The 144,179-nt window shown below is 44.3% G+C and overlaps 2 protein-coding genes and 1 pseudogene across 6 annotated transcripts in view; 2 read left to right on the plus strand and 1 right to left on the minus strand.

Annotated features, from left to right (window-relative positions):
* Window positions 1-3,105: 3,105 nt before the first annotated feature.
* On the minus strand, window positions 3,106-60,338 carry HENMT1 (HEN methyltransferase 1). 2 transcript variants are annotated; one of them, XM_082266462.1, is made up of 6 exons: window positions 60,237-60,338; window positions 35,458-35,570; window positions 35,130-35,264; window positions 34,172-34,354; window positions 14,025-14,202; window positions 3,106-3,693 (listed from the first exon to the last, which is right to left on the minus strand). In XM_082266462.1, the coding sequence occupies exons 1-6, from the start codon at window positions 60,321-60,323 to the stop codon at window positions 3,265-3,267; spliced, it is 1,125 nt and encodes a 374-aa protein (XP_082122588.1). In that variant the 5' UTR covers window positions 60,324-60,338; the 3' UTR covers window positions 3,106-3,264. The 2 variants fall into 2 exon arrangements, with proteins under 2 accessions (XP_082122588.1, XP_082122589.1); XM_082266463.1 differs by lacking the exon at window positions 34,172-34,354.
* On the plus strand, window positions 39,334-55,828 carry LOC309561647 (annotated as a pseudogene). Its single transcript has 3 exons — window positions 39,334-39,381; window positions 47,694-48,277; window positions 55,805-55,828. The product of its transcript is annotated as an uncharacterized misc_RNA (transcript).
* Window positions 60,339-88,662: 28,324 nt separating the features above from the next.
* Window positions 88,663-144,179, plus strand: part of PRPF38B (pre-mRNA processing factor 38B) — a 56,081-nt gene continuing 564 nt past the window's right edge. Inside the window, exons 1-6 of one of the 3 annotated variants that reach the window (XM_082266669.1) lie at window positions 88,663-88,959; window positions 98,273-98,341; window positions 103,107-103,258; window positions 114,384-114,444; window positions 132,961-133,184; window positions 143,906-144,179. The exon at window positions 143,906-144,179 is cut by the window's right edge and continues 564 nt beyond it. In XM_082266669.1, the coding sequence (XP_082122795.1) occupies window positions 88,720-88,959; window positions 98,273-98,341; window positions 103,107-103,258; window positions 114,384-114,444; window positions 132,961-133,184; window positions 143,906-144,179 (1,020 nt within the window). In that variant the 5' untranslated portion in view covers window positions 88,663-88,719. Of the gene's footprint in view, window positions 88,960-98,272; window positions 98,352-103,106; window positions 103,259-114,383; window positions 114,459-132,960; window positions 133,185-143,905 lie in introns of those variants that run through there. The other 2 variants (XM_082266670.1, XM_082266671.1) reach the window with 2 other exon arrangements.

Consider the following 144,179-nt stretch of genomic DNA (forward strand, 5'->3'; position numbering starts at 1 on the left):
GGTAAGTCCTTGATAGTTACATAGTTAGTCTGGTTGAAAATAAAAAAAAACTCCATCTAGTTCAACCAATAAAAGGAAAAAAAATTATACAATCCTATACGCACATTTGAACCAGAGGAAGGCAAAAAGAAACCCCAGCAAAGCATGATTTAATTTGCTCCAGCAAGGGAAAAATTCCTTCCTCATCCCCCAAGAGGCAATTGGATATTCCCTGGATCAACTTTACCTATAAATTTTGGTATCCAGTTATGTTATGTACATTTAAGAAAGAATCCAGGTCTTATTTAAAGCAATCTAAAGAAGAACCAGCTCTTGAGGGAGTCTATTTAGCAGGTTAAAAAGTAAGCCCGTCCTTTTAAAAGTAAGTTAGCAATGGCAGCTCCCATATTTCTAAAGAAAATGTATAAGACCCCTTTCACATGCATGTTGTCAGTTCAGTGTAGTTAACATAAATAAATATACTTGCAAAAAAAACTAACAGGATATAAATGAATGGCATCCATTTGTCTGTAAAAACAGAAAAGAAGGTAAATATTTTCTATTTTTTTTTTTTTATATGGACCTAAACAGACTCCAATGTAAGCAGATGTAAACAGGCATGTGTTCATTTACATTCACATGCTCAGAGATGTATTGTCCTTTATTCTGGATCCATCTGAAAAACACACAGACAAATGGGAACAAAGTGACATCTATGTCTATTGATTCAGTTTTCCCTGCATTTGGACAGTGGACCTTTCCAAATCCATGCTTAGTCAATGGAAAACCGATCTCTGAGCAGTCGCAGTTAGGTATGGAAAACGACGCAGTCCTGTTCCAATTTTTTCCAGACCTGGATGGACGAATGCACATCCGTTTACACCAACCTGCCTATACACTTACAATGAGCTTCTGATTAGATCTGCCTGAAAAACTGATATTTAAAAGGACCCCTAGGCCTTGTGCATCTTCCCGCACCCAGGGACCCGTAGGTGGCATTTATACCTGGCCATATAAATGAATAGCTGTACTCTACTTGTGTAAATGTCAATGATTCTGTGCACTGCAGGAGAAAATACTCATGGTTTTTGTCTGTCTTGTTGTAGAAAAAACACACCCAGACTAGTGCATGCACTATTTTCAGGCAGATCTTTACCAATGTTGAAGTACAAATGGCCCTATTCATGTACATTTCTGTATACAAACTATTACATGCACTATTTTTGAGGAGAACTATACCAATGCTGAGGTGCAAATGGTCCCATTCCTGTGCACAGGGCTCATACAGAAAAAAGTTCAGTATTATAGCATACCAGGTCCTGACCTTACCTTCACTAAATCTCTGTAGCATAAGATGAAGGTGGTTTATATACAAGAATGGGTTAAAGTAGCTGCTTACTGCTGCTCAGGTATTTTCAGCAGCTATAGAAAGTGTTTGGTGAAGGTTAAAGTTATTTTTAATTGTGAAAGGTCATTAAAAATCAGCAGGTCAGATTCAAATGTGCAAAAATAAGAAAGAGTAACACAAGCACCACCATAGTGTAATATTAAAAAGATTCACATTTTTTAATTAAAAAAAAAAAAAAAAAATGCTCTTACAAACATCAATACCATGGGATGTAGGTCAGAAGCACTGAGAACCACCGCAAAGTCCCTGTGGCTGGAAAGCACTGCTCTAGCCACAGGCGGCAGGCAGCTCGTATGGTTAAGTATGGTTAAGTGCAAAGTAAAATCCTTCAGCATTCATAGTGGGGAACAATGACAGTACACCTGGCTTCACCCACTTCTGTGTAACATGCCACAAGGTATAGGGATGCATTCCAAAAACTGTGCCTCCTCTTCCTTCTCCTTTTTAACCTAAGCACCATCACATTTTGTTGTTTGCTTATTTTTAGATTTAAATGTCATTGGGGTTTATTTACTAAAAGCAAATTCACTCTGTCCTACAAGTGCACTTTAAAGTGCAGTCGCTGTAGATCTGAGGGGGACATGCAAAGAAAATAAAAACCAGCATTTTTGATTGCACATGATTGGATGATAGAAATCAGTAGAGCTTCTCCTCATTTCAGATCTTCCCCTAAGATTAATGCACTTGGAGGTGCACAGTGTATTTGCCTTTAGTAAATCAACCCTATTGTCAATTATCAAGAAGTCATTAAATTTTTTGAAACTTTTGAAAATGAATTCAATTATTTTTACCTAAACAGGTTTACCAGAAAAGGTTTTATTTTAGAATAACAAAGCAATAAAAAAAAAAAAATCTAGTTCTATTTCTAGAACATGTACCTTATTGTTCACTGTTAAACAACAAAAGTTACAGTTAGTGGTACAATCATCACAACATAAAAACTAACTAACTAACTAACACAAGTAAAAACTGACATTGTAGGTACTATCTCTTCTTCTTTTTGCCTTAAAAGGTAATTCTACCTTTACATCAAAAAATGAAAGATGAATTTTGAGCACCCTCCTCATTGAACTTATCTCCTGTGCCAATATTCTTCTGCTGCCTCCTTCTGGTGTACTATTCCATACACTGTTATGTTGGCAATGGCTAGCATGACAAATCACAGTTTCTTCTTAGCGGGGTGGATGGGTGCTGGGAATTTATCATTAACATTTTGAGGGAATGGTGGAATTACCCTTTAGAGGAAAGCTGTCTCCAAAACAAAACAACCTTCCACTGTAGACTAAGCACCAACAAAAGTCTTATCATAGTAGTTATCAATGGCTGATAACCCTTTCCCTGCTACTGCCAGGTTTATAATCTTTATACTTGCAAGTATGGGGAAACAGAAGACACTCCCTTGCCCTCCCAAAATCCAACGCCTCGTGCCTGGTGCAATTTAACAGTGAATACCTAGTAGTAAATCAACCCTATTGAAACAATACTACTACACAACAGCCCAGCCTCCTTTTCTTCTGCATGTTGGTTTTTTATTTGCACTTCCAAGTCACAGAGAGACTAAAACTTGAGGGTGCAAAATCTAGTGCAGCTATGCATAGAAACCAATCAGCTTCCAGGTTTTATTGTCAAAGCTTAATTGAACAAGCTGAAGTTAGAAGCTGATTGGCTGTCATTCACAGCTTCACCAGTGTTAGTAAATCGACCCCCCTACACAAACACTACAATCAATTGAGGGACTACTTCTGTTTTATAGATAATGTGGTAAAATGTTACAAAACGATTAGAAGATAGAACTGAAAATCCCAATGTCCCATGCAATCTGAAAGACAGATCTAATGCCTGTATTGTAAAACAAATGTATTAGGCAAACCAAATAATTATACTTCCTGCTCATCATCCAGATAAACAGGATACGTAATTGTTTTACCATCTGCACTGAGAGGGACCTCCCCTTCAACAAATTTTTTTAGAACATCTAAACTTCCACACAATTTCTTGACCTTTGAGATAACGAAGAGTGCTTCCAGGGGAACATGAATGGTGTTCCCTTGGATAAATGGCTGTGCAACGTCATTCTCCTCACTTTGTGTTTCATTTTCTAACCCGAAAGACCATTTTGAATACTTGTAGGCTTCTTTGCTGTGGTCAGTCCCACCAGTCGCTATATCTTGTTTGTTTTCTTCTTTGTTCTTGTGATCACACAGTAAGCTGTTTTTCATGCGATTGGCATGTAACAGAGCCACTTTTAGTACAGCATTTTGAAGATATTTCTCCTCTTGGAGACTAGGATATACCACATGAAATACCTTATAATGCAGAATAAAATACATTTCCTTTGTTAGTTCTCTTTAGTCATAATGTAATCCACAGTATCTCAGAACACATATACTGTAGATGTCCTCCATTAAAGACTATTTATGTTTATAACACTTTACCAATACTGCAATAATTACAAAAGAAACAGTGAACTGAGTCTAGTTATGTACTGTACACATTCAAAATGAGTTCCACCAAAAACTTCCCTGGACATATTCACAAGTCTAAAAATAGTGAAATTGATTATTTCAGATGTGAAAACCAAAAGAAAATAGGAGTCTCAGCACCTGACAGTGACGGATGAAAATTCAACCATTTTTAAAAATAAAATTGGTTGGCTGTAATCACATGCAAGTTAGGTATTTGAAATATAGCAGAGTTGGACATGCTTGCATATATTATAGTTCTACAATGTGAAGAGGCTTGGATTTGTCACATCATTATAAATACTAGAGATGCACCGAAATTTCGGTGGCTGAAACATATCAGCCGAAAATGGTGTTTTCTGGATTTTGCCGACAGAGAAAAAGGTGCCGATAATGGCACCGAAAACGCAGGTGATTTTGCCTTGTTTTTTCCGCAATTTTGCCATGATTTTTCTGTGCTTATGGTGTGTTTTTCACACGTAATGTGATTCAAAACCTGCATCAAAAATGGAACACGGGTGCGTCATTGGTGCATTTTTGTTGCATTTTCAATGCATTTCAAGGGGAGGTGGGTTTTTTTAACTGACCAAAAATGCAGCAAGCGAGATTTTAAAACTAAAGGGATGCACTTTTCTTGCGTTAAAGGTGCCGATAATGGCAGGCAATAAATTTATATTCATAAATTTATATTTTTTAAAAAGTCAAATATAATACAATTATGTAAAAAATATATAATTTTCGGTTTTGGTTTTCAGCCAAGTGCATCCTGCATTTTCGGTTTCAGTACACCTAATGAAGAAGGAAAAAAGGTAGAAGAAAGAGACACCTACAGTATATGCCCTGAATGAGTGCTCTGCCTGGCAGATCTCATTTCCCTCAAAAACTGTGGAAGATAGTTAAAAAAAAAAGTTAAAGCACACATTTAATATGTCAGTAATGTCTTCATTACCCATAATTTAAAGTAATAACAAACACACACTGTTTAATTTACACTCTGTTTGTGGATGATGGCACTGTAATTATTTAAAAAAAAATCTAAGTACCTTTTTCCTAATCAATATACAGCTGTCACATGACTCGGATCTTTCCCAGCCTGTCTGCAGGGAAACATAAGCAGGAGGAGCTTCTAGTCCTCTGCTGCTGGTCACATGGTCAAAATAAATAAAATCAGCCTTTGGAAAACAGAGTAAAAATAAATAATATCAATAACCTTTTTTACATTTTCATACAAATGTATATTTGAAATCAAATCGTAATTTTTTTTGTAATAACTTGCTGTGGGCAGATTTCTGACAGTCACAGGCTGTGTCACACACCTCCAGCCTGTTTCTTAGAATAATAGGGAGAAGAAGCCTCCATCAATCTACATGTAATATCCCACCCCATTGTGTTTAGCTGGTTAGTGGGCATGAAGCAGGAGGAAGGGAGTGGGCTGTCACTTTCCACTGTATATGCGCCCAAGGGCTGCTCAGATGTGATAGCGAGGAAATGCTCAGCATAGAAACTCACTGTGAACACTGCTCTGCAAAATCCCTGGCTGAATTGGGGACTTGGACAGAAGGGGGAGATAGAGAACAGCAGTATCCAGGTTTTTTTCAGAATACAGAAAATACATTTCATAGTGACTGAGTGAGTATGAACAACATGTAATACAGCATTTATTGATAGTTTTTTATGATGTGGGTTCGATGACACTTTAAGCCTTTTCTTAGTTTATGGAAAATAACTTTGTATCAACGCTTAATGTATACATAAACCCAAAAAGCAGAAAAGGAATCTATCAGAGCTTAGATGTGGTGATTGCATTAGTTTTCTTTATGGCTTTTTCCCCTTATTTTCATTTGGTAATCCTGCCAACAACAAATTTCCTGTCCTAGGGTGACAACACTCACTCACTGTACTGTATCTATGGAAGAGCAGTTATGTCACCATAGGCTGCTTTCCTGTTTTGTACTACCAACCTCTCCCTCTTTCTTATTTTCCGTACACAGGGAGGAGGTGTTTTGTAGTTCACAGAAGATAGCTAGGAAGACTAATAATATTTTTTGAGATTTTAGTTCAGCCCAAAAGAAGCTACAAGAACACATTATTTCTTTAAAGACCATAACGTACTTACTATACTTGAGAAAAATGTGCTCATCTTAAAGTGGTAGTAAAGTGTTCTTTTTGACTTGTACCTACAGGTTTGCCTATAATAAGGTTTATCTGTAGGCACAGTGAATTTCTCCTAAACCTGCACTGTTTAGGAGATATTCACACTGCATGCACTGGCGCATGCACCCTAAAGGGATAGCATACTTGTGCCGTTATTTCAAAGCTCTGTGCCGTGGCCGTGACTCCCCCGCACATGTGCAGGATTGACATTATCACGGCTCGGCCAATTAGACGGCAGGAGCACTCGAACCCAGAAGGAAGACCGGGTGAAGATGGAAGCCCTGTCAGCCGTGACAGCAGGCCGCTGGAGTGCTTCGCCTAATGTAAGTCTCTCATAATGTGCTAGTATGCTATGCAGGAGCTTTTTTAAAAACAAAAAAATGCTTTAAAAAAGAAAACTAGTGCAGCCACAACATTTAATGACTGGTAAGCTGCAAAATAACGGAATTTTTGTAAAATCTTACCTGTAAAATTCCTTTCTCTGAGTCCTCCGACAGTCGCCGCCTCTTCATATTCGTCACATATGGGGTATTAGACTTTGCTCCGAAGGAGTAGCTAGGCAACAGAATATGTTAACATTAAAGCTTTTAACATATCCCACCCTCAAGGGGTGGTCCCCTCAGTCAATACCCTCCTATTTCCTGCAACCATATCTCAGTTTCAGTGGAATAGCAGTAGAGTATACAACCAAACCCCAAGAGAGGGGCGGGGGCGGCGACTGTCGGAGGACTCAGAGAAAGGAATTTTACAGGTAAGATTTTACAAAAATTCCGTTTTCTCTTACGTCCTCCGACAGTCGCCGCCTCTTCATATTCGTCACATATGGGGACGTCCCAAAGCAGTGCAAACATGAGGGGTGGGAAACACATCCGCGCCGAAAGGCAACGCAGTCTCCGCATCAAAGAAAGGAACCTTACCAAAGGAAGGAAACCAGCTGGGCTACAGGAAAAAATAATTGCTCAACAGGAGCAACAACCCAGGAAAAGACAAAGAACCAGGGGATAAAAAACTTATCCCAACAGCCAGAGGTCCCCAACAAGGGACCCTAGGGAATCGCTGCACTAAGAACCTTGTGGCCAAAGGAAGCATCCGCCGATGCCTGAACATCTACTTTGTAGAATTTAGTGAAAGTGTGCACGGTCGACCAGGTCGCCGCCTTACACACCTGGGCTACAGAAGCCCCATGACAACAGGCCCAAGACGTACTCAGAGATCTAGTAGAGTGCGCCTTCACAGGCACAGGGGGAACCTTCCCCTGCAAAGCATAGGCCTGTTCAATGGTCTGCCTGATCCATTTGGCGATGGTAGAGGCCGACGCCGCCATGCCCTTCCGAGGACCCTCTGGAAGAACAAACAAGGAATCCGCCTTTCGAAAAGACTCAGTCGATTTAAGGTAAACCCTTATCGCCCGAACAACATCCAAAGAATGTAGTCTCACCTCTTTCGGATGTTTTTTTTTCCAAATATTTTATTTATTGAGAAAGGCAGTACAGTGGGAAAAACAAACAGAAATACAACCGTGATCGAAAAATACCCCAGTCAAATAGGGGAAGCATATTCCATACAAAATAAACAGTCAAGAATGGTAGTACATTAATGCAAGAGAGAACTGGAAAAACAAGTCTCCACATCCAAAAGAGGGGGCGAAACACCCCCCCCTCGGGACTCGTCCGAACTACAGTAGCTCAAGACACCCGGAGAGGGATACAAGATATCAGCAGGGTATCAACAACTCTTCCCAAACTGTCACTACCCAACCTTTTATAGAACGTTGAAAATACAAGATAAGGAAGTGCAGAGCAGGAGTTCCAAGGGAGGGGAAAGAGTGAAGGAAACAGAGGGCCGAAGGCGGAGAAAAAAAAAAAAAAAAAAAAAAAAAAAAAAAGAAAAAGGGGGGGGGAGAGGGGAGGTGGGGGATAGGTGGGGCGCCCGACACCGACTGCGTCACCCGCCAATCAAGCGCCAGCTCAATCCTCAGCTCTAAGTGCCCAGTAGGGACTTCCCCTTGTCAGTGAAGATGAAAGCGTTCCAGAATCCCCACGTCTTCTCATATCGTTCCCTTCTATTTTGTGCCGTGAGTGTGAGATCCTCCATCCGGTTGATCTCCACTAATTTACGCGTGCAATCCTGTATAGTGGGGGTTTTAGTCGACTTCCAAAGCATCGGAATGCAGGCTTTAGCAGCACAGAGCACGTGTGGGATAATTGACTGTTTACTCTTGGAGATCGGCATGGTGGACAAGTGTAAAAGATAAAACTCCGGGGTGTCGGGGAGGGTTCGCTCTGTGAGTTCTCCCAGAAGCGCCCGCACCTCCTTCCAGAAGGGTGCAATCCGAGGACATGACCAGAAGATATGCAGCATGGTCCCTACACTTTCCCCACAGCGCCAGCAAAGCTCCGACGTGTCCGGGAAGAATTTGTGTAGGAGAGAGGGGACTCTGTACCAACGGGTAAGGATTTTATAATTCAATTCCTGTAATTTCGTACAGGTCGGGGTTTTCAAAGCCAGGGTACAGATCTTTAGTCGTTGAGCCGAGGACAACTGCAGCTGGAGGTCCCGTTCCCACTTCCCCAGACTGGGTATCGCATAGTCATCTGCCGGGGTAATCAACAAACTGTAGGATTTAGAAAGAGGGCTAGGCAGCCCACCCTCCCCTACGCACAGGACTTCGAACGGCGTAAGGTCCCTCGCAAAAAGCGAAGGGTCCGACAAAGAGTGCAAAAAATGATGGAGTTGGACTGCCCGCCAGAACCCCAGGCGAAAGGGGCCCTCCTGTGCCATCAAGTCTTCCATCGAAGGCCAGCAGTCCCCCCGTAGAAAGTGAGAAGCCCGGGTTACACCCCGCGCCTCCAATCCGCGAAGAACCGGATCTAGGATTCCGGGCTCAAATGCCGGATTCCCGATGATGGGATAAAGCGGGGAAGATGGCGCTTTCGGATGTTTAGGCTTCGCGCACAGCGAAGGCAAGACAATATCCTCATTAAGATGGAATTCCGAAACTCGCTTCGGAAGAAAAGAAGGATTAGGTCGCAAGACCACCTTATCCAAATGAACAACCAGATACGGAGACTTGCAGGACAAAGCCGCCAGCTCCGACACTCTGCGAGCTTAAGTGATCGCAACCAAAAAGGCGACCTTTTTGGACAACATAGACAACGAGATCTCCCTGATCTGTTCAAAAGGAGCACGTTGTAACACAGATAAAACGAGATTCAAGTCCCAAGGGGGCAAAGGATCCCTCCTAGGAGGAACCAGATGCCGCACTCCCTGAACAAAAGTGCCAACCAAGGAGTTGGAAGCCACGGGACGTTGAAACAGAATGGCCAGCGCAGACACCTGACCCTTTATCGTAGCCAGCGCCAAACGCTGATCGACACCTGTTTGAAGGAAGGACAGCACTCGGGAAACCGAGTACGTGCGGGGTGAAAACCCCCTGGACTCACACCAGGCAAAATAGGCCAAGTACGGTAGTAAACCTTCCCCGAGGAAGACTTCCTCGCGTTGATCAAGGTATGAACGACCTCTGGAGAGAGACCCTTCTCCTTCAGGACCTCGGTCTCAACAGCCAGGCCGTCAAAGCCAGCGACTGTAAAGCAGGATGGTATATCGGCCCTTGAGACAGGAGATCGTCTCGAAGAGGTAGACGCCACGGGGCGTCGACCGCCAGATTCACGAGGTCTGCGTACCAGGACCGGCGAGGCCAGTCCGGCGCCACAAGAATCACCATGCTGCGTTCCGATTGTAACCTGCGAAGGAACCTGGACAGCAACTGAATCGGTGGAAAAGCGTACATCAGCTTGTACTGATGCCACGGGGCCACCAACGCGTCCGACGCGTCTGCCCGAGGGTCGCGCGTCCTTGCCACGAACCTCCTCACCTTGTTGTTGAGACGAGATGCGAACAGGTCCACATCTGGAAGACCCCACTTCGCGCACAACATCTGGAAGACAGCCGGGTGGAGAGACCATTCCCCCTGATCCAGGGTCTGGCGACTCAGATAGTCCTCCTGCCAGTTCTCCACCCCCGGAATGTGCACCGCCGTTATCGCCGGGACATGAGTCTCGGCCCAAGTCAGAATGTCGGCCACTTCTCGAGCCGCTCGGGCACTCCTGGTGCCCCCTTGGTGGTTGATGTAGGCCACCGCCGTGGCATTGTCCGTCTGCACCCGAACCGGGCAGCCCTGCAGCCGGTCCGTCCAGCGATGAAGATTTATCGCACGTAATTCCAGAATGTTGATCGGAAGGGAGGACTCCCCCTCCGACCAAGTTCCCTGGGCGGACAGAACGCCCAGAACACCACCCCAGCCCGACAGGCTGGCATCCGTGGTGATCACCGTCCACGAGATAGGATGAAACGACTTGCCCCCGGACACCATCGGGGACTGGAGCCACCACAGAAGGTCTCTTCTGGTGCGATGGCTCAACAAGATTTGAAGATCCAGAGATTGAGGTCGCCCGTCCCACACGGACAGGATCTCCGCTTGGAGACCCCGCGTGTGAAACTGGGCGAAGGGAATCGCCTCGAAGGCCGAGACCATCAATCCCAGACATCTCATGCCCGTCCGCAGAGACGAGAGCGGAACGTCCCGGAGGGACCTGACTTCCTCCTGGAGAGTTCTGAGTTTGTCTTCCGGCAGGAAGACCTTCGCCTGCACCGAGTCCAGGATCATTCCCAGGTAGGGAAGACGAACCGAAGGACTCAGTGTCGACTTTGGAAAATTTATCGTCCAACCAAACTCCTGTAGAGTTTGCATCGTGACAGACAGGTCCTCCTCCATACCCTGGCTGGTCGCAGACCGAACCAGAATGTCGTCCAGATACCCCAGGACAGAAATGCCCTGGGCTCTCAATAATGCCAGAATCGGTGCAAGCACCTTGGTGAAAACCCGCGGAGCCGAGGCGAGACCAAAAGGCAACGCCACGAACTGGTAGTGATCCTCCGCAATGGCGAATCGAAGGTACCGCTGGTGCCCCTCGAAAATGGGGATGTGAAGATACGCATCTTTCAAATCGATGGAGGCCATGAATTCCCCCGGAACCAGGGCAGCCCCCACCGACTGCAGGGATTCCATGCGGAACTTGCGAACCCGCACAGAGCGGTTCAGAGCCTTCAAGTCCAGAATTGGACGAACCTTGCCCTCCTTCCTGGGCACGGTGAACAGATTGGAATAAAACCCCCGAAATCTGTCCCGATGAGGCACCGGAACCACCACTCCCTGATCCCTCAGGTCCCGCACCGCCAGGTGCAGGTCCCGTAAACGCTCCGGAGACAGCTGAAGATTTGAGGGAAAAAATCTGCTCTCCGGCCAAGAGAGAAACTCGATCTTGTAACCAGATCGAACGATCTCCTGAACCCATCTGTCCCGCACGTGGGCCAACCAGGGTTGAAGAAAACCGAGCAAGCGTCCCCCCACCCCAAAACTGGGTGAGGGCGCCCCTTCAGGCCGCACTGTTATGGGCTGCGGATCCGGACTGACCGGACTTCTGTTTCCCAGACCAGGGCTTCTTTTGAGAGCCTTGACCTTTGAACGGTTTGCCCTTGTAGTGCGACCGAAAGGCACGAAAGGACCCCTGAGGGGGCCGAAAATTAGCATGCTTCTTCCCAGAAGCCCCTTTAGCCTTGGGGAAATGGGGCAAGAGAGTGCTCTTACCTCCGGTGATCCCCTTAATCAACACATCCAAGGACTCCCCAAAAAGGTGAGACCCATCATAAGGCAGATTGGCTAAGGTCTTACGTGAAGATTGGTCCACCGACCAACATTTCAACCAAACCAGGTGGCGAGACAACACCGCCACGCTGTGCACACGCGCAGCCAACGGGACTAAGTCCAAGTCCGCATCACACAGATACATGACACCCTGGTGGATTTGATCCACCATATCCAGGGTCGCCGGCGAGGCCGAATCGGCCACTAGGACGCGCCTAAGCATCTGCGTCCAACTTGCGACAGCCTGGGCCGCCATGAGAGAGGCAAACAGAGCCTTAAGCATAGAACCCGTAATAGAGTAAGTATGACGGGCAAGAGACTCCAATCTCCTATCCGTGGCATCACGGAACACCGGGGAATCCTCTGCAGGAATCGCAGTAGATTTGTTTAAAACCGCAATTGCGTGATCCACCGGGGGTGGCACACACCACCGTTCATCAGTGGAGGGTGAGAAAGGATAACGCAGCTTGAACCTACTTGGCACAGCAAAAGGTTTGCGCAGATTGCGCCATTGTTCCTTAACAGCGCGCTGAAAATCATCATTGCAGGGAAAAACCTGCGGCGTCCTGCGTTTTCTCTGCGTCCCATAAGCCGCCAAGGCAGCGGGGGGACACACTTCATCCTGCAAACGCAGCGTTTGTTTTATGGAAGCAATCAATTCATCCATGATTGCAAGCTCTTCAGGCGAGCCAGGGGGAGAATTATCCACCCCTTCAACTTCAGCCTCCACCTCGGACCCCACTAGATCCAGGGAGGAGCGGGACCCCGATAAGGAGACCCCCGCCATAACAGCCCCATCACCCTCACCCTCAGACTCAGAGGAAAGAGAAACTCTGGGTCTCTTGGTAGAATGAGCAGCCACCAGCATCTGCACCTGAGCAGCAAGGCCAGCCACAACAGTGGCCAAATCCCCCCCTGGGGGGGAAACAGCGGTCCCCTGGCTATCCACCAAGGCGGTAGGAAATTTGCCCTCCTGAGAATCCATTGCCCCAATATCAAAATGCCGGATAATAAAGGGTTAACTGCCCCTTTAACAAGCGCGGCGAGCGCAGCCCACCGCACCACACACAAGCACAATGAGACCCCCACAGGGACAATAAAACTGACGCAGGCAATGGATAAGAAGGATATAACCTGAGGAGACCCTCGCCGCTGCTGCTGCCTCGATCGGTGTACCCAGGAGAAGAGGAAGTGATGGGACCAGGGCGCTCTATTAAAGCCTATGGGAGGCTACAAGAAAATGGCCGCCATGCATGTAGAACATGCGGCCGGAGCGAGTGTAGGCAAAATGGCGCCGAAACCGCCGCTCCACAGTACAGTAATGCACACATATAGCCATATATAAAAAAAACATGGCAGATCGCCGCAGCGATCGCTGTATAGTGCCCAAACATGCCACAAAACATGCCCCACAGCACACAGCTTCTCACACTGACAAAGCTGACACACATAGTGTCACACAGCCCCCCCCCCCCCCCCTTGCAGCCTACAGCATGCAGCCGAGAGATAGGGAGACAAACAGTGAGAACAGAGGCAGGTTACACAGTCCCAGACTGACACCCCCCCAGACAGACAGGTCCCCACATAGATACACTTACCTCACAATGGCGTGGGGGACCCGCACAGGCGAACAAGCCGCTGCACATGAGGCAGGGAGAGTCGCATACAAGACGCACAAAACGGGGGTTAAGAAACCGCACAGCGTCCAGTGAGGTAGCCACCTCACCAATCATCCCTGCACCGAACAGGGATGGGTCGTTCACTGTGCCAGGAGCGTTACCTGGCTGAACGCTCGATGGCAGGCTGGGAAGCCACTGACCCACGACCTGCGACCAGGGGGGATCAGCCCGAGACCCAGCCCGCATGATCCTCTTCATCAGAAGAACTAACTAATGCTGACAAAAAGAACAGCTAAGTAAAGGTAGAGAGAAAACTCAAACAAAAAATCAAAAAAGAAGAAAGAGTCTGGGGCACAAAGCCCCAGCACAGAGAGAGCCAGCCACTCCTGACAAGCTAGACATTGAAACTGAGATATGGTTGCAGGAAGTAGGAGGGTATTGACTGAGGGGACCACCCCTTGAGGGTGGGATATGTTAAAAGCTTTAATGTTAACATATTCTGTTGCCTAGCTACTCCTTCGGAGCAAAGTCTAATACCCCATATGTGACGAATATGAAGAGGCGGCGACTGTCGGAGGACGTAAGAGAAATTAAATTTTTGTTTGTGGGTTCAGATAATCTTAAATTTTTTATAAACATATATCCAGGTCAAGAGACACCAGAACAGTCTTTGTGCATGAAGTATAAATACTTACTGTTTTGTAAATGCTCTTGTATTGCTTTTTAATATTCATCGATTCTTCACTTTCAGTGTAGTTCTTAGTAAATACAGCAATCTGAGAGCAAAAGCCTACATTTTCATGTTCTGGTGGTGGTTTTCCAACCCCACTGAATTCTACTGTATAATTATAGTTTTTGGCAACTTTGAGAGCCCTGGATTTAAAATAGGAAATGGTAGTGACTGATGACTATAGTTCACTTAAAAGGTCAATTAAATGATAATATAAAAACACTACCTTCCAGAATGAGCTTATACATTTTAAGATAACTAAGTCATTTTTTTTTTTTAAATGTTGAGATAACATACAGTACAAACAAATGGAAGACAAGAACATGCTACAGATCAAAATGTCATAGCGTTGATCTAAATCTACAATTCGTTTATGCCTTCATACTTTATGCATTACCCCAACACAATAGTGTGCAAGGGCCCTAAAAGAACCAGATCACAGTGTTAAAAATTAAACACTTTGCTACCTTTTTCCTATACAGCCTAATCATTAGCAGACTCCTACAGAGCTGTCATTTCATTACATTAAAAATAGTGAAGAGAAGTTAGCTGTAACTCCATTGGAATGGTAGTGTGAGCTGCCAGGCCAGAGATTGCACTGCCTCTGTAAGCCACAGCAGAAACCAGGGGGTAGGGAGGTATTGTGAACTGATGGAGCCAGAAATTAGAATTACAACCAATAAAAGAATCCTCAAGGTTGTTCTCACAAATCTCATCTATACATACAGTGAGGAAAATAATTATTGGATCCCCTGCAGATTTTGTAAGTTTTCCCAATTACAAATAAATGAAGGGTCTATGATTTTTATCATAGGTGTATTTTAAATGATATAAACAAAATATCAGCCAAAAATCCAGAAAACACACATAAAACAAATGCTATAAATTAAGTTGTAGTTCAGTGAGTAAAATAAGTATTTGATCCCCAAGCAAAACATAATTTAGTACTTGATGGAGAAACCCTTGTTGGCGAACACAGAGGCAAGATGTTTCTTGTAGTTGGTTGGTTGGTTTGCACACATTGCAGGAGGGATTTTGGTCCACTCTTCTTTACAGATATTCTCTAAATTCTTTATGTCTCTTGGCAACTCGAAGTTTCAGCTCCCTCCATACATTTTCTATAGGATTAAGGTCTGGAGACTGACTAGGCCACTCTATGACCTTAACCCCTTCATGCCTAAACCTTTCTGACATTTGTTGCCTACAAGTTAAAATCTGTTTTTTGCAAGAAAAATTACTTAGAACCCCCAAACATTATATACATTTTTTAGCAGAAACCCTAGAGAATAAAATGGCGATTGTTGCAATATTTTATGTCACACATTATTTGTGCAGCGGTCTTTCAAATGCAATTTTTTGGGAAAAAATACATTTTCATAAATTAAAAAAACAAGAAAAGTTAGCCCAATTTTTTGTGTAATGTGAAACATGATGTTACACCGAGTAAATAGATAGCTAACATTTCATGCTTTAAAATTGCACACACTGGTGGAATGGCAAAAAATTATGGTACTTAAAAATCTCCATAGGCGATGCTTAAATTTTTTTTTACAGGATTCCAGTTTAGAGTGACAGAGGAGATCTAGTAATGTAAGGTGAAAGATGATGCTAGAATTATTGCTCTCGCTATAATGATCACGGCGATACCTCACATGTGTGGTTTGAACACGGTTTACATTTGCGGTCGCGACTTAGGTATGTGTTTACTTCTGCGTTTTTTCTTATACTGTCCTTTTGAAAAATAATTTTCTGATAACTTTTATTGCTGTCAGAAGGAATGTAAACATCCCTTGTGACAGTAATAGGCAGTGACAGGCACTCTTTATGGAGGGATCTGGGATCTTTAGGACCCCAAATCCCTCATTTGCACTTAAAAGCATTCAAGACGCCAATGTTGGCTGTTTTGAATGCTGTTGTTTTTTTTAAATTTGGCGCCTTTAAGTCTTTTGTAAACCGGAACTGATGTCATGACATCGCTTCCGGGTTACTAGATCCGAGACCCGATCAAAGCCGATTCTGGCTTCTTTTAGGTCTCCGGCCAGCCGGCGGACATTCCGGCTGGTCGCTCGGCCTCCCAGTGGAATGGGAGAGCCTAGACGAGCCGCGGAAGGAGGCGGGAGGGGATGTCCCCTCTAGCTGCTTGGAAAAACAGACGAGTGGCTTCTTAGCCGCATCGGTTGTTATCCCAAGAAATCCAACCGCAGGTTCTAAAAAACGGTACTGGGTTGCAGGCATCACCCCAGTACAACCACTTCTAGCTGAGGCCGCATATTTGCGTGTGGTCAGTGAGAAGGAGTTATAGTGCTTCTTCTTGAGCCACTCCTTTGTTGCTTCGGCGGTATGTTTTGGGTCACTGTCATGTTGAAAGACCCATCTACGACCCATCTTCAGTGTTCGGCTGAGGGAAGAAGGTTCTCATCCAAGATTTTACAATAAATGGCCCCTTTCATTAGCCCCTCAATGCAGCAAAGTCGGCCTGTACCTTTAGCATAGAAGTAACCCCAAAGCATCATGTTTCCACCTCCATGCTTGACTGTAGGGATGATGTTCTTATGGTCATAGTCAGAATTTTTCTTCCTCCAAACACGACGAGTCCAGTTAATGCCAAAGAGCTCAATTTTGGTCTCATCTCATTTAGAGAATATATGTAAAGAAGAATGGATCAAAATCCCTCCTGAGAGGTGTGCAAACCTGGTCACCAACTACAAGTAACGTCTTACCCCTGTGCTTGCCAACAAGAGTTTCTCCACTAAGTACTAAGTCGTGTTTTGCTTGGGGATCAAATACTTATTTTACTCACTAAACTGCAACTCAATTTATATAATTTTTATCATGTTTTTTTTCTGGATTTTTAGTTGATATTCTGTCTCTATCATTTACAATACACCTATCATAAAAAATATAGACCCTTCATTACTTTGTAAGTGGGCAATCTGCCAAAATCTGCAGGGGATCAAATAATTTTTCCCCCCAATGTATCCATAAATATCAATACAGAAATAGGGGGAGTTGCCAATTCAACAGAACTCACCTCCAGAATACCTCCATAAAAAATCCTAACTTTGACTGCTGAACCCATGACACACCAAGACAGATATAAATCACCTAATAAAACATCAAAGCTTTAATAAATAAACCACAATAAAAAAATCCACACAAGGTTAAAATATTAGCCAAGAATATACAAAATACATATACATGGCCAATACTGGTATAACTGTGTGCCCTTTAAATGGATCAAATATAGCTAAGGCTTACAGATTTAGCACAAGTTAAAAGTTCACAATATATGAAACGTAAAGTCCATAAAAAATAAATGACATACAGTACATAAACATTGATTTTCTTATCAGTAAGTGGACTCTCCAACCAAAAATAACACATCACCAAATGCCATAAAGAATGACGAGAAACAGATATATCACTCTAGAATGCATGCAGTGATATTAGAAAATATTCCCAGATATAGGTGATGTATGAATCTAACTGCACCAAAGTCCACTAAAGATAAGCCATTAAGAGTAAGCCATCAATAGTAATTTGATGTAATATGAAGCAAAGGCAGAGGTGAGAGCATAAAAATACTTAGCATTTCATCGCATTCAAAGTAGGTACACAAGTGGCTGCCAGTGTGCTTAAATGTCAGGAAGGCATGACTGGTTTGGCTGGTAAAAAAACAGCTGTATCAGAGACTGCACTTACCTGCCACACATGGCTTAATTAAATATGGACCTAAAGGGGAAGAGGGAGACACCGTCCTGCCCACACGGGGGCAGGAACTGCGGACAAGGCGTTATACCACAGAACGAAAATTACACTAATGATCCATCACGCATGCTGGAAGTAGCGTCACTGTGCACCATGTTGTTTATATATGTAGTAATAATTTTGGGCATTATTATACAAGGGACACATCAAAATGTATAATTATTATTATCTATCCATAGCATAGGCAAAATAGGCGAATGTCCAACAAACTACTGCATCTTTGTTTGTCCGAAAAATATACAAAAACACAAAGATACTATATATATGTACTACAAAACGATGCAAAAAATATTGCAACAATATATATACAAAAATATACAGAAACAGAAAAAAAAATCTATTCTATCTCCAACAATGGCTATGATTTACGCCAGATGGATTGGTAGCATTCAACTCTCAAATCCACCTGGCCTCCCTCTGTAGAATTATTTGATCAAGGTCCCCCCCCCCCCCCCCCCAAGGATGAGGGTCCACCTGTTCTAGGACCCAACATTGAGACCCCGTTCAGACAGGGGCGACGCGACTTGCTGGGGCGACTCGGCGCGACATGCACGGACTTCATATCATTGAAGTCAATGCAAGTCGCCTCCAGGTCGCCCCAAAGTAGTACAGGACCCTTTTTCTAAGTCGGAGCGACTTGTGTCGCTCCTATTAGAATGGGTCCTGTACTATTCAATGGCGAGCGACCCACCGCGACTTGTCAGGCGACCAAGTCGCCTGACAAGTCGCGCTAGTGTGAATGGGGTCTTAGGGCAAGACATGTCTGTTATTTTCAAAACAAAAATGACGTGTCACAGGAGACATAAGATTGTATGCAAATATATCATATATGTGTTCCTGCAGGCCCTTCCAAACTGTCCTAACTGTTTTGCCTATGTAAACAATTCCACAGGTGCAGACCAGCACATAGACCACCCCAGAGGAACCACAGTCTACATGCAGTCTGCACCTGAGGAGTCTTTCAGTCTAAAGCCTGAGGGTGGATCCCATCAACATGAAACTACACAGATCACATGCGTTTCTTCTGTACATGCCAGGAGGAAAACCATCTGAAGTATTTTTAAATCTCCAAGTCACATTACTCTGAGTCAATAAATCCCATAATGAATGAGCTTTTCTGAAACAATATTGAGGATACCTTGGAGTAAACTTTTTTTTACAGATTCTTCATTTGCTAACAAGTGCCAATGTTTGGCACAAATCTCTCTAATTCTCCTAGATAAGTTATTGTATTGTAAGCTAATTCTAGAAGGAATTTCAGTAGATTCCTCCATACCTTTCGTCCTATAGGGGAGATCGATATAACCAGGTCTTTTTTGTATCCATGTTAAGCAATGGGTTTTCTTAACAAAATTTTCACTGTCCCATCCAGTTTCAGCTGAATTGTCAAATCCAAAAATGTGATCATATGTGCATCAGATGAGGAGGTGAACTTAAGATTGTAATTACTGTCACCCAAACTAGTTACAAATGCCAGTGTTTCCTCATGTGTGCCTGTCCATAGAATGGGGACGTCGTTGATGCACCTGTACCACGCTAATATCTTGGACAGGTTCACCAACGATGCCACCCACTGTAAAAAAGCTAATTTTCCCCATCACCAAGGAACACATTGGCAAAGGCCAGAGAACACTTGGTGTCCATCAAAGGTACATTTGTTATGCGTAAAAAGAAATTCAAATAGTTGTAAAAAAAAAAAAAGACACTGTGTGGTCTCCTATGTGTAGCCCTAGCCATTAGTGTCTTACGAACACTGTATTACTTTCTGATGTGGGATTGAAGAGTATAAACCCTCAATATCTAAGGCTAAAACTAACGTATGCTTAGATAAGTGTGTTGTATCTCTTACATAACATAACAGCAAAGATTTAACACAAATGGTTGCAAAGGTCTTATCTGTATATTCACTCACTCTTTTCATAAGTGATCCATACCCTAAAATTATGGACCTCCCAGGGAGGTCATGTTTACGCTTGTGAATCTTTGGTAAAGCATAGAATATAGGCACCTGCGAATTATGTACCTTTAGAAAATGTACTGTATCTTTGTCAATTATCTATTCGTTACAAGCCTTATTTATAATCTCAAATAAAATTTGTTGTCTTCCTAAATTTCTAAATTTGGGATTCGCCTATATAATTCCTGGTTGTCCAAAAATTTAGAACACATTGAAATGTATTGTCTTTTATCTAAAATCACAATATTTCCTCCTTTGTCTGCGGGTTTGATTCCAATATTGGGATTCGTTTTCAAGTCCAATGACAACCTCTCCTCCTTACTTAGATTATCTGATGGAATATACAGTAAATATATAATATAATGTACCACCTTGGAATTTTTATACAGCACAATTATTATGGAAGATTATTATTAGCCATCATCTTTAAATTCTATGGACTGTTTTCTGTTATCAGAGCGATGGTGGTTGTAATGTGTTAATTATTGGTTGGAAAGTCCACTTACTGATAAGAAAATCATTATTTATCTATGACCTTTATTTTCTATGGTCTTTATGTTTCAGATTTTGTTGATTTTTAATGAAATCTTTAAGCCTTAGATATATTTGATCCATTTGAGGGGCGCACAGTTATACCAGTATTAAATGTGCACGTGCAATTTGTATACCCTTGGCCACGATTTTAACCTTCTTTTGGTTATTTTATTGTTGTTAAAAAAATGTGAATTTTAAAATTGAAATGTTTTATTATATGATTTATATCCATCTTGGTTTGTCACATAATAAATAATTTTCAACATATGATAGGGGTTCAGCAGTCACAGCTGGGACTTTTTTTATGGAGGTACTGCATTTCCCATTGCAACACAAATTCACCTGCTGCAGGGAACACTCTGAATGTACTTCCTGCTGTGTATTGCTGTTGTAGATGGAGCAGATCTGCTTTTAAATTCTAACACTACGGAGTACGTGTAGTACAAACACAATTGGCACCATTTTGGTTTATCCCAAAAAAATATACACTACCTACAGAGCGGACATGGCATTTTGTGAAAGTATTCTAATCTGCAACAATATTTTCAGACACCAGCAATCAGCTCCCAGCACAGGAAGTCTATCATCACTAATAACTTGGGGGTTGCTTTACTAAATCGACTGTGTACTTTTGCAAGTGCCATTGCTCCAGAGCTTAGCAAGTGAGGGAGAGCTCTGCTGACTTACATCATCCAATCATGTCCAAGCATAATGCTGTTTTTTTATTTATTTTCTTTGCATGTGATTGGACATTCTTTGTAAAGTGAAACTTTAGCTTTGTATTGTAGAGTGCTGCGGTGTGGGTCCATTGGAACCAAATGTGCATTTACACTGGGTTGCCTGATTGTACACAGGCTTCTTAAAATTATTACAACTGGGATTGTCCAAAGATAGCCCCCAACAAGGGATGGGCAGCACAGCAAACAATGCCAACAGGCTTACTTTACAACAGGATGAGAAGGGCTCAAAAGACACAGAAAGCAGCTTATAGCATCTTACACCTGAAACAAGCATCGGAGAAGGGTTGAAAATACATCTGGTAGAACTTAACAATTGTGTAAACAGAAAACCAGGTGGCTGCCTTGCAAATCTGAGAAGCAGATGCCCGATTCTAAAAAGCCCATGAAGCACTGACAGATTTGAGCTCCAGAATGTTGAAGTCAAGCTTCCTCAAGGTTCAAGTCCCCTACACTGACAGGCTACTCAGGACTTCTCTCCAGCCCAACAGACTGGTATCCCTCATAACTTCCTATGACTGTGAAGAAAAGGCTTTCCTAACTTCAGCACCGGGTTGGAAATCCACCACATCAGAGAGAGTCTGGCCTTGGGGTTCTAATGCACAGGGAGGTTCAAGAGTTGAGTCTGTATGTCTGACATGGCCAAAATGGAAAGTTGCAATAACGTGAAACATGGTGTAAGGCGTTGCCTTGAAGGAAGTCATCATTATAGTCAAGTTCTTCATGCCAGCATGAATAAAGGGCGTCCTCTGAACCCGGAGGGCCCTGGCAAGAGACCGGAGAACAGAATTTAGCCCTGTAGCAGAAATGATCTGGAAAAACTCTTGTCCAGTGCCAGACCCAGGTTTTCAAATTGTGAAATGGGCCCAGTGATAACTTCTGGAGGCTGGGGATCCAACTGAAGTTCTACAGAGCCTGTAAAATCTGTTGGATTATGGCTGACTAGGACAGGGATGATTAGTCCTTTAAATAAGATCAGGCAGGTACCCAACAACATGAATCCAGTGGGAAAAGAGCAGAGCCAAGACTGAGGCAAGCACCTTAGTGAAAATCCTAGAGGGGCCATGGACAGGCCAAACTGAAGTGCGTGAAATTGGCAATGCTGATCATCCACTGCAAAAAAGCTGATAGCGCTGATGATGAGGAAACATGGCAATGTGCAGATAGGCATCCTGGATTTCATCCAGTGTCACTATCTTCCAATAACATAGACTTAACACTATAAGACTTAGAGGTACAAAAGGATCCCTTCCTAACCTCAGGAGTAGAAGACCTACTTGTAGAGGCATGTGCCTTTTTATTCTTCTAGAGGAGTGTGTTCTCATTATTGTGTTCTGCCAGTGGCGGGAGGGGGCATGGGGAAACCACAATGGTTAATGCTGATGGCTGATTTAGTTGAATGTAAAAAATCAGAGTGGTTTCTTCCCAAGTCGATCAATGGATCACTAATACTTGTATCCCCTCTGGTTTAAACAGTTATTAACTATGTTGAGGTTTTTTTTTTTTTTTTTTTTACACAATCAATCAAATCCCCCTCTGCTGACTGGCTGGTGTCAGAGGGGAATCTCAGCCCCTCCTGGTGCTCTGCTTAGATTGGGGAAAGAGAGCAACTACGGTGTAAGGAAAGGTATTTAGCCTTATTTAAAAAAACACACACACACTGTACTTAATAACTGTATCAACCAGAGGAGAAACCAGCAAAGTCACAATGTGACTTTACAAAGACTTTATTCTTTTTCTTTCAGAGCCCCAGAAACCAATTATCACCTCAGTGGTTCATACCTGTGTGTTGAGATACGTTAAAAAGTATGTAGCTTGCGATATGTTGGAGCTGCTCATAACAAACTGCATCAAATCACATATCATGTATTTTCATACATTAACCACTTGCCGACTGCGCACAGTATATTTACTGCGGCAGTCAGCCCCGGCCAGGCAGAGTGACGTAGATCTACGTCGCTAGCCTGTCACCGGGTTTTGAGCCAATAGCGGGCGAGCGCGCACCTACTGAGGTGCGCGCCTGCCTAGGCTCGTTCACAGAGGAGTACGGGCATGTGACCGGCGGACCCGATGTCCGCCGATCACACTACGATCGTCGGTAGAGCGGGAGAAAGGCGGGCGGCTTATGTAAACAAGCCGCCTGTCATTCTCCCCTGTGTAAAAATGGAGATCAGACGGTTCTACTATGTAGAACCGTTGATCTCTGTTTTTACAATAGGAGACCTGTCCCACTACAGTTAGAATCATGCCCCTAGGACACACTTAACCCCTCCCTCTCCAATACAGTTAACCCCTTCCCTGCCAGTGTCATTTTTACAGTAACCGTGCATATGTATAGCACTGATTACTGCAGTAATGTCACTGGTACCCCCAAAAGTGTCAAAAATGTCAGTCAAGGGTCCGATCTGTCCGCCGCAATGTCGCAGTACCGAAAAAAAAAATTGCAGATCGCCGCCATTACTCGTTAAAAAAAAAAAACACCAAAAATGACAAAAATCTTTCCCTTTGTTAGTAAATACGATAACTTTTGCGCAAACCAATCAAAATACGCTTTTTGCGATTTTTTTTACCAAACATATGTAGCATAAAATAAATTGGCTGAAAATGTTAAAAAGTTTGATTTTTACATTTTTTGGGGGGGGGGGGGGAATTTCATATAAAAAAAAGTGAAAAATATTGTTTTTTTTGCAAAATTTAAGCTCTTTTTTTGTTTATAGCGCATGATCAAAAAATCGCACAGGTAATCAAATACCACCAAAAGAAAGCTCTGTTTGTGGGAAAAAAAGGACATGAAATTAGTTTAGGTACAGCGTCGCATGACCGCGCAATTGTCCGTTAAATTCACGCAGTAAAAAAAAAAAATCGCAAAAAACCCTCTGGTCAGGAAGGGGGTAAAATCTTCCGGGGCTTAAGTGGTTAATGTTATGCATGGTAAAACACATCACTGCAACATTCAGATGTGAATCCATTCTAAATTTGACAAATGTATCTTGTCTTACACAACAAATGCACTACAAATACTATTCGTGGCCTGTTTTAAATGTTTACAGAATATCCAAAGTATTCTGTTCAAGGCTTTATATAAAGTGCACAATTTATGTATAATTTTAAAATAATAATTATCTGAAATATTTGGAAACAATAGCATACAGTAGCTTGTAGTACCCACAGTAAAAAACAAAAAGAAAAGTGCAGACAAATTTATTGTAAAATAAGAACAATAGCTGTAGCAACTCACAAGATGCCACGGTATTCAGGCTTTTTTTTGCATCAAATAATATATGAGGCTCCTCTAGGTGGTGCCATCTATCCACACTACAGGCAGTATACGCTGGAACACCGTCCGTCACATAGAAGGAAGAGAGCCGGCTATTTCTTAGCGGCGTCCGGGGAGGCAACTGCAATGTGGAGATGAAGGAGAGAAAAATGCGGCCACGTCACCAGGGATCTGGAAAGCTTGGTATGAACGGCATGCACGACGCGTTTCTGAGCATGAGCAGGGTCCCGATCGGACATGCGCGCTCTTTCATCAGGTGCTGATGTGATCAGTTATGATATCATTCATTTGATCGCTTGAAAGTTTGGTTGAGAGCTAACATAAACACACTAGTAACTGTAAGTCCTCTTGCACACTGCTGCCTGAAAACGCTCAGTTTTTAGGCATAAGGCTGGGTTCACACTATTGCGAATTGGATGCAGGTTTCCCACCATCTAATTTGCATGTCAGGAGCCTGTGACCGGCTCTAAATGGAGCTGGTTCACACAGCTTCGGGACAGCTGCAGAGCGGTTTGCAGGAAATTCTTGTGCGTCTTCTGGTCCATTTTAGGTCCAAATTCAGCCAAAAATTTGGACCGAATTCAGACCTGACGCAATGAACGAGATGCGCCGGACCTCCTGCTGTGAGCCGCAAAGCAATCTAGTGTGAACCCAGCCTTAAAATGTTTTTACTGATCTAAAAGGCAGCCCATTGTTTTAATTGTGCCAAGTGCTGTGTATTGATCAGTTAAAAAAAAAAAAAATTATGTGCAAATATGGGCAAATGCCTGCACGTAAATAGGTTCAACATAAGTGCTTGATATTACATGCAAAAATGCTGATCTTCAAACATCATTACTGTGTGGAAGAGACCTTAGCGGATCTTTACTGCATCTGGGTGTAGCCCCCTACAGGTAGGTGCTACGTAAAATAGATAGTGGGCCTTGTCTGCCTAACAGCAGGGCTGTGATTTGTTAGGTAGGGTGTCTGGACTTCCAGATGTGCCTGCTGAGGGAAGAAGTATGCCCATTGGCTCCTGTAAGAGGCTTCTCATAGGGCAGTGTGGGAAGCCCAATCAGGGGAAACATCCCAGCTTGTAACTACCCCAGAAGGCAGATTAGGCTGCAAAGGATTCTGGGAGTGGGTATAAGTTTGGGGGGAAGTGCCTGACAGGTTGTCTTTGGTGGGAGCAGAGTCCCAGGAAGGAGAGTGCGGCTGACTCTCCTCCTGTCTGAGGAAGGTGGATGTCTGTAATGTTCTGGTACCTTTGGGTACCCTAATTACTCTTTCATAAGTGTATGCGCCCCACCATTCTCTTTTGGTAAGGTGCGCATACACCTTTAAGACTGATGCTGTCATCACTGAGCGCCGGACTGGATGGCTAATTAGATCGCCGGCTCTCACTCACATGTGTTCGTTCAAACTGCTTTGTGCCTTGATGCTAACCTGTCTTGAAGCTCTCATGCTTGCAAGCATACCTCGCTGTCGGAACCACGCTGCGCTGATCCCTGTATCTCGCTACCGGATCATCCGCTCTTGCCGAACCTCTCCTCTGCTACATTGCTATTAGTGATAAGTACCCCACAGGGGAAACCTCTATAACCTTCATACTAAAGCTTACACTATCTAGCTCTGCATACTAAGGACTATTACTACATCTGCATTATCTAAGATTGCTAGCTCTTGAGCCTACTACCACCTGTTCTTGCACTGGGTTGATCTCTCCTGTATGTCCACCTGCTACTCTGTCATCTGCTACCATACATGATTGCTAAACCTATCTGCATCCCATCTGCTACTATCTTACTTTCAAGAACATTTCCTTTCAAGTGTCTGTCATCTACCATCTCTACCCAACCTATCTCTTCAGCCTTTCATCACTGTGTTACTATATACATAAGTCACTCTAGGAAACATCTTATTGAGTGTGTGTATTTACTTGCTGAATTGAGATCATCCACACATGATGAGTCATTGGGAGTTGGGATTGGTGTCTCAGCGTTTCTCTACATGACTACTGAAGTGGAATATTTCTGCAGCTGAAAATCCACATCATACATAAAACGCAGGAGCGTTACAGATTGAACGAACCACAAATGGATTCAGCAGAAATAACCACTCAGATGACACAATTAAAACAGCAAGTAACTGCGTTAATACACGCACTTGCTGAATTAAAAGAAGACAATCAGGCTCTGTCGCAGCAGGTAATTAGACTGACACAACTTACCACTGCTCAGTCCCCTGAACCCAAAATAAATCCTCCTTTGGTATTTACAGGCGATCGCAAAAAATTTCGCGAATTTAAAAACGCATGTGAGTTACTTTTCTTGTTAAAACCCCGTACCTACCTTACTGATCACATTAAGGTTTGTACTATTATTTCTTACCTAACAGGTGATCCTCGGGCCTGGGCAGACTCTCTTTTTGAGAAAAGCGATCAGCTTCTCAACTCCTATGCCTTGTTCCTAGCAGAACTCACTAGCCTATATGATGATCCCAATAGGCAGAGTACTGCCGATCTTCAATTAAGATCCTTGAAACAAGGTGGGAGACCTGTAGAAGACTTTGTCGCAGAATTCAAGAGATGGACCCTTGATTCAGAATGGAATGATGCATCTCTGAAAACCCAATTTAGGCTTGGCCTATCAGAGGACGTTAAAGACGAGCTCGCCCAAGCGGATCTGCCAAAAACCCTGGATGCATTGATACAACTCAGTATCACCATAGATAGAAGACTACGAGAAAGAAAGGCTGAGAAAATGGGAATGCCATTATCCAGTTTTTCTCGGATTTCGGCCGTTGACCCCGTTCCTATGGAGGTAGGAACCATACGCCCACCTCTATCAACTATGGAAAGAGCCAGAAGACGATCTGGTAATCTCTGCTTGTACTGTGCATCCCCGGATCACAAGATAAACGTCTGTCCCCTAGTCTACAAAAAGAAGGGTGAGTGTTCACATGTTCTCCTAGGGGGATTGACAACTTCAATCACTAACCCTTACCTTTCTGTTTGCTTAACATTACAATGGGACCAGAACAGGATTACTACTAAGGCCATGATTGACACAGGATCTTGTGGAAATTATATTGACATACGTTTTGCTGCTTTAAATAAAGTTCCTATTATTTCTAAACTTAAACCTGTCTCAGTGAGTCTTATTAACGGTGTTCCTTTATCCTCTGGTCCGATCACTGATCAGACACAGGCACTCCTAGTCACTACTAACGGGTCTCATATGGAGACCACTACCTTCGATCTAATACCTTCACCCCACTTTCCCATTGTTTTGGGACTTCCCTGGTTGCACACACATCAACCAACCATAGATTGGAAGGAACGGACCCTGACCTTCCTCTCTTGCTATTGCGAGGGTACGTGTAACCTCCCGTCTTTCGGGAAGATCCTGTCTGTGGTGACAGATGAGATTGCACCACTATGTTATCAGGATCTCTCTGAGGTTTTTCTTGAGAAAAATGCTCAAGCACTACCTCCCCATCGAGACTATGATTGTAGCATTGATCTACTCCCAAATAGCAAATTGCCGTTCGGTCATGTTTATCCTCTTTCACAGGATGAACTTTCCCATCTCAAAGACTATTTGGATGAGAATTTGGAAAAAGGTTTTATTAGACCTTCCACTTCTTCCACAGCAGCAGGACTCTTTTTTGTCCGCAATAAGGACTCAAGTCTCAGGCCTATCATCGACTATAGGCAATTGAATGCTATTACAATAAAAGATCGCTATCCTCTACCGCTTATCCCTGAGCTCATTGAGCAGGTGCGTGGAGCTACCTATTTTTCAAAATTGGACCTGAAAGGAGCATACAATCTCATTCGAATCCGTGATGGACACGAGTGGAAGACTGCATTCAGAACCAGATACGGATTGTTCGAATATCTTGTAATGCCATTCGGGCTATGCAACGCCCCTGCAGTTTTTCAACGATTTATAAACGATATTTTCAGAGACTTACTAGATGTCTGTGTTGTGGTATATCTGGACGATATACTTATATATTCACGATCCCTGTCTGAACACATAAGACATGTAAGACTAGTATTATCGAGATTGTTTGCACACAACCTTTATGTGAAACTGAAAAAATGCTTGTTTCATAAAGAAGAGGTACTGTTTCTAGGCTACATCATATCCAAAACAGGAATCGAGATGGACATGAGTAAGATATCCTGCATTCAGGATTGGCCTACACCAACCACACGCAAGGCGCTACAGCGATTCCTTGGATCTTCGAATTTCTACGGGAAGTTCATTAGAAACTTCTCTGCCATTGTGAGACCCCTCACACAGCTCACTAGCATTAAAAAACCATTCAAATGGTCAGATGAAGCAAATAAAGCTTTTCACCTGTTAAAGACAAGGTTTACTTCTGCTCCCATACTACGCCATCCAGACCCATCCCTCCAATACATTCTGGAAGTAGATGCGTCAAACATGGCAGTAGGAGCAATACTCTCCCAACGACCAACTCACACTTCACCACTTCATCCAGTCGCCTTTTTTTCTAAATCCCTAAGCAGTCCAGAGATAAATTACCCCGTGGGTGAAAAGGAACTGCTTGCTATAAAATTGGCTCTGGAGAATTGGCGACATCTACTCGAAGGCACCCAATTACCAATACTTATATACACGGACCATAAAAATCTCCAATATCTTCAGACTAACAAAACTCTCTCTCACCGACAGGTACGATGGTCACTATTCTTTCTAAGGTTTAACTTCCTAGTGACCTACACACCTGCAGATAAGAACAAAAAGGCGGATGCACTATCACGACTAACTGAAGAAAACTACTTTGAAATCCCTTCCGTTCCTATAATACCTCACAAACGCATTATTGGAGTTGTCCGTTCCTTGAAGGAAGAGGTTTTGCATGGTATAAGTTTGGATTCACCCCCACCACAACTAAATACTGATGCAGAAGGCTTCCTCTACTACAACGACAAACTTTACATACCACCTACCATACGCACCAAGATCTTGGAATTATCGCATGATGTGCCTATGGCAGGACATATGGGTATGACAAAGACTCTTAATCTGATTACCAGGCAATTCTGGTGGCCTGACATGAAAACATCTATACAAAAATTCGTCTCTTCATGCAATGTCTGTGCCAGGTCCAAAATTGACACTACGAGACCATCCGGTCTACTATGCAGTCTACCAATACCCCAAACTCCATGGGAAGTTGTGTCCTTGGACTTTATAGTGGAATTGCCTCCTTCCAAAGGATTTAATACCATCTTAGTGTCAGTGGACCATCTGACAAAAATGGCACATTTCATTGCTATTCGCAGACTACCTTCGTCCAAACAAACGGCAGAACTCCTGATGAAACATGTCTTTAAGTTACATGGTATCCCAAAAACTCTTCTGTCTGACCGTGGATCACAATTTATTTCCAAGTTCTGGCAAGAACTATGTCACATACTATGGATCGAGCGGAAGCTCACTTCTCCTTACCATCCGCAGACCAACGGACAGACTGAAAGAGTCAACCAATGCATCGAGCAATATTTACGTGGTTACACTTCTTACCAACAGGATGATTGGGTGGATCTTCTCCCTCTGGCAGAATTTGCCTACAACAACGCAACCCACAGTACGACCAAGCAGAGTCCGTTCTACTTGAACTATGGGTTTCATCCCTCTATTCTTCCACCATGCATCCTTCCTTCAAATAACCCAGTAGCTTCAGACTATCTTACCCAAATAAAGGACTCTCTGGCTTTGCTTAATACTACCATTGCACACGCTCATAGTCAACAAAAGAAGTACTATGATCTTCGCAGAAGACCTTCTCCTCAGTACGCTATCGGGGACCTCGTTTGGCTCTCAACAAAAAATTTAAGACTGAAAATCCCTAGCAAAAAGCTTGGACCTCTGTTCTTGGGACCTTTCCCAATCAAGAAACTTATTGGAAAAGCTGCAGTACAGCTTACATTGCCAATAGACCTCAAAATACATCCCATTTTCCATGTGTCGCTACTGAAGCCCCATGTTCCTGACCAAGGAATAAGGCCTACTATCCCACCTCCTCCTCCTGTACAAGTTGAAGGTGGAGAAGAATATGAGATAAAAGAGATTCTGGATTCTCGTATCCACAGAGGAAGACTTCAGTACTTGGTTCGATGGAAGAACTACGGGCCCCAAGACGACACCTGGCTAAACACCTCTGACATACATGCCTCTAGATTAATCCGCAATTTTCATGCAAAGTACCCAGACAAACCAGCTCCAGAGGCCTTCAGGAGCCGGCCTTAAGGGGGGGTACTGTAATGTTCTGGTACCTTTGGGTACCCTAATTACTCTTTCATAAGTGTATGCGCCCCACCATTCTCTTTTGGTAAGGTGCGCATACACCTTTAAGACTGATGCTGTCATCACTGAGCGCCGGACTGGATGGCTATTTAGATCGCCGGCTCTCACTCACATGTGTTCGTTCAAACTGCTTTGTGCCTTGATGCTAACCTGTCTTGAAGCTCTCATGCTTGCAAGCATACCTCGCTGTCGGTACCACGCTGCGCTGATCCTTGTATCCCGCTACCGGATCATCCGCTCTTGCCGAACCTCTCCTCTGCTACATTGCTATTAGTGATAAGTACCCCACAGGGGAAACCACTATAACCTTCATACTAAAGCTTACACTATCTAGCTCTGCATACTAAGGACTATTACTACATCTGCATTATCTAAGATTGCTAGCTCTTGAGCCTACTACCACCTGTTCTTGCACTGGGTTGATCTCTCCTGTATGTCCACCTGCTACTCTGTCATCTGCTACCATACATGATTGCTAAACCTATCTGCATCCCATCTGCTACTATCTTACTTTCAAGAACATTTCCTTTCAAGTGTCTGTCATCTACCATCTCTACCCAACCTATCTCTTCAGCCTTTCATCACTGTGTTACTATATACATAAGTCACTCTAGGAAACATCTTATTGAGTGTGTGTATTTACTTGCTGAATTGAGATCATCCACACATGATGAGTCATTGGGAGTTGGGATTGGTGTCTCAGCGTTTCTCTACATGACTACTGAAGTGGAATATTTCTGCAGCTGAAAATCCACATCATACATAAAACGCAGGAGCGTTACAATGTCTCGTCTCGGAGTGTCGTCTGAGTGTCCAGAGAGTGCTGAGTTGAGCTGAGGGGATCCAGTGTGCCGAGAGCCTACGGAGAGAGAGAGAGAGAGAGAGAGAGAGAGAGAGAGAGGGGTCCAGTCCCAGGAAAGCCTACACAGGTTGTGAGTACTGAGGATTGCCCCTGGGGGTTCGCCTGAAGTGTTAGAGGGGACCCCTCCGGAAGAGGTTCTGGGATCCAGTGTCAGCTAGCTGTAAAGGGGGTGCCCAGGTAGAGGACCCTGAAGTTGTAAAGGGGGTACCGGCAGTCTGGGCCCTGAATTGTACAGAGAGTGTCAGCGAAGCGACAGTTACAAAGAGTTCTGCAATATACTACCTCAAGCTGTACCAAGCAGGGGGGGGACAGTATCTAGTGACTTCCACAGCACAGCAGTGTCAGGAGTTCTACAGCTCAGTCTTGGATCTACAGGACTACAAGTCGGGGATTCAACACTTCTTCAGCTACACAGAGAGTTCTCAGAGTCAGGAGCGTTGGCTGGCGTCAAGGAAGCACCAATGGGCATTTTTCAGTAACAAAGTCCTATGTGTAATTAGTTGGAGCCGCAAGGAGTGTCCCACTCATTCCCTTCTCCCATCCCCTTCAAATAAAAAAAAAACCCACAAACAAAGATGCCGGAGTTGTCGCTGCTTCAGTTGTCACACCCAGGGCCGCAGCTCACATGGGCTGGAGAGAGTACCGGTTCTAATGGCAGAACCACATCAGGCCACAGGCCTGAAAACCTTGCTACATAAGCATCACAAACAAAAAACAGTATTTCATTTCTTTTTAATATTCATAGCAAACTCCCCCATCCATCCACGTCTATATGCTTTATTTTGTTGAGAAATCACTTTGAAAAACTCCCCCCTAGCATTTCTGGCCATGGCCATCTTGAGAAAGGGCAAATGTTTAATATAACATTTACTTTCTGGAATCCATCTGCTCTTAGCTCAAGCATGCATGCAGGACAGAGTGCTTAGCTGCGAAAACCCCTCCTCCCCTCGTTCCTCCTGAAGACTCCTGGGCTGTATGACATCATTTGTTAACACATGTAAAAATTATATACTTTTCTATCTATGTACTAATGCTAGCAGAATGAGGTTTAAAAGTAATCAATGTTGATTGGGAGAGTGAAGTTCCATTTTTAGCTGGCTATAGCTGGTTAGTTTTTATTTGTTTAGCCAGGGGGTTAAAAGTGGAGGAAGAAGCAAGGAGCAAGGTGGATGGTCCCTGCTGAATTTTGATCAGTGTATGGCCAGCTTAAAGTGGAACTTTAGGCAGAAAATTAAGTCCTGATAGATCACTCTAGGCTGGGCCCTTTTGCAGGTATGGCTATGTAGATCATTAAAAAAAATGCCTATATTATTTAAAATCTAGTAGTGCACTGTCTCACTCCGCTCTGCACATACTCAGTTGCTCTCTATTCTCTGAACCATGCCTAAAATTTTAGCCACTAGAGGCAGATCAGCTGATAGATTTAGGATTTACTGTTGCTGAGGAGGGAAGAAAGCAACAAGAATGACACAGACTGTGCTGAAGGATCACAGATTAGGAAGAGTGAAAAGAAAAGCAGGAGAGGTGACAGGACAAACTCTGTTGCCAGGGAGACACAAAGGAGTTAAACTTACAAAGATACTGTTTTATCATACCTCCCTGATTCCCTTTCCTTTCTCCCTGCCAGCCAGTGAACTTCAGAACTGTAAAGCTTCTGTCAGCCTTCCTCAACAACTGAACCAAGACTTACAATAAAGGCTGGAAATGTACATATTTTAAATAAAGAAAGTGACAAACTTTTTAAGACCAAGGACAGGGAGAGCGTTTCTAATAAGGAAGTGACTGCTCTGGGCTTCAACAAAATGGCATCCTTCAGCAAGAAGAAACAGGAGTGACGCTGGAGGCAATTTACAGCACACACTAGTTTTAGTAGTATAAATATTAACGTGGAATACATGTTCTTTTGTTAAAGAACATTGTTATCAACCTGTTAAGGAAGATCTTTAACCATAACAGTTATAATTCAAATCATGTATTGAAGGTAACTGTTTTGGAAAACGGTTAAAGTGATTGGAAAGTCTCGTTTAAAAAAAAAAAAAAAAAAAACAACACACGTTATACTTACCTACTCTGTGCAGTTGGTTTTGCACAGGGTAGCCCAGATCCTCCTCTTCTCGGGTCCCTCATTGCTGCTCCTGGGCCCTCCCTCCTATCGAGTGCCCCCACAGCAAGGAGCTTGTTATGGGGGCACCTGAGCCGAGCTGCAGCTCCGTGTGTCCATTCAGACATGGAGCTGCCGTTCGGCCCTGCCCCCCTCTCCTGATTGGCTAACTGACTTTGATTGACAGGTGTGGGAGCCAATGGCGCAGCAGCTGTGTCCCAGCCAATCAGAAGGGAGAGTCCCGGACGGCCGAGGGACTCATGGACATCGCTGGAAAGAGAGGGGGCTCAGGTAAGTATTAGGGGGTGCTGGGGAGGCTGTCACACCCAGAAGGTTTCTTATCCTAATGCAAAGAATGCATTAAGATAAAAAATCTTATGACTTCACAACTCCTTTAAATCAGTGGGTTTAGTTCCGCTTTAAAATCAAGATAGCAGAGTACCTCTATAAACATCAACCAAAATGAAAGTGTCTCTGCCATACTAGCTAAATCAGAAGTTCATTGGGGAACAAATTAGGACAGACTAAAAGCATACAATGAAATTCTTACCAACTCTGAAATTCTTCTCGGCTCCACTCAAACTTGTGATCTGGGTGCCTGAACTTTTGAGTTTTGGGAAGCAGGATATTAAAATCTGCATTAGGAGTGGTTATCACTGCTGTTTTAGGGGCCATAAAGCCAAACAGGACATCCTCTAGTTTATCTAAGTCTTCAACTTCCAAATGTTCAATCCTTAAAATGAAAAAAAATGCATGTTTTCCAAAGTTTACATCTAAAAAATGTACTTAGAATATTCTCAATGTTTCATCAGTAATCTGTTAAATACGCAGTCTGTAATGTAAATTCTATCTCCACAAAGGTGTAGTGTGATATTTCTGAAACCATGAACATATGGTTTCATTTTTAGGCCCCTATACACAAAGGGCATTTGCCCAGCAATCCTAAGTGTGTTTTTTCTCCTGGCAGCAGCGTTTTGGCATAAAAAACAATTGATGCATGAAAATGCGCCTACATGTGTATGGATACGTTTAGGAGCATCAGGCGCTTGGCCGTTAATTATTGGTCATGATAATAATTTATTCTGGCCATTGAAATTATTCATGCTCAAGAGCTTGATAGGCCTAGTGTTAACGCACGTTTAGATGCGTTTATACACGCCAAACCTTTTTTTTCTACCGAAACACTGCTGCTCGGGGACGTGCTGGCGGTAGGGGTTTTTTTCTGCCTCTAAATGGCTGTGTGTATGGACACATAGGCTAACACAAAGAGGCATTTACAGGCAAAAAAAAAAAAACAAACAAAACAGAAAGCCAAACACCCCTAAAAGCAGCATTTTTAACAGTCAGTGTGTATGAAGCCTAAAAGAGGAAAAAGTGATAGTAATTCTAAAGTTCCTGACTTGAGATATGCTTTTTTTAAGCCAAGTCTAAAAGGTTTACTAGTTACAAATTGGAAGGAAAATCAGAACTATCATTTGCCTGCTCCAACTCATGTGAAAAAAACTTACAGCTCGACGCATGATATCAGGTCAAACATAAGAAGAGCAGGGTCCTTTTCGCACACAGAGCCCTCGTATAGTACTACAGTTAAGGGCCTTTCCATTGGTTCCAGGTAATGGGTAGGGAGGGGAGTAAGAGTATGCCTAAAAATAATACAGAAATATTTATTCATTAAGAGCTGTTAACTTATAACATACTGTGATCAGTTTTGTAATATACTATAAGAACCAGACTCTGGTGCCAAATTAAGCCAATGCATCATCTTCCTGAATAATAATAATGTAAATAATTTGAAAGTAGTTAACTGAAGTCTTTCAAAGTTGATCAAAAAATTACATTTTTCTTCTTAATGTCTTTTCATCGATGTCCACACCAACTAGAATCTCGATGCAGTCCCAAAATTTCAGTCTGTGTAGAAGAGAACATTCACTACACCCTAAGTCAGCAACCTGCAGAACAAAAATGAATGCTATTAATTGCTATTACAACTACAGCTTGTATATCTAAAGTTGATCTTCACCCTCAAATACATTATTACCCCTCTCCACCCCTCCCTTGGTCCTCTGCATGAATAGCGTTCTTTTTTTCTTTTACTAAATTGTCTGCCCTGACCTCTTTGTACTTCATTTGCCTAGGTGAATGATGTGCACTGTCCTCCATTTGCCTTCTGGGATATGTGATATGCATATCCCAGGAGGCAAAGTCTTTCATTCAGTAAAAAGGAGGGGGCGGACCAAGCGGTGCGTCATCGCGAGGTGTGCCAGCTGAACCTAGACCAGCCAGCAGCCTCAAGATGACGTCACACTAAAACATAATATAGTGGAACTGAGCACTGCCAGACCAGACGAGAGTCTGAGCTGGACAACTCTGGGTGGGTGAGTATCTAAAATGTGCAGAACTCATCACCAGGTACTAAGGAGGGGTTTAAAAAAAAAAAAAAACATATGGTGGAGGGAGGGTGAAAATCCACTTTAATAATAAGCCAGGGTTACTTCCCAATACTTTACTGTGTTATGGATAACTGATGGATAGGAGAAAAAGTAAAAAGAAATGATTGACAGATGGGGAAAGTGTGTAACATGTGCAGCAAACTCATTTAAGGTGATGATTGTGAAAAAATAATGGTGTGAAAGGTGCAATAGCTTTAATGATAATATGATCCTAACAATGTATACTTGGACAGTATTTTTGCACAGTCTGGCTAATAACAGCAACATGTGGTAATATATACTATGTCCCTAATCAATAATTTCCAAAGAAACCTGATAATTAATTCACTCCTTCAAATATTTCTAAGTAGCCAATATAATCTCACCTAGCACCCTTTTAACCACTTAAGCCCCAGAGGAATTGGCTGCTAAACGACCAGGGGGTATTTTGCGATTCGGCACTGCGTGACTTTAACGGACAATTGCGCGGTCGTGCGACGCTGTACCTAAACGAATTTGGCGTCCTTTTTTTCCCACAAACAGAGCTTTCTTTTGGTGGTATTTGATCACCTGTGCGATTTTTTGATCATGCGCTATAAACAAAAAAAGAGCGTAAATTTTGCAAAAATAGCAATATTTTTCACATTTTTTTATATGAAATTCCCCTCAAAAAAAATGTAAAAATCAAAATTTTTTAACATTTTCGGCCAATTTGTTTTATGCTACCTATGTTTGGTAAAAAAAAAAAATCGCAAAAAGCGTATTTTGATTGGTTTGCGCAAAAGTTATCGCGTTTACTAACAAAGGGAAAGATTTTGTCATTTTTGTTGTTTTTTTTTTTAACGCGTAATGGCGGCGATCTGCGATTTTTTTTGCGGTACTGCGACATTGCGGCGGACAGATCGGACCCTTGACTGACATTTTTGACACTTTTGGGGTTACCAGTGACATTTCTACAGTAATCAGTGCTATACATATGCACTGTTACTGTAAAAATACACTGGCAGTGAAGGGGTTAACTTTTTTGAAAGGGAGGGGCTATGTGTGTCTCTATGGGCGTGCTTTCTACTGTGATTGGCTGTGGCTTCAGATGTATGAACGGTGATCAACGGTTCTACATAGTAGAACCGTATGATCATCTTTCATACACAGGGGAGAATGACAGGCAGCTTGTTTACACAAGCCGCCTGACTCTCTCCCTCTCCCCCGCCGATCGCAGAGTGACCGGCGGACACCGGGTCCGCCGGTCACACGCGCAGGGGGGGTCCGTGACCACGCGGGAGCGGGAGCGCACCTCCGGGGGCGCGTGCTCGCTCCCTAGACCCTCACAAGCAAGCGACGTAGATCAGTTTGCCTGTGAGGAGCTGACCGCCGACGTAGATAGTCGTGCGGCGGTCGGCAAGTGGTTAAGCAGTAGATAGAACCTAGGACTTTCTAGTGACTATGTGTGTTATGCACATTTCTAACTGGACTGCAAATGAACATGGTTATAAACACTAAAGGTTTTTTTACCTTAATGCATTCTATGCACTAAGGTAAAAAAGCCTTGCACTGCCTGTTACCCCCTCTCCCTAACACTTACCTGAGACCTTTGCCAATCCAGCGCTGTGCTCAACTACAGGTCTTCTCTCCCCTCTTCCTGGTCTGAAGGTCTTTTCTGAAAGCGACGGGACCATTGGCTCCTGCTGCTTTAAATCAAAATTTGTGAGCAGCAGGGAGCGAGGCCGAGCTGAGCGGTTTGAGCCTATTGACACACACAACCTGGCTCGAGAGTAAAGACCTTTACACACGTACCGATTGTCGGCCGTAAATATTCGGCCGACGACCAATCGGCAGATTGTAGGCTTGTTAGTATGATGCTTCCGACAGCGCATTTTCGGCTGAACAGAATCTGTCGTGCAGGCATTAAAATTTTTGTTGGCCAACACCAGAACGGCCGATTGTTCGCCAGTCAGTACAGATTTCGGCCGATAGACAGCAGATTAGCAAGACTGGGCATCCTCAGAAAAGAAAAAAAACAAGGAAAGTTAACCATCACATGACATCACTTCTGCAGTCGGCTGTTGTTGGCCGACAAAATTCGTGTGCAGTCTTTTGCAGTTTTCAACAGACACGACAGCCCTGGACAAAAGATGGCCGATCGTTCGGCCGACGATCAGTACGTGTGTACGGGGCTTAAGCCTGCATGTCTGCCCCCATAGCAAGCGTCTTGCTATGGGGGTAGACACAGAAGAGCAGCCAGTGAAGGACCCAGAAGGGGAGATTCAGGGCTGCTCTGTGCAATATCATTGCATAGAGCAGGTAAGCATGAATGTGTTTAATATTTTAATAAAAAAGACTACAAACACTTTAAGCAGTAAATTACTGTTTATAATGTACATATATAATGTAATACCATTTGTCATAAATCAGTTACAAATAAAACTATTATTAAAACTAAGTATAATGACAATATTCGTGATTAAACACTTATGATTTATGTTAAAAACAAATGTTAATTTGTTTTTTGGAGGAACACCCTTTATACACAAAAGTAAACTAATGTTTTTAAAATCAACTGAAAATAAATGAAAGTGTCCAGATTTTTATAGTAAAGGGTGGTACTGATCACTAAGCCACTGAACCAGCTGGCTTGAAAGCACGCTCGCAAGCTGCATAGTGCTGCAGTGCTCTGTATCTCATTACTCCTGGTAAGTATGCAGCAAGTAAACCTATCAGGAAAGCGAAGGGGCGGTGCTGAGCCACGCCTGTGTGTGTGAATAGACAAGCAGAGCATTTGTTCAGGAGTGCGCTTGCTTGGGTGCCCCTATTGCAAGCTGCTTTCTCTGGGGGCACTCAGCAAAAGGGAGGGACCAGGAGTGGCGGCAGGGGACCACACAAGAGGAGGATCCCCTACAGCACCCTGTGCTTCTTTGGAACCTCAATTTGGTTTTCTATGCCCTGCAGAAACCACCCTTTAAACCCATCAGGGAACTCTCTTTGGATGATCTCTCCTGCAAAGTAGCCTTCTTTGTGGCCAGCATATCTGTCAGAGGAGTTAATGGCTCTCTTGTAAGGAGTGATTGCCTCATTCCTCAGTGAAGACATAGTTCTTCTTTCTTTGTGCCCTGCTTCAAAGGAGTTTGCTTTTTACTGTTTGGATCTGGTCAGAGTCATCAGTTTTGAGTCTACCTCAAAGCTACAGCTATGATCAGGAAAATGGACTCCCTATTTGTACTACCCTCCTTCAAAATCCACAAACTCTAGGTAGATAAGACAATTCATCTCAATAGTTTACACCCTAATGGATAAGACACCTCCTGCACTTATAGATGCTCACTCCACCAGACTGGTAGGAGTTTTCTAGGCATTAAGACATCAAGTCTCTGTTGCCCAGCACCCAGTCTTTTGTTCATACCTTTTCAAAGTTCTACCAGGTGGACGTCCAATTCTGTGGATGCAGCTCTTGGCCTAAAAGGTCCTTGCAGCAGCACACCGAGTTGGGTTTGCTGACCCTTGCTATTGTTGGGCCTGTTGGCACAGTTCTACTTTCCATTTTGTTTGCCACTCTTCTTATTCATTGCTTGGGGGGAGTCACAGGGTATATGAATATCAAGCCTGTGTTCTATACTGTATGATTAAGATATACGAAATTTTGACTTACTTGTAGATTCCATATCTTAGAGTACAGTACAGGACACAAGACACCATCCTTTCTGCACCTGTGTTAATTCTGCCATGCTTACAACTAAACTAGATGTAAGGTTATGGGGGAAGGGGGGAGTGTCCTCAAAAGCTTTGCCAGTGTCCAATCACCTAAAAGTTCCAATCTATAACCCAGGGTTTGTGAATATCAAGCCTGTGTCCTGTACTATACTCCAAGATATGAAATTTACAGAAATTTCTTTACCACTTGCTGACCACCCTGTAGCAGTTTTACTGCTACAGGGCAAAAGCTCTGCACAGGATCACGTATATATACGTGATTCTGCATTTCCGGCAGCAGGCTACTTTTGTTGTGCTTCTTCACAGCAGAAGCCGATCTGCGGGTGCCAAGCACTCAATGTCCTCTGGCACCCGCCAATCGTCGGTAAACAACATAGAACAGGGACAGCGAATATAAAGATAAACCTGCGCTAAAAGATCATGTGAACACCAATAATAGGTATGCTGCTGGTCATCACAATGTAAAGATAAGAATACATTTTATAAACTACAGCGCAACACCCAAAAATGGCAACAATTTGGAAAAAATGTGATTGAAACACTAAATTAATCAAAATACCCCAAAGCGCTATAGTGCTAGGGCTCATAAAGTGAAAGAGAAGAAATCTAAATATGGTTAATACGTTCCTTTATTGATAATTGCAATAAAAATACACTTACATATGAGTATAAATCATATTGCCTATTTGAATTTCCTGGGAAAGCTGGTGTATCGCACTGGTTGCACCGCCATATTTGGATTCCTTCTCTTCCCCTTTATGAGCCCCAGCCCTTGGTGAATACCTTCAGGAACCACACCTTGTCCCACTTACTAGTCCAGCCCGATAGACCCATATGCTATATGGCTAAGGGGTCCACATTATCTGGTAAGTGGGTTTTGCCTCAAGGGAGTGGATCACTGGACACTGCAGGAGCACCTTTGGAATTTTTCCACATTTGTAGCACTTTGGAGGAACACTAAGGAACTTTTAACTGGACACGTGCTTATCAATTTTTGGATTGAAGTTACACTGATAGCACTTTATTTTTTGTAGCAATGTTGAGTCTTTACTGACCACTTGCTGTATGAACTTCTAGCACTTTGTTTTGGAAAAACACTAAGAAACTTTCACTGGCCACACGTTTAATGTAATTATGGATTGAAGTTGCACGATTAGCACTTTACTTTTCGAAAACATCGGTGTGTCTTAACACATGCCACATGCTTTATGAACTTTTTGCACGCAAGCATTATATATTGGAGGAGTTTCACTGGTCACTTGCTTGTCATAATTATTTTAATTTACACTGAATGTTTTAACACTAGAAGAATTTATATGGAGGGTTTGTATATATTTTATATATTTACACTAATTTTCATGCACTATAGCACTTTGGGGTATTTTGATTAATTTAGTGTGTTTCAATCACATTTTTACCAAATTGTCAAAATAGAACGGGGATCTGCCAATGTAAACGAGGCGGATCGCCGTTCTGACAGGGGGGAAGGGATGGATTCTGTGTTCCTGCCAAGCAGGCACTAGAATCCATCTCTTCCCCTAGTAAAAGCAGCATGTCCAGTATACATAAACACTGGCTAGGCACACAGTTAATCCTTTGATCACACTAGATGTTTAACCCCTTCCCAGCCAGTGTCATTAGTACGGTGACAGTTCGTATTTTTAACACTGACACTTTTGACACTTTGCAGGAACCAGTGACACTAATACAGTTAGTGTCTGATTGTCTGCTGCAATATTGCAGTCCTGGTATAAGTCACTGATCGCTGCCATTACTAGTATAAATATAAATAAATAAATCCATAAATATATACTATAGTTTGTAGATGCTATAACGTTCCCATAAACAAATCAATTCACGCTTGTTGGGATTTTTTTTTACCAAAAACAAGTAGCAAAATGCATATTGGCCTAAAATTAGATTTTTTTTTTTTTTTACTGGATATGTTTCGCAGAAAGTAAAAAAATTGGATTTTTGACTTACCGTAAAATCCATTTCTCTGATGTTCATTGACGGACACAGCTCCTAAACTTCTTAACTATTGGGATATACTGCCCCCTACAGGAGTGGGATACTAGGCAGAAGAAAAGTCCTACAAGTGTTACAAGCAGTGTCACAAGAATTACAACTCCACAGAGGGGTGGGTGCTGTGTCTGTCAATGAACATCAGAGAAATCCCATTTTCTCTTTGGTTCATTGACAGACACAGCTCCTGATCTTTTTAACCATTGGGACGTCCCAAAGCAGGGTTAAACATAAGAGGTGGGAACAGCAAAAAAATAAATTCCCAGGGCTAATTATAGCAAACCAGGTAAACAGGAGATTAATGGGTCGTAATTGCCCTTTTTACGACAATGGGAACGTGACCTCAACGTTTCTTTCAAACCCAAGCAAACAGAAAAAGTTCTGACTTTGGCCCACAAGTCCTTCACAAAATGAACGTAGACTGCCCGGACAGATGCTGGAGATGCGGCTGTGAGGGAGGGACAATGCTTCACATTTTCTGGGCTTGTCCCTTACTGAGGGAATTCTGGAGTGAGGTTGCATCGGTCATCAAACAACTTACCGCGGTCGAGGTGGGATACGATCCTGTGCTGTACGAGGAGACCAATTCAGAAATACAGGAAGTCCCTGACAATCCATCTTCTCAATGCCGCAAAGGCCTACATTCCGGCCATGTGGAGGCAGACGCAGCCCCCCACCCGGAAATTGTGGTTCTCCAAGGTGACTGAAATTCACCGTATGGAGGAATTGACTGCTACATTAAAAAAACCCAGAAGAACTAACATGGGACCGCTGGCGGACCTGGGTGTACTTTACAGGTTCTGACGCCTATTTACAGGACATCGGCTGAGCTGTTGCGGAATTTTTGGCCTTTGCTGGGTAAGTGCCCTGGTGTCCACATCCTGGCCCTCTCCCTCTCCTCTTTCCCCTCTTCTCCTGCAGCTTCCTTCCCTTCCTCCCTCGTGTCCCCCCTCTTTTACAGTCTTAAGAGGCTTTATCTTTGATGTTGGTTATGTTGCAGTATATCAGGACCCCCCCTGTCTGGGCGGTATGTAAGGTGCTCTCGTGCCAGATTCGGTGGCATGCCCTTGTGCCTCCACTGGCATGCATTCGCACTGTCTGCACCTTCCTTCACTATACCTTAAAATTGTTCCTACATAGCACCTAAGTTTATCTGTACATTGTCACTACCTGTCTGACGCTACCGTTTGAATCTCCATGCATACATGCTGCTGTATTTGACTGACTCCTTTTGTTGTTTTGAGTGACTATGTTTTCTTTTTGCCTCTTTTGTACGGTGCTTTGCTTTCAATAAAGAAATAAAAAAAAAAAAAACCCAGGAGCTCAAAACAACTGGAGCTCACCTGAAAAAAACAATGCACCCTCAAAGAGGACCAGGTCCTCTAAACAGCAGCCTGCAAAACCTTGTGGCCAAAGGAAGCATCCGCAGATGCCAACACATCCACTTTGTAGAACTTCGTGAAAGTGTGCACCAACAACCAGGTGCAAACCTCTTGCAAACCTACGTCACTGACTCACTGATGACGGAAGGCCGAGGAGCGCCCAAGTACAGTGAGTCTTGACAGGGAAAGGAGGAATCTGACCCCTGATGGAATAGGCCTGAATCACCGTCTCTCTGATCCATCTGGAAATGTTCGCAGAGGAAGCAGGCAACTCTTTCCAAGGCCCATCCGTAAGCACAAATAGTGAGTCTGATTTCTTAAAAGACTCCTCATCTGCCAGGTACAACCTAATCGCCCAGACCACATCCAAGGCATGCAAAGCAATTTCCTTCGTATGTTTTGGCCTGGGACACAGGGAAGGCAACACAAAGTCTTCATTCAAATCAAAATCAGAGACAACCTTTGGAAGGAACGACGGACAGGGGCGAAGAACCACCTTGTTTCTGTGAACCACCAAGTAAGGTGAACAAAAGTATAACACTGCCAATTCCGACACCTTGTGCGCAGAGGTGATAGCCATAAAAAAGGCCACCTTCTGGGACAGCGTAAGCAGGGGAATCTACTGAAGTATCTCAAAGGGAGGCTTCTGGAAGACTGAGAGCACAAATTGAGGTCCCAAGGCGGTAACGGAGACCGCACTGGAGGAGCTAAGTGCCAAACTCCCTGAAGAAAAAGTACTCACCAGGGAGTGTGTGGCCAAGGGCCGTTGAAAGACCGCTAAGGCCGACACCTGGCCCTTGATAGTACTCAAGGCTAGTTTCTGCTCAACCCCGTTGAAGGAAGGTCAAGATCCGAGCCACCGAAAAAGAACGAGGATGAACCCCAAGAGACTCACACCATGCAATGTAAGTCTTCCACGTACGATGATAGATCTTCCTAGAAGTAGATTTCCTAGCTTTTTTTTTTGAAATTCAATGTTTATTAGGAGAGGAAAAGGCATACAATGGAGTCAAGATCAACAGTACAGGACCATGTACACAGTTCCAGACATAACTCAACTTTGAAATGAATACTAGCAATCACATTATATACAACGTCAGAACAGGAGGGCAGTTGAAGAAGACGTCAGATCAAGGTGCCACAGGAGGCCAGGCCCCCGGAGAGGTCTCTCCCCCCCCCCCACAAAAGACCCAACCCCCCGCAGTCGACCAGGGGGGACCCAAGTATATATGCCCACAGGAAGAGACAGATAAATAAAAGAAAAAGTGTAGCAATTCCTATTCTCCCGCCTCTCCCAGGCCCACAGGGTGAGAGGGAAGAAGTTAGGGACAGTAGAGGGGGGCAAGACATAGAATGGTCACCTTGTCTTGAAAATTAAGGATCCGTGCAATAAGGGAGTGTGGAGGGGCTCCTGAGGGAGAAGGGTGCAGAGGTGTGCGATGTGCTCTTTCAATTACAAAGGTAGACGAATGTGCATCATTGCCAAAAACATTCCGCAGCCATAAATGGAGAAACCGTTCAGGGCGAGAGCCCTCTGAATGCTCGGGGAACCCCCACAATGCGGAGGTTGTTCCTGTGTGAGCGGTTCTCCGGGTGAGCTAATTTAGCTCAAAGGTGTACCAGCTCATCTGTGGCTGTGCGCATCGTAGCAGACAAGGGATGCACTGTATCCTCCAGTGAATGAATGCGCTCCTCAGCCGCCCCAGTTCTATCACGCAGGTTCTGTACATCCAGCTTCAATAAGGAGAAATCAATGTGGATGGTTTCTATTTGGGCAGCGAGAAAGGCCTTGCAATTCTGTATAGCAATCATGTGTGCCAGCATAGGTTCAGCCAGGGGAGGATCAGTGGCACATAGGGAATAGAGCTCTGGGGCGATGGAGAGTCTGCTTGGGTAGAGAAGGTATTAGGGAATGAGTCACTCACCTATGGTGTGGAGTCCTGTGCAGAGGATGGTAAAGGCTGCCGTGTATCTGAAGGCAAGGCCAAGGCGCCATCTTGCAGACGGAATCGATCAAGTTGCTCTGCCGTGGATGGGGGCATGGGAGCCAGTATTTTACCATTTGGTCGGTCCACGGCTGTGGGGGAGAACACTGTACCAATTGGCAGGAGAAAGGACACAGGATGACTGCAGGATTAAAAGTTCAGAGCCAGAGCCACGTATCTATGCAGCCGTTCGCTCCGCCATCAAGCCCCATATGTGACATTTTAAAAGCCTTTGCAGGTTACCACTTTCATGTACAAAGAAGGTTTGGTGTTAGAATTACTGTTACTAATGTGTTCCAGCTTGTACAGATGGCAGGTTATCACTGGGATTGCACAGGGTAGCCCAATTCCCATTTGGTGCGGTTTGACGCCTCATTCATTTGGATAGGCTACAAATTACACTGGAATGCGGAAATATTAGTGCATGCACAAAATGTGCAACAACAAACCACATGATACTGCGGTACCATGCAATTTGGTGCCCTCAAACACACTGCATTTGCGATCTAGATTTGGGGTGCTGATAACAATACATTGGCTCCTGCATGCAGATTGCAAAGGCAGTGCGGGTCACCTGCAGTGTGGAAAACATGTCTTTCCCTAACCATGTTCTGGTGTGAAACGACTCTGGAGGCAGAGAGGCAAAAAAGGGGCAAATAAAGCAAAGATGGGTACATCCCTTAACATCCCAGCGTCTAACTATATTTTGTCCTAATGTATAAGGAAATCAGAACCTAGGGGGGTAGGGGGTAGAGCAGAGAGCTGCAGACTAACAGTCAGCAGCTCTCTGCTCACGGAGCAGTGAGAACTGAAGGCCCGTACACACGTACCGATCGTCAGCCGACAGAACGTCCTACAAATGTTCGCGGCTGGCGTGTTTGTTGTTTGTCTGTTGAAAAGTGCTCAAAACTTGCCCAGGACATTTGTCTGCCGACAGAAAATGACGTCACTACGTTCCACGCACGTTCGCCGCTACAAAAGAGGAAGTGAGTGTTTGGCCGTGACCCTTCTGGGCATCTCGCGCTGATTTCGGTAGCATTTGTTTGGTTGACGACATTTCGCTATTTTCCGAGACATCGTTCGAGAATTTATTATGGCGACCGTGAATTCGTCCGTTGCTGTCGTTAGTGTTGGAGTTTTGGCTCTGAGACGACGTACGAGCAATAGGAAGAAGAAGCAGACCTCCTGGACGAAAAATTGGTTGCTTAACCGTGATCAATTTTCTCATATGTCCTTGCTGAGGGAGCTCCAGGAAAATAATCCTGATGACTTCAGGAATTATTTGAGGATGACGGATCCCATCTTTTACCGTCTTCTTGCCCTGGTGTCCCCCTATATTCTGAAGCAGGATACTTGTATGCGGCTTGCAATTACTCCTGAGCAAAGGTTAATTGCGACGTTGAGGTATCTTGCAACAGGGAGAAGCCTGCAGGATCTGAAGTTCACCACAGGCATCTCCCCCCAAGCACTTGGAGTCATCATCCCTGAGACCTGCTCTGCCATCATCAAGGTCTTGCAGAAGGACTATATCAAGGTATGTTTGATTTTTTACATTACATGTATTAGTTGTTTCACCAGAATTATTAGGTTTTTGGATGTACAGCAATTGACACAGGCCATTATTTTGTAACTACCCTCTGTCCGCATGCACATAGTAGTAAAGATGTAGATTATCTTAACCATTTGTAAAATTACCCACTAACCACCCCAGCATTTTCTCCTATGTGTCCCTAAACGCATTGCCTGTTAACAGTATTTTTAATTTGGGTCATTTTATTACTTTTTCTCAAACAATTATTCCTTGGCCAATGTTTTATTACATAGTTTATGATTTATCTAAAATACATCAGTCCATCCATTCCCACCTATGATTGTGTATGTTTATGTAATGATGTTAAAACCTTCACTGACCACAAGCCCTTATTGATGTATAAATGCCCAGTTTTACTTACCCATCCCCCACCCACATGCTAAAATCTCAAAGTCAGCATATACCAAAGCTCAAGCTCTGAGGTCTTCAAACTACGGCCCTCCAGTTGTTCAGGAACTACAATTTCCATCATGCCTAGTCATGTCTGTGAATGTCAGAGAATTACAAGGCCTCATGGGATGTGTAGTTCTGCAACAGCTGGAGGGCCATAGTTTGTAAATCTCTGCTCTAGCTGGTGAGTATAATGGGCCATACACACTATAAGATTGTCAGAACAATTTATCCTTCCGATTTACCTAAACCAAATAATATGAGGTCCAACAAACACTTTCAAATCCTATGCAATCTGGTAGGCCCTTGCACATAGAAAAGGTAAATCTGCAGGAAAAAGTCTTCAGAGAATCTTATAGTGTGTATGGCCCTTTACAATATAAGAACAATAGGAGGTTGAAAATAAATGTATGTATATGTTACATCCCCTAATCCAAACGTTTGCCTTCCTGTTGTTTATATTTTTAACAAGTTGCATAAGCATTTAACAGACAACTGTGTGTGTAATTAATAATGTGATGTGCTCAAGCACTAATTTTTATTTATTTTTTTTGTTTCCCCACAGTTTCCTTCAAACGCAGAGCAATGGCTGGAGATTTCTGCTCAATTTCTGGAGAAGTGGAATTTTCCCAATTGTGGGGGTGCTATTGATGGGAAGCACGTCCGCATTGTCCCCCCTCCGAATTCCGGCACATTTTATTATAATTATAAAGGTTTTTTTTTAGTATAGTAATGCTAGCCATAGTTAATGCAAACTATGAGTTTATTTATTTGGATATTGGCAAAAATGGCCGCAATTCGGATGGGGGAGTTATTGAGCAGACGGAGTTCGCTCGTCGTCTAAAGAACGGCACTCTGAACCTGCCCTCCAGGGAGCAAACTGTTGAGGGTATGAACTTTGTGTTTATCGCAGATGATGCTTTTGCGCTTGGGGAGCATCTCATGAAGCCCTACCCTGAGAGGAACCTCACCCCCGACCAAAGGATTTACAACTACCGGTTGTCCAGAGCTCGCAGAGTTGTGGAGAATGCCTTCGGGATAATGGCCAACCGGTTCCGGATATTCCTGACGTCCATACACCTGGCACTGTACAAAGTGGATAATGTGGTCTTGTGTTGCTGCATTTTGCACAACTTCCTACGCAGGAATGTACACAATTATGTTTTGCAGCAACTGGATACAGACCCTGCTATGCCAGGTACAAGTCGAGAGGCCCAACCTCCAGACCAAGTGGAGTCCATGACGTAAATGCAATTTGGACGGTCAGGATTGGCATCACACAGGGCCCGTCAGATCCGCCAGGAATATCTGGACTATTTCTTGGGGAGAGGAGCTGTGTCATGGCAGCAATCAATGTCACACACACATTAATGTTGTTAAAGATTTGACACACAAGATAAATGTCAGCGATCTATTATTTTAAAACACATTAAACAAAAATTGCTATGATTCTGTATTGTGGATTCTAATCATTTGGGCACATATGGCCAACATAATTTTTGGTGTAAATCATGTTATATATATGTGTGACTTTGGAAGGGTTAATACATTCATCATTGGGTTTCTTTGCTGTAGTCTCTCACCAGCTGATCCAAAGTGATGATGGCCATGTGTTATTTTTTAGCCAGTGGTGTAAATACAAGGGCCTTCTGCACCCCATAAAATTTCCACAAACCCTCTCACATTGAGAACTAGGTCACACCCAAGGTTCATCTAATGTCATCTTACATTGGTGGTCATTGTCCAGAAGGTGCCCATACTATAGATTTCATAAAATACATTAGGGTATTAAAAACGTACCTACACCTGTTATGTTGTGTTCATTTATGACATCCTTCTCACTGCCCACCAATGTTAGGATATTTCAGTGTTATGTGAAACTTGATCATTGTTCATCTCAAAGTGTTATATATATATAGGTAATGGAAAGTGAACTAGAGCAACGAACAAGCAATACACTATAGATTACACTGATCTCCCTACACTGATTGCTACTGGCAATATCAATGCCATATTGAATCCTAGGACTGCTAGTACCTTGAGTGTTGAGTCACACTTATGCGATGTGGGAAGTCTGCGACTTTGCAGCCTTCCAGCATTGCATAAGGGTGACCCGCCACTTACTTTTTGCACAGGATTGTATTCCACAAGTGTTAAGCACTGTGCGATCCAATCCAGATACATCCGAAATAAAGGGTCATGTGCGACTTGTATGCGTGTTCATTGCGAATGTAGCCATACAAAGTGTATATGTCTCAATTCACACTGCACATCTGATGGCATGTAATATCGTAGCGCACTGCTCCTTTATTACATGCGATCAGATGTTCATGCGAAAATCATCTATACATTTTGTATGGCTCAATTCGCACTGCACTCGCACAAAAGTCGCACATGATGCATTTATTCAGCCACATCAGGATAGGATCGCACAGTCGTTCAAACTTGTGTGATCCGATCCTGTGTGAAATGTCAGATCGCACTGTGATATGCGTTAAAACTGGGGGTATCTTTAACATTTCATTGACACCTCCAGCAACTCGCATATGGCAGTGTCCAAAATGCTTTCATTAACATGTAAATATGGGAATAGGACAGCCATCATACATTTAGTGCTTCTTTACACAGCTTTAGACCTCGACCCCCCCAACGAAAGTCTAATAAAGAATTGAACACACATTGTTGAATGTAAAAATGTTTTAGTATCAAACATTCACAGGGTTAGGGTTAGGGTTAGGGTGTTGTAAAGTGCTTTTCCCAAACTTGGGTACACTCTTTAACATCTGAGTGTCATAAAACTGGCATAAAAGATTATATAAAATTTTGAACATCAGGAACATCCCAATACAAACATTAAAAACTTTTAAAAAAATTTTTTTAGAATTTGCCAAGCATGTCCACAAAATCACGCATTTTGGTTTGCAATGCCGTTGCAGTCTCCTTTATTTGCTCTAGGTCTGAGCAGCATTGAAGAGCCTCACGGGTCAATTTGGCCAAAGTGCAACTATGTAATACATGATCTGGAAAATAAAATACAACGGAGTCAATGTGAATCACCTACATGAGGTTATAATAGAGAAACATTTGGTGTGCAGGTAATCTTAAAATCCTCTCGAGTTAATACCTACCCTGTTCTTATGCTCTTTTGCCCTAGGCTCTTCTTCTTCCTCCTGTCCTCCTCCAATGCTGTTGCTGATGATTCTGACGGTCTCCTGAGCTTACTATATATTCATTAGGGGTGTGAACGCATGATGACGTCATTGTGAGGGCATGGTCGTAATGTATATATATTAAGATGCAGAGACCAGAGACGGGCAGAATGCACGGCAACAGCATCGGAGGAGGACAGGAGGAAGAAGAGGAGCCTAGGGCAAAAGAGCAGACAACATAAGAGCAGAAGATTGGACAGCAGAAGACTGGAGAGGAGAAGATCCAAAGAGCAGAGTGGAGAAGACCGGATGAAGATCTTTAAGAACATTTCATAAACGTCTCCTGTCGTTATTCACATACACTTCCATTTATGTGGTTAATGTGTAGGGGTACTATGTACCCCATACCCATTCACATAGTGATTGGGGTCTGGGATCTGGGGGCCACCCTTTGTTAAAGGTTGCTTCCAAAGTCCTAGGAACCCCCTGGCCGCATGACCCCCCAAAACCACCAGACAGGGTTGTGGGGATGAGGCCCTTGTCCTCCTCTACATGGGAGCAAGGTGCTTTTGGGTGTGCGGTGCAGAGGCCCCCTGGCCCAAAGCAATAAAACCCCCCCATGTTGAGGGCATGTGTCCTGCTGTGGTCCAGGGGGTGTTTGGTCCGCTTGCTCGTTCTCTTTCCTGGCCTGACAAGCTGCATGCTTGGATAAGGGTCTGGTAGGAGTTTTGGGGGTAACCCACGCTGTCTTTTTGTTGTGGGCATACCCTCAAACTCAATACCACACACCAAAGGCCTGGTTGTGAACTTGGGGGGGACACCCACGGTGGGTTATTCAATTTGTCTGTGTAGTTCCCCCTCAAAAATCTTCACAGCGAAAGTGGCCCCGCAAGTCAGAGCATCCTGATCCGACTTACGGTGCCACTTCCATTCAAATAAAGAGGCTCCCATAGGGAACTAGTGTTGACAATTGGAGGCTACAAATAACACTGATAAAAATCATTATGAAAAACCTACGTGGGCACACAACTGGCTCTCTGACACTTGGTCCTGGATCCTCCACAGTTTCGGAAGTGGCTTCCACGCTGCTTGCCAAGTTGCCAGGAGATCGGGGTTCTGACATGGCTGGGGATGCCACATCCTGGCATGACGCAACATCTGCAATGTAAATTTGTAAGGGAATACAAGAATATAAGGTTAAACAATCATTGCAAATACACATATTTCTATGATCCCACTACACAAAAATCTTTGCCTACCAACCTTCTTGTTGCTCTGGTGTCTGGTCACTTGTTGGCTCCACCAGGATTATTTCCAGAATAATGTCTTCATCTACATAATACAAAAAAGTTGCCATATCATAAAAGTCACAAGAGGTACATTTGTTAGGACATGGTGCCCTGCTTGATAGCTCTTTTAGTAACAAATATGAAGACATGTACATGGTTATCTACGAAAAATATGGTACATTAATGTTTGACTGTGCATAGGAACCAATTACCTTTAGTGGAATCTGTGCCACCATCTGGGCCCATGTCCTCATCTTCTTCCACAACTGCCGATGGAGCTGCCAAACCTCTCCTCCTCCTTTCCCATAGTTTGGCACGGAGTTTTCGTTTTTCTCCTATTTAAAGGTTTGATTAATAATCTGTGATTAATAGGAATGTTTGCAGAGAAGATTTGTGCAGGAAAGAACGTTCGTTGCAACACAATACATATATTTTTAACTATGGCTTCCTGACTTTTAATGTCATATACTAAAACATCAACAATAGATCGATCTAATCACGACATGACAACTAAAATGAGTAATCTAACTTTTTACATAGACATTATAATCTAGACATGTTAATACAACATACACAAAATTATAAAAAACATATTGCATGTTTAAAAAAATAAATAAAAAATAAAAAAACTTACTTTTTTTCAAAATCCGATGGATTTGGCCCAGCTGATCCTGCTTACGGTGTTTCAGGTCGGACCACCGTTTCCTAATTTGATCTTTCGATCGCTCCACACCAAATTTTTTTAGCAAACAGGCCACCACCTTATCCATGATGCCATCTTTCCTGGCATTGGGCCGGTCGTAATTTGCCAACTTGCCATCATAGTCCATTTTTTCTAAAATGGAGACCAACTCCACCATTTCTGGCTTTGTCATGGGTGTAGCCCTTGATTTTCTGGTGGTCCAATCACTTCGGCCCCCACTTGATGAACTCTGAGATCTTTCAGACATTCTTCTTGATTAAAAGATTGTTCCACTGCTTCAGGTGTGTGTGTCGCATGTAGGCCTGATCTTCAGCACGTACACACCCCTGCACAAGCCCGCCACTGGAGGAGGAGTTGACGCATGGGCTGTATTTAAAGGACGCCAGATCTTTCGGCCGACGATTCGCTAGCGGACATATCAAGGGTTGGAGCACGATCGAGCGGCGAATCACGACTTTTCCCCACAAACAAAGGTACGACTATTTTAATAGAAAGTGTGTGTTTTGGGCCCTATACAGCTTTTACTATGAATATCTTTATTATGTCCCAAAATACATGCTATTTTAATATGTTTTGTGTTGTGTTGTGTCTTGCAGGCATATACTGTCCTGCAAAATGGTGGACAAATACACCACACAAAACTTTCTCATCAGTTTCATTGATGAGTTCAGGCATCTGCCCTGTTTGTGGAAAGTCAAGTCGGCAGAATATAAAAATAAGAAACTAAAACAACAGGCCATTGAACACCTAGTGGCATTCTACAAGCCCGTCTGTCCTGGGGCAAATGTGGAGTATGTACGGCGAAAAATTAACAGCATTCGCAGTGCCTACAGGCGGGAGGTTAAGAAAATTGAGGATACCACCAAGTCTGGAGCAGGTGCACAGAATGTACATGTACCACGGCTGTGGTACTTTGATAACCTGCGATTCCTGGCAGACACCTTGGAATCAAGGCCATCCATCTCAACACTGCCTTCGACTTCGGCAGAGGGCTCAGTGTCAGTTGATCCAAGCCAGGATGAAGATATCCTGGAGGAGAGTTTTACTCAGGTATGGCATTTCACTATATATTGTCTGCTAAAATTTAATCATGTAACAAAATTATAAGCTAAAGCATAATTGACCCTTTATGTAAACTGGCATAGCAAGGGGTTGGCATGACAGACAACCGCCAGGGGCGCAGGCCAAGGGGGGTGGGTCGCAAAAACATTGGCATTGTTTTAATGATTTTTTGAACAATCCACTCAGCCTGCACACCCCAGAACCCCCAGTTTGCAGGCGGATTCATGCAGGTGTAAAACATTGAGAGCTGCTTCATGCAGGTGTAAAACATTGAGAGCTGCTTCATGCAGGTGTAAAACATTGAGAGCAGCTGAGCCAAAAGACCAGGAGACTGAGACTGCCTCTCACTGCATCCCCAGCACACCTCTGGTCTTACAAACACTGCTGCATCCCCAGCACACCTCTGGTCCTAACAAACACTGCTGTAGCCTCAGCATTCCTCCGGCTCAACCTTTTTTAAAACAAAACTAACAAACTAACAGCTCCTGCAAATGATAAATCCATCCTTGCTTCCATGTCTCTGGTCTCTCACTGTGGGTCAGCAAGGCAGGTGGCTCCCTTATTCATGTTTTCCTGCAACGCTTCACCCTTAATGCCCTACATCAAGCCCTCTGCAAGTTCAGGCCCCTCTCTCTCTGCAACCCCCCTTCTCTCTCTCTCACACCCCCTCTTTCTCTCCCTCTCTCTATCTCTCACCCCTCTCTTTCTTGTTTTTCACACCTGAGACAATGATTGCCCACTAGAGAGCTCTACACTGGGCAAACAAGGGACAAATGAAAAACATTTAATGCCCTTTTATATTTGGGGGGGGGGGGGGTTACATTTTTACATTGATCTTAGGGGGGGGGGGGGTTGTTGCCAAATACAGCTCCTCAACAAGGGCACTGGAGACCCTAGATACGCCACTGTATGTAAAGTCTGCTATTTGTTCACAATAATATAACAAACATGCATTTTTATATACACTATAACATTTTAAACAATTGTTCATTTCATCAACAGGGAAGTGTCACTGAGGAGGAGGCAGGTTGCAGCCAGGAGCCTGGGGAGCCTGCGGAGCCTGTGGAACTCTTTCCACCACCACCTCCTCCTGCCAAACGGAGGCAAAAGAGGAAACACATCGACGACATCACCGATGAATTTATACAGGAGGCCACCATAGCCCTACGTCGCAAACCGGAGGCCAATGAGTCCTTCGGCAACATGACGGGCAAAATTTTAGATAAGGTGGACCTCAGGCAGTGTCAGTATGCCAGAAAAATTATTCTGGATGTGCTGCAAAACGCTGAAAACGGCATCCTTAATGAGCACAGCCATGCATGCCAGGAGCACCCATGCCCTCCACCTCCACCTCCACCTCCACCTCCACAACAGCCACCACCTCCCAAATGCCACATGGCCAGTGGCAATATGGCCAGCAGGATCCAAACATGCCCTCATGGCAACCTGATTACAGTTACCAGCAACTTTAATTTTTGTAACCCCCTATTATTTATTTTACCCCTGTTTGGCAGTTTCTAATTTAATTTAGTCCAAATGGACCTTTTTTATGTTTTTTTTTTTTTATATGGAGAGTATTGATGTTTTCATTTGTTTTTTCTGAGATCCAAAAAATAAAGAAAATTGTAACTAAAAAATGGCCTATCTGAATTTGTTAACATGTTTAATATTGTGCATAACCTGAAAAATATGTTTTATACATTAATTCATAAAAGAATAAAGGGTCATATCAATAGTTAGATCTTTGCTGTTAAAAAAAAAAAAAAAAAATGGTGAAGAGTTCAAATTATTTAATTATAAAATTTGATAGAACAGATAGAATATACAAACATTATCTTCATCATAACAGAACACATGCCTTTTTATTAGAAAAGTATGGCATTATGAGCAGCATCTTCCTTCTTCTCACATTTATCAAGATGAGCATGTGCTCCACATTTCACCTATTTCTTGGACTGCCGCGAGCCGAAAGTTCTTTCTGGATAAAATGTTGAGTTAATAGAGAAAATTCTTCCGGGACCTCATTTGGTTTGATCATGCGTGTTGGGATTTGTAGCTGTGTGTCGGCTGATTTCTGTACTGACTGGCGAACAATCTGCCGTTCTGGTGTCGGCATACAAAAATTTCAATGCTTGCAAGACAGATTCTTGTCCGCAGAATGTGCGCTGACGGCTGTCGGAGGCACCATACTAACAAGCGTACAATCGGCAGATCTTTCGTCCGCCGACGTTTGTATGCCGACGATCGGTACGTGTGTACGGGCCTTGAGAGATCAGCGGTGTTCGATCGCTCGGTTCTCAGTGTAGGAGGTGCCAGGGGACAGATGCAGCATCGGAGCGATGCTGCATCCATCTAGGTATGTATGAATCTAAAAAAAATAATATACATCTCTTTTAAATTTATTGGTTGAACTTCTCTGAAATAATATATAGCTGATATAAACACTTACTAAAAATGCACTCTTTTCATGTAGAGTAGTACATCTAGCATCTTATAAGCATAAAAGAAAGTTAAAGTGGTAGCAAACATCTGACATGAAATTTTAACAAAGCATATTTTTCTATATTGTGTACTTGTCTCAATCCAGAGCACTAAGTGTCATTTCTGTCTGCTGCGTTGTTCCTCTGCTATCAGTCACTTCTTACACATTTTCCTGACACCAAGAGGTTAAAAAAAAGAGACAAGGGAGGGAGCGCCAGCACACAGCCTGTGATTGACAGTCTCTGCTTTGTTCCTGCGTGCTGTGTAGATGAGTGTGTGTCCCTTCCTTCCAATAAGCTCTCAGGTCTTCTAAAGGAGCTCTGCAGAGTGTAACGTCAGCTCCCTGCCCCTTGCTTTCTGAAATCTCAGACAAGCTGTATAAATTCTGGACTTTGAACAGATTTAGAGAAGAGAAGATTGCAGATGAACAGGTAGAACATATGAAGGATTTGTTTCAGCTCTGTGTATCACCTGAGGCTGGTCACTTTACTAGGTGTATGTATAGGGTTTACAACCACTTTCTGTGCCTACATTTTAATTAATTTAGGCTGGTTTCGCACAGAATTTGGAGCGGCTCGCAGGGGGTCCTGTGTGTCCCGTGCACTGTTTCAGGTCAGAATTCTGACTGAATTCGGACCTGAAACTAACCAGAAGACGCACAGGACTTTTCTGCAAGCTGCTCAGCAACTGACACGGAGCTGTGTGAACTGGCTCCATTGAGAGCCGGGCACAGTCTCCAATAATGCGAATTGGATGCGGAGAAACCCACATCCAATTCGCAACAGTGTGAACCCAGCCTTAAAAGAGACACTGGGTAAAAAAAAAAAAAATTCAAAGTTAGCAGCTACAAATACTGTAGCTGCTGACTTTTAATATATAGACACTTACCTGTCCAGGGAGCCCGCAATGTCAGGACCCCATCCGATTTTCGGATCAGCTGTCAGGTGCTGCCGCTGCCATTCGTATTAAGGGAAACCGGCAGTGAAGCCTTTCGGCTTCACAGCCGGTTCCCTACTGTGCATGTGCAAATCGCACTGCACTTTCTAATTGGTCCAGCGGCGGGGAAAGGAGGAGGGGGGCGGAACTTCCCAGAGATGGCGCCGTGGTGCTGTTTTCCAGAAGTGGAAAAGGGTACCTGTCAAAAACAGGTTCCCATTCTCCCCTGAAAGGGGCCAAATGTGTCACCAGAGGGGGGGGGGGGGGGGAGGAAGCAGATCAGCGGAAGTTCCACTTTTGGGTGCAACTCCACTTTAAAAAACAGTTTCAAGGAAAAAGGTCCAATGTATTTGCAAAAATATGTACCTCCCTTTCTGCCACACCTATGTCCCAAAAATAATATTCATTGTTAAGTGTTTTGGCTTTCCAGTTTTTTTGCTGCTGGCCACTGCCGTCTTGTGTAGTGGAACAAGCAGATTCAGAGTCACCACTCCTGTAATGTGCATGTACATTGTGTGGTTTCTATATATGCCCACTCTCAGGGACTTTGTGAGTGCAGGTGTGCTCCCAACAAGCAAGGGCAGTGCTACGAATAAAGATAGCAAGCACATACTTGCCTTCCTATTGTGATAATCTAGCTAACATTAGGTAAGGGTTGCAGTAAAGGGCTGACGTCAGCAAGGAGGGCACTGCAGGCTTGTTCTGACACACATTTCAGTGGAGTGACAAGCCAAGAAATAACTTAAGGATGACTTGTAGGTATTAAAAGTGTACTGTTTAAAGTTTGGTATGGTATATGGTCTTACATTGTTACAGTACATTGTTTTTAGCTATTTCTGAGGACTACAGAAGCATGTTATGGAAAATAGCAGAGTGGTGGAGTCCCCTCTAAATCTATTCTGTTGCTGTTGTCCTGACACAGTAGTGTGAGACAGTGTGGTCATTATAGGACTGGAGGTGTGTTACTAGCAGAAATACCAAGTAAAAATAAAGGAAAACCTTAAAAAAAAAAAAAAAAAAGTAATGCAGCCACCACATCTAAGGACAGATAAGCTGCAATATGCTATTTTTTTTTTTTTTTAATACACTTTAAAATAGTACTAAACCCATTGCTTTTTAATTTAACACATTGAGCCCAACAAAATAAGCATTCCCCTGTAAACTATTTGGTAGAATTCTTACCAAGCACTTGCAGTTTACAATGCTGCTGGCTCCTGCTCTCTGAGTGCCACTTGCCTAAACTTTCGGTCTTAACCTCAAAGCGTTAACAGTGGACAGTGCAGTCTCCAGTCAGTCCGTTAGCTTGGAGAAAGAAGGAAGGAGAAGCAGAAGAGTGCCTTGCCATCCTAGACTATAGACATACAATCAAATTAGAGCACCAAACAAATGTCCTAGAGACCAAGGTCATTTTATTGATAAAGCTGATTCATAGCAGAAAAGAGAAAACAGGAGCCAAACACAACCTTTATCAGAGCTTAAAGTAATTGTAAACGATCAGCTAAAACAACCAGTTCAGTTTAAAATAGAAATGAAAGGCAAAACATTTTTGTATAGGTATTAAAAACATTATAAATACCTTTTTTCCCTTTTTTATAAGTGATCATGTTTCCTCTGTTCTCAGCTCCATAAGAGCTGGGGGGAGGAGGAGGAGAAACAGCAGCACACTGAGCTTCCCAGTGAATTGCTGTGCAGCAGGGGTGTGGCAGGATAAATCTGATCATTAGAGGAGAGTACTCCGAGTTCCCAGCATAGCTAGAGAACTGACCGCGGTGTGCTCTACTGCTTAGTGTAGTCAGTTTTTATTAGGAAAGCAAGGGGACTCTAGCAGGAACACCAAGGATTTCACATAAAGGAAGGAATACAGAGAGAACAGGATACTTTCTCATACAAGTACATAGTACAGCAGATACATATCTGGAATATGAAGTGTTGGGGTAACAAACGCTTTAAAATTTCTGACTGTGCTTAAATGGACCAGGGTGAACAGATACCAAGTAAAACTGCACTGTGATTTACTGCTTGGGAAGTTTCAGGAGGGCAGATTACGCTAGTGTTAGTGAATACAGCATGTACTGTATTCACTAACACTAGAGTAATAAGCCCTACTGAAACTTTCCAAACAGTAAATTACAGCGCAGTTTTATTGGTTACTGTTTACTTGGATCCATTTAGGCCCCTTTTACACTTATGCTACCTAAAAGTCACGCGATTTTGACTCGGTTTGAAGCAATGCCTATGTCTGTGGACCTCAAAACGCATCAAAGTCGGACCAAAGTAGTGCAGGGACTACTTTGAAATCGTTGCAACTTGAAGTCGCACAGATCTGAATGGTACTCATTGGAAATCATGGAGTACGACTTGTCATGCGACTTTGCAGTCCCAAATCACAGGACAAGTCGCACAAGTGTGAAAGGGTCTTTAAGCACAGCCAGAACTCTTAAACCCTCATAAAGGGGGATTGTGTTTGGCCCTCGAAATAGGTTAGCTCTAGTCTGCTATGATTCAGTTTTATTATTAGATTACTTTGGACTCTTGGACATGTTTGGCACGCTCATTGGACTGTATGTGCATGGATTCTCAACTCTGGGTCCTTTCCCTTATTCCTGAGGGTGGTCCCTGTTTTCTGAAATGATGATAAGCCAGAGCCAGGTTTCTCAATGAAAATTTCACTGAAAGGAAAATCAGAATCCAGTGCCTTGGAGGTTTTTGTGTTTATCCTTGATTCCTTGACATGGGGCCATGTGTTTTTTAATTGATGCACATAGTGTAGGAAGACAGTTTTAGTCCATGAATACAGGGTGGGCTCTATAGGACACTGCAACTGATAGGAGCCACCCTGAAACAGGAAACCTAGGGCAATGAGATTTGCAGCAGCCTAAATTAGAACATGGGCAGGGATTAAAAGATAAAGAAGTTTCATACTAAAGTGGGGTACACACTAGTAGAAAATCTGCCGAAAATTCCCTTCCGAGGTAAAATCGTAGGATTTTCGGCTAGTGTGTACACAACTTTCAGCAGCCGATGCCGACATTTTCAACGAATAAAAAAAAAAAAAGACAAACACCAAAATTTTTATCGTCCGTCCCCAGACGACCAATTTTCGTTTAATGTGTATGCAGCGCGTCCGTGAAAAATCGCATACGAAAGACCGCGCATGATCTGAAGTTGCTGTTGACCTGGAAGCCTGGGAACAAATGTCCAAAAAAAAAAAAATTGGACGAGAAATTTCGCACTGTCAACTAAAAATGGTTATGAACGCTGAGCAAGAGAGAGAAAAATCGGAGGATATTTCGTCCGATTTCCATCAAGTGTGTATGGGCCTTTAGTGATTTAGTCAGCTGCTGAAAGTACTTAAAAACTAACATTTTAAGGATCTATAAAACTGTGGCTATGTGTGCTAATGACATTAACTCTTTAAAAGATGCAAACCTGCCTCAGCATGCGTAAATGGATGTACAGTATAACGCAAGAAGAATATACAAGCTTACCTTCTTGGGTTTGTACTTATTCACAAAAGATATTACAAATTCATATCTTTGTTGGCTCAAAGGAGGACTAAATCTCACTGGCTCCATTTGTCTTGAGGCAGCCTCTCACTGTTTACTGAAAAATATTATGTAACTTTTACATATAAATATCCAACATAACAGAGAAAATCATTGTTTTAGAATAAGTTAAAGTGTTGTTAAACCCACAACAGTAAAATCAGTCTGTATATGCAGTAAAACATGCTTGTTATACCCACTGTGGAACCTAAGGGGTTAATCAACCGCATTGTGTAAAAAGGCTGCTTAAATCCTGTATGCATCCGCCCCTTCTTGCATTGTCCCCATAACATGTCTGGATAAGACAGAATTACTGGAGTCAGGCTGCACATGCTCAGTTTGGTGTGTATTGCCGGATAATTTTTTTTTTCTTGTGAGTGCATGTGATCAGCATAAGGCCAATCAGCACTGTCCAGACAGGTCAGGGGTCCTGCATCCTGATAGAACAGCCAGTGCAGTGTGAAAACTCCTCCTACAAGCTTTAATCGGGCACTGATAGAAGTCAAAAGACTGCTATATACTGCTGATGAGAAAAGGTATTTGGCAGTTTTATATTTACTAAAATGATTGCATTTCCATGTTCTGTGGGTATTTAACACCTCCCCCCAGGCTGACAATGCTGCGGTCTGCTGTGCCTCATTTTCTCATTCCTCCAGAGTTGTGTTTAACTAACTCATCACTGGCCTTCACAGCTGTCAATCATTCAAGCACTAACCTGTACCTAATCAATAAGGGGCCAAGCACATTGTTGGATTGATGCTGGCTGAGTGGTATTCCAGTATGACAGCAAGTAGGGAATTGGAACATAAGTAGACTTCCGTGGCACGGGTACATAAGGTATGTTTGCCGTTGCAAAGCCATGTCCCTGATGACTTCCTATGATGATGAATCAAGTAGGGTGGAATATATAAAAAAAGTGCAGCGCTAAATCCAGTGATCAAATGTGTTTCCACATATAAATAAAAAGTTCATATAGTGCTCACATGTGTTTCACCTATAAATAAAAAAAATCATATGTTGATCAGATGTGTTTTCACATGTAATGAACTAAATAAAAAGTTCATATAGTGAGTCCCAAGTGAAAAAAGAAAGCGTGTACATCCAAATTCATAAGTGACGGTGAACCGTGACAGGAATCCCCACACCAAAAGGAACAATGAATGCGCTCACCGGAGGATATGGACCCAAAATACCCTATAGTATATGGGCCATACAAGCTGGTAGTACTGTAAACCCCCAAAAATGGCTGGAACACCGGATGTTAAGGAATGTGGCCAGAACGTCTCATATGGAAGCCACGGATCTCTCACAGTCATACATTGAGGAACAAGACAGAAAAACCGACAGAGTAAAACTGCTCAAAACTTTTATTAATAAAAAGCCAAAGATACACTTACAAGCATCCAATGGACATAGCAGGGAATACAGAAAGTGATGGCAATACTGACATTCCTCAAGTAGGGTGGAGCCTTGGCATGTGACATCAGCACAGATCACGGAAACTTCTGCAAATCTAACATCACGCTGTTTTTAACTTGGATCCATGTAAGTGTAACGTTTATCCCTAATAAATACTTTATATGTGAACTTACTTCACCATGAGAGGGTTCTACTTGTCTTGAGATATACACTTTGGGAGATAACTATTTTACAAATTTTAGTTCCTGCTTGGAGTAGGTTTAAACCGAGCCTGGTAACCGACAGATTGGATCCATTGCGAGTCATACCTGGGGTCTTTTGTTTGCCTGTTTTGACCATCTGTAATAGGGGTCAGTTCCATCTGGTAAGAGGCTGTGCGCGCCACTGTAGGAGGAGGCGGATTTCTCTCTGGCTCACACTTTGATCTCATCTAAGAATCATTGCATGTGGATAAGGAATGGATTTCATATTTACTTTGGTGTAATTTTATTTAGTAGCGCTACACTTCTGTTTTATTTAATACAGGAGGTGTGTACAGAACAGCTCCAGGTAGCCATATTCCATTGCAATTTCGGAAATTTACAATAGCTGCAGATTGAAAAAGAAAGGTAATTTTTAATAACATTCAATTACAATAAGATTGCAATTGTATACTCTATATTGTTTTTTCTATGTTTGCCAGTTTTTTTCCTCCACGAAAGTGGAGTTACCCTTTAAAGTGCTCCAGGACTGTGAGTGGTATTCCTACTGGCTTTTCATTGAAATAAAGTAGCTTTGTTTTTGTTTTTTAAAGTGAAGCGCTATGTTGTATTTTTTTTTATTTTTTTTGTTTTTGAGTGAAGGAGCCATTCTAGCATGCTGATTGAGGGCCATTGTAATAATATATACTGACTAGACATTAAGCCCGTTAAATTAACGGGCGCTGGAACATATAAGGTCAAACATTTGTAAAAACAGACTTGTTCCAGTTAAGCGAGAGCCTCTGTCAGCTCTGCATCCCTGTTGCCCTAGCAACGTCGGGGACATGCGTAGAGCTGACTGAGCAGCTCTCGCTTATCTCATTCTTTTTTTCTAACAACGCGAGAGCCGCATGACGTAGCCAGCTCTGCGTATAGCGTCCCTGTTGCCCTAGCAACATTGGGGACACGTACAGAGCTGACCAATCGTGACATCGCTCGCCCGCCGCCACTTGTAACGGCTGCTGCCGCTTAGCAGTAAGTCCACGCTAGCGCGTGCCCACACACACCCGTCGCTTCAACAGTTTCGCCCGGTAATATAATGTTTTTTTTTATCAATTTCTTATTTTTTTATTATTTACTTTTTATGATTATTATTCTTCCCGCCGAAAAATGCATCTGATGGACTGCACACGTGTAATAATGACGTCAACCCTAGCTGAGCGGAGCAGTCAGCTGGAGTGACGTCATTTACCGCGCATGCGCAGTCCATCGGATGCACTATCCGACGGAAGGCATTATACGACATGACGCCGGCGCTGGGTGGGCGTGTACAGGAGCGGATCCCTGCCCACCTTTCAGCATCCAATTCAGGATTGGCTGGCGTTCCGATCCAGCTGGGGAAGGAGAAGTACTTCACCTCGGTGGCGGAGAAGAGCACGGCTCCGGAGGAAGAGACCTGTCGGATGATGCCTCTGTCATGTCGGATAATGCCTTTGAGGCATCATCCGACAAGCCTCTTCCTCCGGAGCCGCGCTCTTCTCCGCCACCGAGGTGAAGTACTTCTCCTTCCCCAGCTGGATCGGAATGCCAGCCAATCCTAAGGAGGAAGTGAAGTGGGCGGGGATCCGCTCCTGTGTAACACGCCCACCCAGCGCTGGCCGGCCGCCCGAAGTCTCTCTGTGTCCCAGCGGCTGTCCGTGGGGCACATGCGCAGTAGCGCAATCCCACGGACACAGGGATACTGGACGCAGAGACACTTGCATTTTATTAATATAGATGTGCATAAATTATACATGATCCCTGTGGAGACTTTTCTCATTATTTAGTGAGAGATCAGGTGGACTCTTGGAGGCTGTGTTGACTTTAAAGCAAAAAAAACGGATAAACTCCACTATGGAATTGAAAACTTATTTAGCTTAATCTGGGGGTTATGGAAAGAAAAACATATGTTAGCAGTGCCCTGGAATGCCATCAGTAAAGCGCTTACTGGCCAAGGGCCCCTCCCACCGTCCCCCTGCTCAGAAGCAAGATAGGGTAGGCACACACCTGTAAATAGAGAAACTGCTATCTTTGGTCACTCATATTCTCCAGGCCTGGAGCCCACCTCTACTAAAAAGGAATGTCCACATGTTCAGCATTTCAATGAATTTACTGTAGTAGATGCAATTAAACAGTCTCTAAAATTTGCTGACCACCCCATAGCAGTTATGTGTGCCAAATCACGTATATATAAACATGATTAGGCTATTCCGGGTAGGATGTGCAATGTCCTCCAGCACCTACCGATTGTGTAGTACAGAGGCTTGGCTGGCTTTCCAATCCAGCTGGGGAAGGAGAAGTACTTCACCTCGATGGCGGAGAAGAGCGCAGCTCCGGAGGAAGAGGCCTGTCGGATGATACCTCTGTCATGTCGGATAATGCCTTCGAGGCATCATCCGACAGGCCTCTTCCTCCGGAGCTGCGCTCTTCGCCACCGAGGTGAAGTACTTCTCCTTCCCCAGCTGGATCGGAATGCCAGCCAATCCTGAGGAGGAAGTGAAGTGGGCGGGGATCCGCTCCTGTGTAACATGCCCACCCAGCCGCCCGAAGTCTCTCTGCGTCCCAACGCAGTAGCGCAATTCCACGGACACAGGGACAGACGCAGAGATACTTGGATATTATTATTATAGATGATTGTATCTGAGATGGTTGTGGAAGAATAAAAACACAGAAAGACCTATATATGTACAGTATCTCACAAAAGTGAGTACACCCCTCACATTTTTGTAAATATCTTATTATATCTTTTCATGTGACAACAATGGAGAAATGCCACTTTGCTACAATGTAAAGTAGTGAGTGTACAGCTTGTATAACAGTGTCAATTTGCTGTCAACTCAAAATAACTCAACACACAGCCATTAATGTCTAAACCGCTGGCAACAAAAATAAGTACACCCATAAGTGAAAATGTCCAAATTGGGCCCAATTATTTTTCCTCCCCGATGTCATGTGATTTGTTAGTGTTACAAGGTCTCTGGTGTGAATGAGGAGCAGGTGTTATCGCTCTCACTCTCTCATACTGGTCACTGGAAGTTCCAACATGGCACCTCATGGCAAAGAACTCTCTGAGGATCTGAATAAAAGAACTGTTGCTCTACATAACGATGGCCTAGGCTATAAGAAGATTGCCAATACCCAGAAACTGAGCTGTAGCACGGTGGCCAAGATCATACAGCGGTTTACCAGGACAGGTTCCACTCAGAACAGGACTCGCCATGGTCGACCAGAGAAGTTGAGTGCAAATGTTCAGCATCATATCCTGAGGTTGTCTTTAAGAAATAGACATATTAGAGTGTTGCCAGCATTGCTGCAGAGGTTGAAAGGGTAGGGGGGGTTCAGCCTGTCAGCGCTCAGACCATACGCCGCACACTGCATCAAATTGGTCTGCATGCCTGTCATCCCAGAAGGAAGTCTCTGCTAAAAAAAGATGCACACGAAAGCCCACAGTTTGATGAAGACAAGCAGACTAAGGACATGGATTACTGGAACAATGTCCTGTGGTCTGATGAGACCAAGATAAACCTTTTTGGTTCAGATAGTGTCAAGCGTATGTGGCAGTACCAGGTGAGGGGTACAAAGACAAGTGTGTGTTGCTTACAGTTAAGCATGGTGGTGGGAGTGTCATGGTCTGGGGCTGCATGAGTGCTGACGGCACTGGGGAGCTACAGTTCATTGAGGGAACCATGAATACCAACATGTACTGTGACATACTGAAGCAGAGCATGATCCACTCCCTTCGGAGACTAGGCCGCAGGGCAGTATTCCAACATAACGACCCCTAACACGCCTCCAAGATAACCACTGCAAAACTAAAGAAGCTGAGGGTAAAGGTGACGGACTGGCCGAGCAGGTCTCTAGACCTAAACCCTGTTGAGCATCTATAAGCCATCCTCAAATGGAAGGTGGAGGAGTGCAAGGTCTCCAACATCCACCAGCTCCGTGATGTCGTCATGGAGGAGTAGAAGAGGACTCCAGTGGCAACCTGTGAAGCTCTGGTGAACTCCATGCCCGAGAGGGTAAAGGCAGTGCTGAAAAATAATGGTGGCCACACAAAATATTGACTTTGGTCCCCATTTGGACATTTTGACTTAGGGGTGTTCTCACTTTTGTTGCCAGCGGTTTAGACATTAATGGCTGTGTGTTGAGTTATTTTGAGAGGACAGCAAATATACAGTTATACAAGCTGTACACTCACTACTTTACATTGTAGCAAAGTGTTATTTCTTTAGTGTTGTCACATGAAAAAATATTTACAAAAATGTGTGGGATGTACTCACTTTTGTGAGATACTTTATATAGGTCATGGAGCTGAGGTGAGCGCATGTAGTGAATGGTGGTGGGACTCACCTGGAGGATAGAACAAGCAGTGGATGTTGCAGTTTAGCTAAAAGCGCAGAGGTGTTGCTTTGGGACTTTATTTAATGCATATTTGATTACATGGATTGCTAACAAAAACGGACATACACAAAAACAAATTTCACAATTGTAGTATTTGTACTTTTGTTTAATGTTTTATTTGGAGGTGCACATTTTAATATGATGATTTTAAATTTTTCACAGTAAAAGAAAAGAAGTTTGCGCTGCACTAGTTTATAAATATAATGACCTTTAAAATGTTTTGCTAAGGTTACATCTATTAAATATACCACAAATTTGGATTACCTACCTTGTTCTCATCAGACACAGAGCCACTGATCCTGTTGTCATCCATATCAAAGGCTTAAAGTTCCACCTTCTCCTCACTAAGGCAGGTTAAAAATGACTGTCAACAAGGCGACCTTCAAGCACTTCCAATGCCTGATCCATCATTAAGCTACTGGTGTATCAAAAGGCTTGAGCAAATTATTTGACTACATCAGACATGCATTAAACCAATACTCAACCATGTCAAAACTTGAAGTACATACTTTGCCGTGGTCATACAAAACCTTAGCACTGTTCAGTACAGCCCAACTCCGACCAAATAGTTAAATACACTTCTGTCAGGTTTTTTGTAGACTATATCCCATTTGAGAAGGTTTCCCTTCACTTCCATACAGGAATACCTCCAGTGGGGACAAAGAAAATACAAATACACCTTGTGCAGTAAAATGGGAATGGGTTAGAAACTCTGTCTTGTTTCCCATGTTTCTTGCCCTGCTGCAACAGGGTCAGAAATAAGGTGAAATCTTCCCAACATAATCAAACATACAACAATATAAATGTAAAGCAGAAAAGTTCTCACTTTTTTTTTTTGGGAGGGGGGGTACCTAGTTTTGACAGGTACCTGCTACCACTTCCACTTGGATTGCCTAGGCGATCCGAGCAGAATTTCCCATTGCCCCCCTCCTTACCCGCAACCATCTGGGACACGTCACAGGTCCTATAAGGCTGCGGCGGAACCATCCACATAGCACAGGGCGGCTTGTGCATAGACAGTGGGCAGCTGTCTGTGAAGCTGTAAAGAGTCACAGCCAGTTTCCCACAGTTAACATGCTGGCGCCAGGGACCGGTGAAGAAACCAGCCTGGGTGAGGAGGGTGCTGATCTCAAGACATGCGAGTGTCTGTAGCTGCTGACTTTTAATAATCAGTTTATTCATTTTCACACATCGGACTGAAGCTGCTGTTTAAAAGCTGTATTTATTCCTCCAACATGGAAAGTAAAGAGGGGATTGTTCATGGGTGATCCAGGGTTTATTGTGTTTTTTTTATTTTGGATGCACCAATCTAACAGCTTAGTCATATGGACAGCTGCACGATATTAAGGCGGGTCCGGAAACACTATTCCTCCCTTCTGCTTTGGTAAGATGAGAGTCGGTCTGTTAATCCTAGCCTTATTCCCCTTCCACAGGTTGGATACAAATCTAGCTCCAAGGTCTTTTAAGAAGCTAAGTGGGAGCTTAATTGGAAGCACAAGAGATACAAAGGCCATGGTAGTAAGTTAATTTTTAGAATGCTATTACCTTCAAAACCAGGTAAAAGCTTTTTTTGTCCCAATACCAGAGGTCTGATATTACAACCTTAGCAAGGGGACTAAGTTGAGTTCAAAGATTCCCTCTAATTGTGAGGGTATGTTTGTCCCTAAGTATCTGATATGCGTATCAATGGGCACGACTGCTTAACCGCTAGATGTTGAATGGGGAGGAGCAGAATTTTCATTTCTTCTGACTTTGAGATATCGATATTGAAGTTGGACAGGGTGCTGTAGTGTACTAGTTCCTATAAGAAGGCAGGGTTCGAAACTACAGGGAAAGTAAGGAAGAAAATAAAATAGTCTGCAAAAGCAGGTACTTTGTAGGGGCCCACGTGGGTTGAAAAATCTGGGATGTCAACCCTGGCTCTTATAGTATGGAGAAAAGGCTCTAGAGAGAGTATAAAAATTAGAGGAGAGAGGGGGCATCCCTGGCGTGTACAGTTGTTAATAGAGAAGGGGGGTGATACAGACTCTTTTACTTTCACGGCGGCTGTGGGAATGGAGTATAGAGCTTTCAGCCATTGTTTCATGTTGGGTTCCAGTCCTATGTGGGCCAGGGTAGCATTGATAAATTCCCAATTGACCCTATTAAAATCTCTTTCAGCATGTGCGGAAATAAAAATAAAGGGTCTCATTTTGGTTTGGGCTGAGTAGATCGCATCAAGAAATTGGGTATTATCCCTAGCCTCTTGTTCAGTTTCAAAGCTGGACTGCTCTCTATGGATAAGGCTCAAGATATCAGGGACAAGTCTAGTGACCATAATTTTGGTAAGAAATTTGAAATCCACAATTAATAGGGATACGGGTCATTAACTGGAGCAAAGTTGGGAATCCATGGGGATCATGGTAATCAGAGCTTGTAAGGAGTCACAGGGGAGCACATGGCCTTGTTGTAAAGCATTGAATCTACGAACCTTCTCGCCAACGTGTCTTGGAAAGTTTTATAATAAGTCAAGGTTTCGGCGCTTTCCCTGGTTTCATGTTTGTAACTGCATGGTTAAATTCAACGATCAAAATAGATTTTCAAGTTCTCTGTGTTTGGAGAAAAATACTGACTAGGACGCTAGGTACACCATCGCTGGAGTCAAGCACAGAGGTGGAAACATTATGCTTTGGGGCTGTTTTTCTCCTAAAGGTACAAGCCGACTTTGCCAAATTGACGGGGCGACAAGCCAAGAAACCTCACAGTTTTAAAGAAGATATGTAAAGAAGAGTGGACCAAAATTCCTCATGAGATGTGTACAAACCTGGTAATCAACCACAACAAACATCTTAGCTCTGTGCTTGCCAACCAGGGTTTTTCCACCAAGTACTAAGTCATGTTTTGCTTGGGGATCAAATGCTTATTTATTTTTTTGAACTGCAACTCAATTTATAACATATGTATCATGTGTTGTTTTCTAGGTTTTTGGTTCATATTCTGTCTCTATCATTTAACATACACCTATGATAAAAAATTATAGACCATTCATTTCTTTTGTAAGTAAGCAAACCTACAAAATCCGTAGGGAATCAAACAATTGTTTCCCCATTGTAAGTAAGATACAGCCCAGGAGGATGGCAGTAACTGGTACTGAACCTCTCTTATAAGCCCTTAAGAATACAGCTAACACTTCATAAGAAGTTACAGCATGTTTTTTTCCTTTTGGGATAAAGGTTTTACATTAATAATAGTAATAATCATTGTAATCAACCCTGTAACTGCTACATTTACAGAACAGCTTGTTCTGTTGAAAAATAACAGGCTTACTGGCCAGATCCCAAAGTGAAAATAAAGGAAAGAAAGCCTACATTTTGTAAGCTGCAGTATAACAAATGTTTGCATTTGGTTTAATACTGCTTTAAATGTGCTCTTTTTGAACAATGTGATGTGCTGGTAATTAAAAAAAAAAAAACTCATATGCTTTACCCATTACCCTTAGTTAAAGTCAAACAGGGGGTGTTATCTGGATCAACCATCTGAGTAGTGTGCCTCCATCCCGAAAATTTGATACAAACAGAGAAAACATTTTTTGCTCAGGGACTTTGAATGAGGCTACACACTCACACAAGATATTGAGGTATACCATATAATTTGAATGTTTAATTTGACAAACATAGGGGTAGAGAGTACATACACTAAAAACATATTGGACTGATCAGTAATATCAATTACATCAAATACAAGTGTAGTATAAAATATATGATAACAGCATGGACCTGCATTGTATACATATATAAACATGTATGGACATGATAGATTGTAGCAACCTTGTACTGTACTGACGCGTTTCGCAAAAATATGATTTGCTTCCTCAGGAGTAGGTTTCTATCATGAATCTACAAAGTAAAATAATATTATGAATAATATACATATGCATGTATGAGATGTTAGTTTTTTACTTAATATCTCATACATACTGTGGGAGATTAGCTCACAGGGATCACCTTTTCCAGCAAAATAAGGTCAGCATGCAGGTTATTTCTTAAAAATCTGGTGGGTTGCCAGCTTTATTCAGCAGAGGTTTGCCAATATGAAACAAACAACAAAACAGTAAAATAAATCCTTGCCGTCCGGCACTAAACTATACAGGAATTTTCCTCACTATACAGTGTGGGGCTGGTCCCCATCACCCACAAAAAACACATGGCAAAGCAAACCTTTTAAAGTCCAAACCGAGCTCCTCTCTCAGATCCCTTCTGAGTCTCAGGCCAGAGCCTTTCTGTGCTCTTTTCCTGTTGATTTAAAGTTCACCTGAGCATGGACTCGACTCAGGTAACTCACAATCTCTGGACCGGAACCTAGCCTGTCACGGAGGCTGGAAAAACCCGGGCCGGATTCTGGTTCAGTCTCTCACTACAGAACTTATGCGAGGTGAAATATAGCGATTATCTACTACCTCACCTTGCATACCGTCACAATACATACAGTGGGTACGGAAAGTATTCAGACCCCCTTAAATTTTTCACTCTTTGTTATATTGCAGCCATTTGCTAAAATAATTTAAGTTCATTCTTCTTCCTCATGAATGTACACATAGCACCCCATACTGACAGAAAAACACAGAATTGTTGACATTGTTGCAGATTTATTAAAAAAGAAAAACTGAAATATCACATGGTCCTAAGTATTCAGACCCTTTGCTCAGTATTTAAGGGGGTCTGAATACTTTCCGTACCCACTGTATGTATATCCTTCATAATATTATTTTACTTTGTAGATACATGATAGAAACCCACTCCTGAGGAAGTGAATCCTATTTTCGCAAAACGCGTCAGTACAGTACAAGGTTGCTACAATCTATCATGTCCATACATGTTTATATATGTATACAATGCAGGTCTATGCTGTTATCATATATTTTATACTACACTTGTATTTGATGTAACTGATATTACTGATCAGTCCAATATGTTTTTACTGTATGTGCTCACTACCCCTATATTTGTCAAATTAAACATTTGAATTATATGGTATACCTCAATATCTTGTGTGAGTGTGTAGCCTCATTCAAAGTCCCTGGGCAAAATTTTTTTTCTCTGTTTGTATCTTAGTTTAAAGTTTGGAAGACAACAAATGTGCATTCATACTTATTTTGTGGAACCACTTTACCAACGGAGGATTTTGCTGTCTTACGTCCAGGCCACTTTTTGCGATTCGGCACTGTGCGACTAACTGACAATTGCCCGGTCATGCAATGCCGTACCCAAACTAAATTTACGTCCTTTTTTTCCCCACAAACAGAGCTTTCTTTTGGTGGTATTTGATCACATGTGCGATTTTCATTTTTTGCGATATTAATTAAAAAAAGCGACAATTTTGAAAAAATAACAATATTTTTCTGCTTTGACAGTTAAAAAATATCCAATATATTCAATTTTTGTCATATATTTAGGCCAAAATGTATTTAGCTACATGTCTTTGACAAAAAAATTCTCAATGAGCGTATTTTTAACCGCTTTATGACCGGAAGGTTTTTACCCCATTCCTGACCAGGCCATATTTTGCGATTTGGCACTGCGTTACTTTAACGGACAATTGCGCGGTCGTGCAACGCTGTACCCAAATTAAATTTATGTCCTTTTTTTTCCCACAAATTGAGCTTTCTTTTGGTGGTATTTGATCGATCACCTGTGCGATTTTTACTTTTTTACGCTATAAACAAAAAAAATGTTTCACATTTTTTTTATATGAAATTCCCCCCCCCCCCCCCCAAAAATGTAAAAATCAAAATTTTTTATCATTTTAGGCCAATTTGTTTTCTGCTACATATTTTTGGTAAAAAAAAATGCAATAACGTATTTTGATTGGTTTGCGCAAAAGTTATTGCGTTTACAAACTACGGGAAAGATTTCTGTCATTTTTGGTGTTTTTTTTTTTATTTAACGAGTAATGGCGGCGATCTACGATTTTTTTTTGCGGGACTGCGACATTGCGGCGGACAGATCGGACCCTTGACTGACATTTTTTACACTTTTGAGAGTACCAGTGACATTACTACAGTAATCAGTGCTATACATATGCACTGTTACTGTAAAAATGACACTGGCAGGGAAGGGGTTAATTTTTATTGGAGAGGGAGGGGTTAATGTATGCCTGGTGCTTACTCACATGTGTGGGGGGAGATGACTGAGTGACACAGGGACAGATCCCAGGTTCAGCTATGCTGAACCCTGCAATCTGACCCTGCCTATCACTTAGGAGATCCGCCCGCTTTGTTTACACAAGCGGGTGGATTTCCACACTAGATCCCCGACGATCGGGCAAGAGCAGCGGTGATCACCGCTGCTCCTCCCCTGGCCCGACTCCCGCTGTAACTGAATACAGCGGGACCGCGCCGCCGAGGGGGGGGAATGTCTGGTGACGTAGGTCTACGTCGCCAGACGATAACGAGCCACTTTGCCGCAGTACAGTCAACGTGACTGGTCGGCAAGTGGTTAACATGTATTGCGTAAAGGCCTCCCTTTTAATTTGAATGTACGGCCAACAATGTACTATTTTTGTAATACGGCCTTATGCGGTATTGTGGTGAGCTGCATGTCTATTGCATGTTGTAGACAGGCTTCAGCTTGTATAAGAGCAGTGTGAACAGCAAACTTTGACAAGCAAGCTTTTAGCAAGCTTTGTTGAAGCTTTTAACCACTTGTCGCCCGCCGTATAGTAGAGGATTGACGGTGGCAAAGTGGTTGTATTATCCTGACTGGCTGTCATATGACGTCCAGCAGGATAATGCGCTCTGCGCACCCCCGGGGGGCGCGCAGAGCGGCGATCGGTGCTGCGGTGTGTCACTTTGACACAACGCATCTCCGATCTCGGTAAACAGCCTACTGACATAGGCTCTTTACCATGTGACCAGCTGTGTCCAATCACATCTGGTCACATAGTAAATAGGAAGTGCCGTTGATCGGCTTTCCTCAGAGTAGAGGAGAGCCGATCTGCGGCTCTCCTGACAGGGGGGGGTCTGTGCTGGTAATCAGAGCATTGATTACCAGTGCAGACCCTTGGGGGATTCCACTAGAGCCACCAGGGATTGACCACCAGGGATGGACACCCATGGCCACCAGGGATGGCAATCAGGGCTCAGGGACCCTTTCAGTGCCCTCCCCATCAGAGCTGCCAATGATTGCAATCTATCAGTGCCGCCTACCAGTGCCCATTATTGCCGCCTATCAATGCCCACCAATGCTGCATATCAGTGCCCATCAGTGCTGCATATCAGTGCTGCATATTAGTGCCACCCCATCAGTGCGGCCTCATCAGTGCTCATCAGTGCAGGAAAAAAGTATCTATTTACAAAATGCTATAACCTAAACAAAAAAACGTTTTTTGTTTTTTTTTCAAACTTTTTTTATTTGTGTAGCAAAAAAGAAAAAACCTTGCGGTGATCAAATACCACCAAAGGAAAGCTCTATTTGTGGGAAAAATGTTGTTTAGGTACAGTGTTGCATGACGGCGCAATTGTCATTCAAAATGCAACAGCGCTAAAAGCTGAAAATTTGCCTGGGCAGGAGGGGGGTGAAAGTGCCCTGTATTGAAGTGGTTAAAGGATAAGTTAACGTTTTGACAACAAATAAATGCCATTTATTTATTTTTTTAGTTAAAAAAAAAATGTGCATTTGTTACTTTTTGTTTTGGGAGCCTGTAAGGCATTGCACCGGCGATCAATAGATCACTGATGCCATGAAGGTTTCCTGCAGATCTGTCAGTGTATTGGCTTGCTTGTACCTCGTGTGAGGAAGCGGATACATTCTGACCGGAAGGCTCAATGAACTACTACAACGCTCACAGCGACTGGGTAGTTCATTTTAAACTACAAGCCAACAGCTGCAAAGGCTGCCAGACCTTGTTGATTTCGATTCACAAAGGACTGCGAGTTAGTGATGCAGCCTGGTGGGTGGAGCCACGCACGGCCGTGTCTTTTTTGAATTGTGGCAGCAGACACGGGGAGAAGACACCCCCAGTCTGCTGTCACAGCAAGGGATTGGGGGGAGCGCAGGGGCTGGTGCATTCATAACATGTTACACCCCGAATATGGGTGTAACATGTTATGAAAGGTGAACTCATTATTTAACCATTTTCCTACTGGGCACTTTTACCCCCTTCCTTCCCAGGCCAATTTTAAGCTTTCGGTGCTGTCGTACTTTGAATGACAATTGCGCAGTTATAAAACACTGTACCCAAACAAAATTTGTATCATTTTCTTTCACACAAATAGAGCTTTCTTTTGGTGGTATTTAATCACCACTGGGTTATTTTTTGCTAAAAAAACATAAAAAAAAAAACCTTTTTTAGTTTGTTATAAAATTTTGCAAACAGTTAATTTTTCTCCTTCACTGGTGTGTGCTGATGGGCATTGGTGAGACTGCACTGATAGGTGACAATGGTGGACACTGCACTGATAATCAGTGTTCTGATTATCAGTGTACATGTCCCTTTTATACAAGCCAATTATTGGCTCTCTTGTTCTCTCCTCACACTATCAGCGTGAGGAAAGGAATGCTGATAAATGGCTTGTTTACTTAGTGAACAGCTGTGATTGGACACAGCTGATCACGTGGTAAAGAGCCGCTAACTGACTCTGTGATCAGCAGTGATTCCCTCCCAGAACTGGCCGGCCGTGCTGTAGCCATCATTCAGCTATAGTGTTGTTGGCAAGTGGTTAAAGTACCATTCAAATAGAGTTTGTAAACGTTGACCACAGATCCTAAGGGAAGTGGTGTGGACTGCCAATTTAAAGAGGAGTTTCGGTCTGTAAAAAAAACAAAACAAAACAAAAAAAAGTCAGCTGCTAAAAATCCTATAGTTGCTGACTTTTAATAAATGGACACTTACCTGTCCAAGGATCCAGCACAGTCCTCACCCGGGCTAGTTCTTCACTAGCCTCTGGGTTCCCAGTGCAGGCTTCCTAACTGTGGGCAGCCAGCTGTCCACTGCTCTTTGTTAATGGTCTCGCAATCTTCTGGAACCTGTGATGTGTCCCAGAAGACTGCGAGAAGGGAGGGGGAAGGAGAACTTCCGCTTTTTGGATTGCCTAGACCAGTGATGGTGAACCTTGGCACCCCAGATGTTTTGGAACTAAATTTCCCATGATGCTCAACTACACTGCAGAGTGCATCATGGGAAATGTAGTTACAAAGCATCTGGGGTGCCAAGGTTCTCCATCACTGGCCTAGACCTAGGTGGTTGGAGCAGAAGTGGGAGTGGCTACCTGTCAAAACCAGGATGCCTTAAAGCTGAACTTCCCCTTTTGGGTGGAGCTTTGCTTTAAACAAATGGCTAGCAGGCTTTCAACAAGCTTCAAGAAATGCTGAAGACTGCTAGCAGCTTGTTTAAAATGGTACTTTAAAAGTTTCAACAAAGCTTGCTAAAATCTTTGCAAATATTTTGACAAAGCTTGCTGTTCACACTGCTCTTATACAAGGTGAAGCCTTTGTGAAACTGCCCTAACAGGTGTGTTTTCCAAACAAGGCACCAAAAATTGCAGCAAGAAGGACCTAAAGGCAGAGCTCCAGCACCCCCACCCCCATGAAAAAATGAAAAGTCAGCAGCTACAAATACCGTAGCTGCTGACTTTTAATATTAGGAAACGTACCTGTCCTGGAATCCAGCGGTGTCTGCACCCCAGCTGATGTTTCCACCATTGCGCTTTGTGAATGGCCTGGCTGCGGGGGAAGGAGGAGAGGGGCCGAACTTCTGGGTGGAGGTGAATAGAATGGAAATTTTGGTTCCAAAACCAAAAACGTGGGATGCACTTGGCCAAAAACTGAAACTGAAAATTACAGTTTTAAAGAAATATATACATATTTTTATATCGAATTGTGTTATGTTCAACTTTTTAAAGTAATATCATGAATTTAAATTAAAATGAATGCACTGTCGGCCATTATAAGCATCTTTAGTGCAAGAAAAATGTATGTCTTTAAATTCTATGTATGTCTTCACACTGGTCTGTTGCACTTCCATTGTGGTGTTAAAAATCCTGCTTACTGCATTTTTGGTCAGTTAACCACTTTACGACCGGCGCACGACGATCTACGTCGGCACTCAGCCCCGGCCAGGCAAACTGACGTAGGCCTACGTCAGCACAATTTGCCGGCCCTGTGCGCGCTCCCGCGCGTCCCCGCCGCCGATGATGACTCGATTGGGTTCAGAACCGATCAGTCATCAGGTCCAGGCCAATCATTTTTGGTCTGGACCTGTTGATCGGTCCTGCCCAATCAGATCATCCTCTAAGCCTGTGAAATGTAAACACAGGCTTAGAGGAGATGTGCCCTCCCCCCACAACGGTCTTTTCGGATCCAGCGTGAGAGGAGAGCACATCTTACTGTGAGTACTGCACCAAGCACACCCACACACAGTTAGATAGGCACATTTCACCCCCGATCGCCCCCCCAATTAACCCCTACAGCACCTGACACAACACACACTATATACAGCATATAGCATATACCTATATACCTGTATAAGTGTGATTTGTGAACAGGTGTAGCCCTTGCGACCCCCCCTTTTCCACTCAAATTACCCCCCACCCCCCCCTAATAAAGATTTAACCCACTGATCCCCCCTGAACCCCCCCTGATCACCGCCGTTAACCCCTACACCCTCTGTCACATCAGCACTAATACAAACGCAATATACGGTGTTATTGTATTTTTGTATTAGTGTCATTGTGATCAGAATTAGCGCAGGCGACTAAGTTTCTGTCCCAAGAAGGTTTAGGGTCCCCGCCACCCGCCCAATAAAGATTTAAGCCCCTGACCCCCCCCTGATCACCCCTACACCCCCTGCCATAACACACACCGTATACAGTATATAGCATTTTGCTATATACCCGTATAAGTGTGATTTGTGGTCAGGTCTAGCGCTTGCGACCCCCCTTTTTCCACTTGAATTACCCGCCACCCCCCCCTAATAAAGATTTAAGCCCCTGATCCCACCTGATCCCCCCCTGATCACCGCTAGTTAACCCCTACACCCTCTGTCACATCAGCACTAATACAAACGTAATATACTGTGTTTTTGTATTTTTGTATTAGTGTCATTGTGATCAGAATTAGCGCAGGCGACTAAGTTTGTGTCCCAAGCAGGTTTAGGGTCCCCCCCACCCGCCCAATAAAGATTTAATCCCCTGATCCCCTCCTGATCACCCCTACACCCCCTGCCACAACGCACACTGTATACAGTATATAGCATTTTCTATATACCCGTATAAGTGTGACTTGTGACCAGGTTTAGCGCTTGCCACCGTTCCTTTTATCCTTAGGATACCCGCCAGTCCCTTCCAATAAAGATTTAAACCCCTGATCCCCCCCTGATCACATCCCGTTAACCCCTACACCCTCTGTCACATTAGCACTAATACACACATAATATACTGTTTTTACTGTATTTTGTATTGGTGTCATTGTGACTTGAGGTTGCGCTAGCTAGCTAGTTTCTTTCCCAAAGGAGGTTTAGGGTCCCCGCCACCCCCCCCCCCAGATCCCCAGCGCATAGTTTAGAAGTAACCCCTTGATTGCCACACACGCACGCACGCACGCACGCACGCACCTACACTTCCATTTCTAGTATAGTGTTTGAACAGATCAATATCTGATCTGATCAGAACTATACTAGCGCCCCCATAGTTTAGGGTTCCCAAAACGCGGTGTTTGCACGATCAGTACTGATTCCGGCCAGCACCTGCGTTTAACCCTTTCACCCAGGCAAGTGTAGTAATCAATAGATTACTGTCACTTGCAAAAAAACACAAGACACAAAACCGCTGTGTTAGCAGAGTCAGGCCTGATCCCTACTAGCATTAGCAGTTTTTTTTGTAGCGCTTGAAATAGTCTTCGACAACCAGGTGCTTTTATTACCTGTGAGTCGCATCACTGTACGAGTAAATTTAGTTGCCAAAATGACCAAACGTTCGTACAGGGATGAAGAGCTTCTCAGTTATATGCTGACCGAGTCATCTGATAGCGAAGGGGAAGCTACAATGACCGAATTAGTGTCAGTATATGAACCTGATGACGGCAGCGGCTCCCTGACAGATAGCTCCGACGACAGATGGGTCCCTGTTAGACCCAGGCGTACCCGACCCCATTCTGAAGTTGTTGTGATGCAGGAATCGCAGGGTGCTCGTATGGAGCAGAGTGTGGGTACTAGTGCCGCTCATCCTTCTGGCGACCTGGCAAGCGCCAGCGGCCTAGTACAACCTGGACCTAGTACAACCAGCACTGCAGTAAGACCTGGTGACGTGGCGAGTCCCCTAAGTGCAGTTGAAGCTGGTGCGGTGGCTAGCACAAGTAGTGGCCCGCAGCCACCGCGTATTCGAAGACAGGCCCGTAGAGCCCATAGTGCCCTCCCTGATGCGCTGGCATTTCCTAATTGGCAACCCACCGATACTACAGCGCCAGTACTTCCCCCATTCACCGCCCAACCTGGAATCCACGTGGAGACAGCTGGTTTTACGCCCCTGAACTTTTTTGAGCTGTTCTTCACGGAAGATCTTTACAGATCTATTGTGGATCAATCAAATTTGTATGCACAACAGTTCATCGCCGCCAACCCAAATTCACACCTTGCCAGACAATTCGGCTGGAAACCTATAACGGTTTCCGAATTTAAGATCTTTCTGGGCCTTTCCCTCCACATGGGCATAACTAAACAGAGTGAATTGCGGCTATATTGGTCCACTAGCCCAATTCACCATATGCGCATGTACTCTGCCTCTATGTCCAGGACGAGATACGAGCAAATTCTGCGATTTATGCATTTCAGCGACAATGAACTCTGTCGTCCTCGGGGAGACCCTGCATACGATCGGCTCCACAAAATTCGGCCCCTCATAGACCACTTCAATCAGCGGTTTGCAGCCTTGTTTACCCCCGAACAAGTTGTCTGCGTTGACGAGTCCCTGATTAAATTTACTGGCCGCCTTGCTATGAAACAGTACCTCCCCAGCAAGCGTGCCAAGTACGGGGTCAAACTGTATAAATTGTGTGACAGGGCCACAGGCTATACAGTTAGTTTCCGGGTCTATGAGGGAAAAGATAGCTGTGTGGAGCCCCCCAACTGCCCAGACTACATAGGGAGCAGCGGTAAGATCGTTTGGGACTTGGTGTCACCCTTATCCGGAAAGGGGTACCATTTGTACGTGGACAACTTTTATACAAGCGTGCCACTATTTAGTCACCTTCTTGATTTACAAATTGGCGCATGTGGCACCGTGCGACCTAATCGCCGGGGCTTCCCCCAACGGCTTGTAGATTCCCGTCTTAGTCGGGGGGCGAGAGCCTGCTTGAAAACGGACAAATTACTTGCGGCGAAGTGGAAGGATACACGGGATGTTTATGTTCTGTCCTCCCTTCACCCAGACACGACGATCCAAATTCCTACGGCAACTGGCGTTATGGAGAAACCCCTCTGTGTCCACGAATATAACCTTAACATGGGAGGGGTGGACCTTAACGACCAGCTTTTGGCGCCGTATTTAGTTGCCCGTAAAGCCAGACGCTGGTACAAAAAAGTGTCTGTTTACCTATACCAATTGGCTATGCTGAACGCCTTTGTCCTATACAGGGCGTCAGGACGAACTGGATCTTTCCGGGAATTCCAGGAAGAGATCATCCTTGCCTACCTGTACCCAGGAGGCATGCCTGCCCAACTTCCCCTTCCAGATGCAGTGAGCCGGCTGCATGAGAGGCATTTTTCACATGTCCTCCCGAGTACCCCTACCCAAAGATGGCCCCAAAGAAGATGTCGTGTCTGTAGCAAGCGCGGATTTAGGCGTGACACCCGTTATTATTGTCCCAAATGTCCTGACCAACCTGGTCTCTGCATCGGGGAATGTTTCGAGCGCTACCATACACTAGTGGATTATTAGCGTAGGGTACAGCACGACACAGTGTAGGGCACATAAACACAGGGTCTCGAAGGATGTTGGATGTCCATCGACATTTTGAGAGACCCAAGCTGGAAGAGAAGATCGCAGATGATCGCAGTCCCTCCCAAATCAAGAAGTAAAGGAACAGTTAGAAAGAAAAATAAAAGGATCCAAAAACTGTTGTGGTGTCAGTAATTTTATATGTCCTTCTACTCCTTCCTACTATACTTTTTTTCAATGTCCTTTGTTTGTTTTTTCATTCTTTTGTGACCTGTTTCTCTTGCAGGTCCCTCGTCGGCTACCACGCATTGATTTTATATATTCTGACACAAACAGCGTTTGCGCTCAGCATATATGGATACCTTTGCTGATAGCAGCTGTGGTGATTTTCTGATTTCAGCACTGCAGTTAAAATCCTATTTTGGTATACGTGGATAGCGCCGTGTATACCCATCATTAAATTCAGTGGGTGGTTGTTTGGGCGGTTAATGATGAAAATCCAAAAACTGTTGTTGTCAGTCATTTTATATGTCCTTCTACTCCTTCCTACTATACTTTTTTTCAATGTCCTTTGTTTGATTTTTCATTCTTTTGTGACCTGTTTCTCTTGCAGGTCCCTCGTCGGCTACCACGCATTGATTTTATATATTCTGACACAAACAGCGTTTGCGCTCAGCATATATGGATACCTTTGCTGATAGCAGCTGTGGTGATTTTCTGATTTCAGCACTGCAGTTAAAATCCTATTTTGGTATACGTGGATAGCGCCGTGTATACCCATCATTAAATTCAGTGGGTGGTTGTTTGGGCGGTTAATGATGAAAATCCAAAAACTGTTGTTGTCAGTCATTTTATATGTCCTTCTACTCCTTCCTACTATACTTTTTTTCAATGTCCTTTGTTTGTTTTTTCATTCTTTTGTGACCTGTTTCTCTTGCAGGTCCCTCGTCGGCTACCACGCATTGATTTTATATATTCTGACACAAACAGCGTTTGCGCTCAGCATATATGGATACCTTTGCTGATAGCAGCTGTGGTGATTTTCTGATTTCAGCACTGCAGTTAAAATCCTATTTTGGTATACGTGGATAGTGTCGTGTATACCCATCATTAAATTCAGTGGGTGGTTGTTTGGGCGGTTAATGATGAGTAATACTACGCATTATTCCTGTGCTGATTTCTGATAGGTTCTCTTTTTTTCCGTTCAGCCCACAGGCTGCATGAAAAAAAAAAAAACCTATATGCCAAACAAGGACCAGCAATGTACTGGTACGTTGCTGGACTTTGAGTGGTTATACCAGGATGATGCCTGCAGATTTAGGCATCATCTTGGTATCGTTTTTTACAGCCAGCGGTCGGCTTACATGTAAAAGCAATTCTAGCAGGTAATTGGCCGCTAGACTGCTTTTACATGCAGTGGGAGGGGCCTCCCCCCCCCCCACCGCCGCCTTCCGCAGCCTTCCATGGTTTTTCTCTGGCTCTCCTGTCCCACCGGTTAACCCGAGAGTGCAGCCGGTGGTTCAATTATCTAACCATAGAGCTAATTGGAGATGAGAATGGCTCCAATCATCTCTATGGCCTAAGATGCCGGAGGCTACGAGCATTTTATGACTTCTGTTTCGCCAGAAATAAACAGGGCCATTGGGAAATTGGGAAAGTATTTTATCACACCAATTTTGGTGTGGTCAGATGCGTTAAGGTCAGAGGAGAGATCTAGAGTCTAAAAGACCCCAATTTTTTTTAAAAAGAGTACCTGTCACTACAGATTGCTATCATAGGGGATATTTAAATTCACTATGATAACAATAAAAATGATTTAAAAAAAAAAAAAATTAAAGGAAAGGTGTCAAAATAACATAAAAAAGCAAAAGAAAAAAAAAAAAAAAAAAAAAAAAAATTGAGCCCCCCCCCTTACCCCCGGTGCTTGCGCGCAATGGCGCACGCAAGCGGTGGTCTAGTGTCATATGTAAACCACAATTGCAGCATGCATGTGAGGTATCGCCGCGATCGCCAGATCGAGTGCAGTAATTCTTGCAGTAGACCTCCTCTGTAAGTCTAAAGTGGTAACCTGTAGAGACTTTTAAAGGTTTTCAAAAATGTACATACGTTTTTGTCGCTGCGCAGGCATGCGCAATTTTTAAAGCATGTCATGTTAGGTGTCTATGAACTCGGCATAAGATCATCTTTTAAATTTTACCAAAAAAATTGGAATTATATAGTGTATTTGTGCAATAAATTAAAAAAAAATGTATTTTTTTCGCAAAAATTGCGTTTGGAAAATCTGTGCGCAAATACCGTGTGACAAAAAAATTTGCAACATCCACCATTTTATTCTATAGGGCCTCTGCTTTAAAAAAATATATAATGTTTGGGGGTTCAAAGTAATTTTCTAGTAAAAAAAAAATATTTTTTCATGTAAACAAAAAGGCACAGAAAAGGCTTGGTTTTCAAGTGGTTAGAAGAGTGGGTGATGTGTGGATAAGATTGAGTATAAAATGCCGGAACTGTTCAAACACCCCCCTAATGACCCCTTTTTGAAAAGTAGACACCCAAAGCTTTTTTCTGAGAGGCATGGTGAGTCCATGGAGTATTTTATATTTTGCCACAAGTTTCGGGAAAATTATTATTTTTTTTTTTTTTGTTGTTTTTTTACAGAAAGTTGTCACTAAATGATATATTGCTCATGCATGCCATGGGAATATGTGAAATGACACCCCAAAATACATTCTTTTGCTTCTCCTGAGTACAGGGATACCACATGTGTGAGACTTTTTGGGAGCCTAGCTGTGTACGCGCCCCCGAAAACCAATCCACATCTTCAGGTTTTCTAATGGCGTAAATTGCTGATTTTACCCCTGACTACCTGTCACAGTTTCAGAGGCCCTGAAATTTCAAGATGGCACAAAACCCCCCCCAAATGACCCCCATTTTGCAAAGTAGACACTCCAAGCTACTGGCTGAGAAGTATGGTGAGTCCATGGAATAGTTTATATTTTGCCACAAGTTTCGAGGAAAAAAATTTTTTTTATTTTTTTTTATTTTTTTACACAAAGTTGTCAGTAAATGATATATTGCTCACACAGGCCATGGGTATATGTGAAATGACACCCCAAAATACATTCTGCTGCTTCTCCTGAGTACAATGATACCCCATGTGTGAGACTTTTTGCCAGTCTAGCCGCGTACAGGACCCGGAAAACCAATGCGCACCTTTAGGCTTTCTAAGGGCGTAAATTGTTGATCTCACTCCTTACTACCTATCACAGTTTTGAAGTCCATAAAAAGCCAAGATTGCACAAACCCCCCCCAAATGACCCCATTTTGCAAAGTAGACACTCCAATCTATTTGCTGAGAGGCATGGTGAGTATTTTGCAGCTCTAATTTTTTTTGGAAAATGAAGAAAAAACAGGAAAATGCATTTTTTTTCCTCTTTTTTCAATTTCCAAAACTTTGTGACAAAAAGTGAGATCTGCAAAACACTCAACATGCCTCTCTGCAAATAGCTCAGGGTGTCTACTTTCCGAAAAGGGGTCATTTGGGGGGGGGGGTTGTGCTGTCTTGGCATTTCATGGCCTCCAAAACTGTGATAGGTAGTCAGGAGTGAAATCAACAATTTATGCCCTTGGAAAGCCTGAAGGCGATGATTGGTTTTCGGGGTCCTGTACTCGGCTAGACTGCAAAAAAGTCTCACACATGGGGTATCCCTATACTCAGGAGAAGCAGCAGAATGTATTTTGGGGTGTCAGTTCACATATACCCATGGCATGTGTGAGCAATATATCATTTACTGACAACTTTGTGTAAAAAAAAAAAAAAAATATATATATATATATATTTCCCGGAACTTGTGGCAAAATATAAAATATTCCATGGACTCACCATGCCTCTCAGCAAATAGCTTGGGGTGTCTACTTTCCAAAATGGGGTCATTTGGGGGGGTTTTGTGCTATCTTGGAATTTTAGGGCCTCCGAAACTGTGATAGGTAGTCAGGAGTGAAATCAACAATTTACGCCCTTGGAAAGCCTGAAAGTGGGGACTGGTTTTCGGGGACCTGTACTCGGCTAGACTGCAAAAAAGTCTCACACATGGGGTATCCCTGTACTCAGGAGAAGCAGCAGAATGTATTTTGGGGTGTCATTTCACATATACCCATGGCATGTGTGAGCAATATTTCATTTACTGACAACTTTGTGAAAAAAAAAAAAAAAATATATATATATATATATTTCCCGGAACTTCTGGCAAAATATAAAATATTCCATGGACTCACCATGCCTCTCAGCAAATAGCTTGGGGTGTCTACTTTCCAAAATGGGGTCATTTGGGGGGGTTTTGTGCTATCTTGGAATTTTAGGGCCTCCGAAACTGTGATAGGTAGTCAGGAGTGAAATCAACAATTTACGCCCTTGGAAAGCCTGAAAGCGGGGACTGGTTTTCGGGGACCTGTACTCGGCTAGACTGCAAAAAAGTCTCACACATGGGGTATCCCTGTACTCAGGAGAAGCAGCAGAATGTATTTTGGGGTGTCATTTCACATATACCCATGGCATGTGTGAGCAATATTTCATTTACTGACAACTTTGTGAAAAAAAAAAAAAAAAAATATATATATATATGTATTTCCCGGAACTTGTGGCAGAATATAAAATATTCCATGGACTCACCATGCCTCTCAGCAAATAGCTTGGGGTGTCTACTTTCCAAAATGGGGTCATTTGGGGGGGGTTTGTGCTATCTTGGAATTTTAGGGCCTCCGAAACTGTGACAGGTAGTGCAGAGGTGACATGCACAATTTACGCCATTAGAAAACCTGGGAGTGTTGATTGGTTTTCGCGGTCCTGTACACAGCTAGGCTCCCAAAAAGTCTCACACATGGGGCATCCCCATACTCAGGAGAAGTGGCAGAATGTATTTTGGGGTGTAATTCCACATATACCCATGTCATGTGTGAGAATTTTATCTTTTAGTGACAACGTTGTGTAAAAAAAAAAAATAAAAAAAAAAAATAGTAATATTCCCAAAACTTGTGGTAAAATATAAAATATTCCATGGACTCACCATGCCTCTTAGCAAACAGCTTGGGGTGTCTACTTTCCAAAATGGGGTCATTTGGGGGGGGTTTTGTGGTATCTTGACATTTCAGGGCCTCCTAAACCGTTAGAGGTAGTGAGAAAATGCAATGAAAAATGTACGCCCTTTGAAATTCTGATGGTGGGGATTTGTTTTTGTGGTCCCGTACACAGCTAGGCTCCCAAAAAGTCCCACATATGTGGTATCCCTGTACTCAGGAGAAGCAGCAGAATATATGCAGCAGAATATATTTTGGGGTGTAATTACACATATACCCATGGCATGTGTGAGCAATATATCATTTCAATGACAACTTTGTGTAAAAAAAAAAAAAAATTTTTAGTCATTTTTCAAACACCTGTGACAAAAAAATGAAATATTCAATGAGCTCAACATGCCTCTCAGAACATTCCTTAGGATGTCTACTTTCCAAAAAGTGGTAGTTTGGGGGGGTTTTGTACTGCCCTGCCATTTTAGCACTTCATGAAATGAGATAGGCAGTCAAAAATTAAAGCTGCGTAAATTTCTGTATTTACACCATAGTTTGTAGACGCTATAACTTTTGCGCAAACCAATAAAAATACGCTCATTGAATTTTTTTTTGTCAAAGACATGTAGCTAAATATATTTTGGCCAAAAAAAAATACATAAATTGAGTATATTGGATATTTTTTAAAAGACAAAGTTGAAAATGTCATTTTTTTGCAAAATTTTCGCTCTTTTTTTATTAATATCGCAAAAAATAAAAAGCGCAGAGGTGATCAAATACCACCAAAAGAAAGCTCTGTTTGTGGGAAAAAAAGGACGTAAATTTCGTTTGGGTACCACATTGCATGACCGCACAATTGTCAGTTAAAGTCACGCAGTGCCGAGTCGTAAAATACCCCCTGGTCGGAATGGGGGTAAAATCTTCCGGGGCTTAAGTGGTTAAAGTACTGCTTGGATCTTGATTAAGGGGACATACCCCAAAAGCTTGTCCTGAAAAATTGTATGTTAGTGCAAATAAAAAAAGTATCATGGACAGTACTCAATTGTCTCTGTCGCAAGTGCACTAATACGGCTACAATGACCTCAAGCATGGTCAGTTAAAAAAACTGCACCAAAAACACACCTCCCTGTTGAAATGTATTGAAAACGCAGCAAGAATGCATTAATAACGCACCTGTGTTACACTTCTGAGTCACATGAGCTATAAAAAAAACACACCATAAGTCGAGTAAAATCACAGTAAAGTCTTGTGCATAACACCATTTTCAGCTGCCGAAATTTCGGTGCATCTCTACTTCCGGGTGATCTGTCCTTGGCGAGATAAACCGGGAGTGGGTACCTGTCAAAACCAGGTGGCCGTTCCCCCTTCCCCCCAAAAGGTGCCAAATGTGCCACCACGAGAGAGGAGCCAGATAAGCAGCGCTTCCCCTTTTGGGTGGAGCTCTGCTTATGGGCCCATTCACAGAAACTGCATGTTTTCATGCATATGAAGTGCGCTTGAATACGTTTTGTGCTGCATTTGCAGTGCATTTTTCTATACGTTTTTGGGCTTGGCTTGAAGGGGCAGGATACGGTGCGTTTGTAGTGTGTTCCCTGCATTCGCGGTGCAGAAAAATGCAGCATGCTCTACTTTTTTTAACTGTGCTGCAATGAGGTGAACTATGCCCATACCTTGATTTTGGCCGGTCTATGCAGTTGGAGTGCAGTTCAAAATGAACCCAACTGCGTCCGGTGTGAAAGGGCCCTTAACCACTTGCTGACCGCCGCCCGACTATATACGGCGGCGGTCAGCCCCTCCCAGGCAAAGTGACGTACCGGTACGTCACTAGCCTGGGAGCGAATAGGGGTCGAGCACGGCGCTCCCGCCCCCGCTCGTACCCGACGAAGCCGGCGCGTGTGACCGGCGGACCCGATGTCCGCCAGTCACTTGCGATCGTCAGGGAGAAAGGCAGGCGGCTAATGTAAACAAAGCCGCCTGTCACTCTCCCCTGTGTAAAAGCACAGATCATACGGTCCTGCTATGTAGGACCGTTGATCTGTGCTGTTACACACACAGCCACATCCAATGACAGTAAGAATCACACCCCTAGGGACACACTTAACCACCCCCCCCTCTCCAATAAAGTTAACCCCTTCACTCCCAGTGTCATTTTTACAGTGTGCATATCTATAGCACTGATTACTGCAGTAATGTCACTGGTACCCCCAAAAGTGTCAAAAATGTCAGTCAAGGGTCTGATCTGTCTGCCGTAATGTCGCAGTACCGCAAAAAATCGCAGATCGCCGCCATTACTCGTTAAAAAAAAAAAACAACAAAAATGACAAAAATCTTTCCCTTAGTTAGTAAACGCAATAACTTTTGTGCAAACCAATCAAAATACGCTTATTGTGATTTTTTTTACCAAACATAGGTAGCAGAAAACAAATTGGCCTAAAATGTTAAAAAAAATTTTGATTTTTACATTTTTTTGGGGGGAATTTCATATAAAAAAAATGTGAAAAATATTGTTATTTTTGCAAAATTGACACTCTTTTTTTGTTTATAGCGCATGATCAAAAAAAAAAAAAAATCGCACAGGTGATCAAATACCACCAAAAGAAAGCGGTTTGTGGGAAAAAAATGACGTCAAATTAATTTGGGTACCGTGTCGCACGACTGCGCAATTGTCTGTTAAAGTCACGCAGTGCCGAATCGCAAAATACCCCCTGGTCAGGAAGGGGGTAAAATCTTCCGGGCTTAAGTGGTTAAAAAGCACAGAGCGAGGATGCAAAGAACTATTTTCCATGTGCTTTTGTCTTGCTGTAAAGGTGAATTTTAGTAATGAAAAGCACACCAGTGTGAACATGGCCTTAGGGTGCAATATAAATGTGTGACCCCATCTTACATAGGGATTGAAGGGATATTTCTTGTGGGACACACGAACTGAATAGTGTGACAGGGGTTGTAACTCACTCGTTTCATATGAAAAAGGATTTTACCTTTATACATATAATAAAAACCACCATATACCACATGTATAACAGGTTGCAGAAATATCCTCACAGGAATTCCCGAGTAACCATTGAACTTCCAACAAACAATGTTATAAGAGCACGCATGGTATTTACTTACACAGCTCACCGCTTACATACTTTATAAATAAAGATGTGTTCTTCAAAAAACACGTAGAAAAAAACGGAGCATGCCCCAAACATTACGTAAGGAGCTGACCGAGGACATTCATTGGCTTTGAAACACACGATTGCCGATTGGCCTAAAAAAGGCAGACGCTACGATTTACAGGCAGTATCAAACTCGATGATTAGTTGGCTCGGCCGGTCTGTTCTCTCTCTATTCTTCCGCCTTTTTTTTTTTGCCTCTCTCGTCTTACGTCACTTCCTTTACTCCGGTGAGGCGGCAGCCATATTTGCGTAGGTTTGAAATGGCGAATAACAGCGCGGCGGCCCTGGCCGGGACCCCGCAACCCACCCAGACGAGCGGCGGTGCGAGTAAGCCGGCCTCGTCAGGGAAGCCCGGGAATGTGCTGCCGCTGTGGGGCAATGAGAAGACCATGAACCTGAACCCTATGATCCTCACCAACATCTTGTCCTCTCCCTACTTCAAGGTGCAGCTGTATGAACTGAAGACGTACCATGAGGTGGTGGATGAAATCTACTTTAAGGTGAGGGCTTTAGTGGCGGGCGCGGCTCTCTTCTCTGGGTGTGACTGGCGGTTGTGTGCTGGGGCTCACTGCAGACCTCATGGCTGAACATTGGGGGGGCATCATGAATGAGCAGGAAGCCGTCATCACCAGATTACTTTACCTCACACCGGGAATGACGAGCTCATGGGGTGGCTGGGACTGCACACACAGGCCTTTCATACCACTAACCCTAGACTGCCCATACACTGTACAATCCTCCTTTAGATTTACAAAAGCTGTAATATGAGGACAAACCTAAACGATCCATTCATCTTGTATCAAATCTGAAGCCCTGATTGCACTCTATTATTAAGGTTACATAAAGTCAAACTAAACTCATTTATTTCAAGTGTAAGTCCACCCTAACACTAAAATCCCTGCATCTACAGACATCCACGATCTAACACTAACCTATCTAGCCCTGTAAAGAAAAAAATCGGTACTTTTTTTTTTTTTTTTTTTAAGCTAATCCCATCTCCAGAGGCTGAAGCTCTGCAGAGGAGACAGCCGATAATGGAAATCCCATAGTAAGTCACTCCCCATTCATTTCGTTGGCCGTGTCCTCTGCAGAGCTTCCGCTGCTGGAGATCAGGTCGGCTTCAAGAAAGGTATGTATACCGATTTCTTCTTTACGGGGTTAGTGTTAGATTGTGGATGTCGGTAGATGCAGGGTGGACTTACACTAAACGGTTTTAAAAAATATATTTAGGGCCCTTTTCACATGGGAGCACCGCCTGATGGAATCCATTCTGCTCAGCGGGGGATCGACCTGCTGAGCAGGCGGCTGACAGCTCTGTCTACGCTCTGTGTGAAGAGATGGAGCTGTCAGATCCCCACTGTCCTCTATGAGGAGATCGGATGAGAACAGACCGCCTGTCCATTATCATCCGATCCTCCAGACGGATGGAAAATAGGGCTTCAATGCATCCGGATTTCACGGACAGGATCGGATAGCAGCGGGTGTTAGTGGAGATGACACCAGCTGCCCCATAGGGATGCATGGAGCATCCTATCAGGTCCGTCTGAAAAACTGACAGGCGGATTGGATCGCCCTGTGTGAAAGGAGCCTTACTTTCCTGGTATGCTGGGATTAATAACGGTCACATTGCTTGTGTGCTCAACTGAACTGCTAAGCTATCCAATAGCTGGAATCATATCTGATCACACCCCCCTTTCAGGGGAGAGTGGGTACCTGTTTTTGACAGGTACCCTGTCCCCACTTCCTTTGGACCTTGCTGTGGTGAGTTACGTCAGAGGTTCGGCCCCCCCCTACTCCTCCCACTGCTTCCTGGCCAATTACTGAGCGCTTTGCGCATGCACAGTAGGGACTCGGCCGAGAAGCCGCAGGGCTTCACTGCCGGGTACCCTTACCTGCAATGGCGGCAGCACCCGACAGCCAATGGAAACATCGGCTGTGGTGCCACCATCACTGGACTCCAGGACAGTGCCACCATCACTGGACTCCAGGACAGGTAAGTGTCCTAATATTAAAAGTCAGCAGCTACAGTATGTATAGCTGCTGACTTTTAATTTTTGGAGGGGGGGAACTCCGCTTTAAAGAGAAGCCAAGATAGCAGCTTCCTTGGCTGAAAAGGATTGGGAGGTTTAATTTTGCTCTAAGAACTCCGATTGTATAGTCTATGGTCAACCTTTTGGCCCGGTTCCCACTGGTGCGATGCGGGAAACCCTGCGAGTCAGTGCAGGTGCCCGCAACGTACTAGGTTCACACTGAGATCTGCAAATCGCTGGGAGTGTCAATGTACAGTTAACCACTTCCCGCCCGCCCTATAGGCAAAAGATGGCGGGAATGTGGTTGCATTATCCTGACTGGACGTCGTATGACGGTGGCAGGATCATGCGCTCTGCGGCGATGCAGCGTTTCAGTCTGACTCTCCGCATCTCGTAGGCTCTACCATGTGACCAGCCGTGTCCAATCACGGCTGGTCATATAGTACACAGGAAGAGCCGTTAATCGGCTTTCCTTAGTACGTGCCTGACAGGCATGAGAAAAGGAGAGCCGATCTGTGGCTCTCCTGACGGGGGGGGGGGGTGGGTCTGCACTGGTAATCAGATCATTGATTACCAGTGCAGACCCTCGGGGGGGGGGGGTGCCACTAGAACCACCAGGGATGCCCACCCATGACCCCAGGGATGCCCAATATGGCCACCAGTGCCCTCCCCATCAGTGCTGCCCACCAGTGCCACCTATCAGTGCCCACCAATGCCGCCTCATCAGTGCCTGTCAGTGCAGCCTCATCCGTGCAGGAAAAAGCATATTTATTTACAAAATTATATTGCCTAAAGAAAAAAAACTTTTTTTTCCTAACTTTTCGGTCTTTTTTTTATTTAAGCAAAAAAGAAAAAAACCTTGCGGTGGTCAAATACCACCAAAAGAAAGCTCTATTTGTGGGGGGAAAATTACATAAATTTGGTTTAGGTACAGTGTTGCATGACTGTGCAGTTGTCATTCAAAATGCAACAGTGCTAAAAGTTGAAAATTGGCATGGGCAGGAAGGGGGTGAAAGTGCCCTGTATTGAAGTGGTTAATGACACTCCCAGATTTGATCACAGTGCAAACTGTGAACACATGGGTGTGTACACCAAAACCAAAAAAAAAGGGGTCCTGCACCATTTTGGTGCAAATGCGATTTCAGCCTTACATTTTGTATGGTTAAAAACGCATCACACAGACCTCGCATGTGATCTGCAATGTGGTGCGAATCCTATGCAATGTCTGGCATCGTACTAGTGTGAACTGGCACTTAGGCTGAATATACAATTTGCACAATCTCCTTTAGATCTACCATCAGCTATGTAGTGCAAGATCCTGCCCGATTGGACACGATTTGAATGAATTGCTTATATCTCACTGCACCTGTTAAATGGATGTTTAGGAGCAGTTGGGTGTTCTTCTTTTTTTTTTTTTTTTTCAACAGCCCCTGAGCTCTCCTCTATATTATCCTATGTCTACATGTACACCCAGTTGTTTTATAGTAGTTTAGAGGCAGTTGAGGTTACTGGCATTTTTTCTTTTTTTTTGAAAGCAGAAAAATCATGTTCTGGACTGTTTAATGCTTGTAAAGTAGACGTGGTACCCTGTGTTTGAGCGTTTTCCTTTTTATAAGCATTTTGAAAGGGAAAACCATTTCTAATCGTTCTTGAACATATAAAAATGTTGAAAAAAATGACAAATTTCAACACATGCTGTTGCCTGCATGGATGGATGAGTCAGTAGTGATGAACTCCTGGTCCTCTCATGCAATTTTCTCCATCTTCGGAGTCTCAGCAACATCAGGAGCATTTCCTCACACATGGCTTATGATATCCATATGGAAAATAAAAAATTGAGACGGCTATCTACAAGCACACTGGTCTGTCGTCTCTCACAGAATGGCTGAAATAGATAATTATTTGGTTTCCATACATCGTGGGCATTTAGGAGGGTCACCTCCTGAGGTTATCAAAAAAAAAAAAACACTTCTAACCTCAAATGCTCATAACTGCTGCTAAACTCACATAAACGTGGTATGTAAAAGCTGTAAAATGGGATGGTTTTACCCTCAGTTTCCACCATTCAAAAGAGGTTTTCAACTGCCCTGTGTACCATGAGTTCTAAAGGTGATGATTGTACAATCAGATTGTATAGCCAATGGTAAGGGGTGTGTTTTTTTTTTTGTAAGCATATCTACATTCTGAAACAAAAACTGATAGTATTACAGCTTACCGGTCCTTTTGATTTGATGTGGTGGCCGCATTCTTCCTGTATTGTCACCTGTCATTAACACACTTCCTATCCTAGGGTGAAAATCATACTGAGCAGTGTTGCCACTCTAGTACAGACCTGTATAAGACCTCCCCCCCTCCCTTATCATCCAGGAAAGCTTGGAGAGGTGATTGGCTCCACCCTCTACAGGAAGCACAAATCACCATGTAAAAGGCCCCTCCTCTTCAACTCAGTAGTTTTGTTTGCAGACCCTCCAGAAGTACACACTGCAATGTTTTTGTTCTCTGGTTCTGGTAGCTGTGGTTATCGGAGCCCCTTCTAGGTGCTCAGACTGGGTATGCCTGGTTTCTGTTTGCATTATACCTGAAGGTTTCTCTGTTTTGTACCTTTCTTCTCTTTAACAGGGGGAGGTGTTTTTTGTCGTATAGGAAGATAACAGGGAACAATCCTAATTGATACCAGTTCAGGGGTAAATACCTCTTTCACATGGGGCAGATCCGTTTTGATGGACTCTGCTGGTTATCGCTTTGCTGAGCAGATGAATGACAAGTCAGTCTCCACTCACTTTGCTCTCCTCTATAGGGAGATCAAATGAAAATTGACAGCCTATACGTTTTCTACCGATCTGACCTGATGGACAGAAGGTTAATGTATTGCCATACGTCTGTTTTCAGGGGATCTCATCAGGTGTCAGGTGGGTGTCCGCTGACATCCGCCTCGCCATAGAGGAAAAAGGGTGGCCCGAACAGGTCCGCCTTAAAAACGCATGAGTGGGCCCAATCAAGTGAAAGGGACCAAAGAGAGCAAGAAGTCATCAGCTTACAAGATTTCAGGCTAAATGAATTGCTATTTTTTTTTTCCTTAGGAGAAAACCTAAGTAAGGCAGACCATACACAGTGCAAACTTTGCATGATTTCCCTACTAACACAGTGCTGACAGGTGAATCCCTCCTGCTTTAGCCACTAGCGATAATCACCGTATTCTCCCGGCAGAGATGGCCCACCCCCCACCAGGAGAAAACCGTGATTATCGCTAGTGGCTTTAGCAGCCGTTTTCTGTAATCCTAAGCGAATCCAGAGGGCTGGTTATACCCAAGTTGATCGATCAACTTTACATTCAGCCTGCCCAACAGTGGTTTGAATCTTGGCCAGTTCCTGCTGATTTGGCCGAGGTTTGAACCGTGTATGGCTGGCCTAATTTCTGATTGACTGTGGTGGACTAGAAAGAGTCTGCTCCTAATGTTAGGATTGGAAAGTCCGTTTTACTACCTTCACCCCTGGCTCACCCCAGCCTGAGCCAGGATGTGTTGTGTTACCCCATACATATGCAGTATGCTGATGGTGTGTCTTTGCTAGGCAGGGGTTTTTAAAAGAAATCATTGAGGCTCATTTTGTTAAAGTACAGCTATCATGAGAAAATATGGAGGCTGGTGTTACTGACCGCTCCGGAAAATCTTTCCGTATTTCATTGCTGAGGCTTTGTCCCCAATAATTTGATTAAGACATGGGACAAGTATAATGAAAATATTTCTAACTTTGCTATTCATTTTCTTGGCATTGGCTCGTTAAAGTGGAAGCAAATTCTACAAATACTTCCTCTTGCTGGTGGCAGCTTCTTCTCCCCAGCCTTTTCCAGATGCCAGTGCTTTGGGTGTCACGATTGGCCAATCGAAAATGACGCAACTCCAATACCTGTGCATTGGAGTTCATTCATTTTATCCCTGGGGTGTGCAGAGAATGAATAGTGAACTGCTAATGCACAGAGCTGTGTATTTTCAAAGAAGATTGCAACAGGCAAGTCATTTTATTTATTTTTTCAATAAAGAGCATGCCTAATATTTTTTCACTTTATTTCTGCTCCAAAATCAGCAATGTCAGTCAATGTAGTTATTTCATGGCAACTGTACTTTAACAGTAAATTCCCCTCATTTATATCCCCCCCCCCCCCCTCAACACCCTCTACCCCAATTTCTTAATTGCCATTGCCACATCTTTCACTGTTTACTGTTCCTCTGGGTGTAGGGTGGCGGAGGGGAACTTCCAGTGGATTGCCGTAGCAATACGACCAGAAGTGAGAGCAGATCACACCCCTGGTTCAGGAGGGGATGGGTGCATTAGAGGAGTTTAGTATTAAAGTACATTTGTAGAAATTTCCAGCCCATAGCCAAATCTACATTTCTTTTCAAAAGATTACTTGCAATAAACTGCTTATAGGCACTCTCTCAATATGCAGTCGATGTGCTGCCAGAGTGAACATTTAAATGCAGATACTTGTGATCCATTGACTGCTCTTTGCATACTAACCATTAACCACTTCAGCCCCGGAAGGTTTTACCCCCCTTAATGACAAGGGCATTTTATTGCGACAAATGCGCGGTTGTGTGACACTGCCCAAATAAAATTGATGTCCTTTTTATTTCCCCCACAAATAGAGCTTTCTTTTGGTGGTATTTGATCACCTCTGCGTTTTTGTCAGTTTTGAAAAAAATATTTTTTACTTTCTGCTATAAAACACAGCCATTGAAAAAATGTAAAAAATCAATTTCTTCATAAATTTAGGCCAATATGTTTTCGGCTACATATTTTTGGTAAAAAAAAATCCCAATAAGAGTATATTGCTTGGTTTGCGCAAAAGTTATCGCGTCTACAAAATAGGGGATTTTTTATGGTGTTTTTGTTTACTAGTAATGGCAGTGATCAGCTTTTTTTTTTGGTTTTGTTTGTGACATTATTACAGTGATCAGTGCAAAAAATATGCACAGGCAGGGAAAGAGTTAACATCGGCGATCAAAGGGTTAAGTGTGCCCCTAGCTGGTGCTTGCTAACTGTGGGGAGGGATGGTCCGACTGGATGAAGACAGAGATTGGTGTTCCTGCTTAAAGAGGTACAAATTCCACGCTTATGGATAAAAACTAGGCTGCAGCCTACCCCAAAATATAGTCCAGTGGGCTATATCATGCAATTGAAAAATAAAATGAGGTAAAATGGCGCTGCCTGTTTTAAGAGTGTATATGTATATATAAAAGGGGTTTAAATAATATACAATACAGTGCTAATATGCAACCATGTCCCAAAAAAGTACGCTGTAAATAAAACATACACACACGTGTGTGTATATGTATATGTATGTATGTATGTATGTATGTATATGTGTGTATATATATATATATATATATATATATATATATATATATATATATATATATATATATATTTGTGTGTGTGTGTTTTAAAATTCTGGAGTTAAAATATACACATTATTGTGAACACAAAGTGATAAGTGCAATAAAATAGAGATGACAATAAACAATGTACCAGTGCAAGTTATCCAGTGGAAAACACCAAGCATATATATTCAATAAAAAAGTCCAAAAACAGTCCGTAAGTGCTTCACAAAACAATGTTTGAGTATTATTGATAGGTGATGTTCAAAAAGTGTTCCGGGTGATAGATATAGGGTGAGATAAAACGTGCACCCCTCCAATATATCTCGCACTCACCAGAGATGTATACCCCTACAGGGGTAATGAGCCTTAGGGTAATGGCCTCTTTCCTATGGTTCCTACGTAGTGGGCTCGTGGGTAAAGGTATCCCTGGATCTTTTCCTCTCAGCGGGGTAAAGTAATTTAAATATACTAGATCAACATGGTATTCCTCTCAAGTATAAGGAGATATCCCGAGGTAATATGCAAAAAGGAAGACCTCATATAGTGATGTACCGTTTAAACTCTTTATTAGGCAAAAAGTAAGAAAAGTACTCACATAAAATCGTGGCAAACAAGCATGAAAGGCAGTAGGGACCACTACTCCCTCGTTGGCGGCTTCTTCCGGGATGCTATGCGAGCCAGTGACCGGATCTGCGTTCCAGCGGGGTGGAAATGACTTAACCATGCACTATTTTTTTTATATATATATATATATATATATATATATATATATATATATATATATATATATATATATATATATATATATGCGCTTGGTGTTTTCCACTGGATAACTTTCACTGGTACATTGTTTATTGTCATCTCTATTTTATTGCACTTATCACTTTGTGTTCACAATAATGTGTATATTTTAACTCCAGAATTTTAAATCGCATATATACAAATGTTCATCAATAACCCCTTAGTTCCATTTAGTTTACCTCTTATGCTTTAAAGTGTTAATAAACCCACAGCAGTAAAATCAGTGTGAATATGCAGTAAAGCATGCTTGTTATACTCACTGTGGAACCTAGGGGTTTGATCCTGTCTTTTCTGATCCTCCCTTCCTTATGTCACCTGATCATTTTCTCATTTTCTCATGAGTCTATAGAGTGAGGCTGCACATGCTCAGTTTAGTGTGTGTGAATGCATGTGATCAGCACCGGGCCAATCAGCACTGTCGAAACAGAGGGTCAGGGTCTTACAGCCTGATAGGACACTCGGAAAACTCCTCCTACAAGCTTTAACCAGTACTTGGCTGGACACTGATAGAAGTCACAAGTCTGCTATATACTGCTGTTGGGAAAACGTAATTAGCAGTTTATATTTACTAAAATAATTGCATTTCCATGTTCTGTATATGTGGGAGACCGTATTGTGAATGCAGGGTCCTGGGTTTAGTAACATTTTAAGATACTTCTTACCAGTATCCTGTGACTTGGTATTTTACAGTCAGCCGCTTATGTTAAACTAATCTGCTTCATATGAAATTTAATGTATAATTATCATTATGTGCAAGTATAATGTTAAACATGCAAAAAAAAACCTCTTCATGAATTATTAAAACTGAAGAATCTCAAAGGCGCTACAATTTTGACATATAAATAAAGACTACATTTGTGTCTTCTTTGCAACAAAATGACTCATTTATTATTAAACGTGAGGTGTATGACACCCACATCTAAGCAACAGATGGGGAACAACAGATCGGTTTCCATGGCACTCGGAAAATAAGACTGTATTACCATTTAAATGTACTACATTTTTTATTTCCCAAAATGATCGCCTGTAATTTGTATAAAGTGTATGTATGTGTGTATGTATGTATATAATATATATATATATATATATACACACAGGAGTTCTAGTTTCCCCCCCCCCCCCCCCCCCTAGCTCTACTAAGGAAAAAACTGACCTGGGTTCATTGTATGAAGATCGAGATGGAAAGGGTTGAACCTTTTTGTCAGGTTTTTAAGTGCTGTCTGTGTATCTACTGGGAAGTTGAACCCCTCTGTTAGACCCAGAGCTTCCTAAATGTTAAATTTTCCATGAGCGGGGATTTCCATGAGCCCTCAACTTTCCTAAAAGGAGACAAGGATGCAAAGCACCGATAAGGTAGCCAGCATAAGATTTGAAATGCTGAGATTTTCCCCACTCTGTATGAAACTCTGTTCTAAATGCAACACATTAGGACATGCATAGATGGGTTTATATATACTAAACAGACTTTGTATTTTAGATCCTCCTCTCTTCGTTTTTTTTTTCTTCTCCTTTTATATTATACCAAAATATGTTCGTTATTTAGGACAGGCAGTGTGTGCGTTAATTGCAAATGTCGTAACACCATGTGTTTTCCATGTTAGGTAACGCACGTTGAACCCTGGGAGAAGGGTAGTCGAAAAACTGCTGGGCAGACAGGGATGTGCGGAGGGGTAAGTACAAGTACGTGCCTCCTCATTTTGATTTAATTGCCTCCAAGATTAAGTAAATTCCAGAAGTTTTCTGTGGTGTAAAAAAAAAAAAATTGTAACAGTTTGTTCCTTGTGTGGGTTTTTTTTTTTTGGCAGGCACCGATACTTTTGGTCAAGTACTCGCTGGTACTTTTCAGTGCGATTTGCCTCCATACAAAATGAATGGGTGCAAATTGCACTGCCTAGAATCGCATGAGATTTGAATAGGAATGCACTAAGATTCCTGTCTGATTGGCATGCAATTTCCCCCACCACTCCTGTGTGACCCCATTAAAGAAAGTGATGCACCATGTAGTGCAGCAATAACTAGTTTATTAAAATGTTCTAACAGCTCACAAAGTAAATATCTAGTCAAATCCATATTTGCAATGTCCCTGCAAATGATAGCAAACCACGATTGCTGAAGGTGCTCACAGGGCTGAAGGAGAACTTCTGGCACTCCTGTGGCGGAAACAATGTCCGCTTGGGGGCGGACTGCCAGACCTCTGCTCCAACGGCTATGATTTGCTAGCATCGGCGGGACGGGGACACTGCAGATATGGATTTGACTAGATATACGATTTTCAACACACCTAATTGGCATCGGTGCAGTCCTACAAACCTATTATACTCCCCTTCTCCTCACCAAATGCCCACCATATCAAGCCACTTGCTATGGGGCACTCATGTAACTTGCCCCCTGCTCCCTCCTCACTGTCTGTGACCGATGGCAGGGACAGCCATTGGCACCTGCTGCTGTATCTGAGCCTATGAGGAGGGAGAGACGCTGCCCTTGTGCACATTGCTGGATTGAGATTGGGCTCAGGTAGGTAGGGGAGATTGTTCCCAGGTTTTTTGCTTTTATTGCAGAGAATGCATTAGGGTAAAAAGCCTTCAGCCTTTCAAACCACTGTAAAGTGTATAATGTGAAGCAAGCAATATATAGCTCATGCTGAAGTATTTTCCTATAATATTTTGGTTTGCACATGGGATGGCTGCTATACAAAGGTGCGAGAAGGGGGTTTCTGCTTAACCCATTCGATTTAAAAAAAAAAAAAAAAAAAAAAAAATGTAGAATATACTTGCCTTTCCTAGAATCTCCAGGGATCCCTAGTAATCCCAAAGCTCAGACAGATGTTTCTGCACAGTGCTAGAGCAACTTTATGCAAGATTGGGCTATTCGTTTTTTTTTTTTTTTTAGAAGGCCCAGTGTTGTCACCCTCACCCTGTGTTTTTTACTTTTCCGAAGTCTTCAAGCTGGTCACCTATGGCTTTGACATGCAAGGCCATCTTCTGATCACCTTTTGGTGATAGGAGGGTCCTAAGTGATGTATAATACTGGAGTGCTGCTGCTTGCATCATTACACTGGGCAGACATTCAACCCAGAAGGCTGAGGGCATTTTGCAGCAGCTCTAGAGAGGCGAGTATTGCAACCAGAGCTTCTTTTTATTTTAGGAAAATGCTGGGCTGCTTTGGAGATTGCTTAAGACCATATGAATTGGTCTTGTGCTGTGTAGAGCATTTTCTATTGCTTCATTTGGTGGTGTGGTGGTTTTTTTTTTTTTTTTTTTTTTTTTTTTTTTTTTTTTTTTTCCAAAGGTACAGTTCTGGATCTTCCAAAAAAAAAAAGTTGAACTTCTTACTCAACCTTTAAAAAATATTACAAATAAGCTTTAGGTTAAAAGATCCTATACAGTCTCTGGAGCTAGCTAATTAATGTGCCGAATCAAGTACATTCAGATTCCTTTTTTTATACCCCCTAGGACTGTCACCCATGGGCAGTCCTAGGGGGTATACTCCTCTGCTATAGCCACTCATTTTTTTTTTTTTTTGCCTAGTCAGGAGTAAGGACCTTTGGTCCTTGCAAAATGTTTTTATTTTTTATTTATTTATTTATTTTGCCTACTGGATTTTTTCTGTGAGATCTACTACCAACTGACGGACTGGGCGATGGGCTGGATATTCTAGAACCAGTGGTCACCCCCCGTCTGGCCAGCAAGCACGCAGACCTCAGCTCCGCGCTAGGTCGGCAGCGACATATCCCCACTGGACGGCGGCTGGCCTGCAAGCTAAACGTCTCGCGAGGTCACATACGGCCGGGTTTCGGCCTGAGTCACAGCGTTCCTCCTGGCCGACAGCCCCCTGTTTCACTAGAGTGGTTCTGTCTGGAGCGGCGCCCGCCTGGTTCCTGGTATGGTGAGTAGCTGTACCCCCCCTTTGGGACTATCGGACCCCTGGGTTCCCCTCCTTCCCGCAGGCATCCCCCCTTGCCAAGTCCCTCATCCTGCCCTCCCCACGCTGGGGCTGTTAGGGTGGTCTGGCCACTTTCCTGAGATGTGGGGCAGGGCGCTAACTGGCGATGGGGTCGACTGTGTGTGGGGGTTGTACCTGGTGGGGGCTCCTGCCAGGGCCCCCGTCCTGCCTGGTCTCCCTCCTGGGTCCCTGTAAGCCTCGTGGTGCCACCATTTAGTTCTAGCCTGAGTTTCTATACACGACGGCCATGTTTTTGTAGTCCGGCGGCCATTTTGTTTGCCATTGGAAATGGCGTCAGCCATGACAGTTGAGCCCTGTGGGTGGCGATGGGAGCCCCTCCTCATCCCCTGGTGCTGACTCCTGGATCATTTTGCTTCCTGATGGCTTCACGTGTAGTGCAGATTCTCCTGGTGGCTGAAGGTGCCTGTTTTTGCTGGGTGGTGAGTCTGGTGGGGGCCTCTCCCTCTCTGCTGAGGATCGCTTGGTGCTTTATACTTCGTGACTGGGTGGTGCTGTCCCTTAGCAGTGTTTTACACTTTTTGTGGGGTCCCCCTGGTGACTCATGGAGTCTTTTGGAGCACATTTTCCCACCCATTCCCCTCTCTGAGGCTGCAGGGCCCTCTGGGTCCTAACCATCCATGCACTGATAGTGGTCCTAGAGTCCCTTGTGTGGAGGTGGCATGCGGACAATGGGCCAGCAAAAAGCACCCCCCCCGCTTCCTCTGCCTCATCTATTTTATTTGATCCTGAATCTGATTCAGCCCCCCCAGACGTGGGTCACCCTGCTGGGTCTGCAACCACACCTGGATTTCCCTGATAGGATGATTCCTCCATGTCTGCGACCGTGGACGAAAAGGCGCTGGTGGATGCACTGATTGCATCTGTGCGTGAGAACCTAAGGATGGAGGACGCAGCTAAAGCTGTGACGGAGGCACAGGTGCCCTTTGACTCTCAAAAGCCATCCAGAGTGGCAAAGGGGTTTCCTTTCCCTGCCTATTTTGACAGAATTGTTACTAAAGAGTTGGGGGCAACCAAAACGTCCCCACGGGGTTCCTAAGCGCTTTACTAGGCGTTATCACTGAGGAGTCCCTCCTTAAGAAGTGGACTATGCCACTGGTGGTGGACCCTCCCGGTTTCCAGATTAAACAAGGCAACCATGATTCCGGTTAAAGAGTCCGCAGCCTTTAAGGATCCGACTGACTGTAAGGCGGAGGCTGTGGCCCGCGCTGTGTACTCTGGCTGGTTCGGCAATGAGGCCAGTATTCACCATCGCCCTAGTATTGCAAACTCTGGCCGAGTAGGCTAAGCTCATACGCCATGACCTAGAGGGGGAAAGCTCCCCCTCGTGATTCTCCAGACCCATGGACAAGGCTCCTTCTGCATGAAGGTGTGCCCTCACCCGTATCGTGGGTGGTGGGATGTCTTCGCTGGTTTCCAGACCCATGGACTTCCCGGGTGCAAACAAGTGGGTCCACAAAGTCCTTTGATCTGGCTACAAGATTGTGTTTCGCTCTTGTTCCCCAGCAAGGTTTTTTCCTTCCAACTTGCGCCTGTCCCCAGGCCGTTCATATGGCCTATTTGAGGCTGTACAAGACCCCTGTTCCTTCAAGGGGTGATAGTCCCGGTTCCGACCTTGGAACGTTTTCAGGGTTTTTACTCAAACCTGTTCACAGTTAACAGGAAGTAAGGCAAAATGCGTCCAATCCTGGACCTCAAGGCACTAAACTGCTCTGTGCGGGTACAGAAGTTCAGAATGGAGTCCATTCGAACGGTGGTGACATCTGTTTCGGGGATTTCCTCGCCTCTATTGATATCAAGGATGCCTACCTTAACATTCCAATATGTGCCAGTCACTCCGCAGTTGGATTCTTTGCATAAATGGAGTCAGGCAAGTGGTAGGAAGGCCAATAAGGCATTTTAAAGGAGCTAGCTATTAAAGTTGTAATATCCAGAAGGTTTTTTTAATCTTAATGCATTCTCTGTATTAAGATATAAAGCCTGCGTGAAGCAGCCTCCCCAGCACCCCCTATTACTTACCTGAGCCCCAGCGATGTCCACGAGTCCCTCAGCCTGTCTGGGACTCTCCCTCCTGTTTAGCTGAGACACAGCCGCGGTGCCATTGGCTCCTGCAGCTGTCAGTCAATCAGGAGAGAGGGGGTGGGGCTCAACCGCAGCTCTGTGAATAAGCATGGGTAGCTGCAGCTCGGCTCAGGTGCCCCCATGGCAAGCTGCTTGCTGTGGGGGCACTTGACAGGTGGGAGGGGCTAAGAGGGACCCGAGAGGAGGATAAAGGCTGCCCTGTGCAAAACCAACTACACAGAGGAGGTAGGTATATTATGTTGTTTAAAAAAAATAAAATAAAAACGGTGGAATTTTCTCATTTTGGGGGGGACTTTGGAAAGGAAGATCGGTGTGTGATTTTTTTTTTTTTTTTTTTTTTTTATTTATTTATTTATTTTTGTTAAATCTGTTTTTTTCTTTTTACCCTCATAGGTGCGTGGGGTTGGGACTGGAGGTATTGTATCAACTGCCTTCTGTCTGCTGTATAAGCTGTTCACATTGAAGTTGACGCGAAAACAAGTAATGGGTCTCATCACACATACAGACTCCCCATACATCAGAGCACTTGGTTTCATGTACATAAGGTAAGGAGACTCCAAACTTGCCTAGCTATAAGATAGCAGGACCGATTTGTCAGTGTTGGATGTTTCCAAACATCTCAAGCGAAAACCTTTTTATAAGAAAGCCATCTCTTATTACCTTTTAGGAAGATTTCCTTTCACTCCTTGCTCTGTAAATTAAATCTCTCCATAATAAGGAAAAATCTTTGCCTGCTACCACAACAGTTTGCCAATTGAAAGATTGACTGTATTATCCTGTTCTGGTAACTCAGAATTTCAGTCCTTGTGACAGAGGCTAATGCAAATGAGGTTGAATTTACCTAGTGGGGTCACGGCAATAAAAACTTATGGTTTATGGTGAGAGAATCGCCAGACACAATTTGTAGAATTCAGAAATGTTTTGCTGAGTCCCTAGATGCATTATGAGATGAGCTTGATGTAGTAGTGTAAATATTTTCCTCATAGTTATAATTGAATTGTAAAAAACACATTTTGACAATCCACAAATTACATGTTTAACCACTTAAGGACCAGGCCTATTTATGACACTTGTTTACATATTAAAATCAGTATTTTTTGCTAGAAAATTACTTGGAACCCCCAAATATATTCTGTGTGTGTATTAGCACTTAGCAGAGACCTTAGAGAATAAAGTGGAGATTGTTGTAAACTTTGTAAGACCACTGCGCAAATACAGTGTGACAAACGCACTTTTTTTGTATTTTTGAAAAAAAATACACTTTTTTGAATTAAAAAAAAAAAAAATAAGAAAAAGACATCAGATCTCAAATCTACACTTAAAGGCGGCAAAAAAAAAAAAAAAAGTTTGGTTTTTTTCTCAGCATGAAAAAAATGGGCCCTTTAAGGGTGTTGGGAGGAAGTTACGTATGATGTCGCTTCGGTCCTCCAAGGCCAAAGAGTCGAGTGGGGGCCATTTTGCCCTCACCCGACTTCCTGCACAGCACCTGAGAGCCCCTGAGAGGACCGGATCGTTTCCCCTCTACCGATGGCTCCAGGAAGCGGCAGGAGGGGCACCACTGGGATCATTTTAATGTGAAAGAGGACCACCTGCCCTGTAAGAAAATACCGGGGGGTTATGGCAGTTATCTGCTGCCATAACCCCGGTATTTAACATCAAGGTAATGATGTAAAACAGCAGGGGGCAGTTCAGAAGTGGTTAATATGTGTTCTACTGTCTAATTTTTCTACCCTTAATATGATCTGTATCAGATTGTATCCCTTTCAGGCCTTTTCTATTCGTATACGTGTTTTCTTTTTTTTTCGCTCCTCTGAGATTAGGTTACTGTACTAAGATTATCTCTCAAAACATCTGTTTTTTTTACATTCTGAGGAGCTTATATGTAAATATACCTTTTTTATGTTATTTTTTGTATCCGTGATGTGGGGTGACATTTTGAGCTCCTGATGTGCTGACTGTGACTTCAAAAAACTATTTTCTCAAGTTATCTTTCAGGACAGCATCTGAGATGAGGCTCCTCCCACTTGAAAACACAAAACACATCATCCACCATTCTAAAAGTGACACATACCGCTGCTCCACAGTTCTTTTGTGTTTCTGGACCAACAGGAGCATCAAATATTTGTTGTTTAATAGGCAAGGCTGTTGTAGTTTGGTGCAGGAGCCTCCCTGTTACGTCTACCTTCCCACCCCTTCACAGAATGCTAGGTTTACTCAGTTTTGCTGGAGAAGAAATGCATTGTGTGTTTTTCCCCCACAGGCACATCTTTCTTCAGCCTGAGGTTTCGTTTCCACTGGGAGGTAGGCAACCATCCCTCCGGCTGTAGGCTTCCTTTGGTTGCCACCCCATGCAACGAACAGATCCAGGGCACTCCACCATAGAATGGGGTTGCATTTATATGTGGTAGTAACATGCATCCTTTTGACCCAGTCCTGTTCTGCATACAATCCACTGGAGGAACTAAGATATCCAAAAAGAGGCACACAAAGGTTATATGCTGCACACTGGTAAAGTCAGGGTGTCTGTGAGAAATATATAAATTGGAAGATGAATAAACAAATAAAACATGCTTCCATATAAACCATGAAGTAAAATTTATGTTACTATAGATAAAGCACACAGTCTACAGAAAAATAGTCGTGTGAACAGTCTAATTTAAAAGGTAAAAGCCCAAGTCTTCTCCAGCCTCAAACACTAAATGGAGGGCCCAGCACTTGTGATGGAAACAGGCTCTCAAGGTTCACATACCAGCCGAAAAGCAAATGAAGGCTCGCTGGGACCAGCTGTTGTATGTAATAAGGCTGGAGCCCACTAGGAAGATGGCCGCTCACAAGATGGAGACAATAATGCGGCGGGCCAAGGGACATTAAGGAGAGTCATAACAGTTAACTAGTTGTTAGTGTCCCACCGGGAAGACACAAAAAAATCTATATGATGTATAGAAAACAAAGAGACACCGATACATTGACTACATGCATAACATTGCACGTGTCTGTATTGGATCACTGCATGTATATACACAATGCCTATGTGACATATATGCGTGTACATATACACACCCACTTGCACCTACCCACACATAGACCTACACATACATGTATGTGTGTGTATATGCTTCTATACGCATGCGCACACAAGCCACCGCATGTGCTTATCGGCGATTGCACCCTTTCTCGACAACTCTACTACACACCTATATAAAGATTTAAAATGGCAAGAAAGGCCAGGGACTGCATACCATCACCACAGTATGTATATCGAAATCCTCATTCAATCCATTAGGACCCAGTGTGTAATGTTTTAATCCAAAATGTTTCCCTCTTGCACATTCTAAGGAATTTCTCATCGGCAAAATGGGTAGGCATAAATTCAATGGCAAAAACCCTTAAGTCAGAAATATTCTTGAGAAAGTTTCCGGAATGCTGTGTTCCGTGCAGCCCTTTTGGATAGACCTGCAGTGCTCACCTATCTGCTTCCTTAGTGTGCGTCTCGTTCTCCTAACGTTCAACAAATTATAAGGTCATTTGTAAGATGTATATTACAAATTTGCTTAAACAGGTTATAAACTGATGTTGTAATTAACATTGTGTTGAAAATTGGACGGACCATGTTCAATAAATTGGCAGGTGAGACACCTGCGTTTCTTGCACTGGTATATCCCCACTCTATTGTCAAATATCCATGTATAGATCAGGTCTAGGTCTATTTTTATTTGTGATTTTGCTGGGAGCTATCATGTTTTTAACTGTTCTGGCCCTCCTGGACACAATGTCCCTTGGCTGGCCACATTGGCTCCATCCTGCGAATGGCCATCTTCCTGCTGGGCACAGCGCTGAAGTGTGCCTTCCCAGTGGGACGCCAACAGCTGGTCCCAGCGATCCTTCATGTGCCTTCTGCCTGGTATGTGAACCTTGAGCCTGTTTCAGTCACAAGTGCTGGGCCCTCCATTTAGTATTTGAGGCTGGAATAGACTTGAGATGTTACCATTTAAGTTGGACTGTGTTTCACACATGACTGTGTGCTTTATTTATGGCCACATAATAAATGTTACTTCATAGTTTATATGGAAGCAAGTTTTATTCATCATCCTCCAATTTATCTACTTGTCTCTCATGAATACTCTGACTTTACCATCGCGCACCATATAGCCTTTGTGAAGCTGTATGAAAACTTCACCTATGCATATGGTGGGACGGTTGGGGGGTGGAGCCAGAGCAGGGGCAGGACACTAAAATTCCTTATTCTGGGGACTATCTTTAAGCTTACCATGCTGGGCGCCACTCCATCTGACTGCCCTGCAGATCCTGCTGGCCAGGACGGCTCTAAGATAAGCCAGAGGTATCTATGGGAGAACATCTGCTTTCTTTTCTTACCATGACTCATTACCCTTTTTTTAATAGTGGGAATTTCGTCTCTCTACATGCCTTCTTATTGGGCCCTTCTACAGACCAAGACTCCAGAGGACAGGAGGCCTAGAACCAGTGGCTCACATTCCCACCCTAAGCAATGTGCTCCCTGTAAGGCAAAAATGGCAGCTAGTTGGACTAAACTTTTGTCAGCCACCTTCCACTTTCCGGTCCCTAGTCCAGAACCTGTCAATGCAGTCCACTATAGGCATTGCAGTAAACCCTCCATTTAGCAAGCCTTCCATACCATCATGCTGCTGGAAAGACCTAACAATTTGGGCAGGGACTCCCAGTCAGAATCTGAGGATGGGTTTTGTTTAGGAATAAAAAGCACATAAATTACTCTTCCCCCTCCTAAGACACTGAGGAATGAAAGTGATATCTGAAATCCTAGATATCAAAGAAGAGCATACTGAGCTTACCTCTACAGAAGATGTACAAGGGGTTACAACCCAAAAAAACTTGTACAGTTCCAGTTCATTAATCTATCAAGGATATCATTAAGCAAGTGGGCAGACCCAGAGAACAAAATGTTAACCTTTAACTTTTACTAAAATGCAGATACCCATTTTTGGAAATCTCTGGGTAAATTTCCCAAAATAGATGCCTCCCTATCTAAAACATTGAGAAAGACTGACTTATCCGTTGAAGATACAGGCACATTGAGAGATCCAGTGACTAAGAAGGCAGAGCCCCTGTTAAAAAATAAATAAATAAAACCAGCTATTGCCAATACTTGCGTTGGAGGAACTATTGACAATCCTCTTCAGGAAAAACTGTAAAGATCACCGTTTGTTCAACAGCCCTCAAACTCGTTCAAGAGAGCATTCTAGCTCATGAACAGGAGAGGTCACCTCTGAAGCTAAATCATGTGGAATCTCAACCCCAAGGAAATTTACAGTTTGGGCTAGAACTGGAGTCTATACTGGACAGATCGTGGACTGAAAGAAAGGTTTACCCCTAGCCATGAAGAAAGTGTCATTATTAGAAGATACAAAATGAAACCAAGAAGTGAGGGGGTGCTAGATCAGAAGCAAACAAGTTCATATTCAGTCAGACAATGCCACAACCAATTGCCTACTTCAACAGATGGTAGTACTCAACCTTACTGGTTTATGGCCTTAGCAGACAGTGTACTAACTGGTTGATGGCCTTATCAAATACCCTACTAACTTGGCCAGAAGAAAAGCAACTTTCTCTGGCAGCCATCCATCTGAAGTGGACTCAAAAAACCCTGGCAGATTTTCTAAGCGAAAAACTGACAGGAAACATGCAGCTGGCTTAATGTTGGCTGGCTGACACCAAAGTTCTTCTCCCTAACAGCAAATGATAATACTGGGTTGGATGCGTGTACAACCTTGCATCACTCTGCCGCTTAAGGAAGATCTCTTGAAATGGGCCGGCAACTCTCCCTCTCATCTGAGGATCTTAAAACTTTCAGCTTAGCTACTGAAAGAATATTAAACAAAAGATTTTTGGACAAAGTCATCAACACTCCTTACCAGCACTAAAAAGGTAACTCCTATTCATTTACAAAAGTTCGTAACCTGGTGTAAAGAACACGCTCGTGAAAGGAGACCACTCATCCCTACTATATTAGAATTCCTACAACAAGGTGCTGATAGGAAATAATCACACAGCACTCTTGAGTGCTGAGCTCAGAGTTGTATTTTTTAAATCTCAAACTGGCAGAAGAGCCACTGGTAAAAATATTTATTTGCTTCATAGCCAGAGTAAGACCTTACCCCTCTAAGAACTTTCCACCCTGGGACCTATCAGTCCTACAAGGTTTTCTCAGAACTCCATTTGAACCTAACAGACTGTTACAAGAAAATGCTCACCCTCAAAACAGTTTTACCGGTATCTTTGGTGTCTGCATGGAGGATGAGAAAAATCTAAGCACTTCTTATTCTAGAACCTTACTACACGATCTTCTTGGATAAGATAGTCTGAAGACCGGACCCAGCATTCTTGCTTTAAAGGAGTTGTAAGTCAGAAGGTTTTTTTTATCTTAATGCATTCTGTGCATTAAGATAAAAAAACCTTGTGTGTAGCAGCCTCCCCAGCACCCCCTAATTCTTACCTGAGCCCCATCTCTCTCCAGCAATGTCCAGGAGTCCCTTGGCTGTCCGGGACTCTCCCTCCTGATTGGCTGAGACACAGCCACTGCGCAATGCATTGCCTCCTGTGGCTGTTAGCCAATCAGGAGAGAGAGGGGACTGGGCTGTACTGCAGCTTCCTGTCTGAATGAACACAGTGAGCTGCAACTCGGCTTGGGTGCTCCCATAGCAAGCAACTTGCTGTGGGGGCACTCAACAGAAGGGAGGGGCCAGCAGCAAGGGACCCGAGAAGGAGGATCCGGGCTGCCCTGTGCAGAACCAACTGCACAGAGGGAAGTAGAAACTGTATGGTATGTATGTATATATATATATATATATATATTTTTTTTTAAGACTTTTTACAATCACTTTAAAGTACCCTCAGCATTTAATAGATTGCTGGACATCATCATACCTTCATTCTGTGGAAATCTTATGAGCAACAGGAAAGAAACGTACCATAGGCTGAATGCTTAAAGCCTACTTGGAAAGGACAAAAGACTGGAGAAAGTCATCAACAATATTTGTCCTTTTCTCTGGTCCCAGCAAAGTCCACAAGGCCTCCAAAAGTGCTATTGCTAGATGCATCAAACTAGGCATTACATATGCTTATCAACTTCAGATCCTGCTACCTCCAAAGCGGATAACATCCCGTTCCACCAGAGCCTGAGCACCTTCGTATGTGGGGAAAAAGGGGGAAGCTACACCCGACATGGTCGCTTTTGTGAGGCACTACAGGATAGATCTGTCCATCTAAGACCACTCTTTCGGTAGAAAGGTCCTTTAAGCTGTTGATCCTCCCTAAGTGTCTCTTGCCAATCCTCTCAGATCCTGCCTTGGAAGATAACTTGAGAAAGTTAGATACCTGGTAACTCATTTTCTGGTAATCTTCCAGGGCAGTACAGATATCCAACCCTTAATTCCATGGGGCTGGAAAAAAAAGGCCTATTTGGGTGTATGTTACACACCTGTCATTCTGTCTGTACTTACAGTACTGAGGCGCAGAGGTATGTGTAACTTTTTTTTTTTGAACGGTGGATGATGTGTTCCCTGTTTTCATGTGGGGGGGGAACCTTCTCTCAGATGCTGCCCTGGAATATTCCCAAATGAGTTACCAGGCATCTATTTTTTTTTTTTTTTTTTTCTTTGACATTTTCTTAACATACACCAGTCTGCAAAAGACACATGCCATACTCCATCCGTCACTCCTTGGAGAGCTGTTTGAAAAAAATAAACCAGATCATGTAAATTATTGGAATCACCACACACACCTGAGTAAGGGTTTCTAACCCCACATCATTTAGACTTAAAAAGGTTTACTTTTTCTGTTGAAAACTTTTTTGTGAACTATATATATAGCCTGGGGGACAGAGGACCTTACGGCTTTATTAACCACTTCCCCCTGGGTGGACGTCATATGACGTCGTAAACTTTGCGGGGGTATACCGGGATGATGCCTCTAGCTAGAGGCATCATCCCGGTACCGTTGTTTGAAGCCGACGGTCGGCTTTCCGTCGGTACCGATCGATGCGGCTCGGGAGCCACTCGATCGTTACCCGGGGGGCGGGAGGGGACGTCCCAACCCCCCCCCCCCTCCCGCCGCCTTCCGCGGCTTTTACCGGGGCTCCCGTCCCACCGGGAGCCCCGAGCACCCAGCCGGCGCGTCCGCCGGCTGGATGGAGTCCCGATGAATGCCGGAAACGGCATCGATCGGTTCTCCGATGACGTGACCCGGAGGCGGCGTCCATGACGTCACTTCCGGGTTAGTGTGCTGCAAAACGGCGGCAAATTTGAAAAACGGCTGTATGCAAAAACGCCGTTTTCTGCGTTTTGCATACAGGGAAGTGTAGTGGAGGGGTCTAGGGTCTTTTAGACCCTCGATCCCTCCATAAAGTGTACCTGTCACTGCATATTGCTGTCACAAGGGATGTTTACATTGCTTGTGACAGCAATAAAAGTGATCAGATTTTTTTTTTTTTTTTTAAAAACTGTAATAAAGTTAAAAAAATAAATAAAATAAATGGGGAAAAATAAAAAATTTAGCCGCCCCGATCACCGTTAGCTCGCGCACAAAAAAAACGTATACGGAAGTCGAGCCGCGAATGAAATCGCTGTTCAAACCACACATGTGAGGTATCGCCGTGATCGCCAGAGCGTGAGCAATAATTAAAAAAAAAAAGAGCTACACTCTAAATTTATTTAACGGTTACCAGTTTAGAGTTAAAGTGTCGCCTATTGAGATCTCTATTGACCGAAGTTTGTCGCCATCCCACGGGGGGGCGCAATTTTAAACCGTAACATGTTGGGTATCTATTTACTCGGCGTGACATCATCTTTCACAATATACAAAAAAAAATGGGCTAACTTTACTGTTTAGTATTTTTTAAATGCAGTGAAATGTAATTTTTCCCAAAAAAATGGCGTTTTAAAGACCGCTGCGCAAATACCGCGTGACAAAAAATATTGCAGTGACCGCCATTTTATTCTCCAGAGTCTTTGCTAAAAAAATATATAATGTTTGGGGGTTCTAAGTAGTTTTCTAGGAAAAAAATTCTGGTTTTAACTTGTAAACAAAAAGTGTCCGAAATAGGCCTGGTGGGGAAGTGGGTAAAACACGTGTGTTTGGTGCGGTGCATTAAGTTTTGCTTGCTACATCTTTAATGCACTGTTATGAAAATGCATGTAAATTACATTTAAAACACAATACACTTAAACACACCGCATGGATGTGCAATGGCGCTAAGAACCATTCCTTCTTTCCCCTTTTATTTTTAAAACGTTTTAGTCCTCATGCCCAATGCGTTTTTTTAAAAAGCACCTCTAAACATCAAAAACTGATGGCAGTAAAATGCAGCATAAAAAAATAAACAAATTCGTAGTATAGCATTTCAGCGTATATGCTTTCTAGTGGCCAGAATCATTTATTATGGCCGTCAGAATGCATTTACCCACAGTCGGGTCCATAAATATTGGGACATCGACACAATTCTGATCCTTTTGGCTCTATAATGGATTTGAAATGAAACAAACAAAATGTGCTTTAACTGCAGACTTTCAGCTTTAATTTGAGGGTAATGTAGGAATTACAACAGATTGTATATGTGCCTCCCATTTTTAAGGGACCAAAAGTAATGGGACAATTGGCTGCCCAGCTGTTCCATGGCCAGGTGTGTATTATTACCTCATTATCCCATTTACAATGAGCAGATAAAAGGTCCAGAGTTAATTTCTAGTGTGCTATTTGCATTTGGAATCTTGCTGTCAACTCTCAATATGAGATCCAAAGAGCTGTCACTATCAGTGAAGTAAGCCATCATTAGGCTGAAAAAACAAAACAAACCCATCAGAGAGATAGCAAAAACATTAGGTGTGGCCAAATCAACTGTTTGGAAAATCCTTAAAAAGAGAGAACACACTGGTGAGCTCAGCAACACCGAAAGAGCTGGAAGACCACAGAAAACAACTGGGGTGGATGATCGAAGAATTCTTTCCCTGGTAAAGAAAACACCCTTCACAACAGTTGGCCAGATTAACGAACACTCTCCAGGAGGTAGGTGTATGTGTGTCAAAGTCCACAATCAAGAGACTTCACCAGAGTGAATACAGAGGGTTCACCACAAGATGTAAACCAGGGATCCTCAAACTTCGGCCCTCCAGCTCTTGCGGAACTACACATCCCATGAGGCATTGTAAAACTCTGACATTCACAGACATGACTAGGCATGATGGGAATTGTAGTTCCCGAACAACTGGAGGGCCATAGTTTGAAGACCCCTGATGCAAACCATTGGTGAGCCTCAAAAACAGGAAGGCCAGATTAGAGTTTGCCAAACATCTAAAAAAAAGCCTTCACAGTTCTGGAACAAAATCGAATGGACAGATGAGACCACGATCAACTTGTACCAGAGTGATGGGAAGAGAATAGTATGGAGAAGGAAAGTAATTGCTCATGATCCAAAGCATACCACCTCATCAGTGAAGCATGGTGGTGGTAGTGTCATGGCATGGGCATGTATGGCTGCCAATGGAAATGGTTCTCTGGTATTTATTGATGATGTGACTGCTGACAAAAGCAGCAGGATGAATTCTGAATTGTTTTGGGCAATATTATCTGCTCATATTCTGCCACTTGCTGAAGACAAAACTGAAGGGACAATGCCCCAAGAACAAGCAGGAACTGAAGACAGTTGCAGTAGAGGCCTGGCAGAGCATCACCAGGGATGAAACCCAGCGTCTGGTGATGTCTATGCATTCCAGACTTCAGGCTGTAATTGACTGCAAAGGATTTGCAACCAAGTATTAAAAAGTGAAAGTTTGATTTATTATCTGTCCCATTACTTTTGGTCCCTTAAAAAGTAGGAGGCACATATACAAACTGTTGTAAAACCTATACCGTTCACCTGATTTGGATGTAAATACCCACAAATTAAAGCTGAAAGTCTGCAGTTAAAGCACAGCTTGTTTGTTTCATTTCAAATCCATTGTGGTGGTGTATAGAGCCAAAAAGAGAATTGTCAATGTCCCAATATTTATGGACCTGACTGTATATATTTTGTGTGTAGCATTTAGGCACGTATAGCTTTTTTTTTTTTTTTTTTTTTTTTTTTTTTTTTTTTTTTTTTTTTTTTTTTTTTTCCCCCCAGCCTGTACACACTCCTCTTCTAATACGCCTGTGGACGCACATGCTTACATAGAAGTACTTTTTACAAGCTGAAAAAAAGCTCTACTCCTGTATAAGCAGGATTTTTCAAGCTCTCTGTGTGCATGAGCCCTTAAACAGAACAGTGTGCTTTTCATTAATTTTAATGCGTATGGAGACATCCCCCCAGCATAAGCAATCACAACTCCAAAAGCACACTGCTGGTTTTGTATTAAAGTGCTTTAAGGGTTACCTGCCAAAATGGAAATGTGGGAGCTGCCCTAGCTGTTTTAATTTAAAGGTGCAATCTCTGGGGCTCTTATTCTTACTCCTCTTTAAAGCTGAGTAAATGTACAAATGACATGCATATAAGGATTGTTTTTCACTTCCAAAGGATCTGTATTTCTGTCCATCCTGTTCTGGGATTAACAAAGCCCTGTCTGGCAAGGCAGGAGACCTGATTTCTCTCTGCTGCAATTGACACCACATTATGTTCCCTTATGTGGGTTTTTTTTTCTATTCCAGATACACACAACCTCCTACAGATTTATGGGATTGGTATGAAGATTTTCTTGATGACGAAGAGGTATGTCGGCAAGGGTAATTCACTTTTCATTGTTCTGCTTCATAGTATCCCACATGTACTTTTCTACTGGTTATACACTTTGATATGATAGTGTGGATGTTTTTGTTTTCTTTGGTGCGCTGAAATGTTGAATCCACTCCTATGAGGGATATAACTTGTTTCCAGCTACACAACAAATTGTTGCACAATAGTTGACCTGCTTTATTTTTAAGCACTTTAAGCTGAGAGTTTGTTGGTTAAGCATAATGTTGCTGTTGTCAAGCTTTTCCAGCGTTCTGTTGAAGGTGAACCACTTTCAAGGCATTGATTTATCCATGTGGAAAAAAAAAAAAATGAAGAAAACATTTTGTGAGCATTTCTTCTCATAGAAAAATAATCATTCAGTAAAATGGAATATCATCATCATTCCATTTTACTGATCCACTACATGAACTTGCATATGAAGCCCATGCATCGGCAACTGTTAATAGAATATTCAAAAAATTTGAAATGTATATTTTTTTTTTTTTTTTTTTTTTTTTTTTAGCGATGGGTTCCATTTGTGGCCATGTTGGGGGGGAAAATAAATATACCAAAACTGACAGGCTGAATGTGGGCCCTTGTGTGATGCTGTCACATTGAAAGGGCAAAGTACACAAACAATGCTTTATGCTGCTCCACAACTGATTTAAAAACCATAATTGTGGCCTGTATGAAAAGCACTGTGTGCTCATGCTTTTACAGTATTTGTAGATCCGGTCCTTACTATGCTTTTTTTTTTTTTGCTCATTATTGTAAACTATCACATTTTTTTTACCACTGTGTTCCAGACAGTAAAAATGTCCATGCCCAAAAGTGTGTTTTTATATGAAATTTGTTAAGCTAATCTCTTTTTTCCTCTAGATCTTTGTGCTGCCTCAAATGTATTGGGCGAAATTATTCTGAACACATGCGTGTGTGTGTGTGAGTTCAAGAAGTTTTACTCTAAGGTTCACCTTTAAATGTGTGCAGGGCTCATAATAGAAAATATCTTCCACCCCACCCACTGGCTCCTAAGTGTGCTTGTTTTTGTTTTCAGATCTTAAACATTTATTGGTGGATATCGGTTGATACAAGAAGTGGGTGCGAGGCACAATGTGTATTTAATCACTGATCATGGCAGAGCAGCTAAGGGCACTATATGTCGCCTAACCATTTGTTTTATTTGTGAAGCTGGGAAGACTACACATTGCAGATTTGATTTTGTTAGAATTCAGGGGTCTTCAAACTATGGACCTTCAGGTGTTTAGGAACTACAATTCCCATCATACCTAGGTCCTGTCTGTGAATGCCAGAGTTTTGCAATGCCTCATGGGATGTGTAGTTCAGCAACAGCTGGAGGGCCGTAGTTTGAGAATCACTGTGTTAGATTATAGACCCGTAAAGAAAAGGTGCGATATGGGACTTTAGAGATGCTGAAACTCTTAAAGGAACAAACAACGCATATAAAATCACATTCGTTTATTGTGCACACCATGTAAAAAAAAATATATATTAATGTTAAAAAAAACTCCTCAATCAAGTGCATGGTACAGCCACATAACATGATAAACAAAGGAACCTCTTTTTGTTTGATTTCCCCCCCCCCCCCCTGTATATTGTGTATTAAAGTTTAGGCTTTTTTTTCTTTTGCTTAAAGTGGAAGTCCACCCTAACACTATAATCCCTGTATCTACAGAAATCCAAAATCTTAACACTAACCTATCTAGCCCTGTAAAGAAGAAATCTGTATACACTTTTTTTTGAAGCCGGCGGCGGAAGCTCTGCAGAAGGACACAGCTGACAACGGCTGTGAAATAATATGGGAGTGATGTCACTCATAGACTTACTATGGGGTTTCTGTTGTCAGCTGTGTCCTCTGCACCTGCCTCCACAGTGAAGCCGTGGCTGACAGCTCAGCGGGGGAATGGGTTAGATTGGCTTAAATAAAGGTATGCATACTGATTTATTCCTTACAGGGCTAGATATAGGTTGGTGATGGGTCCTGGATGTCTGTAGATGCAGGTATTTTGGTGTTAGGGTGGACTTCTACTTTAAAATAATAAATATGTCATGCTTACCTACTCTGCGATCGTTTTGCGCAGAGCAGCCCTAAACCTCCTCCTTGAGTCTCCAGACAGTGCTCTAGGCCGTCCCCCCCCCCCCCCCCCCCCGCTGATTGCCCCCATAGCAAGCCATTTTCTATGGGGGCACTTGTGCATGCTTCCTCTCGAACCCGTCTCTGTGTCCATAAGAAAGAGAGCATGGCTCAGACCTTCCCTCCACTCCCTCCTCACTGGCTGTGATTGACACCAGCAGGAGCCAAGGACTCCTGCTGCCGCATCTCAGCCAAGGAGGGAGATACTGCTCAAAATCTGGCTCAGGTAAGTATTAGGCTGTGCTGAGGGGCTAGCTGCACACTGAAGGTTTTTTCTCTATGCATAGATTGAATAAAAAACATTCAGCCTTGTCAGGAGGGAATTATAACACACGTGGTGGACTTGTCCAAAAGTCCAGCGGTTCTGGATCTGTACGTATAATTTCATATTTCTCTTACGTCCTCCGACAGTCGCCGCCTCTTCATATTCGTCACTATGGGGTTGTTGACCTTTGCTCCGTAGGAGTAGCTAGGCAACAGAATGTTAATATCAAAGCTTTTAGCATACCCCACCCCTAGGGGGTGGTCCCCTCAGTCAATACCCTCCTGCTTCCTGCATTCCTACCCCAGTTTCAATTGTCTAGCTCAGGAGTTAGCAGGCTTATCCTGTGCTGGGATTTCAGTCTCGGCCTCTATTCTCTCTTTTTGATTTTATTTCAAGTGTTTTCTCTTCTTTAATTAGCTGTTGTTATTTTTCAGCATTAGTTTAGTTCTTCGGATGAAGAGGATCATGCGGAGCTGGGTCTCGGGCTGGCCTACCTGGTTATCCGGGGTTCAGGGCCAGTGGCTTCCCAGCCTGCCATTGAGCGTTCAGCTCAGGTTTCCCTGGCATATATGAACGACCCATCCCTGTTCACTGCAGGGATGCTGCGGTGAGGTGGCTACCTCACCGGACGCCATTTGCGGTTTCGCACCGCAGTTCCACTGCGTCCTGGCTGCGACTCTCCCTGTCCTTAGTGCAGCAGTTTGATCGCTTGTGCGGGTTCCCCACGCCATCCAGATGGTAAGTGTATTCTGTGTGGGGACCTGTCTGTTTTGGGTGTCAGTCTGGGACTGTGGGACCCTGCATGTCTGAAAAACCGTTGAGCTCCCTGTCAGTATTAGCTGCCTTTCTGTGGGCTGAAGGGGGGGGGGTGGGCTCTCCTGCTCTGCTCTGCTCTGTGTAACAGGCTGAGTTTTCTGTGAGACATGCTGTATGCTGTGTGTGACATGCTTGTGTAACATTTTTGGAGCATACTGTGCGGCGACCGCTGCTGCGGTCCGCCATTTTTTTGCAGCGAGCTATGGTGGCCGGTCCTGTGTGGAAAGAGCGGCGTTTTTGGCGCCAAGCGCCGCCATTTTTGCGGCGATCGCTTCGGCCTCATGTCAGCGCTGTTTCTGTATCTGCCTATGGAGCCGCGGCCATGTTTGTGTAGCCTTTACATAGGCTTCATAGGGGCGGTCAGTCTTGCATCACTTCCTTTTCCTCTGGGACAGTGATCGGTGCAGCAGCCTGTGTGATCTCTCCAGGTTTTACCTTTCCATATTCCTGTATTCCTTGCCTTGTATTCCTATCCCTGTGGGGTGGGCTACGATCGCCGCGATCTTAAATGGGCAGTACTCCTTTTTTTTTTTTTCCTAAGTCTACTGGGGCATGGATTCTCAGGAAAGCAAGTTTCCCCCCACCTTGGTAGGGGGCCAAGGGGCTGCTGCTTCCCCCGAGGGGGCTGATCTGGCTACTATTGTGGCTAACTTAGCTGCTCAGGTGCAGATGCTGGTGGCTGATCGATCCACAAAAAGGCCCAGAGTGTCAATTTCCTCTGATTCAGAGGGCGATGGGGATGCTATGGCTGGAGTGCCCTTCTCAGGGTCTCGCTCATCTCTAGACCTTGCGGGGTCTGAAGGGGAGGCTGAGGTGGAAGGGGTTGATGATTCTCCCCCTGGCTCGTCTGAAGAGCTTGCACTCATGGATGAGTTGGTTGCTTCTATCAAGCAAACGCTGCATTTGGAGGATGAACCATGTCCTGATTTGATGTCCTCGTATGGGACGCAAAGAAAATGCAAAACGTCGCAGGTTTTTCCTTGCTCTACGGAATTTCAGCGCGCTGTTGATGAGCAATGGCGCAATGAAAAGAAGCCTTTTGCTGTGCCGAGTAGGTTCAAGCTGCGTTATCCCTTTACACCAGCTACTGATGAGCGTTGGTGTGTGCCGCCTCAGGTGGATCACGCGGTGGCGATTTTGAATAAATCCACTGCGATCCCTGCTGAGGATACCCCGGTGTTTCGGGACCCTACGGACAGGAGATTGGAGTCTCTGACCCGTCACTCTTATACGGTTGCGGGCTCTATGCTGAAGCCAATTTTTGCTTCCATTATGGCAGCCCAGGCTATTGCCGATTGGACGCAGGTGCTCAGGCGCACCCTGGTGACTGACTCTGCTTCACCGTCAACATTGGCTATGGTGGATCAGATTCATCAGGGTGTCATGTACTTGTGTGATGCGGACTTGGATATGGTCCCTTTGGCTGCGCGTCTCCAAAGTGTGGCGGTGTTGAACCGTCGCCTGATCTGGCTGAAATGTTGGTCTGTTGACCAATCTTCTCGCAAGACTTTAGCTAATTTGCCCTACGCGGGCTCTCGCCTTTTTGGCGAATCTTTGGATACTCTGATAAAGGGTATTTCTGGGGGTAAGAGCACTCTCTTGCCCCAGACTCACAAGACTAAGTTTGTTTGCGGTAAGAAGAATACCTCGTTTAGACCCTCTCAGGGGTCCTTTCGTGCCTTTCGGTCGCACTATAAGGGCAAGCCCTTCAAGGGACAAGGCTCCCAGAAAAAGCCGTGGGCGGGTAAGCAGAAGTCCGGCCAGTCCGGGTCCGCTGCCCATAACAATGCAGCCTAAAGGGGCGCCCTCACCCAGTTCTGGGGTGGGGGGACGTTTGCTCGGTTTTCTTCAACCCTGGCTGGCCCGCGTTCGGGACAGGTGGGTTCAGGAAATCGTTCGATCTGGATACAAGATCGAGTTTCTCTCTCGGCCGGCGGGCAGGTTTTTTCCCTCAAATCTTCAGCTGTCTTCGGAGCGATTGCGGGATCTGCATCTGGCGGTGTGGGACCTGCGGGCTCAGGGAGTGGTGGTTCCGGTGCCTCATCGGGACAGATTTCGGGGGTTCTATTCCAATCTGTTCACTGTGCCCAGAAAGGAGGGCAAGGTACGTCCGATTCTGGACTTGAAAGCTCTGAACTTTGTGCGGGTTTGCAAGTTCCGCATGGAATCACTGCGATCAGTGGTGGCTGCCCTGGTTCCGGGGGAATTCATGGCCTCTATCGATCTGAAGGATGTGTATCTTCACATCCCCATTTTCGAGGGTCACCAGAAGTACCTTCGATTCGCCATTGCGGAGGATCACTACCAATTCGTGGCGTTACCATTTGGTCTCGCCTTGGCTCCGCGGGTTTTCACCAAGGTGCTTGCGCCGGTCCTGGCTTTGTTGAGAGCCCAGGGCATCTCGGTCCTGGGGTATCTGGACGACATTTTGGTTCGGTCTGCGACCAGTCAGGGTCTGGTGAGCGACCTGTCCGTCACGATGCAGACGCTGCAGGAGTTTGGCTGGACGATAAATTTTCCAAAATCGACGCTGTGTCCGTCGGTTCGTCTTCCTTACCTGGGAATGATCCTGGACTCTGTTTAGGCGAAGGTCTTCCTGCCGGAAGACAAGCTCCGGAAGCTTCAGGAAGAAGTCGGGTCCCTCAGGGACAGTCCGTGCTCGTCCCTCCGGACGTGCATGAAGTGTCTGGGATTGATGGTCTCGGCTTTCGAGGTGATCCCCTTTGCCCAGTTTCACACGCGGGGTCTCCAAAGGGAGATTCTGTCCAGGTGGGACGGGCGACAGCAATCTCTGGATCTCCAGATTTCGTTGAGCCATCGCACCAGAAGGGACCTTCTGTGGTGGCTCCGGTCCCCGGCGGTGTCGGGGGGCAAGTCCTTTCGCCCTTTCTCGTGGACAGTGATCACCACGGATGCCAGCCTGTCGGGCTGGGGTGGTGTTCTGGGCGTTCTGTCCGCCCAGGGAACTTGGTCGGAGGAGTCCTCCCTTCCGATCAACATTCTGGAATTGCGAGCGATAAATCTCTGCCTTCGGCGTTGGTCGGACAGGCTGCAGGGCCGTCCGGTTCGGGTGCAGGCGGACAATGCCACAGCGGTGGCCTACATCAACCACCAAGGGGGCACCAGGAGTGCCCGAGCGGCTCTGGAAGTAGCCGACATTCTATCTTGGGCCGAGACGCACATCCCGGCGATATCTGCAGTTCACATTCCGGGGGTGGAGAACTGGCAGGCGGATTATCTGAGCCGCCAGACCCTGGACCAGGGAGAATGGTCCCTTCACCCGGATGTCTTCCTGATGTTGTGCGAGAAGTGGGGGTCCCCAGATGTGGACCTGTTCGCATCTCGTCTAAACAACAAGGTGGAAAGGTTCGTGGCAAGGACGCCTTGGACGCGTTAGTGACGCCCGGGCATCAGTATCGTCTGATGTATGCCTTTCCACCGATTCAGCTGCTGTCCAGGTTCCTTCGCAGGTTGGCCTCGGAACCGAAAACGGTGATTCTGGTGGCACCAGACTGGCCTCGCCGGTCTTGGTACGCAGATCTCGTGAATCTGGCGGTCGACGCTCCGTGGCGTCTGCCTCTTCGAGAAGATCTCCTGTCTCAGGGGCCGATATTCCATCCTGCTTTACAGTCGCTGGCTTTGACGGCCTGGCTGTTGAAACCAAGATCCTGAAGGATAGGGGTCTCTCCCCTGAGGTCATTCGCACTTTGATCAAGGCTAGAAAGTCCTCTTCGGGGAAGGTTTACTACCGTACTTGGAAGGCCTATTTTGCTTGGTGTGAGTTCAGGGGGTATTGCCCTCGCTCATACTCGGTATCAAGAGTGTTTGCTTTTCTTCAAATGGGCGTGGACCAGCGTTTGGCGTTGGCCACGATTAAGGGTCAGATTTCTGCTCTGGCCGTTCTCTTTCAACGCCCTGTGGCGTCTAATTCTTTGGTTAGCACCTTTGTTCAAGGGGTGCGGCATCTGGTCCCTCCTAGGAGGGAGCCTTTACCCCCATGGGACTTGAATCTTGTTCTGTCCGTGTTGCAACATGCTCCCTTTGAAAAGATCAGGGAGATCTCGTTGTCTATGTTGTCCAAGAAGGTCGCCTTTTTGGTGGCAATCACTTCGGCTCGTAGGGTGTCGGAGCTGGCAGCTATGTCCTGCAGATCTCCGTATTTGGTGGTTAACTTGGATAAGGTGGTCTTGCGACCTAACCCGTCTTTCCTTCCGAAAAGTATTTCGGAATTTCACCTCAATGAGGACATTGTCTTGCCTTCGCTTTGCGCAAAGCCTAAACATCCAAAGGAAGTGGCTTTGCATTCCTTGGATGTTGTTCGGGCGATCAGGGTTTACCTGTCATCGACTGAATCCTTTCGCAAGACTGATTCTCTTTGTCCTTCCAGAGTGGCCTCGGAAGGGCATGGCGGCGTCTGCTTCTACCATCGCCAAATGGATCAGACAGGTCATTGAACAGGCCTATGCTTTGAAGGGGAAAGTTCCTACAAGATCTCTGAGTACGTCTTGGGCCTGTCATCATCGGGCTTCTGTGGCCCAGGTGTGTAAGGCGGCGACTTGGTCGTCCGTTCACACCTTCTCAAAGTTCTACAAAGTGGATGTTCAGGCATCGGCAGATGCTTCCTTTGGCCGCAAGGTTCTTTGTGTGGCAGTGCCTTTAGGGTTCCTTGTTTTTTTTTCTTGGACCCTTGGCTGTTGGGATGTTTTTATCCCTAGGTTATTTGTTTTCCTGGGTTGTTGCTCCTGTTGAGCAAGTTTTTTTCATGTTGCCCAGTTGGTTTCCTTCCTTTGGTAAGGTTCCTTTTTCTCTGATGTGGGTACTGCGTTGCCTTGGGCGCGGCTGCGATTTTTCTCCCACCCCTCATGTCTACACTGCTTTGGGACGTCCCCATAGTGACGAATATGAAGAGGCGGCGACTGCCGGAGGACGTAAGAGAAAACTGAATTTTTGTAAAGTCTTACCTGTAAAATTCCTTTCTGAGTCCTCGTCGTCAGTCGCCGCCCCCGCCCCTCTTTTGGGGTTTTGTTTATGTACTCTACTACTATGCTACTGAAACTGAGGTAGGAATGCAGGAAGCAGGAGGGTATTGACTGAGGGGTCCACCCCCTAGGGGTGGGGTATGCTAAAATCTTTGATATTAACATTCTGTTGCCTAGCTACTCCTACGGAGCAAAGGTCAATAACCCCATAGTGACGAATATGAAGAGGCGGCGACTGTCGGAGGACTCGGAGAAAGGGATTTTACAAAAATTCCGTTATTCCCTTACCAAGGTGAACCTAATTATAGCTCCACAACAGGCACTGCTGGGAAGACAGATGGGGAAACCGGGACAGGTGGCTCGGTTAATTTACTTATTTTTTTACAGTAGCCATAATCTCAATTGTGATATCCTGAAAATCTCCTATAATCCAGTTTGATCTTTTCGAAGGCCGAGTTGACATGGATCATGATAAATATGTTTGTCGCTGATTCTACATGACAGATTGGCCGCCTTTGAAAAAATCTTGGATCCCTGGATAAAATATATCTTTCTGGCTCCTCTTGAGGGGCCAAAACCTATGTTCTGATAGTAGAGGGTGCACTTCTTTTTTTTTTTTTTCTTTACCTTGTTTTTCTATTTCTTTCCATTCTCTTCATTGGTTTGCTTTCCTTTGTTGGTTTTCTCCATTGAATGAACAAGTGTTGCATAGTGTGTCGTAGGAGAAAATGTTGTAGAAAGCTGGTGTGATGCACACTAAAAGGGACTCCCCTGGCAGGGAAAGTGGATTTGCCCCTCGTTTCTCCTGGATGGGGAGGTCATGTTTATGCCATAATTAATATCGATTGATGTAGCCATATACTTCTCCATAGTCCAACTTCTAACAGCGGTTACTCAAAGGGTTTCTCTTTGGTTATATACCAGTAGTTATTTCTTGAAGTTACATTTGGGATTAGTGGACATGGTCTTGACTTTGATTACTGTACTATTGTAATAATGAGTGTTATCCAACAATTTCTGACACATTTTCTAGTTGCTTTTGTACTACTTTGAAATACTGATAAGTAAAAGTAATGGAAACAAAAAACATTTAGCCTTTAGATAGAATCACTCTAAATGTATGGGGGAGGCACAAGCAAGGTGTTCTTTTTTTTTTTTTTTTTTTTTTTATCGTGTTAGGTGTTGTGTATGAGCCAATGTGGAGGGATAAAGCCAAGAGAGCCACTGCTCTCATGCATATCGCTGGATCGAGATCAGGCACAGGTAAGTATGAGGGGGTCTGGGAGGGAGCTGCAGAGGAAAGGTTTTGTAACTTGGTGGTTCTAAAGGCAATAGGTTTTTTTTTATTAATGCATTCTGTGCATTAAGATAAAAAAAACTGTGTGCTTCAGCCCCCCTAATACTTACCGGAGCCCCATCTTGATCCAGTAATATTGCACGAGGGCCACGCAGTCTGAGGGACTCTCCCTCATTGGCTGAAAGAGTAGTAGATGCCATGGCTCCTACTGATGTCAGTCAGTGAGCCAATGAGGAGAGAGGGAGCATGCAGAGGCCAGCGAGGGACCCGAGAAAAGGAGGATCTGGGCTGCTCTGTATAAAACCACTGTACAGAGGAGGCAAGTGTAACCCTTTTTTTGTGTTTAAAAAAAAAAAAAAAAACTTTAATATCACTTTAATGTAGAGAATGCATTAGAGTAAAAAAAAAAGAAAGCTTTCTCTTTCATTTGACAGACACAGCGACATATCTTCATTAGTCAAATGGGTTATGCTGCGCTTCCTAGGAGTAGGACACTAGGCGAAGAAGGGTTAACAAAGTTAACAGATCTTTAACTACGCCCATGGGGCAGTCCCAGGTGGTATACTCCCACTTCCTGCTCTAGTATTTTTTTTTTTTTATGCCTAGTCAGGAGTAAGGACCTAGCTCCCTGCTGGGATCTTTGGTCTTGGCATTTTCTTATTTTTAAACAAAATTTTTTATTTTTTTTTCCCCTTAGTTTATTTGTTCCTGTGAGAACTACAATCAACTGGGAGACGCACTGGATATTCTAGATCCTGATGGTCACCCCAGTCCGTCCAACGCGTGCAGACCTCAGCTCCGCGCTAGGTCGGCCTCGACATGATCTCGGACGGACGCACACGACCTGGTCGCGGCCAGAGTCGCAGTGTTCCTCAGGCCTGCAGCACCCCTTGTTCCAAGATGAGGTGACCTGCATCGAGTGAATCCCACCGAGTCTCCAATGGTATGGTGAGTAAACCCCCCTTTTCTCCTTCGGGAAGTTAGGGGTCCGTGCGGGTCCTCCCACGGTCGGTGGTCTTAGTGATGCGCTGCCCTCCCTTAGTTTTTAACTATCCTCACAGGGGGTCTTTCCATATCTCCCCCCCCCCTTGCATCCTTTCCAATCCCCCCCCCCCCCCTGGAATTGTACCCCAGAGGGGTTGAGCTTGAGCGGTGGCCTGGGTTACTGCGCATGTGCTGCAGCCATTTTCTAGTAGCCACATTGCGTAATAGGCGGTAGGAGGCCACTTGTGGCAGCACAGACGTTCCTCATTCAGAGCGGGGTGTTGCAAGAGATTGGCACCTCTTTCCCTAGCTCCCTGTGCTGCGGAGACGCGGGTGGTTGTGAGTCCTAGGGCGGTATCTCCCTACCTGGTCAGACTGTTTGCAGTGTTCTGGGACCTGTAGTCCCACAGACATCAGTGTTGCTGGGTTTTTATTTACAGCTCTGTTGAAACTTTTACTGTGTTCCCATTGTGGCACCAGGATGGAGCCGGCCGAACATGTCTCACCACCAGATCCACTCTGAGGGGGATCTTGGGGCCCCACGCTGCTATGATGGCAGTCCTACAATATTTAGTGTCAAAAGTGGACATGGTTTTACAAAAGAGACCTGCCAAAAAGTGCCCGCTGTCCTGTTTCATCTGCCTCCTCAGAATCTGAGGCGGATATGGCCGCCGCGGACGTAAGTTGCTCCATGGGGTTCATGTCCATGCACCTCGAGTGTTCGGACAGTGAGGATGATTCCGATTCCTCCACCTCGGCGCAGGAAAAAGCACTGGTAGAGGCACTGCTTTTGTTAGTGCGGGAAACATTCAAAATGGAGGACGCAGCGAATGCTGCGTCGGCCACGTCGCTGCAGTTTGGCACCCGCAGGCCATCTAGAGTGTCTAAAGTATTTCCTTTCCCTGCCTATTTCAACAAGGTTGTTGCTAGGCAATGGGGTTCCCCGAAACGCGTGGCCTGGGATACCGAAGCGTTTTAGTGGGAGATATCTCTTTGAAGATTCTCTGGTAAAGAAACTGTCAGTACCACCGGTTGTGGACTCCCAGGTTTATAGATTGAATAAAGCCACATTATTGCCTGTGGAGGACACTCTGTCCTTTAAGGCCCCTGCTAAGAAGGCTGAAGCATTGGTGCGCCATCTTTTTACCCTGGTTGGCTCAATCCGGAGACTGGTGTTTGCCATTACCTTAGTCTCCCAGACCTTGACGGAGTGGGCGAAGCTGTTATGCCAAGATTTGAAGGAGGGTCAGCACCCTCAGGAAATGGCGGAGCTGGCAGAACAAATCAGGAATTACAATATATTTACGATGCCTCCCTGGATGCCGCTCCGTTAGCCTGCAGGGCATTGGTGACGGCGGTGACTTTACGCCGCATGATCTTGTTGAAATACTGGTGTGCGGACCAGGCTTCCAAAAAGGGAAGATCTGTCAGAACCTGTGTGGGTGACCGTCTGGAGCCTCACAAACATGGTCCGATCTTTTTGGCTCACAAGCGGCCCTTTTGTCCCAGGGGGTCGCAGGACCTCTCGACCTTTCTCAGGGGGGGGGGGGGGGGGTTTCAAGATACTCTTGGGTGTCAAGTCCAAGGTGGTATCCCTCCGGTCTCACAGAGAAGCCCTCCTCCGTCTGAAGGGGTGTCCTCACCTGTTCTAGGAGTTGGGAGACGTCTGTTTCTTTCCGGATCCATGGATCTCGTTCATCCAAGACAAATGGGTTCTCAAGTTGGTCCAGTTCGGGTGCAAGAACGAGTTTTGGTCCTTGCCCCTGCCAAGGTTCTTCCCCCCTCCAATTTGCGTCTGTCCAAGGAACAACTTCAAGGCCTTTTCGGAGCAGTTGAGGACGTGTCGCAAAGGGTGATAGTTCCTCTTCCCGAGTCAAAGCGCTTTCAGGGGTTTTATTACAACCTCTTTACGGTCCCCAGGAAGGAAGGGAAGGTTTGGCCCATCCTGGATCTCAAGGCCCTGAACCATTTTGTGCGGGTTCAAAAATTCAGAATGGAATCAATTTGCTCAGTCGTGGCTTCTCTCCATCAGGGAACTTTCTAGCCTCCATCGATATCAAGGACGCCTACCTTCATATTCCGATCTACATCGGACATCAGCGTTTTCTTTGCTTTGCCATAGGTGAGAACCACTATCAATTTGTGGCGTTACCCTTTTGGTCTCGCCTCCACTCCTTGGGTGTTGAGGAAAGTGTTGGCCCCGGTGTTAGCCTTTGGCAACGGGGGATTCCGGTTCTGGGGTACCTGGACGATCTGAGGGCGGAATCATCACCAGTCCTGGAGGACCTGGACATCACAGTGAGAACTCTGCAGGAGTTCGGCTGGATTCTGAATTTTCAAAAGTCCGCCTCGACTCTGTCCAACAAGTTGGACTTTCTTGGGTTGACTGGTTTTGGCGTAAGCCCAGGTGTATTTTCCGAGAAACAAAAATATTGAAGTTGCAGTGGGCAATTTGCCTCCTGTTATCCAATCGTCAGTCGTCTCTGAGGACTTGCATATAGGTGCTTTTCACCTTCGAGGCCTTTCCCTTCACTCAGTTCCATACCAGACTTCTGCAAAAGCAGTTTCTAACCAAATGGGACAAGCACCCACAGTCTCTGAACAATTTGATCCTGTTGAGTTGGCTGGCGAGAGGGTCTCTGCTTTGGTCACTCTGCTCCCCAGCACTTTGTCAAGGAAAATCATTCCTCCCCCTGTTCTGGACAGTGATGACTACGGACGATAGTCTGTCCAGATGGAATGGGGGGGGTCCTGGGCATGAATTCAGCTCAGGGGTTCTGGTCCTCGGAGTCCAGTCTGCCGATCAACATCCTGGAAATTTGAGCCATCAGACTTTGCCTACTGCGTTGGATGAACCGTCTACAGGGGTGTCCGAGGAGGATTCAATTGGACAATGCCACAGCTGTGGCATATATCAATCACCAAGGGGGCACCAGAAGTGCCATAGCGGCAACAGAAGTGACCGGTATTCTGCAATGGGCAGAATGTCTGCTTCCGGCACTATTGGCAGTGCATATTCCTAGGGTGGAAAATTGGCAGGTGGACTACCTCAGTCGTCAGGCTCTGTGTCCGGAAGTATGTTCTCTTCATCTGGAAGTTTCCCATCAACTGTGTCTTTGGTGGGGGACACCAGATGTAGACCTTTTTGGCCTCCTCGTCTCAACCGGAAGGTTCCAAGATTCGTTGTGAGGTCTCTGGATCCTCTGGCCAATGCTGCGGACGCTCTGATGGCCGTTTGGGGCCGGTATCGTCTGCATTATGCATTTCCTCCAATACAACTTCTGCCGAGACTTCTGCGCAGAATAGAGGCAGAAGGGATTCCAGTGATTCTGGTGGCACCTGACCAGCCTTGTTGGTCCTGGTACGCGGGCCTGGTAAGGTTGGTAGCCGACGCCCCTTGGCGGCTTCCTCTCAGGGAAGATCTTCTGTCTCAAGGACCGATCTGCTATCCTGCTTTACGATAGCTGGCTTTAACGGCCTGGCTATTGAAAGCCAGGTACTGAAGGATAGGAGCTGTCGTAATCTGTGATTACTACCCTGTTAAGAGCTAGAAAGTCTACCTCTCTAAAAATTTACCATCGAGTTTGGAAAGCATCTATTTCTTGGTGTGAGTCTCAGGGAATTTTCCCTCATTCCTTTTCGTTATCGCGTCTTCTAGGGCTTTTACAAAAAGGCGTTGATCGTTTGGCCTTGGGCACCATGAATGGTCAGATTTCGGCCTTGGCAGTTTTCTTTCAAAGACAGTTGGCAATGAATTCCTTGGTTCCCACATTCGTGCAAGGAGTTTGTCATTTGGCTTCCCCTGTGCAGTCCCTAGTGCCTCCGTGGGACCTCAACTTATTGTTGTCGGCTCTCCAAAGGCCGCTGTTTGAGAATATTCGTGAAATTCCTTTACCTTGTCACAAAGTGGCATTTTTGGTGGCAATTACTTCTGCACACAGGGTCTCGGAGAATGCTCCGTTGTCCTGTCAGTCGCATTATCTGGTGGTTCTTTGGGACAAGGTGGTGCTTTAGTCCCTGTCAGTCGATCCTTCCTAAGGTCGTGTCTAGTTTTCACTTGAATGAGGACATTGTGTTGCCTCCGTTATGTCCTAAGCCTCAGCACCCCAAGGAGGTTGCATTGCATTCGTTAGACGTGGTCCGGGCCATTAGGGTGTACTTAATGGCGACTGAGTCAATTCGGAAGTCGGACTCCTTGTTTGTTCTTACAGAGGGTCCTAGTAAGGGACAGGCTGCGTATGCTGCAACCATTTCCAGATGGATCAGGCAGATGGTGGTGCAGGCCTATTCCATTAAGTGTCAGGTTCCTCCTTTCCCTGTTAAGGCATATTCTATGAGGGCGCTCAGTGCCTCCTGGGCCTTCCGTTATCAGGCGTCAGTGGTTCAGGTTTGCAAAGCGGCCACCTGGACGTCTGTGCACGCGTTCACTAAGTTTTTGCAAAGTGGCTATTTTTGCATTTGCAAATGCTGCTTTTTGCCACAAGGCTTTGCAGATCGCGGTGGCAGAGACTTCTGCCTCTTGAGGGTGTTTATTTCCTGGTATGTGAGCTCCAGTTGTTCTTGGTTGAGCTTCTGGGTTACCTGGTTTGGCTATGTTTAGCCCTGTTGGGAATTGTTTCTTGCTGTATTCGTTTCCCACCGCTCGTGCTGATACCGCTTTGGTACGTCCCATTCGACTAATGAAGATATGTCACTGTGTTCAATGAACGAGGGAAAACTGGATTTTTGTCTTACCGTAAAATCTTTTTCTCTGATTTTCATTGACTGACACCGCACCCACCCCTGTGTGGAGTTGGGTTATGTATTCTGACACTGCTTGTTACTAAACTGAATCCTAGAACAGGAAGTGGGAGTTTACCACCTGGGACTGCCCCATGGAAGTAGTTAAAGTTCTGTTAACTTTGTTAACCCTTTTCCGCCTAGTGTACTACTAGGAAGCGCAGCATAACCCATTCGATTAATGAAGATATGTTGCTGTGTCCATCAATGAACATCAGAGAAGGATTTTTACGGTAAGACAAAAAATCCAGTTTTTGCAACCACTTTAAGCCTAAAATACTTGTAGGGTGGTCATTGATACTGATACTTTAAGCTCTAAAGGATCTCTCTGCTCTGAATGAAGAGGTAGTTGGTGAATAAAAATGTCATTGTCACTACAGGGTCAGAACAGCAAAAAGCTTTACCTGTTTGGTGCACCTCTGTCTTAAAACACAGCCATGTTTGATCCGCCATATGGGTTGAATGCCTGTTTTAATAGGTAGCACGTATTTACATATCCAAGAATGTTAATACCTTTACTATGGTACAGCTCCATGGCAGCATTTCATGGTCTTGGCCACCGTAAAGGTAAGTAAAGTTCCTCTACTTATACAGGTATGCCTTTTTGCGGTTTTAAACCTGTGACGGGGATTTTAATTTTGAAGTCTATATGAGTAATGTGCTTTAATGGTATGTGTGAAAAATGGTTTGGCTTGATAGAAAATATAAGCAAGTCCATGACTGTAATTCTGTCCACTTACTAAAGTACTTTGCAGTGAGAGCCTTTTCACACTGAGGCACTTGAAAACTGCCCATAAAACTCAGGTGTTAGTTGGGGCCCTTTTTTTAGGGACAAGTGACTCAAAAACTGCTTCAAGGACCGTTTTGAGGCGCTTCCCATTTTTTTCAATGGAAAGGGGGGTTTTTTAAAGCCTTTGGTTTTTTTTTTTTTTTGCACGCTCCTAAGATGCTGCTTGCAGGAATTTTTTCACTGTCCGCCAGCGCACCACCCCAGCGTGAAAGCATTCATTGATTTTAATAGGAACAGTTTTTTATATTTTTTATGGGCTTTTCAGGTGCTGTGTTTTTTTTTTTTTTTTTTTTTTTTTTTTTTTAGCCAAATCGCTTGAAAAGCATCTCAGTGTGAAAGGGCGCCAAGAGTATTGTACATTGTTTTTTGTGACGTAGCCTTTTACAAATAATGAGACAATCTGTTTTTATAAGCCTTTATTGTAACGGTGGAATTGCTTTGACATCTCTAATCCTCAGTCTTGTCTTAATGTGTCTTGCTTATAATTGCAGTGTAGCAAATGTTTAAGAAGCCAAGGTTTGCAGCTTCATATTTTTTTTTTTTTTGCCAGGTGGTAGTGTGTGTGTGTGTGTGTGTGTGTGTGTGACCTCGTCTAATTGCAGCATGTTTACTGTTTCACTTCAGATATGGTTGTGTGTGTTCACATATTGAATCAACACATTGTGGGATTCTGGGTAACATTGCCTTCAGTAAATTTTAAATTAATATATATACAGTGGGTACGGAAAGTATTCAGACCCCCTTAAATTTTTCACTCTTTGTTATATTGCAGCCATTTGCTAAAATCATTTTAAGTTAATTCTTCTTCCTCATGAATGTACACATAGCACCCCATACTGACAGAAAAACACAGAATTGTTGACATTGTTGCAGATTTATTAAAAAAAAACTGAAATATCACATGGTCCTAAGTATTCTGACCCTTTGCTGTGACACTCATATATTTATCTCAGGTGCTTTCCATTTCTTCTGATCATCCTTGAGATGGTTCTACACCTTCATTTGAGTCCAGCTGTGTTTGATTATACTGATTGGACTTGATTAGGAAAGCGCACACCTGTCTATATAAGACCTTCCAGATCACAATGCATGTCAGAGCAAATGAGAATCATGAGGTCAAAGAAACTGCCTGAAGAGCTCAGAGACACAATTGTGGCAAGGCACAGATCTGGCCAAGGTTACAAAAAGATTTCTGCTGCACTTAAGGTTCCTAAGAGCACAGTGGCCTCCATAATCCTCAAATGAAAGACGTTTGGGACAACCAGAACCCTTCCTAGAGCTGGCCGTCAGGCCAAACTGAGCTATCGGGGGAGAAGAGCCTTGGTGAGAGAGGTAAAGAAGAACCCAAAGATCACTGTGGCTGCGCTCCAGAGATGCAGTCAGGAGATGGGAGAAAGTTGTGGAAAGTCAACCATCACTGCAGCCCTCCACCAGTCGGGGCTTTATGGCAGAGTGGCCCGACGGAAGCCTCTCCTCAGTGTAAGACACATGAAAGCCCGCATGGAGTTTGCTAAAAAAAAACACCTGAAGGACTCCAAGATGGTGAGAAATAAGATTCTCTGGTCTGATGAGACCAAAATAGAACTTTTTGGCCTTAATTCTAAGCGGTATGTGTGGAGAAAACCAGGCACTGCTCATCACCTGTCCAATACAGTCCCAACAGTGAAGCATGGTGGTGGCAGCATCATGCTGTGGGGGTGTTTTTCAGCTGCAGGGACAGGACGACTGGTTGCAATCGAGGGAAAGATGAATGCGGCCAAGTACAGGGATATCCTGGACAAAAACCTTCTCCAGAGTGCTCTGGACCTCAGACTGGGCCGAAGGTTTACCTTCCAACAAGACAATGACCCTAAGCACACAGCTAAAATAACGAAGGAGTGGCTTCACAACAACTCCGTGACTGTTCTTGAATGGCCCAGCCAGAGCCCTGACTTAAACCCAATTGAGCATCTCTGGAGAGACCTAAAAATGGCTGTCCACCAACGTTTACCATCCAACCTGACAGAACTGGAGAGGATCTGCAAGGAGGAATGGCAGAGGATCCCCAAATCCAGGTGTGAAAGACTTGTTGCATCTTTCCCAAAAAGACTCCTGGCTGTATTAGATCAAAAGGGGGCTTCTACTAAATACTGAGCAAAGGGTCTGAATACTTAGGACCATGTGATATTTCAGTTTTTCTTTTTTAATAAATCTGCAACAATGTCAACAATTCTGTGTTTTTCTGTCAGTATGGGGTGCTATGTGTACATTCATGAGGAAGAAGAATGAACTTAAATGATTTTAGCAAATGGCTGCAATATAACAGAGTGAAAAATTTAAGGGGGTCTGAATACTTTCCGTACCCACTGTGTGTATATGTGTGTGTGTATGTGTGTGACTTCCTTTAAAAACTGTTTTTTTGCTGTTGGCTGTATAGGTTTTATTTAAATTTTTTATTTTTATTTTTTGCAGGATTTAGATGTGAAGGCTGGTGGAGGATGTGTCATGACCATAGGAGAGATGCTACGTTCATTTTTGACAAAACTCGAATGGTTTTCCACCTTGTTCCCAAGGATACCTGTTCCTGTGCAGAAACACATAGACCAGCAGATAAAAACCAAACCGAGGAAGGTTAAGAAAGATGGTGCCGAAGTGACTGAGGAAACAGACCGTCATGTTGAAAGACGGCGATCCAGGTTTCTACTTTTTTTTTTTTTTTTTTTTTTTTCAGTTCACCTTTACAAGAGTGAAAAGTGAAAGCACCTCTCAGATTAAAAAATCCATTGAAAACTGATTTTTCTTTCTGGATGAATTACAGCAATATTCTCAACTCCTTACATGTGTCCAGACCCTACAAAGACCTTTAGCCGCACCTTTTGGCAAGGTTGTAAAAGGCCAAACTCCGCTCTTTAGTCAAACGTTGTTTTATTTTGCAATATATATGAACTCCCTGGCTGATCCTTGCTGGGGTCCAGGAAGTGCCCCTAATACTCAGGGGATGTAGTCATGCCTCATTCCACCTAAAATAGGGAAAATTCAGACGGGAGTTCATAGACTTAAAGTGAATGTCCAGCCAAAATTATTTAACTTTTTTTTTTTATTATTAGAACCCATGTCAAGGTTTCATTGCTATCTGGGGATCGATTAGAAATGTTTCCCTTCACTTACCACCCTGTGGTGGTAATGTAGTGTGTAGTAATGAAGTGTATGTATAATCTATTTCTCTTTCGTTCATTGACAGACACGGCTCCTGATCTTCTTAAGCATTGGATTATACTGCCCCTACAGGAGTGGGACAATAGGCAGAAAAAAAAGTCTGGCTATGCCTATGGGCAGTCCCAAGGGGTATACTACTCTGTTAGAGGTACTCAGTTTTTTTTTTTTTCCAGCCTAGTCAAAAGTAAGGACCTAGTTCCTTGCTGGGATCTATGGTCCTGGCAATTTTTTTCTTTTTAGATGGAAATTTTTCTCCTGTTTTTTTTTTTTTTTCCTGTGAGATCTACAATCAAATGCCAGACTGGGCGACGGGCCAGATAATCTAGATCCAGTAGTCACCCCAGTTTGGCCAGTGAGCGTGCGCAGACCTCAGCTCCTCGCTAGTTCGGCAGTGACATAGCCCCACCGAACGGGGGCTGGCTTGTAAGTTAAACATCTCGCGAGGTCGTATACGACCGGGTCTCAGCCCGAGTCACAGCGTTCCTCCTGGCCAACAGCCCCCCATTTCGATGGCTAGGGGTTCTGTCTGGAGCGGTGCCCACCTGGTTCCTGGTATGGTGAGTAGCTTTCCACCCCCCCTCCCCCTGGAGGGTTTTGGGGTAGACGTGGGCCCCTCCTTGGGATGGGCAGACCCCCGGGTTCCCATCTTTCCCGTCAGGCACCCCCCTTCATCTTCCATACGAGGTCCCTGCAAAGGGAGATGGGACAAAACCCTGCAGTCTCTGGACAATCGGATCTGGCTGAGCCGGGGATTGAAGGAGTCCCTGAAATGGTGGCTTCATTCTTCGGCACATCGCCTGGGCAAATCCTTCTTCCTCTTGTATTGGACAGTAGTCCAGCTGGAGAGGCGTTCTCGGCAAAAATTCTGCTCAGGGGCTCCGGACACTGGAAGAGTCCAGACTACCGATTGTCTGTCTTTAAACTTAAAGCAATCAGACTGTGCCTGGACCATTGGATGGATAGTCTTCAGGGATGTCCAGTGCGCTTTCAATCAGACAATGCCATGGCTTATTTCAATCATCATGGGGGGGGGGACAAGAAGTGTACTGGCAGCTCTGGAGGTAACCGGCATTCTAAGATGCGCAGAACGGTTCGTTCCAGCTCTCTGCTGTACACCTTCCCAGGGTGGAAAACTATGGCCTTGAGTACTATCAAGGGTCAGGTGTTGACCTTGGCGTTCCTCTTTAAGCGGCCCTTGGCCATACACTCCCTGGTGCATACTTTTCTTCTGGGAGTTAGGCACTTGGCACCTCCAGTTCGGTCTCCGTTGCTGCCTTGGGACCTCAATTTGGTACTCAGTTCTTCCTTGCCTTGGATGTGGTCCAGGCAGCTACGGAGTCTTTGAGGAAGTCAGACTCACTATTTGTGCTCAAGGATGGGCCTAGGAAAAGGTTGTTCGCTCACTCTGCGACCATTTCCAGATGGATCAGACAGACAGTGATTCAGGCCGATTCCATTAGGGGGTCAGGTTCCTCCTTTCCCCGTCAAGGCGCACTCTACTCGGGCGCTCAGTGCCTTCCGTCTCAGGCGTCAGTGACGCAGTTTTGCAAGGCGGTCCCCTGGTCATCTGTGCACTTTCACAAAGGTCTATGAAGTGGATGTGTTGGCATCTGCAGATGCTTTCTTCTGGCCGTAAGGTTTGTCAGCCTGCTGTTTAGAGGGCCTGGTCCTGAGGGTGTTTTTTTTTTTTTTTTTTTTTTTTTTTTTTTTTTTTCTTTTTAGGTGAGCTCCAGTTGTTTTGGTTGAGCTTCTGTTTGCCTGGTTGGCTATAGTTGTCCTTTGGAATTTATTTTTCGCTGTTGCCACCCCTCATGTTTAACACTGCTTTGGGACGTCCCAATGGTTAACATCAGGAGCTGTATCCGTCAAACGTAAGAGAAAATGGGATTTTTGACTTACCGTAAAATCCATTTCTCTGATCATGACGGACACAGCACCCACCCCTCTGTGGAGTTGTAATTCTTCTGACACTGCTTGTAACAAAACTGAGTACCTATAGCAGAGAGTGGGAGTATACCCCCTGGGACTGCCGATGGGCGTAGCCAGACTTTTTTTTTTTTTTCTATTTTTTTTCTGCCTAGCGTTCTACTTTTGTAGGGGGCAGTATAACCCAATGGTTTAGAAGATAAGGAGCTGTCTGTCAATGAACATCAGAGAACTGGATTTTACGGTAAGTCAAAAATCCCATTATCTTTCTGTTTCCCTGTTAAAAGATTTCTCCTCTTTTTGTCTGGTGATGAGACAAAATGATAGCGTGATAGGTGATAACGGTGGAAAATTGACACATTTTAATCCTTCCCCATTCTTCAAATGTGTGCAAAAACCAGCTAGGATTGTTAACCCCTCCATTATTTAATATTATACAGGATTTATATAGCGCCAACAGTTTGCACAGCGCTTTACAAAATGAAGGCAGATATTACAGTTGCAATACAATTTCTTACAAGAGGAATTAGAGGGCCCTGCTCCTTAGAGCTTGCAATCTAAGCGGGATTTTGCATTAACCTCCAGATCCACTTTGCAAAGTTTTTGCAGTAAATAAAGACTGAGCATGTGTGTGTGGGAGGGATTTGCCCTAGTTAGTAGCAGCTCATAGTATGTAGAGTTAAAACCGTTAAAGGATAATTAGGGGCCAAAGCTATTTTGGCTAACTTTCTCCTGTAGAATAAATGAGTACATTTACCTGCTCCTTAATCAAAAATTAAAATAACCATTGAACATGCATATGAATGTTTCAGCAAGGCCACTTGCAGTATTTATTAGAACAACATTGTGGCAGGGTAACAACCCTCTGTCCCCTGTCTGCCAGTTGTTCTCTTGCGTTGTCATCCTATTACTGGAAGTTCCTGAACAAGGACCTTCATGGCAGCATCAGTGAATTTTTGAAAAACTACTTTTGAAATGAAAGTGAATATAACATTTTAGTGATTGGGTTTCCTCATTTCTCTTTCGTTCATTGATGGACACAGCTCCTGATTCTTCTTAACAATTGGGTTTTACTGCCTTCTACAGGAGTAGGACACTTGGCAGGAAAAAGCTTGACTATGCCAATGGGCAGTCCCAGGGGTATACACCCACACTCAGCTATAGGCACTCAGTTTTTCTTCTGCCTAATCAGGAGTAAGGACCTAGTTCCTTGCTGGGATCTCTGGTCCTGGCAATTTTTTTCCTATTTTTTTTCCCCCCTATCTTGTTCTCTGGGTGAGGAGGCATCCTCGACACAGCTTGTGCTCAGGGGGTCTTGACTCAGGAAGAGTCCAGAATGACGATCAATGCACTGGAACTCCGAACGATCAGACTTTGTCTGGATCATTGGACAATTTGTCTTTAGGAGTGTCCGGTACGAATTCAATCGGTCAATGCTGCGGCCTATGTCAATCACCATGGGGGCACGAAGTGTCCTGGCGGATCAGGAAGTAGCCGGCATTCTGACGTAGGCAGAACAATCTTTCTAGCCCTCTGCTGTACGCATTCCATGGAAGGTACAGAGGTTTGTGGCATGGTCACGGGATCCTCTGGCAGACGCATTAGTGGCTCCTTTGCGTCAGTATCTAATTGTATGCCTTTCCCCCTCTCAAACTTCTGCCAAGACTCCTGTGCAGGATCGAGGCAGTAAGGGATTCTGGTCTTTCTGGTGGCTCCAGACTGGCCTCGCCGGTCCTGGTATGCCCATGTGGTACGGCTGGTCACCGCTGCTCCTTGGAGACTTCCTCTCAGGGAAGATCTACTGTCTCAATAACCAATCTTCCATCCTGCTTTACAGTAACGGCTTGGCTGTTGAAAGCCAGGTGCTGAAGAATGGGTTTAACTGAATCTGATTCCTAAGCTGTTAAAGGTTAGAAAATCTACCTCTAGGAAGATCTACCATTTGGAAGACGTATGTTGCGTGGTGTGAGTCTTTTGGGGGTTCTCCCTCGCTCCTTTTCAGTGGCTCTGATTTTGGCTTTCCTTCAATGTGGGGGGGGGGGGGGGTTGAGCTGCGCCTGGCCTTAAGTACCATCAAGGGGCCAGGTTTCGGCCTTGGCGGTTTTCTTTCAACGTCCATTGGCCACACTTTCCTTGGTGTGTACCCTTATTCGGGGAGCTTGACACTTGGTTCCTCCAGTGCGGTCTCCCATTACCGCCGTAGGTCCTCAAATTGGTGTCAGTTATCCAGTAATCTCCCTTCGAAAATATCGAGAGGCTCCCCTGCTTATGTTGTCCCAGAAGGTGGCCATTTTGGTGGTGATTACTTCTGTGTGCAGGGTGTCGGCGCGTGGTCTTGCCGTTCACCTTACCTGATGGTTTACAGAGAGCTAGGGTGGTTCTTCGTCCCCGTCTGTCGTTCCTTCCAAAGGTTGTCTCTGATTTCCTTTTGAATTAAGACATTGTGTTGCCTTCCCTATGTCCCAGGCCTAAACATCCTAAGGAAATTGCTCTGCATTCCCTGGATGTGGTTCGGGCGATCAGGGTGTATCTGGCAGCTATGGAGTCTTTAGGAAGTCAGACTCCTTATTTGTACTCACATGGACCTCAAAGGGTTGGCAGTTTCTGCTGCGACCATTACCAGATGGATCAGAAAGACAGTGGTTCAGGCCTATTCAATTAGGGATCAGGTTTCTCCTTTCCCTGTTGAGCACACTCTACTCGGGCGCTTAGTGCCTCCTGGGCCTTCCGTCATCAGGCGCCAGTGATGCAGGTTTGCAAGGCCGCCATCTGGTCGTCTGTGCACACTTTTATAAAATGGATGTGTTGGCATCGGCGGATGCTTCTTTTGGCCGCAAGTTTTGGCAGGCTGCTGTTTAGAGGACCTGGTCCTCTTTGACGGTGTATTGTGTTTTTCAGGTGAGCTCTGTTACCTGTTTGGCTATGGTTAGCCTTGGGAATTTTTTTCTGCTTATTTCCCACCCCTTATATTTAACACTGCTTTGGATGTCCCAATGGTTAAGAAGAATTGAGAGCTGTGTCCGTCGAACGAAAATAAAAATGGGATTTTTGACTTAACGTAAAATCCATTTCTCTGATGTTCATTGATGGACACAGCACCCACCTCTCTGTGGAGTTGGCTTTCTTCTGACACTGCTTGTAACCAAACTGAGTGCCTATAGCTGAGTTTGGGTGTATACCCACTGGGACTGCCCATAGCCGCAGTCAAGCTTTTTCCTGCCTAGTGCCCTACTCCTGTAGGGGGCAGTAAATCCCAATGGTTAATCAGGAGCTGTGTCCATCAATGAACATCAGAGAAATGGATTTTATGGCAAGTCAAAAATCCCATTTTCTCTTTCGTTCATTGATGGACACAGCTCCATATCTTCTTTGACCATTGGATTATTCTGCCCCCTACAGGAGTAGGACACTAGGCGGTAAAAAATTGACTACGCCTATAGAGCAGTCCTAGGGGTATACTCCCACTTCCTGCTATAGGACTTCAGTTTTTTTTCTGCCTAATCAGGAGTGAGGACCTAGTTCCCTTCTGGGATCTTAGGTCCTAGCATTTTTTTGTTTTTAAATTGAACTTTTTTCTTATTTTTCTGTTCTAAATCAAGTCCTGTTCCAGTGAGAACTACAATCAACTGCCGGACTGGGTGACGCACTGGATATCCTAGATCCTTACAGCCTCCCCAGTCTGGCCAGTGAGTGCGTGCAGACCGCAGCTCCGCGCTAGGCCGGCCGCGACATAGCCCCACTGGACAGGGACTGGCTGGCGAGTTAAATGTCTCGCGAGGATGCACACCACCTGGTCGTGGCCTGAGTCACAGCGTACCTCTGGCCCACAGTGCCCTCTATTCCAAGATGGGGAGGTGATCTGCCCAGAGCCTGCCTGCCTGGTACCAAGGTGTGGTGAGTACTGTCCCGCCTCTCTGGGAATTTTTGTGGTGGGCGCGGGCCCCCTCCCTGGGTTGGTAGGCCCCACATGTGTCCTTCCTACCCAAATGGTACTCCCTTCTCGCCAGCGGCGGTTCCCATTCACTAACACCCAGTCCCCCCCCTGCATGGGTGGCTGGGCTAGTCTTGGTGTGGGGTGGTGATGAGGCTTGAGAGGGGAACATGCCGCTGCGGGTCAGTTTGCCATTTTCTGTGGTAAAATGTCCTGGTGGGGGTCCCTGTTTGGGCCCCCCTTGCTGGAATCAAGTACCTGAAGGGTCCCTGGGTGGGGGGGGGGGGGGTCCGAGAGGCACGCGGGCCCAACATTCTCTAATGGGTGGCTGCACAGGAGCTTGGCGGCAATGTTTGTGTAGTACGGCAGCCATGTTTTGGTGGTTTCTCATTGCAGTCAATGCAGCAGCCATTTTCTTGTAGCCTAATGGAGCGGAGTTCGGCGGTGGGCCTCCAATGGCGGTATCTGTGTTTCCTCTTCCTTTCTGATCGGCGTTCAGCAGGCAGCTTGACGTGCTCTGTCTCTCCTGAGTCGGTGGTGGTGAGTCCCTGGGGTTGTACAAACTCCCTCTTTCTGCTAGCAGCACTGTTTGGTGCGCTGAGACCTGTGGTGCCACCAATGCAGTGGGGGCTTACAGCGTTTTTTGTACTGAATTTGCTGGCGGTCCCCAGGTTATTTTATGGAGTCCCTAGAGCACGTGTCACCAACTGACCCACTCTCAGTAGCTGAGGGTCCCTTCGGGATTTCAGTCCGCTCTGGTGGCCATGACTGTGGTCCTGCAGTCACTGGTGTCCAAAGTTGATATTGCAATTCAGAAGAGGCCTAGCAAAAGCGCCCCCCCCCCCTGCTATCGCCTGCATCCTCTGCGTCGTCAGATTCTGACGCTGATTTGGTCACCGCGGATTCGCGTCACCCCACTGGGTCTGCATCCACGCACCTTAAGTGCTCTGACAGTGAGGATGAATCCTCTTCCACTACATCTGCTCAGGAAAAGGTGCTTGTGGAGGCACTGAGTGTATCATGTAATGTATTTTTTCTTTTTTTAAAAAAGGACTCCTCCGCTAATGCTGCATCAGTGCATTTGGTACCCACAAACCATCCAAGGTGATTAAGGTGTTCCCCTTTTGTGAAATTCAGTGCCCCCCCCCAAACGCATGGTTGGGATACGCTAGGAGGTATCTTTTTGAGGAGTTCCTCTTAAAGAAACTGAGGAAACTTTTCTCAAGTTTCTAGGTTAAATAGTCACACTGCTAACAGTGGAGGACACTCCGTCTTTTAAAGACCCTGTTGACAGGAAGGCTGAATCTCTGGTCCGCTACCTTTTCACCATGGCAGGTTTAGTTTTGAGGCTGGTGTTTGCTATGACCTTGGTCTCCCAGACCTTAACAGAATGGGCTAAGCTTCTGTGCAAGGTTTCGGAAGGGAATCAGCATCCTCTTGACCTGGCGTATCAGTTGGCACAGGGGTTACAGTATATCTGTGGTGCCTCTCTGATTGCGGCCCCTCTAGCCTGCAGGGTGTCTGTGACAGCGGTGATGCTGCGCCGCATGTTGCCTGAAATGCTGGTCTTCGGATTAGCTTTCCCAAAAAGTGCTGAAGGATCTCCTTTTGTGGGGCACCACTTGTTCAGAGCTTCTATAGAAGTCATTGAAGGTCTTACAAGAGGTAAGAGCACCCTGCTTCCACAGGTCACTAAAAGCAGAGAGCCTTGCCGCAAGCCTTGGTCCTGTCTCATCAGCCCACAAACAGCCCTTTCGTCCCGTGGGGTTGCAGGACAAGGGTTCAAAATCCTCCCAAGAGATCCTGGGTTTGCAAGTCAAAAGCGGGCTCCGCTGGTGGCGCTGACAAGTTCTCCTCCTCTGCCTGAAGGGGCGCCCTCACCCGTACATGGGGTGGGGAAGACTTCTTTGCTTCTTTCCAGAACCATGGACCTCTTTCATTCAAGACAAGTGGGTCCACGAATTGATTCAGTTCGGTTACATGATAGTTCCGGTCCTTGCCCGTGGCAAGGTTCTTTCCTTTCAACCTGCGCCTGTTCCCGGATCAGCTGCAGGGCCTTCTTGGGGCCGTTCAGGATTTGCTCACAAAGAGTAATTGTACCAGTTCCATAGTCAGAACGTTTTCAGGGGTTTTATTGAAACCTATTTACTGTTCCCAGGAACTATTTACTGTTGTCAGGAAGGAGGGCAAGGTCCGTTCCAATCTTGAATCTCAAGACTCTGAACCGCTTTGTGTGGGTTCAGAAATTCAGAATGGGAGTCCATTCGCAGGGTAGTGACATCCCTTCATCAAGGGGATTTTCTGGCCTTGATCGCTATTAAGGACACTTACCTTTTTATATCCCAATATATGTCAGGCATCAGTATTTTCTTTGCTTTGCCGTTGGGGAGGAGCACTATCAATTCGTGCTGGTACCCTTTGGTTTCACCTCAGCTCCTCGGGTGTTCACGAAGTGTTGACCCGGTGTTAGCTTTGCTAAGGCAGAGGGGAATTGCGGTAATGGGGTACCTGGACGATTTCCTTCTGCAAGCATAGTCTCCATCGGTCTTGGAAGGACGATCTGGACATCACTGTGCGAACTCTGCAAGAGTTCGCCTGGGTGCTGAATTTTCAGAAATCAGCTCTGACTCCGTCCAATAAACTGGACTACCTGGTCCTGACTCTAGATTCAGCCTCGGCCGGGTGTTTCTTCCAGAAACAAAACTGCTGCAGTTGTTGCTTGCACTTCAGCGCCTGTTATCCAACCGCCGGTCATCTCTCAGGACTTGCATGCAAGTGCTGAACTTGATGGTCTCCACCTTCAAGGCGGTTCAGTTTGCTCAGTTCCATACCAGACCTCTGCAAAAGGAGATTCTGGCCAAACGGGCAAAGAACCCACGGTCCCTGGGCAATCTCTGATCCTGTTGAGCAGGAATACAAGGGGATCTCCCCCCGTTCCATTTCGGTGTCTCGAGTTTTGCAAAGGGGTGTAGATCAGCATTTGGCCCTAGGCAATATCAAGGGCCAGATTTCGGCTTTGGAAATATTCTTCTCAACTCCCGTTGGCCAAATTCCCTGGTTCACACCTTTGTTCAGGGGGTTCGGTATTTGGCTCCTCCAGTAAGGTCCCCAGTGCCTCCGTGGGACCTAAATCTGGTACTGTCTGTTCTTCAAAAACCGCCTTTTGAAAATATTCGTGAACTTTCTCCGCTTACTCTGTCACAGAAGGTGGCCTTCTTGGTGGCTATTACTTCTGCACGCAGGGTGTCGGAGCTTGCTGCGTTGCACTGTCGGTCACCTTACCTGGTGGTTCACAGGGACAGGGTGGTGCTACGTCCCTGTCAGTCATTTCTTCCCAAGGTCGTTTCGGGGTTCCATTTAAATTAAGACATTGTGTTTGCTTCATTGTGTCCTAAGCCTAAACATCCTAAGAAATTGCATTACATTCCCTGGATGTGGTCCAAGGTATCGGGATGTATTTGACAGCGTTGATCCGCTAATCGGATTCCTTTTTGTCCTTGCGTTCTCATCTGCTGCGACCATTTCCAGATGGGTCAGGCAGACGGTGGTGGAGGCCTATTCCGTCAAGGGTCAGGTTCCTCCTTTCCCTGTCAAGGCGCATTCTACGAGGGTGCTTAGTGCCTCCTGGGCCTTTCATCATCCGGCGTCAGTGGTCCAGGTTTGCAAGGCAGCCGCCTCGTCGTTTGTGCACACATTCACAAAGTTTTACAAGGTGGATGTATTTGCATCTGCGGATGCTCTTTTGTTACCTGGTTGGCTAAGTTTAGCCCTTTTTGGGAATTCTGTTTTTTTTTTTTATTTTTTTTTTTATTTTTTGCTGTTTTTTTTCCCATCCCTCATGCTGACACTACTTTTGGGACGCCCCAAGGGTCAAAGAAGATATGGAGCTGTGTCCGTCGAATGGAAGAGAATGTTTTTCTTACTGTAAAATCCTTTTTTCTGATGTTCATTGATGGACACAGCACCCACCCCTCTGTTGTGTTGGGTTATGTATTCCTTTGACACTGCTTGGTACTAAACTGAAGTCCTATAGCAGGAAGTGGGAGTATACCCCCCTAGGACTACCCTATAGGCATAGTCAATTCTTTTCCACCTAGTGTCCTCCTGTAGGGGGCAGCATAACCCAAGGGTCAAAGAAGATATTGAGCTGTGTCCGTCAATGATGAATCGGAGAAGGATTTTACAGTAGGACAAAAATCCAGTTTTTACCTCGTCTGACAACAGTGTTACCTATTTGGTGTTGATTTCTTAACCGTATTTTTTAATCCCTCCCCCCTCCCTGAGTTCATAGAAATTTTTGTCTGTTTTAATAACTTAGATTATGTTTTTTTTTTTTTTTTTCAGGTCTCCTAAAAGATCTGCGAGCCCTCGGAGATCTCCAAGGCGATCACGAAGCAGAAGTCATCACAGAGATCACCATGGAACATCAAGTTTTGACAGGGAACTAGAGCGAGAAAAGGAACGTCAAAGATTGGAACGAGAGTCAAAAGACAAACGCCGTTCACGAAGTCATGAACGTGGTATAGACCGTAAGAGAAGTAAAAGCAAAGACAGACATAGAACAAGGAGCCGAAGCAGAGACCGTAAGACAGACCGGCGTGAACGAGACCGGGAAAAG

The sequence above is a fragment of the Pelophylax lessonae genome (genome assembly GCF_965119305.1).
Source record: "Pelophylax lessonae genome assembly, chromosome: 8".
Taxonomy (NCBI): Eukaryota; Metazoa; Chordata; class Amphibia; order Anura; family Ranidae; genus Pelophylax; species Pelophylax lessonae.

Bases quoted from the DNA above. Each gene is read 5' to 3' on its own strand.
- HENMT1 (XM_082266462.1), bottom strand. From the start codon at position 60,323: ATGGAGCCAGTGAGATTTAGTCCTCCTTTGAGCCAACAAAGATATGAA. The intron at 35,265-35,457 runs GTAATTTTTTGA...TATTATTTTTAG, and splicing joins AAGACATTAAGAAGAAAAAT to GCATACTCTTACTCCCCTCC. The intron at 14,203-34,171 runs GTAAGAATTTCA...TTTTAAATCCAG, and splicing joins CGAGAAGAATTTCAGAGTTG to GGCTCTCAAAGTTGCCAAAA.